Source organism: Pezoporus wallicus, unplaced genomic scaffold (genome assembly GCF_028554395.1).
Source record: "Pezoporus wallicus isolate ANWC-B61680 ecotype Strahan unplaced genomic scaffold, APGP_CSIRO_Pwel_v1 contig_7073, whole genome shotgun sequence".
In the NCBI taxonomy this organism is placed as follows: Eukaryota; Metazoa; Chordata; class Aves; order Psittaciformes; family Psittacidae; genus Pezoporus; species Pezoporus wallicus.
In genome coordinates, this window is record NW_026641326.1 from 2,247,405 (window position 1) to 2,372,502 (window position 125,098).

The following is a 125,098-nucleotide window of genomic DNA, read 5'->3' on the forward strand; positions in this document are numbered from 1 at the left end:
CCTTTGTGGTTCCATCTCCCCTCGCTGGATGAAGACACCCCAACCCCTGTGCAGCCGCGGGGGGGGCGTGACGTCACACGTGACGTCAGAGCCGCGTGACGTCACCGCTCCGGTGGCCGAGGGAAGGGAGGGGGTGCAGGTGGCGGCTGGGCCGGGTGCTCCCGGCTGACAGCGCCGGGCCCTGCCCTCTCCTCACCGGCCTTCCCCTCCCCTGCCCGGCGTGGCCCGGCGGGAGTTGTAGTACGCAGCGGGCGGAGGCAGCCGGGCCGGCCCCGGGGCGGACTACAAGTCCCAGGCGGGGCGGGCGGCGGCGCTGTGTGTGTGTGTGCGGGAGCGGGCGGCTCGGCTGGGCTCGGCGCGGCAGTCACCTCCCGTCTCTCCCTCTCGCAGCGGCGGCGACGACGATGCAGGCGGAGTCGGGGATCGTGCCGGACTTCGAGGTGGGCGAGGAGTTCCACGAGGAGCCCAAGACCTACTACGAGCTCAAGAGCCAGCCCCTCAAGAGCAGGTGGGACGGGCGGAGGACGCCGTGCCCCTGAGCCGCGGCGGGCCGTCGGTGAACGCCGAGATCCCCCCCTTTCCGCCCCGGCGCTGAGGGGCGGCCATTTAGTGCTTCCTGCCATAATAGCGGCGTTGTCGGGCGGGAGGCGGGCCGGGCCGGCGTTATGTAAAGGGCATTGTTGGCCGTGCGGGGCCTCGCCGTCGCGCCGGGGCAGCCCCAACCGCCCGGGGGTCCGGCCGAGGCGGGTGGGGGGAACAAGGCGCCGGCGGCACCTGTCCCCGGTGAGCGGCTTCCCCTCCACCCCCGGCAGGTGCGGCGGCGCCCGGGTGGGGTCAGCGCGGCGCTGCAAAGTTGTTGCAAGGTCTTACGGCGTGTGAGGTGGTTTGGGGAGGTTTGTTCTGACTTTGAGAGCGGGGTTGGTGCGCGCAGGCGTTTGGGGGCTGGAAACTTTTGCCTGGGTACGTCTGTTTCTTGCTGAAGTGGTGTTTTTTGCTGTGGGAAAACCCCTTTATTCTTATCTAGAGCGGCTGCGTCGCGTAGATATGGTCTGTAAAGCGAAGGGAGGCAGTGAGTGTTTCTGTCCCTTTCGGGGTGCGAGGTACTTGCTTTCCGTCCTGGTTCTGGAAGAAGAAAGCAAAGGCTCTCCGGCACCTTGAGTACCGGCCTTGTCAGCAGTGGCGCGCTTCTCCCTCCTCTGGTTTTTCATTCAAAGTGCTTAGGCAGAAACAAGCCCTCCATTTCATCACAACGCTCCCCTCGGCGGTACCCACCTGCGTGTAAGGTCATTGCTGCAGGTGTAGCGTGTTTGTAATTGAGTCTGCTGTCAGCCTGCCTTTATGTTCATGGTTTTTAGTTTTAAACAATGTTCTTTGTGCGTCTGTACATGTAGTCAAAAAATGAATGGAAAGGTAAATACTTAAAAACATTTGTGCTGGAATGAGCTTAGACTGTACCACTCACTGGTCAGACACACTTCAAAGTAAATGAATGAATTTTTGCTCGTGTTCCAAATGTTTCAGAAACATTCAAAGTCTTTGACTACCAGATGTTAAAAATTCTGTCACTGTTACAGCTGGGGCCACCTCCTGTGGCCTCTCTTCACAGCACCCTACTTCCCGCTGAACCTTTGGTAATGCTGAAAAATGGTGCACATAGTGATGGTGATATGCAGCCTTTCACAGCCTGACAGGCCAGCCAGCCGAACCAGTGTTGCCAGAACTCCTCTGCCCTCCAAGGTTGTGCAGGGAAGTTGCCATTATCCAGATGGATAATGCTTCAAGCTGGGAGCCATGCTAATATGTGGAGAGGGGGCAGCATGTAGAAGATCCGTTCATCAGCAGTGGTGGGTTCCAGCTGCGGTGGAGGCAGCTGGGAGACCCATGAGGCTTTGGGTTCAGTGCCCGTGCCAGTGGAGTACAGCAGTCGTGGAGTAGATCATGACAAGTGCACTGTTATCAGGTAGCTACATCAGCTACAGGTTCTAACTAGTGTGCAGGAGTTGTCCCTTTATGGTTGTCTAGTCTGTAGTTTGTCGATGCCTTCAGCTGGTGTGGGTATGGAGCATAGATAGCCTGTCTGCATTTGACCTTGCACAGGTGTTCCAACTGCTTTTAATTCCTGTGACTTGATGCTTTGGGACCCAAATGTATCCCTGTGTTGTTCACTTCTTTTGGGAGGAAAGTGAATAAAGGTAGTCTGTAATGAAGTGCTGGAGTATTTATCTTTTAAGTGTTGTCAATTCAAACATTCTGGGATTGAATTGGTACAGTATGGTCTTACGCGGTACTTACACAGATCCAGCACTGCCTGCTGTTTGGGTTTAAAGGGACCCCCGTGTCAGTCATCCTGGCTTTCTAGTGTTCCTCAGGCCAATATCTACTCTGATGTTTCCAGGAGGGCTTGTTTGTTAGAAGTGACAAGTTGCCCCAGTCTGTCTTGAGTCCCTCCATGCGTATCCATGCGTACAAGAAGAGGGAGCCCTGAGGGTGGAATAACAGCCCATGGTTTTTCTGGCAGGTAGCAGAATGACATGTTAACCTCGACGTGAAGCCTGTCCAGCTCACATACAGCTTTTACCCTGAGGTAGAGTCCCAGTTGTCTTCCTGGTCTTGTGGGAGAAGAAGAAGCAAAGGAGCCAGGGGCCCCTGCCAGGTCCCTATAAACCTGTCCTTGGAGCCAGGCCGATAAAGCTTGATGATAACAGGAGGTAAAAGTTGCTCACAAACCTGTTTGCTTCATGATGTGCAGATTGTAATCTTAAAAGGGCTTCTGTAGTCCTTCAGCTTTGCTGAGGCCTGAAACCAGTCTGACTGATGATTATCAACAGTATTCAGCATCACCCTGCTGCTTTCTCCTGTGGATGTAAATTGGGAGTAATTGCACAGCAGTCAGTGGAATAACACCGGGTCAGCATGGTGTAGCGATGGGACTGTGGCCATGGGAATTGCTTTCTTACTGTCTGCTCTGCAGCCTTGCTCTGGAAAGGTGCCTGGGGAGCAAGCAAAACGGAGGCAATACCTGTGGTAAGAGACAAGTCTAAGTAGCAATCTTGCTTTTTCCCCTGGTGAGAACTGCTGATTTCCTAGCAACGTTCAGGACTGTCTCTGTTCTTTTTTAACCATGAGAGGTGAGAAGCATCCTTGGCTTACTCACAGAAGCCGAAATTGTGAATACCTGGAAAAAGCCACCTAGCTCAGAAATACAGAAGAATGGCAGTGCTCTGAACCAATAATAAACTTTTTGTTGCCTGGTTTTGCTGAGCCCTCTTGCTAGTGCTGTCCTTCACTCAGTAAAACACTGTTTACTTCTTTCCAGGTTGCTGGTTTTCCAATGTGTTACATTCTGTTAAAGATTTCTGCTCTCCAGTGTGCCCTCACAGTTACTCCATCCATATTTCATAATTCAAGTCTGCAATCGAAAGCCACAAGAGGTACAGTAATAAAGGCTTTTTGCAGTAAATATTATACTAACTTAGGCCAAGCCACAATTGAGTGCTAGAGGCCAGGGAAAAATGTAAGCCCAGCAAAAAACTTTAATCACAAGGGATGGAGAGAGTACATGGGGCTGCAATACATCAGTTCCAACTACAGTTTCTGAACCCTTCAGCCTCATGAGAAGTTAGCTTCTTGTGCTAAGCCCTAGCTACATTTAAGGGTTCTCTGGGATCTGCTGTGGTTGAGTGTCTTTGAAAACTGAGAAGATGTTTTGGTTGCTTTGGTTTCTCCAGAATCACTTTTCACTGTGGGAGGAAACTGGACTTTATGGCTAGCCAGGAAGACAATGAGATTTATTTTTTTTTTCCTCACATTCATGCTTCATTCCTCTCCTGCCGTATTCCTGAAGGATAATAGTCTTAATTTATAAGTACATACACTTAAGTATTGTGTGTGTTTGTGTAATGAACAAGTAAATAAGGTTTCTTTCCTGGTGCAAGCAGTGCACAATGAAATTGATGGAGTTTTATTTTCAGGCAATCAGTTCAAGAAAATAATCAGTTGTTACCAAAGAAAACAAAGATCCTGATGTGTCTGCACACAGTCATCAGGGTACTGTAGGCTTAAGTTACATTCATTTAATGCTCATGTAAATTCTTTACATCACTTGACTTACTAAAACAATGTTTTGGATATCAAACTGGTACCTGGAAGTAAAGACTTTACAGTCTGCCTTCACGCAGGGCAATCTGAACTAACCCAGGTGTGCCAAATGCAGAGAAGAAATTGTATATTCAGTGGCTTTTCTGTATTTTTTGGTTCTCTGTAATGTGTGTCCTTTTGGATGGGTGCATGACCTAGGAAGAGCCAGCAAATCATTGTCAGTTGTTGTAATTTACTGTCTTACTCTTAATAAAACCATGTACTTGCAGGTTAATTACTGGTATTTGTGCTATTTTCCATTGCCCTTTCCCAGCTTGCTTATTTTCATACTGGTTAAAAAGCACCTGAATGATGCTGTTGCTGAAGTATTTTTAGTGGAAAAAAATATTGGGAAGTGCTTTTAAGTTGCATGATGGTTGGTTTTTTGAGGAAGCTTATTCTTGCTTTATGAGCAATAGCATTGAGATGTAGAGTTTGTCATTATTAAAGCAGTGATATTTTTATAAAATTCTCATAATGCCTGGTATCAAAATGCTTTTTCTTATATGTAAACCTTCAATATTTTACTTATATTAGCTAGTATCTCGTATCTATATAGTTAAGATCTCTGTAAAGCACTTCAGCCCCCTCCCCCCTTTTTCCCATTCTTCTGATGCTGTGCTAAACATTGAAGTCTTGATTTAGTTAAAACTTCCCTTTTAATACACAGTGTTTGAGGAAGTATGAATTTCACTCGAGGCACACGTTTCTGAAACATGTACTTACTCTGGAGCCAGAGAGGACTTTTTGTAAAGTGCCTTAGTCTGCAGATGATCAGATTTAATTTTGTAAATGAACTTTGCAGCGTGATTGAATTTGAACTTGATTACATTAGGCTTAACGTTGAGTTTGTGCCGTATTGGAGGTAGTCTTTTCGTATTCCTGCTATTTATGGATCTTATTCAAGTGTTTTATATTCTGGTTGGGTTCTGCAATGCAGTTTGTTCAAGCTACTGCTTATATCTGTTCCAGTTGTGCAAGAAGTGGAAAATATCCTTTATTTAGAACAGGTCACATGTGCTTGCATCCAGAAACCATGTCTCAGTGTGTTTAAAAAAAAAAAAAATAAAAATGTGTCTTGGAGGAACAGATTTAAAAAGTTCCTGAAATATTTTTCCGTCTGTTACAGAGGAACATCACATACTTGAAACTAAAAGGTAATAATAGCAGAGTTTAAAGTGATACGTAGGCCTGCACTAACTGAAGTCAATGGTAAAAGTCTTAACCGACGTCAGTGGGAGTAGAGCTAAGCCAAAAGTATGCCTCTTTGAAATCTCTCCGGTAACATTTTTGTGAGTGAGTCAATAATCCCATGTTTATTCAGCACCTCAAATTCGCCTCCCTGGGAAGGAAACCCTCACCACATCTTTTTGTACTACTTTATTTTTGAAAACAGACTGAAAAGGCAAGGCTGCAGTTGGAGTGTCTGTTGTATAAACATGTGGAGACAATAAGTGGTATTTCTTTACACTGGGAGCTAGTGCTGCTCCCTGTCTGTAGCAGAGCATTTTCCACAGTGAGAGATCTCTGTTGACCTTTTCTCTTCTGTGAAACTCTCGCTCTTGTTATTTGCAGTAGGCCTTTGCTATTTAGCAAGGAAACAGAAATAGCCCATGAAATTCAGTTCGGAATTTGCTTTGATATGAGCTATTGAATGTCACCTTTTTGCTTCCCCAACCTGCTTTCCTCAGGAGGATTTTGTGCAGCTGCTAAGCTGGCCAGAGAGTGCACAGGTACTTTGAGGCTGAGCTGACTGCCCTGACTGTGCACCTTTTAGCATGCACATGTATTTTCTTTTGATTTATTGGGCTGCTGACTGTTACTTGTGTGTAAGTATATATGCACTCTGCATGAGATGAATCCATATACCTTTCTGGTGAGCAGGAAGCTCCACTAGCTGGCTACGATCGATATACAGAATGCAGATGATAATTTGAATCAATACATTCTTCTGCCTTTGAAATCACTGGAAATGACCCAATGCAGCCCTGCTGGTTAATGGCTGGGGTACTGCTCATTTCCCTGTGTGCAGTGGAGGTAATTTCACAAGCCTCTGGACCAGAATGTTTGGGGCTGCTGTGAACCTTCCAGTTGTCATTAGCCAGTCATTGTAGAGCTTATTCTGCGCTGTGTATGTTTTTATTTAGCATGTAGGGTGATGTATCGGAGGTCCTTCCCAGCACTGTGGTAGGCAACAGGACTAATTCCTGCTCTACGGTTTGGTCAGGATCTAGACGAAAACTGTGAAATTAGAACAGAAAAGACTTGCAGATGTGTTGTTTTATAAACAAATCCAGCCCCTCACCATGTTCTATGATGAAAGGTTTAATGGGAAGAAATCTGTACAGCTGCAGAAATAAGGGTACAGGAGAAGCCTGTTCTGACATTTAACTATACTGTCCTCCTATTTCTGTTTGCTTTCCAAAGCAACATGCTTCAAGACTTTCAAATGAGACAGAAGGAGTAATTTTCTGTTTAAATTTCAGCTAAATAATGAAATTGTGTGCTGGCTCTTCATTGTCTTCCGAGAACGATCTGCTGGTTTCAGTATTGGGAGCAAAATGAGAGTCCAACTTCCATTACTCTGGTCAGGCTCTTGGCCATTATTGTCTGTCTCGTTCTATTTTAGATTCAAAAAGTTTTTGAAATACATTGGTTATAACGTGTTTGTTTGGTAAAATTTACTGTCTTTTTTGCTGGAACAAAGACAACATGATTAAGCAGCATGGCATGGCAGATTGTGCTGGACAGTTAACCATTGCATTGCTATCATATCCTATTAGAACTGTGTTTATTTTATTTACTTACTTTTATTAATAATCCCAGCAGCTAAACAGTAACAGGACAGTTACTGGCTTGCATATGGTTTTATGCTTTATTTCCTAATGGGGAAAAAGCAGCACAGGAAAAGGAGTACTGTTGCATATTTATAATACAACAATGCTACTGCTTTATCGGCAACAGCTGTAAAATAGCTGATGCCTCTTTCAGTGTCAAGATTGAAATATTTCAGTGTTTACTGGAACCAAAGACTGTAATATAGCCTGAGACAGGTCAGCCTGTCCTCCAGCAGGAGTTACATGCAGTTTTCAGTGTCAGATATGCTTGTTGTGGAGGGGCACTGGCAATTTTGGGGTGCCTTCTGAAAGGGCTCTGTCCCAGTGTCTTTGGGTAGCATTTCAGCATGCGACTTGCATAGGCCCTAGTCACCAAAGTCTGTGGGCTTTGGCTGAGAGCGTTTCAAAGAGAACACAGGAGTGTCCAAGTGAAAGAGGATGGTGTGGGTATCACTGTGACAAGTACAAAACCTGTGAAATTTCGTAAGGAAGGCTTGCAATACAACTGCTAACTGGTACTTTAGCCACTAATAGTGCCTTTGGATCAAGCTCATTTTTTCTGGTAACATCGCTGCTGCAAGGGCTGCTGTAATGTTTGTGTTAGCAGCTTTCTGCCAAGCATGCAAGCCAGGGTCTGGTGGTTTATAGCTTTATTTCTTTCTTCAGTGGAAAAAACACTGTATAAACCTTCTGTAGCCCCCCCCCCCCCCCACTGACCTGCTGCTCACAGCTGCTGCGTGGACTGGACTGGCAGGTTGAAGGGCAAAAATGCGTTGCTGTGATATATAATTACTTCTTCCAGCATGAGCCAACAGAGCTGCTTGCTGTGATGATTGTTACGTATACTGCTATGTAAAACAGAATGCAAGTTTAATGTAGGGTTTGGGCTAGTATTTTAATGTTGTAATTAAAAGCCTGTAACAGTAAACAAGTTTTTTTTCAAATCAGTTCCCATGAAGATTATTCCTTTACAATGCAGGCAGGCACGCATTCGCAGGTGTAGAGTTCATGAATTCTGTGTCACTTGGAGAAATGAGCATCAAGAGCAAGCACCTCTTTTTCAGACCCTTTTACTCTAGAACCCTACAGGTATGGTGTAAGACATCTGGAGATCGATCCTGCAGTCACTATTTCATAGGGATATTTCAGCTAAGGGAAAGTCGCATTTGAGACGATGCGGCAGTTTCTGTCTCTTGGAAGAACTGGATTCATCCTTCTTAAATGCTCCAAAAACTCCAGGGATCTTGTTTCACAGGTACGTTGCACCTCTGTTCATGCTGTTCTTTTGACACAAAATGGGTGTAAGCCCACCTGAGGCTGGTGTGGCTGGGGGTCTGGTTTTCTTAGATTGTCTCATGAGACTCCTTGGGAAGAGACCATGAAGTTGCAGGGAGTAGGAGGAAGGTTTGTGTCTTTTCAAGCCAACAAAGGCGAGCTTTGCTTGGCTATGTGAAAGGATTATGTGCCTGGTTTGGCCTGCTGGTACACGAAAGAATTTTTGTGATGAATTCTGGGAAAAAAGGACTTTACACTGTGAAAACGGTGATCAACATCTTTCCAGGTACCCGAAACTTCCATCTTTCCATCAAAAGATGTTGAGATATTGAGGCGCTCGAAGCTTGTCACATTTAGCGTGCTGAAAGCATCATGCCAATAATAGATACTGTATTGCCAAAGCTTGCTTGTACCGTAGGATGCTGAGACACCATTTCTTGTCTTTGCAGTTTGTGACCACACACAAACTGCTGTATGAATGGTAGAAACCCAGTAGGGCAGGGATGTTGGGATCGGGGGCCACAGAAAAGTAACAAGGAGAATTGGGAACAACTGAAATGCACCAGATAAAGGATACTTCAGAGAACGGAGATAGTAATGATGATTGTTATTAATCTTCCTGCCAGCCATCCTGTTGTAACATATAAACATACAGAAAATAGGAGTTACTGTAATCCTTTCTGGAGGAGAAATAGCTAGCTAGATAGGAAACTTGGAACAGAACTAAAACTGCTGGGAACTCTTTCAGGCTGGGAAGATGGGAGCAGGCTTTGGATGCTGTCAGATGGCAAGAGATGGGGAATATGGGCAAAGAGGGGTTGTGCTTCTTAAGCTTTAAACTGGAAGTTGGAATAGTACTGTAGAGATAGAAAAGGATCATTGAGATATGAGTGGGAAAGCCTGGCTGAGCACATTTTGTGCACATTTACTATTTCAAGATTCTTTGGGTTTTACTAAATAAAGAAGGATAGTGTGTGTGTAAAATATGACTGACTTTGGAAATGCTTTTTCTGGACGTGTCCCTGCATGGTAATATGCAGCTGTAAAGCCAAACTGGGAATACAGAGGTACAGACCCTTTTTATAATGCTTGCGGTGTTCAGCTTGAATAAGTAAGAGTTGCACCCTGGGAGAATGAAGTTGGAATGGTAGAGGTTTGCATACGTACATGAGGGAATGATCTTACAGATGAGCAAAGGGAAACAAGCTTTTATAGGCTGCTCATTGGAAGCTGGGAGGAGTTCAGGGAGGCGTGGGGCTCTTGCAGTGGGTCCCCTGGGATGCCATTAACTCCTGTTTGGGTTTCTGCTCGGTCTAGCAAGCTTTATTTTATTTGAATCAACTATTTACAATTCTACCCAAGCCCAGGCAGGCTGAAGGCACATCCCGGATGTCAAGTCTGTCTAGTGAAGACATAGGCATGTCTCAGAAGAGTTGCTGGCATCATTTATTTATTTATTGCTGTTGTAACACGAAGGTTACCATCTGATAAATAATTATTCCACCCTCGGAGGAGGCACATTGTAAATCTGTTAAGCTGCCCCTTTGTTTGTTAGGCTTGTGCATAATGAGTTTGGAATTTAAGATTAGTAGTATGCCGTGCAACTGCTCATTTCGTGACTTCATCCTCCTGCTCAGATTGCCTGCCTGTCCACCTGTCACATCCTGTTGGGCACCTAGGGCTATATTCGTAAGGGGAACTTTGGTTTAGCATTGCATCATCTCAGTTCTATGTGTTCTGCTGCCTAGTGGAATTAAAAAACAAACCCAGCCATGAGGTAGGCGTGAAGGTTCCCTACAGAACACATGGGGGAAAGGTGGCTTCAAAGAAGGCTTGTGAAAACTGGCATGTGGATTGAGGGATGGCCTGAGTCAGGCAGTGCTGGGTGTAGGAGGCTGGTATCGAATGCTGTCCCTTGAAGATTTAGTTGTCTGGTCTAGGTGAGCTGTTGCTAAGTGCTTCTCAGAGTGATGTGCCAGAGACAGGTCTGCTCTTATGGAGATGAGGAAGAGCAGGTAGTACCACATCCTCCTGCTCCAGCCTTATCCACTCAGGACACACAAGTTTTGAGTTCCTATCCTGCCTGTGACTCAAAATGTGGGATGGAACCAAGTCCACCACGCTTTGGACTGCCCAAACCAATAAACCATGGGGTTTTGAGGTGTCTCTTTTGCAGGAGGTGGTCTGTTTTGCCTTGTGTAGTTTTCATTGAACAGGTATGAGCAGGAGTGGCTTGGTGTAACACAAGGGAGTGAGCATTCACCTGCTTCAGGAAGTAGTTATTTGCACAAAGTGAAACAGTTCTACCAGGAGGCAGGGAAAATGTGCTCAGAAATTACACGATTTTCAGAAACAGTTTCTTCTAAAAAGTAGTCGCCCAAATCTCTGTAGTAGAGGTCACAGCATGAAACATGGGGACTTGCATATGAGCAGTGATATTTGGGGCATAGACTGCTGGATGAAGGGGAAAAGTCTTTAGGGTTATGGGAACCAGAGATTCCTGAATGGTTGCAGGCAGGCAGTGAAGTCAAAAGAAGGAATGGGCTCTCTGGTACTGATGGCCAAGGACCTTTCTGAGTTGTATACATTGGTGAGGAAGTTGTTGGTCAAAGGTGAATATTAAGACAAGTATACGTATTTCTGAAGAGCATTTAAGATTTTAGGAATGTGAAATCATTCCTGGTACATCCAGAGAAGTCTGAGTCTGTACAGAAGTGAGTTAAGGAGTAGAGTAAGGCAGGAGATGAAACAAGGTTATGTCTCTATCACAAGCTTGTTGCATAACTTACAGTTTCAGTCTAATTGCAAAACTATTTTGCAGGTAATAATTTGGTTCCCAGCTAATACAGCTTTTGATACTTACTGTAGCAAGCTGTGCTGTAAGAGCTGTTAGCTCTGAAGATGCCAGCAAGGACTTTGTTTCTCAATTGTGTCAAGTAATGAAAAGCGTGAAATGGATCTGCCTGTGAAGAGGGTCTTAAAGGTGTTGGAGCTGCCCCTGTAAGGAAAGGAAGGCTGGCTGCAAGTGGCCTAGTCCTGCATGTTTGCAGGGCTGGGGAGGGTCTTGTGGTCTTTCTGATGTTTCCCAAAGGAATCGGCCACCCTACCTTTACCTCAGTGTCCTACCTTCTGGGAGAGATCCCTCTGATAAGGCAGTAATTAACATCCTTCCAAAGGAGTTGTGAAAGGAGACAATTAAGTATCCTTCACTTAGCCTTTCTAATGAAGGTGCTTGTAGGAGTTGTGCTGGGGTACTTTATCTCTGTAGGACAAGGTTTCCCTCCTTTGGGTCTGCAGTGATCTCTTGCACAGTCTAGGGAAGGGTGTTCATGGGTCTCAGGTGGGATCTTTAAGGATTTCTTCTCTGAAACTGTTGACCATTTGGCCTTTTGTGTTCCACTTGAAACTATTAATAGACCTGCAGAGGAGCAGGTCCAATGATACTGTGTTCCTGAATGCTGTTCTGCTGTGCCAAGTGTTGGCTGTGTACCAGCTCAGTGAAAGGAGGCTGGTGAGAAAAGTTGGCTTTCATGGTGAGCTGTGACCTGGAGCACCTCTTTCTGATGGTGGTTACAGTCTCAGCTGATAATCCCACCATTTTCATGCCCAGAGCTTCTCCTGGACAGCCTGGACATTGAAGCTGCTTTAGGTAGGCACGAGAGACACATGGAAAAGGACAGGTCTTGCTTTCCCAGGACCATGCTATCATTATGGTGCAGTGTTCAGCAGATTGTGGTGATGCTCTGCTCTGCCATCCTGATTGGCTGATGTGGAAAACCAGCAGCACTGCAGGAAAACACATATTAATGATCTAAAGTAGTGAGTTCTTGCAGCTCCTCCTTGGTTAGGTACTGGGTTTGCTCACTTGCCTGTTTTCTCCTATTGAAATGTGCTATGAGCTGGAGGACGGGACTGGTTTGTATGGTTACCAGTCTCATCCCCTGCTATCTGATAACTCCTGCCCCGTTGCTATGAAACGTGTTAGTGAGATGCCGTGTAAAAGGGATGAATATCCATCTGTAACTGCAGAGAGGTTTTTCTGTGGCTCATCGCTCGCTGATCTTTCTGATCAGTTTTCTAATTGTGCTGGTGGTGGATTTGAATGTTGTCACACAATTATCTGACGTGTGTTTCCCATCTGTAATTTAATACACTTCCACTGAGTTTATTAAATAGCACAGCGCAGAAAATCGCAATATCTGTCCTCGTTGTCTCTTTTCAGTGGGTTTCTATTTTGTGGCAAGGACTTTCACAGCTCTTGATATTCCAATTCTGTAATCACTATTTATTCTAAGACAGCTTCCCCTGTATTTAAGAGCTACAGGATCAGACTGTGCTTTGGAAAAATGCTAAATTTGGCTGCTTGCAGTCATCCAAAGTACATAGGTTGTTCAGTAGGTGCTGTTTGGCTTCTTGTAGCGCCATAGGGAATGGCGGCTATGTGGCGGAAATGCAGTTCCTCCTTACTGTATGTAGCATAGGTAAAAATAAGCGGTTGCATTAGAAACTGTGCTTTACTTGGTTGCACTAGAAACTGTGTGTGCTTTATTTGGTGGCACTTACAGAGCACCCTGGCAGCAGAAAGACTGATGCTCTAGAACTTCAAGATTGTATGGATCGCGTTGCATTTCTGCTGGAACAAAAATATAACAGGCTCAGCATTCGCACTTTCCACTTGTGTATTGTTTTCTCTTCATTTTGTGTATTTAGAAAAAGCTATGCCCTGCAAACTGCTGGTTTAGTGTTTTCTGTGGAATGAAAGCCATCTGCAGGATTTAACTGAATTTCATCGAGGTTTTTGGTAACAGGCTCTTTTCTGTTTCCTGGCATTCTGTTAGATGAAGATGAGAATCCAAGTTAAAATTAAGTTAGTTACCTGTGTGCTGGTTTATGACCTGGAATCTTAAAAACAACTTGGGCTTGTTTGAAGTTGTAAAAGTAATGGGAATATCAAAATGATACGTAGGGTCTTCCATAAGCATTCTTCCTGAGCAAATGCGTGCCATAAGCTGCTTTTTTTTTTCCCTAATATATTTTGAATCTTTGGCATAGTGGGAGCTGCAAGCTAAAGAAAGCATCTAGCATTCGTGCCGAGGCTTCTTTGAAAGAGATCAGACTTAAATGCCAACTGAAGTTAAGCGTATGTTTAAAGACCTCCCTTGATCAAGCCTTCATTCAGCAAAACACTTCCATGTATTTTTTATTTCAGAATCCTAAATAATTCAATGGGTTTTGTGCTGGCAGGTTTAAACTTGTTGCAGCCCTAAGGCTGTAACGAACGCGGGAGTGCTCCAGGAAACCATAAGCACATGAACCGTGCTGCTCATCTATTTGTGCTTGAGTTTCAGCGTATGGTTTGAATACGTTGTTGGACTGGGAGAAGAGTGTTCAGCATATGACAGGCTGCTAAATCTGATGTACTTTTGAGCCTGACACTGTGACTTTAATTTATTCTGCTTTTGTTGAAATACTACTTGGAAAAGTAAAAAATCCCACTGAGAAGAGAAATGCATAATCTTTTCAATGCGAGGTGCAGAATGAACAGATCTTCAGTATGGTCTGTCTAACAGAGGAAGAGCTCTATCAGTAAGTTTTCTTTTCATCTTTTCCCACAAAAGACTTAACTGCCCATTTATTTTTTGATGCTCTGATAATAGTGTTGGCTTACATAGTAATTTTTTGGGGTGGTAGGGTTTTTTTCTTAGGTTGTTCTCAAAGCCAACCACAGTGATGTTAGTCTGATACAAGGTGTCGGGTGGATCGGTTCTGAAAATTTGGAATAGGGTTGGTTCCAGCAGTCTTAAGTTTTTCCCAGTGGCTGTATAGAATCAGAGAGTCAGTGAGGTGATGCCCCTGGAGATCATCTCATCCAGCTCCATTGCTCGTCGTGTTGAGTAGATTGCTCAGAGCCATGTCTCAATGGGTTTTGAGTATCTCCAAAGACAGAGACACTGCAGCCTCTCTTGGTAACCTCTTCCAGTTTTGATGAGCTTCACAGAAGAAGTGTGGTTTTATTTGGTTGTTGTGGGGTTTTCTGAATTGTACATAGCTCATACCTAAACTGCTGTTTTGACTTGTCTATCACAATGCGCAGTAGATGGAGTATGCAGGAGGCTCCACACCTTCTCCCCAAGTTGCACTCCTTCAGCTTTGCTTTTCTAAGTAAGGCCAGGAATGTCTTTATCTAAACTGTTGCAATTTGTCCCAAAAGCAGTTGATGGTACAGGCATAGGTAAAGACCTGGTAGGCAGAACTTGGGTCTTTTTTAGTCTTGGTTCAAAGCTGCCAGGCTTTCTTCATCTTGATTTAACCTTGTTTGACACAAACTATGTTTTGCTCTGTCATTCCTTGTTGTGAATGGATGCAAAGCACCCGACAGCATAACATTACATTAAATAAGCACTTCAGCTTCAGTGCAGAGGTTGCGTACAGTGCTGCAAAACCATACCTTGGTAGTGGTTGTGCAAAGCATTTGACAGATGCTCATTGCTTGTGATGTTATCTGGACTGTTTAACATGCATAATAATTCCACCAGGCTGTTGACTAAAATATTCCAGTTCTTTGATGCACCAGCACTAACTTGCCTGCTATGAATTCACACACTAAAGTCAAAATTACTTCTAAAATAGTAAACATGAACTTTGGCCATTTCATGCTCTGGGATAATTCTAGAATCGGTTCCTCAGTGTGCTTGCGCAAAGGGCTTTTTTGTAACCCACAGCTGGGTCTCTGCTCATCACGACGGCATACAACACACTCTGCCAAGCTGTATTAAAGCAGCTACCTGGAAACATCAGTTTTCTGCAGGTTGCTTCTGGTAGCCTTAAGGTCCAGCAAACTGGAGATCTTAGAGAATGTGTTCTTTAGCATAAAAAAATGTTTATTGGATTTACTGGAAAAGTTTAATTCAGAGGTGCCTTCTGGGTAAAATAAAGCAGTTAAATGCAAACCTTTAATGACACTGTCAGTAGCAAGTAAGAGTCCGATGCTGTGTCATGCTATAGCTGTCTTACTTCATTCACTTGGTGTCAGACATAGAAATGAACATGTGCTGCACAGTCTCCAGTTTGTATTTTCTGAGGCTGCATTTGTTTCTCTCTACTATCAGGCTCTGACATGTTTCAGTAACTGGAGTTGACTGGCAATAACAAAACATCAAGAATAGAAAATAAACTATATTTACTGCTCCAGACTTTGCTCCTTTTGCATTTGCCATAACTATTGAGAAAGAGGCAGAAAGTTAAGGGTGCTTTCCTGGAATAGCACTTTCTGGGAAAGAGACTTGGTTGCTTATTGCCATCTAGAAGCTCCAAACAAACCTGAGACACAGTAGACTCAATGGTCCTTCTTACTTTAAGGTTATAGATGAGGACTGTGTCTGCATTTGTGCAGTCCTTTAGGGCTTTTCTCATGTAAATGAGTGACTTTGGATGATAAACAGCGTGCAGCAATACCTGTCCTCCCAGGCAGGTACGGCTTAGTTAGCTGTTAGGTGCCTCAGTGACAAAATTAATACCATGTGAGTGCTGAATGTTGGTAAGACTTGCCTCTACCTGTACTACGTGCAGTGAGAGTTTTTTTCCCCATTGCTTTTCTTTGCCTTCACTTAGTGGTACGTACAGGGCAAATGAGGAGAAGCAGGTTGGGGAAAGAGGTCTGTACATCTGCTTGCAAAGGCCCATTTTGAAATGCTACTGGATTATCTCACTGTAGATGCCGGATTCAGGAGCAGGAGAAGCCCTGTTCTCTTGTCCTCTGGGTAAAATGTGGGACCCTGGGAGGTCTCACTGTGAGAGCTGCTGCTTAAATAAAGCTGTTGGGGCAGTTTAACTCTGCAGTGCTTAACTTCAATTAAGTTGTCAAGCCTAGCATTGCTTTAGGCATTAATAGAGTTTCACTCTCACTTAAAAATCTGGTTTAGTAATTAACCTCCATTTTATTCTGGAGTTCAGAAGGTGCTTGTTTAGTGCAGCAAATCTAATGTCATGTGAATTAAAACATGAAAGATACTCAGTAATGAGAGACTGAAACAGGGTAGTGCAGAAATTAGATTATATGCAGTTTACAGGGCGTTCTGAGGTACTGCCTCACCTCTGCATTGCTCAGTTAAGGAATGTTCTGGAAATTAGTAATGGAGTTTGGATTTCTGTTGTTGCACATGGAATTTTTATTGCACTTAGGTTTATTGTGCAGCTTCTTCTGAAATCTGGACATTGTGACAGTGCAACACAAGCTGTGAGATGTTTAGAGAGGCTGTGAGGAAAGTATATAAAGATAGAGGGACCCTGGGTTCATCTGGGTGATAAGAACTAATAGTTGAGATCCCTTTCTCTGTTGTAACTGAAGACTCAACCCAAACTCCCTCATGTTCTGCTGAATTTATTGGAGAGACACAGGAGGATGGTGAGTGGAAGGAGAATTACATCTATAGACAGCAGAACTGCTTCACAAAACTTGGCCTGGCCATTGTGGTATCTTTGGTAGCTTTCTTCATGCTTCTTCGTACCCGTTTTACATCCTACCACAGCTATTACTGTTACAAAGAAAAGTAGTCCCTGGCTTTTCTGGCGAGAGGACTGTTTGTCATTGACGTATAGCTGTGTGCTGCTGCTCCCGTCTGTAGGAGTGGAGCTGCTGTGCAAGGGGAAATGGGTTTAATTTTCCCCAGGAAGTGTCAGGCTTATTGCATGTATGAATGGAGTACATGTCAGCTGCTGAGTCTCATGAGTTTCAGAACTGAACTGACTGCTAGCATTACAGCAATTCATATGGGCTGATATGCCTTTGGACAGAAGGTACAGGCCTTCAAACAGGCCAGAAAAGTGCACCAGTTTCTGCTGCCCAGGGGTTTTGTGTGGCTGCAGGGGTAAGGGGCAGCTTTCAGCTTTTCTACTGAACACTGCATGCACAAAGTGTTGTTTAGGCATCTCTTTCAGTCTGGGAATTGGGAACTATGTAAAAGCACCGAGTCAGAACATGACAAAGGCATTTGCAGAGCAGTACTGTCATGCTTTTGCCCTGTCACGTGCATTCTAATGTTAAAGCGCACTTCTACCAGTTCTCTGGTATTGTCTACTACAGGAGACTTCAGAGGTGAAGATGCAGGAGGCTCAGTGTTCAACCCGCCACCTCTATAGCTTAGATACGTGTAATCAAAGGGTTTGTCTTTTCTATCATTGGAGTGAATTAAGGGGAAAAACAACCTCTAACCAATTACTTCACTCCTTTAGTTCCAAGGCTGTAATGTGAGGTAAAAGTTCATCTTCTGAATGCCAGCAGAGGGACTATGCACTGTGCGGGGTGGGGTTTGGGCTGTTGCTGCAAGGTACAGCCATGCCCATCTCTGCCTTGAGCCCCAGTCCTGCACCCAGGGAAGGAGCTGGCTGCTAAATGGCTGCAGGGAGGGTTGGTTTATCTCGCTGAGTCAGTGGGAAAGGACCACACATGCATTGGCTTGCTGAACTGACTTGTAACTGTGTGACCGTAGCACAAGGCTCAAGCCAGGGCAGGGTTGAGAACCAGACTGTGGGAAGGCAGGACTCCTCCTTCTGTAGCAGCTTGCAGTTATGCTGAGTATTAGATGAAGCATCAAATCATGCTGCAGACCTAATAAAAACGTGGTAAAAGTAATGTGTGAGTTGTATGGTTGCTGACCTGTGGTTGGTTTTCTGTCTGCAGCTGAATTTTGCTGTCTTACAAACAACATTCCAGTCGAAAGTGTGACAAGTACCATGCTTACAGCCAGTGACATCTTTACTAGTGAGTCCAGTTTGATGACTTCATAGGACTGATTCTTGACATACTGAATCTCTTAAATGAATGAGCAGTAATGCCAGTGGTCTGGTAACCTGCCAGCACTCTTGAGCTTTATGCTTACTCCATAGGAGCCACATCCCAAATATGGCTCACTGAGCTCGTCACCTTACGGCTCAAGCATAGCTTAGTTAATTCTGTGTAATAATTTACTGGTGTCAGCTATCCTGCAGTAGTTATCTGTGTGCAAAGTCCTGGTTCATAGCAAATATGATGTAATGCAGGTTAACGCTAGCCTCTTTGACTGTAGACTAAGCTAAGCTGTTTTAGCACACATGGGCTGTAGTCTAACAGCACACATGGCTGCTCTCACTGCTTAGCTGCTGAATGGTAAGTTTTTAAGTCAAGGTGTTTTGATTGGCCACCACTGAAACCTGGAATCACTTGTGTTAACTTCAGCTGTAACGTCCAAGTCATCTTGTGTTAATCCGTTTTCCATGGGAGACAGAAAACGTAGATAATGGATGAAACGGGATTAAATTCTTCCAGTGTGTAGCCACTGCTGGTTACTGTGGACTAGTTTGACAGGGTTCACATCTGTGTTAACTTTCAGAAGACAACATGAAGCTATTATGCAGTTACTTCCCACTCCAGGATCTGCACATCAATTAGGAGAGGCTGCTTACTCATGCTCCTCAAAAGTTGTGCCAAAATAGCTGTTACATTATGTCAGAGCCCATATTTTCATCTTGAACAATTAATCAGAATATAAACCTTGTTCTTCCTCGGCAGCTTTGTATAGAGACCTAGGACTTTGATACAAAGTACCTTGGAGCTGTGCTGGTTGAAGAGGACTCCCCTGTAGTTGGCACACGTCAGGGAAATTATTATGAAATGTGATGTTATTTTGCCAGCGGTATATCTAGGAAGCTCCAACAACAAAGTCCTCTATAAACAGCATTTGTTCTGCATGTTATGACTTACTCTACTGTAATGCTTAGGATCCCTGCTTGGGACCCAGCATCCCATGCTGCCGGTAGGTGCTGTGTGAGCACGAAGGAAGGTGGTGGGCTGCTTCACAGCAGATCAGCAGTCTGAGAATAAGATACAAGAAGCAGATGGCTACAGGGGAAAACAATGAGGCAGAGCTGTCAGTGTGATGGGAAGGAGTCCGAGTGCACCCACTGCCTCGCTGTTGTCGGCATGCTGCCCAGGGAAGAGGTCTTGAGACAGACAAGGTGGATCATAGAACAGGTACAATTGGAGGCACCTCTGAGCACCTCCTGTTATAAATAGGAGAAAGCTCTGAGCAGGCGCTGTAGAAGTGTGGCGTTTTTGGTGATAAGCTTGCAGCTATTGTCAAGCATCTGTGGTTCCAGATCCCAGCCTTGTCTCCTTGGATAGCTGGTAGTGGTTCATGGTGGTCCAGAGATTCGTGGTAGCAGAGCCTCGGGCAGGTGTAGCATCTCAATTAGTATGTGACATGCCAAGGAGGCAGTGTCCGTGGAGAAGTGACAAAACCTTTCGTCATGAAAACAGAAAAATATGGGCATTACTGAGGCTTTTGGTCTTACACAGAACCTGCAGATCTGTCTCCTGACTTTCCAGGCTGTCCTTATATAAGAGCTGCCTGATAGTGCTATACAGGAGCTCCTTTTTCCAAAGAACAGAGAAGTCTCAAATGTAATTACATGAATTATTGTACTGTGCAACACACAACCTGAACAAGGATTCTGTAGAGAGGAAGGTACCATCACATCACACTGAAGGCTAAGGTCTGTTCCATGTGTCTTGCTCCTAATTCATGATTTTCTGTGTGTTTTGCCAAATACCTTGTAATACAGGGAAAATAACTTGGAAAAGATGGTGTGTAATAAAAATAGAAGCGCTTGCTCCAATTCTTCCATATGTTAATGGCTGGATTTTAGGCAAGAGATTCCAGTAAGGTGTGCCAACAGTCTGAATACCTGCTCGTGCTGCTGCCCTCTTTCCATGAGAAAGCTTTTTGGGTTAGAGACAAGGGTGAAGTCATAGGGAGTGTTTGGTATCTCTATGAATTGGATCCAATTCTGTGTGAATTTGTTAGAAGAAATGAAGTATTGTAATTCCTGAGGTACCAGCAAGGTTCCTGCTTCAGAAATCATATCTTGCTTCCATTTATTTCTTCCTTACTAGAAAATTCATGGTGAGTGAATAAATCCATCATGTTGGAGGCCATCTGGAAATAGCTGGAGCAGGCTGAATTGTACATGATACTTGTTAAAAATTTTTCAAAGACCCTTTCTTGGGGGAAGGGGAGGATGGAAGCCTGGAACAAGGTTTAATAGGAGAAACAGATTAGGATTCAATACATAGGAAATCTAATGTTTTCACTGAAAAAAGAGACGGGGAAGTTAGATGATGATTTAATACAAATGCTGAGCCATTAAAGTGCAGCTCTGCCAGTGGCTGTTCTCTTGGTTTATTCTCTTCTACCAGCTAATGTGTATGACTTCAAGATGCAGACCACTTTTCCATCATTTGACAGGGTACCTACTTGTGTTAGAAGTAAACACATGCAAGGCAATAATATGGGTTTGTAGGGAAAGAAATAAGTTTAAGCAGGTAGTTAGTGGATTTGGTTGCTGCAGGGGGCTGTGGAGGTAGTTTGTACTAGTAGGTTTAAGGAAAGATAGACCATTTCAGGGACAAAACAGACACTACTGGGAACTGGACTGGGGTTGCTCTATCCCTTAGTTAATCACTGGATGCTGGAGGGTTACAAGGCAGCAGAGCACAAGTAGTAGCTGTGCTTGTGTGCTTTCCTGTTGGAGATGGCATGCTGAGCTGGATGGACCATGAGTCTGCTTATTCCATGTGTTTGCCCAGTGCCTGGAATTTGGGTACCAGTCAGCTGAGCTCTATAGCAGGTTGGATGTCTAGTTCCTTCTTTCGCTATTTCAAATCCAGGAACATCTCGTCAAGTCTGGGCTAATGAATCATTGCAAATGCTTGATGTGTTGGCAGCTACATGCCACCCAGCTTCACACTCTGTTCTGCTGCCATCATTTTAAGAAACTATTGGAACACTGCCTTCCCCCCCAAAAAAAAGAATATATCCAAAGATCTGGGAACTAATGTATGCAACCCTCCCCCGGCTTATTTGTACCAAGATGCTTGGGTAGGCCTTGGTATTAATTCTAGCTGCAAAGCAGGTTTTAGTCAAGAAATCAAAAGCTTGGATATCATTTACTCTGAGTAGGTAACTGAGCCAGTTAATCCAGAATTGATGAAGAAAGCTCATCGGGGTTGGGAGAACTCCAAGGCACCAAAATCTCCCAAGTTCCTAACAGTGAGCTATATGGTGCTTTGCTTGACATGAGATATTAGTAGTTATCCTGTCAGTGATGTTTGTTAGTTTGATTTAGCGTTTATTTAGAGGTCGAGTCATGTTCATCTTTGCATGTACAAGAGACTTGTTTATCCTCCTTATGTATTAGTTCAGTTGCTACATTAACTGAAATCTGTACTTCCATCAACTATTCGTCATCTTTTATTTGACTCACAAGGTTCATATCATGATCTACTTCAACATGTATGTTAAAACAGCTTCTAAAGGCTGCCTTTCTTTGGGGGAGCAGATGCCTAGTGAGTGTGATCTGCTTCCCTCTGTTTGGCTGGAGGGTCAGTAGGCAATATTTGTACTTCCAGCAGGGAAGAAATGTTACGAAAGTACATGGTCCTCTCCTGACCAGGTACTTAATGGACCTTTGGTTTTTCACCCCACATCCACGCAACTCCTTGACTCTTTGCTTTCTGGAGCAGACCACAAGTCACATTGCAAGTGAGCCTGGCCAGAGGAAGAGTTTCCATTTTACTGAGGGGTGAAATCAAGGACTGTGTTTTGGCTGGATGTCATGATTCAGGCCTTCCCTTCAAATCCAAAGGATGTGAAGTCCAGTCCTCTTCTCCAAGAACTTAAAACCTTTTCCAGTGTTTGAAAAGCTTCCTGCTCTCCTGGACTAGTGCTCCTGCCTTTTCTTTTTCTCCGTTTCTGCAGTGTCAGGAAGAAAAAATAAATCTGTAACCCAAGTAATATTCTAAATATAGAAGTGCTAGTTTAAAAATGAGAAATCTTTCTGATGGCTTCAAAATGGGTTTTGTAATAAAAGGAAATGTATTTGACACTGCCAGAATTTACAGTCCCACCAGAGGCTTGTGAAATAACTGCTACAGCAAACATCCTGGGCTGTAATGGAGCTTGTTGACACGTATGGGTTACTGAAGGGTATTTCTGGCTGTTGCTATGAGGATGGGTTAGCAGGAAAAAAAATACATTCTTTGCAACTCCTGCAGAGCCCTGTCTGTACCATCAGCTTTTAGAAAGAGTGGTTTAATAAAAGGTGGCTAAAGAGGGAGACTGTCTTTCAAAATGGGTATCAGAGTATGATCATTGGGAACTAGGAGGAAGGGGTTATGAGTAAATCTGGTGTGAGTGGTACTCAGGCTAATGCTGCTTTTGGTCGTTTAACTGACTAGAAAACTGTTTTACTCAAGTCCCTGCAACTTGTCCTTCTAAATCCTTTCAGGCTTCAGCCTCTCTACAGCTGCTCCACAAGTAAAGGTCCCAGTTATTCCCAGGTGGCATAATGACTTTAATGGGCTCAGTAATTGTTGCAGGAAGGTGGTGTAGTGGTCTTTAGGTGATGTCAAATGCAGAGACTGCTTTGAGCCATTTGATGAGATTTCAGCTATTTCTTAATCTATTTGACAGCAATTTATTTGTAGTACTTATTCATAGGTGTATCCATGGGTTTGATACATAGTGGCACAGCCATAAAGAATTACACTAGAAGGAGTGTACTTTGCTATGATTTCTGCTTCATCTAATTCAGGAGATGCTGAAGATGTATAGGGGAGAGGGAGCGGGAGCTTCTGCCCAGCTTCTCATAGTGTCCAAAAATAAAACACTATGGGGAGACTTAATTGCTGATGATAGAAAGCAAAATAAATGTCTGTAAGAACTTTTCTCCTATCAAAAATTAAGTTTCAGATGGCAATAAGACTGTTAAAAAGTATCGACGTTTGATCAGTAAAATTGTCTATTACAATGCAAAACTGGGGCTCTGGTACTTCCTACAGTTTCCCATCTCATTCACTGACATATGCATGGGGCTTGCACCATATTATTTTCATCTGCAGGTCTCTTAAGGGTTTTGCTGCTTGTCTGTCGGTCTTTGACTGCATGAGGGGCTCAGAACATGGAACTCCATGGTACATTGGGTATTAAGGATTTGCTTTAATCTTTTGCTAAAGATCAGTTTCTCATACTGAGTGACAGTGGCTTAGCTGGCAAACCCCCAGTTTTAAAGCTGCGTTTTCCAGCCGTGTTTAGGCCTGTGCCTCTGTGTAACCTGCTTCTGTGGGAGATGGGGCTTTGAATACCTTTTGTTGTGCTTTTAATTTGTGAGCTTCCAGTGCCCACACACCACCCATTACTGTTGGAGCCCTGCATTGAAGACCACCGCTCCAGGCTCTGCTTGTTCTCGGTACTCGGTGCAAACACCTCCATGAGCTCTCGGAGATGTTTCAGGTTACATAAACCAGAATTTTAAATAGTGCATTTTTCACAACATTTGGAGCACGTGTTTGTGAATATAAATTCTCAGCGCAGTGCCAGCAGAGTTACTTCAACAGATGCAGAACTCTGTTACTAAGAATAGTTTCTGCAGTTATCTCCCCACACAAATTTTCTCCTTGGGCATTTGCAATGTGCTTATCAACACTGCAGAAGATCATATATGTATGTTCACAGGGCTTTTTTGTCCCTAGAAAACAGCCTGCAAGCTTTCTACTCTCAGGAGCTATTGAAGCTCTTCAGAAGCCACACTAAGTTTCAACTGATGAATCAGAATTCTGCATGGAAGGATTTGGGTACAAACACAGTAAGGAAATTTAGCAATCCCTCTTTTTTTGTTCCTTTTGTTCTTGCTTTCCCTTAGTAAACAGCAACACTTGCTGGCAAGAATGGGAATAACAGATCAATCTGCTTATTTTCAGTTGTTGCATTCATATTTGTTAGTCATCCAGCTCTTTTATAGCTGTTACCCAGTGAAGGATTTACCTCGTGGGGAGGAAGATATAATGTGTTGGCACAAGATGCATACTCCTTCCTAAGAACATTAAGGCTGTAAAAGCACCTGAAGTCACATCTAGATTTTACACGTTTGAATGAAAGCTCAATCCTCAGCATTTTCCCACTGAAAGAAACAGTGCTCTCAGGAGTTAGGCCAGTGCTTGGTCACCAGTAGGCACAAGAAAGAAGTAATTGAAGGTTGCCTTGTTCCTCATTTGCTGAGCAGCAGAACTTTTATAGGGTGTGAAACTGTGGTTATTAACCATAGTTAATGGGGATTGCCTCATTCTCATACACTGTTAAGAGTAACTGTTGGTTACTCTGTTCAAGCTGTGCTTCTGTTGCCAGTGATGTCAGGAGATTTACTTCATTTAAATAAGAACAAAGGCCTTGTCTTGGTATATTAGTAGTCGGTGAAGGTGAACATAAATGCAATAGGAACAACATACTGAAAATAAGCACACTTTTAAAGGTATTTGAGTGCTTAATTCCTGTTGTTGTCAAACAGAAGTGCCCTCACACAATAAAAATATGGCCTGGAGAAAAGGAAGAGTCGAAACTAACAAAGAGACTTTGGATCTGATAAAGTAAAGCCAGAAAGGGGAAAAATGGGGGGAAGAATAAAAAATAACTGGTTTTGATGGAGGTTCGGGCAGCTAACTTGATTTGCTGTGATGTCCTTTCTGGGTGACATCACATCTGGCATTTTTGTGCATGTTTTAGGTTAAGTTGTGAGATTTCATTGTTTCTTGTGCATGGGACAACACAGCCCTGAATCTTTGGATGACTTTAAAAACAAAGTGAGAGTTTTTGTAGAAATATGTGGAATAACACGTGTTGCATTGGTGAGGAGGAAGAACCCTTTGCATGTGGCATAATTTTCCTGTAAACATCACTGTTGCATGTATGCTATGGAATTGGCAGTTGGGTGCTCTTGGATAACTCTGAGGCCAGAATGAAAGTGCTGGAGGGAATGCACCTCTCCATGCTTTGGGAGTAGCAGGGAATAAGCTTCCCTACTAAATGTTTTGTAATTTCTTTTGACGTGCTTGATAGTGGCTGTTGTGAAGGATGGTGGGGTCTGTTGTGGTGGTTCTCATCTTCCTAATGTGGGTTCCAGTTTGTTGGCATCACCAGCTGTGGCAGGTCCAACCTCCCTGGGTGTTGGCCCTCCCTCACTCCAGTTTCTTCACCAACATCTGGATATTTTAGAGTTCAAACCCCTTTTTTTCCAAAGGTGGCATTTCTTGTACTCAGCTTGTGCATTTGTGATGCAGACGGTATTTCTTAAAAAATATGGGGGTGGGGGAAATCTGTGCTGGATTATTTACAAGATTCCCTAAATTTGGAGCTACCAATCCCAGTTTGGCTCTAAGTGTTAGTCTTTTTCTCATCTAATGACTGCCAACATGCAAATCCACCTCTCTAGTCTGGATTCGTTTCCTGACAACATTGTACAAACTGGAGTTGGAAGGAAGCGTAGCCAGGCCAAGGAGCCTGGAACCTGCTGTCACGTACTTTGCTTGTCTCTACCTGGGAGCAAAAGTGATCCCTGAAGTTCTGTAGGATTCCCCCCTTGAAACAGGGAGTAGGAGTATGGGGAGGCAAAGGAAAGCTTGGGATTTTCCATATTCTTGTGCCTAATTTAAACCAGTGATTCAGACAGCCGAGGGAGACAGTTTATCTGTTCAGCTATGGTATAGGCGTTGCCTCTTCTCCTGCCAAATACCTTTGAGGATAGAAAGGGACAACATGGTCCTTCTGGAAACCTGAGAAGCATGATGGTGGTTAAACAGGAATAAAGTAAACTTCTTGTGGGTTCTGAGTCTGCTGAGCCTGTGCTGCTATTTAGCCCTAGTAGAAGAGAGCAGAATTCAGGGAGAAAGCCTTTAATCGATGTGTGAGGTGTCCCTGCCCATGGCAGGGGTTTTGGAACTAGATGATCTTAAAGTCCTTCCCAACCTTTCTTTTAATCCTTTGCAACCGTAACTATTCTGTTCTTGTTTATGGGAGACCTTTATATCTGACTGATCTGGGTAACTTACTGTTTTGTGTCTCCAGGAGAAGGCTACCGTATGTGGCTTTGTCTTCCCAGCAGCTGCGGTAGCCCATAGTGATAGAGTGCTGTGTGCTGTAGGTCTGAGATAAGTGTTGGAAATCTACATGTTTATTTCTGAAACGCGATACAAATGTAATAACTTCTGAAGATCAGCTATAGATTACCAAATACTTGGTGAGTCATACCTTCCCCTTGCTGCTTTGGTTTCTTTAGTATGTCATAAACGCTTAGGAAAGCTCATTCATCCCAGATAGGTGTGAAATCAATCTTTGATGCATAGGGTTGTGACTCAGGGAGTGGAAACAAAAAGGCCACTTGGTGTAATGTCTGCTGCTGTGCTGTTGCCAGATGCCTTGAGCAGAGGGGGGCAATCTCTTCTGCTGTGGTTTGTTTGGGAGATGCTTTGAAGATTATGGATCTCTTCCATATAACATATACCAATTAACTGTGATTAGGAGTGTTGTAGGTAATAGCTCTGCTATGAGGATGAAAAGATGAATAGCACAGGATATGAAGGTATTGGCTGCATATGTGAGGGAAGGCTATGGGGCATTGGGAGTCTTGTTCCACGGGGAGCGAGGTGGCAGGGAAGCGGGAGGGAGTTGGGCCAGGCAGGAGCTTTGTCTGGAGGGTTTCTGGGGCAGGCATCGGCAGCAGGCTGGGAGCTGACATCAAGGTGAGTTTCTGCTTTACCTCCTTGCTCTGGTTTCAGTTTGTTGTATGTGTGTCTTTGGCCCTTCTTGTGGAGTAAGTGGGGCCACATCTCTGGAAGATCTTTCAGTCTTTTTTCCAAGGGGAGCTTGGAGCCTTCATACTCTGCCTCTTGCCTGTTCTTTCTGGCTTGAAATTAAGGATGTCACATTCTTTGCTGTGAGAACTTTCCTTATCCTGTCATGTCTATCTTCTGTCCCTCTCAGCAGTGCTGTGAGGCTCCCCATCCCTTGCTTCCTGTACTTGCCCTTTCATCCTGGAAGGGTTTTTGTTTATTAGTAAAGCGAACTGGCTGCCATAACTTAATACATGTCCTTCACTTGCTTCCCACCTTGGAAGTCAGGATTCCAGATTTGTCCTGTGTTACAGCACATCTGCTTCACCTTCCTGAGCCATTTGCTGTGTGTTCATCTGCCTTGTCCTACAGAGTACTGTTTTGTGATTGTTCTCCTTGTGAGCCTTTTACAGTGGTCTTACTAATGAACTGTGCTGCAAGCTGAGAGACTGGAAGGAAGCTGGTCCCATTTTTTATGGGAATCTCTGAAGTATTCCCACCAGATGCTACCTACTGCAGAGCTTGCTATGACAGGGAAAGATAACCAGCCTCTTGCACCCTGCCACTGTAAGGCTGATGGAGCAGTTTTCAGGGTGCTTTTGTGCTCTGTGTGTTTGAGCAGTGTTGGTGTGCCTGTAATTTGCACTGGGCGGACAAACAGGCTGCTTATTGCTCCTGTGATTGCCCAGGAAATGTTCTGTCAACTCCACCCTTTCTTCCTGATGTGTAGTACTTCCCACTGATCCAGTGTTGAGCTAAGCTGGAGAGAGGAGCAGAGAACTGGGTGAGTCATCTCACAAAGCCTTTACAGCAGGTGTCTCACCTGATACGTGATACGCTTGCTGTGCTTTCTTGTCCTTTGTGGTATTTTTCTGCCCCATCTCTTCAGTTTCTTTGGGTTGTTCTTTGTCAAGGTGCCCTTAATAGAAGGCACCCATTTTTTCCATCTGTCTCTGTTTTCCCTTCTTTCCCCTGAGATCTGTGTCCTTGCCTATGGCAGAGGGGTTGGAACTACATGATCTTTAAAGTCCCTTCCAACCCACACCATTGTATGATCTTTAGCTTGCCAGTGCAGGGGGTTAAATTGGCAAGTAAAGGTGATTTTGAGATGCTTTCTGCTGCAAAACTTCCTGTGGCAGCATTGTATACAATCAGTTGTGCTCATAAGGAATGAAGGGGAGGTTCAGTGGAGCAGTGAGGAAGGAGAGGACAGACTACCAGCTTACAACGTGTTTCAAGTAAAAGCTTCTCTCTGTTAGCCTTGTCTCATCAAAGTGAGTTGATCATTAACTTCAGTATGGAAAAAGTGTTCCTCCTTCCTATTTCCCCTTTCTTCAAAGGGAAGAAGAGATCCATGGTAGGAAGTGACTGTTTTTTTTTTTTTATTGTTATTATTAAAATAAGACAAAACTCCTTTAGCTAGCATCTGTTGTAAGCCCTGCTGCTGTGTTCTGGCACTCTTTTGTCTCCTCCCGTGGTACTTATGTTGTCTGTCTTCTATAATAAGTTCTTTGGGACATGAGTGGTCATGTTTGCTATTTGTGTAGTGGTGTTTGTACAAGATGCTGATTGATGTTGACTGCTTCTTTGTGCTGTGGCAGTGCAAACAAATAATTAAGTAGCTTATATGTGGCAGGTAGAGACTTGGTGTATGTATGAGTAAATGTGCACAAACCCCATGATATGCTAATACATGGCACTGGGGAGATGTATAAAAAGCTTAGGTTTTGTGTCCTGGATAAAAAAGCTGTTTTTAGGTAGGGGGAGAGAGCAATCCCACCCACAGTGCATAAAATACCCAGTATGTTTAAGGGAATGTAGCAAAACAGAAGCTTCTGTGTATGGGTTGCTGTCTGTTGGAATTGCAGAAGCAAGTCATTCAGCAGCTGGTTTGTTCAATGCTTTCAAATATAATTGTAACTTTTAATGCAGATGGGCACAACCTTTACACGCTTAACTAATTTCATTCAAATATGTATGGCAAATGAATGTTTTTATCTTCATCAATTTTTTACCTACTCTGAAATAAGACTGGTAAGAGAGGCCTCCAGTAAGTCCATTTTGACATGGGCCACTCTTCAGCTCCTCCATCACTGGGAGAAATGTTCTATGGTTTCTTCTTAAAAACTGTAAATATTTTTTATTTAACTGTAAATTATTTTTATTTAACTTCTGGGTGGGAACTGCCCAATTAAAAGTGTTCAGAGCTATGTGTTTATTTATAACATTTATGAATAATTATTACTCAAAGTCTGAGTATTATTTTCTTGGGAAGTCCCTCATTAGAAACTCTGCATCATCAAGGGTGAACCGTACTGTTACTTAACTAGTTTTGGTTCCCAACTGGGCAGAGACGTGAGGAAAAACTGCAGAGGCAAATACAGCACGCTGTCAGTAAGAAAGCAAATCTTCCAGCATCCCAGATACTTTTCAGACTTACTTTTCTTTGTTTTCCTGAACTTAAGAGCAGCTGCTTGTGCAGTGAAATGTTGTGAATATGGAGTATTGTTCTGGGTAGCAGAGGGAGAAGCCAGGGAGAGTGGTGTGTGCTCCCCCCACTTTAATGCCAGTGCTGGGCATCCCTAAGCCTGCCATGTACCTTCTACCAGTCTGCATGCCCTCAGTGCAGCTCTGCTTGGGTTATACATCCAAGTATTTGGCCTCTTTCCATTTTCTTTAGAACAGGGACCATTGTTTGTGCCTAGACAACAGTGGCTTGTTTTCTAATTCAAAAAATGCCTTATAGAAGAGGCCTTTGTCATCCTGCTTTGCAAATAGGGAAATAGAAACAGAAAAGGGAGTATCTTATCCCCAGGTGATGTAGATGAACAGCAGTCAGGGACAGAGCCCTGGTCCTTATTAAGCCCTATAGTAATTTACATCTGATACTATTGTCACTAAGCATAACTCTCCTGTGAGCTTCTTAGAATAAGTTTATTACAAAATGTTTCAGAACACAAATAACCTTTCCCTCTGTGCAGACAGAACCAGCTTATTGCAGTTACTCATTATTGTGGCCTTAAACTGCTGGCAGTGATAGTCTGTGACAGGTAGGAATAGCTCAATAGTCAGGGCTGGAGATACAGGGCTGGAGATACAGGGCTGGAGAGACGTGGCAGATGGTAATAACACCTGCAACAGGCTACTTCTCATCCTTTAGGTTACTGGCAAAGGAAGTTCTTGTGCTATCTGCTCATGGCTGGGTCCGGGAAGCCTCTCCTGCATGGTCCCACATGCCGAGAGTGAACTCTGACCAGCTCACTTCTTGAAGCTGTCATTTTGTTACACAACACTTGTATCTTTGACCTTTCCTTAAACAGAACAAAATCAAAAGCCATTGAGGTTTCTTGTTCTCAGTTCTTCAGTAATCTTTTTTTTCTTTCTGTTTTTACTTCTTTTTTAAGAGCTGATGCTGTTCTTCTTGGACCTGTATGTATGCATCTCTTGTACCTTCTGTCTTGCTCCACATAGACCCCAACAAGTATTCCTCCATCCTTACTATGTTGATACTCACTTGCGTTCTCCACACTGTTTTCTGGCCCTGTCTTTACTCATCGCTCATATCACCTGCCCTGATACCTGGCTCTCACTTTCTCATGCTGCAGCCCCTCCTGTGCCGCATCCCTTGGGGCTGTTCTCTGCATTCCGACTGTTGTCCTGGCAGCTTCTTCTCCACATCTCTTATTTTCTTGCATTTTCCGTCCCCCTTTCTCCTAAAGGAGGCCTCTCGTGCTGCATCCTTTCTTTTGATGTGAACTCTCCCACTTTATTCTCTCTGCCTTGTCCTCTCTCTGTATTATTGAAGACTAAGTGAAATTTCTGTAGCTTTGTACCTAATAGCTGGATCTTGATTCTTTGTGTTTTCACTCACTCCAGCTGTATCTTTCCACTTCGTAGTGTTTTGTACAGCACAAATGCAAGCATCCCCAGAGCTCTTTTATGTGAATTTACTTCAGTTTGGATTTGAAGGGTAGGAAAGCAGGTAATACAGAAATGAAGGACAGTAGTAATAGTTAAAAATTCAGATAGCAGGACAAGGAGAGGCTACTTTCTGTATTGAGAACTTTTTGTTAACAACAGAAGTGGAAACACTAAGGATATTGCTAACTGGCCACTTCTGAGACCAGTCTAGGATGGGCGACCATGCACTTGTGGCAGGACATACGTTTGCTTTGCATTCAGGAGGGGTTCTGACTTCTCCAGGACTTTTTTCCTTTTATCCTGTTTGGCTGTCCATTAATCCTTATGTCCATGACCCAAACTAGCCATAACGTGGGCTTTGTAGTTTAAATCTCGTTGTGATTTTTTTTTTTTCTTTTTTTTTGCCTGTTTACTCAGAATTGTTTGCTTCCGTGGCTAGCAGTGGGCTAACTAGGATTTAGCATGAAAGCTGTACTGCATGACGCTGGTGATGTTAAAGCCTCACTGTGCCTCTGTCGTAGAAGGGGAGGAATTCGGATGTGGTGACTTGATTTAGCATGTTCCCATCATACAATAAAGAAAAACTTGCCAACTGAATGGGAAGTGATGGCTTGATTGCGTTAAGATTATTCTATTCTATTCATAAGTGATTATTTCCTGTTTTCCCACCCCCTTCCTCCTCCAAACTAATCAAATTGAAGCCGAGCTGCTTTTGCATCTCAGAACTGGGCTTCTTCAAAATGTAGTGAAAAGGAATAAATTAATGTTTTTATAGTTACATTATTAATTCATACAAAATCTCAGTTGTTCCATAACGGCAGTGGGGTTTTTTGTTTATGCAACCAGTGGCATGTGAAAAATCTTTGTTGCTAATGATGATCTGACTGTTGACATGCTATTGGACTTCATGGTATTTTAGATTTGGTCAACCATTAAGCAACTGTTTTCTTACAGTTTGGTAGTTTAATTATGTGAGAAAGTAGGTGCCGGAACTGGTAGAGCTGTAATATAACTGCTAATCTCACAGGAGATAATTAGGTTTGTCCAGTGTCCTGTTTGTCATTTTGCTCTGCTTGTCATGTGTGAGAAACACCAAAATGCAGCCTAATGAATTTGTCTACTAAAAGCTTACATTCCACCCATTGCAGTGTTTCTGTTGATCTGTTGAAGTAGTTTCCTTGTAAACTCTTGGATTGCTCATGTCCTGTGACCATGACGGCTACAAGAAAATAAATTTTTTTTTTTTATTACAAGAATATAACTTTTGATGTTTCAGGTGAATGGATTTGTTCATCAGCTGCTCTTAGCAACTACTTTGCAGGTGCATCCTGCAGTCATCTGTCCTAGTTTCTTTCATATTTAGGAAAGGCAGAGGAGCTGTATTGAACGCTGTTAAGGTTGACCAAGGGTGATCTGGACCATCTACTTTGAGTCTAAGTTCTAGCCCAAGACCTTTAAGCAATGTTTTTTCTATGTGGACACCTGAGTCCAGCTCATGTTATCTGCAGCATGTCATCCTAAGCTTGCGATGAGGAATAGGAAAGGCTTCCTCTTGCAGATCTCCCACGTACAATGTTATTTCACCAAATGTGAAGCTGTTTTTTCTGGGGCTGTTATTTGGTTTTTTTTTGTGTGTGCATATGCTGCTACTGGAAGGTGTTACTTGTCACAGGAATAGCCGTCCTTTGGGAGCAGTCTTTCCTGTCTTCAGCAAGAAGCTCAACTTTTGTTTCTACCTGAGATTTGAACCCTTGGTAATAATGTGGTGAATGTCCTTTTGTTTCAAGGTATGTTGGCTGCAGGAAGGATGCTTAAAGTGTTCTGTGTGACAGTGCACCCTAAGTAGTGCTCAAGCAGCTAAACTGAAGTCAGCCATCCTTTATTTTCTGACATTTAGGCACTTTCTGTTCTCTCTGTCCTAAGCCTTGCTGTCTTCTCTCTCTTTTTTTTACATAGAAGTTAGTACTTGCATTCAGTTGCAATGCAACTGAAATCGGAGGTAAGTGCTGGGACATGGTTATCTCCCCTCTCCCCTCCAGTTCTTCATGCTAACCAGAGAGAACAGCAGTGTTTTCTTCACAAGCTTTGGGAAGACTTCTTGTCAAGATGTGTGTGCTGCTGTGCCTGATGGATTGAATGACACTGCCAGATGGATGGTATGCTCAAGCAGCTCTGACCATTGGCTTGGGTTTTAGACATTGCATGTCTAAAGGCTTAGTCACCTATTAGATGGAAATGTTTTAAATAGTTTTCTTTTAGTTTACTGAACAAGGCTCACTAAATTATTCCAAAATTGATGGAATATTGTTTGTTCTTACTGCAGTAAACAGTTACTTAAAAACGTTTGGAAAAGTTTCCTCAATGTATGCTTCGGTCTTTCTCTTGACCTGAAATTGCTTATTAACTTGGTGATGTACCAAGGCTGCTCTCAGAAATAGATCATCAAATACACCCTCTACTACTCCGCTCAGTCACTGTGTGTGTTTCCTTTAAAATGCTACAAGAAGCACAGATATAGCTGGAGCACCTACTGTGGAGTCAGGGACAGAAATAAACATGACATTATTATTTTAGACTTGGGCACAGTTCTGACTGGTGGTGTGCCTTGATAACTTTGACAACTAATATTTTTAAGCAGACTTTAAGGTTGGTAGGCTTTACTGGTTTAGTGGCTAAGCCTTTCTCATACCAGCTTTTTTCTCTGAGGTTCTTGGTTTGGTGTTCATATCCTTCTCTGCTGTTACAGAGAGCCAAGGTTGTGCTTTTTTTCCCTCGTCATACAGAAGTGGCTCTCCCTTTGTTACCTTACTAAAGCACTTCTCTAGCATTTTTGCCTCCCTTCCTGCACTGAAACTTCCAAATTTAGTAACATCAAAGCCCAAAGGTTAGAATTGTGCTTTAAATTTGACACAACTCGTTTTGGTTGCATTGTGCCCATTCAAACTGTTAAATGGCTATTCTCTTTCTTCTGCTTGAGCTTTAGGAGCCATCAGCAGCTTGCCAATGGAGTTTGACCACTGGGCTGCTCTGGGTTTATGTCACTGTTATTACTCCCACCGCTATACCAATAGCTGTCTTTATATTTGCAGTATCACTAGCTACAGGCCTTTCTATTTTAAGAATCCCTGGCATGTTGTAGCCTTTCCAGAACATGATTTGCACTCTTAGGGAAAACGAAAGATGCATCCAACAGAAAGCAGCAAGCTTGCAGAAGTTTGGATGTACATCAAGTTTCCTTGAGGTGTAACTTAAGAGAAATGACGTCTGGTTATGAATTATGACTGCTAGAAGATTTCTATCACAAGGAGAGATTCTGACCAATTCTGCTTAATTTTTCCCAATGCACATACACTGGTAATGTACAATATTCAGTGCTGTGAATAGACATTCACTCAAACCTTAAATGCAGTGTGTCAGTAATGTCGAGTTGTGACTGGCACTAGTGTTTGGTAAAGATGCTCCGCCATGCTCCTCCAAGCTATAATCTTTTCCTAAACCTTGCTTAAAGGTAACCAAGGTATCTTGGGCACTGGCACTGTTGTAAAATAGCAGCATGCTAACAACCTGTGTGTGTGTGTGTGTGCACGCATGTGCTAGATTTGAAGAAGAGCAAACGTTGAGGGCTGACTCACCACATTGTTGTTTCAGGGGAAGGAGGGAGGTTGAGCTGCTCATCACTCCCTTACAGTCAGATTTGATCCGTTAGTATTTTAGGAAGGCAGTTAGGGAAATCTGCCATCTCCGCATGGCATTCTGTGCTGGGCATGCTTGATGGGGAGAGGAGAATGTATGTAAGGGCTTAGTGGTTTCGTGTTGGCTCAGCTAGCTCAATTTTAAGAGTTGTCAACGTTATTAAAAGCTTGCAAGGTATCTGTATTTAATTCCATTAAAAGAGTTTGGCTGGTAGGAACACTCAACCTCTGAATCTCTTAAAGTTACAGTAGGTCAACAGAAAAACTCGCTCATAAGGATTAATAAAGAATACAACAACAAGGGCCCTGTGAGAAAATCACTGTTGTGGAGCCTTGTGTAGGAATGCATGCACAGAGCAGTTATTGAAGAGTAGCAAGAGTCTTGTTGCAACTATAAATGTTCTTCTGTATCTTTCCAAGGGGTAATGAGTGGCTGGACCGCATCATTCTTGACCCCATCTGCCATGCCTGAAACCTTTATGACTTGGATGAATAAAATATATTTTAGGTATATGATAACTAATTTAAGAGACAAAGACTTCAGTGTTTCTGGACCAAAAATAGTTTGGGGTGGAAGGGACCCCCAAACGTCATCTGGTGCAACCAGTGTCCGAGTTTGAAGTTGGACAGGGCTTTAAGCAGCCTCCTTGTCTAGTCAAGCTTTGCTTATCTTCCAAGGATCACTAATGAAAATGTTGCAGTGTTCAACATCAGTAACATCAAGAAAATCGACATTGTTGATCCCAGAGTGAACCCCCCTTCCAAAGACAGCTGCTATTAAACCAACCTGTGCAGTGTGGGTTGACCCGCTGACCACTGCCTGCAGAGCTGGGCAGTCTGTCCAGATTTCCTTGCATCTTGTAGCCATGTAAAAAGCAATCACTACTCTCTGGTTTTGCTTCCAAGCCAGCCACCTCACTGTAGAAGGCAGTCAGTTTGAGAGGCACAGTTTGCCTGGCATGGGAGCTATCCCATTGTCTCTTCTCCATCTCAGTGTAGATTACACCAGTGTCTGACCGATTTCCTTTGCCCTCTTTCTAACACCCCCATAACTAAATGCTCTTTACAGTGAGCAGCCAGCCAAGATCCAAGGCAGAGCAGAGGATTGATTTCTAACATGCTTTGTTTTGAGCAGAATGCTTAACAATGCTTACATTTGCAGAATGACCTTGAAGACCAGGCCTGTTGGCTTTCCTTCCATCTGCCGGGCATGTTCCAGTGCTGGACCCACTGCCTGGATGTCGCAGTTTTCAGAACAGTCTCAGTTGTACTGAGGTGTACATTGAAATCGGGAAGAGTTTGTTTCCTGTTGAAAAAATTAATTGCTAGTGGCTTCTCACATTCTTCTTTCTCGGTTTTGTCACTGAATATTTTCCAGGACCTGTTTTCTTCCTGTAACAGTTTTGATTGGAAAAACTGTAGGCTATGTTGGGTGCCATTCAGTCAGGAGCAGCTAATATTAAGAGGAAAAACTAATCTAATTTTCAGAAGTTGTGGATAATAAATTTCCAGCAACAGCGTTTTTCTTTCTTTAAAGTGCTAACAAAATATGTGTATGTACAAAAGCTGTGTTTGAGTGCACAGAGATTAAGCCGGCTATAAATAGCATCTTCCATGACCCTGCTGGAATTTTCTTTAAGCTTGGAAACACTGAAGTGTGTGTTTTGTCAGTATTGAATCATGAACCCTGAAGAAGAGCTAATGACTTCTTATTTCTCACCCCTGATCTCCAAGTAGAGCGTTCTTTATATGAACAGGAGATCGGTCTGAAACTGTAGCTCAGGCTTCATTTGCCTTATTTAACTGCATTTACTCGCTTTGTGGCATTCTCTTTTCTGCTCCAGTTGGTGTGTTTATGAAAATAATTATTTTCAACCCATATTATCAAACCCATGCAAGCTGTGGGTGACAGTTCACAAAATCTGCTTCGTTTTCTGTTGTACTTAAACCCAAGCTTTTCCATTTGAACATCTTGTAAATCTTCCCCTCATGAAATGCATGGCTTTCTCTGTTAATTCTGTCTGACTTAAGGAAGAAGTGGAGCTGGGACTAAATGACCAGCTCCCAGGACAAAAGCCATATTCTCTGCTACCTGTTCTGATGGATCTGGCTGTAGACAGTGCGTTTGGGTCTGAGATTTGGTTCCGGCTTTAAAAGTCTTCCCAGGATGTGCTGCACCCAAACTGGCTGGGCTGCAGTTAATGAAGTTCTGCCAACAAAACAATGAAAAGATATTTAAACTCCCCAGTTTGTTTGAAATTGAAATGTTTTGTAGGAATATGTTAACTTTTCGGTAGGAAGCAGTCAGATTGCTTTGCATGTCCTTTTTTGATGCAGGATTTCTTTCAGCATATATTAGTATTTAAGCAACAATAGATGTTTTGGTAATCAGTCGAATCCTTGCTTCAAGAATCTTTTCTTAAAATCAGTCTTCTGTTTCTGTATAGAACAGAACTGTAAAAAAATAAATTCCAGAGCTTGACTAGCTCTTGTTTGGCATGAAGTCGTAGAGCACTTAAAATTCCTCATACAACAGCCTTAATTGCTTGCTAATCCTGCCTAAAGATTGGCTGAGAATGTCAGCTCGGTTCTCCTGTTGCTTAGTTTGAGTAGCATAGACCACAAATGCTTCAAGAAAGCATACTGGAAGTATTTGGGGTAGAATGTGAGTAGAGGGCTATGGAAAGCTAGGCCTAGAGGTCAAACTGTTGACAGTTAGGTGGCTGGCTATTGATCTGTATCACCAGTCTGACAGATGTATAGCTATTGTAGCATGAGTTAATAATTTCTTGGTGTAATGCAAAATCAACAGTGAGTTGACCTGAGCCCCTGAACGTGACTCCCATGGACAGAGATGGTGTGCAGCACTGCTCCCAGTGCTGTTGCTCTGCTCCATGAAGCCTTCCTCAGTGCACAGCAATTCTGGACAAAGGCTGACCAATAGCCATGCCTTCCTCTTACCTTTCTACGTCGTGTTGAGCTTTGATGAATGTGTTAGTACTCACTGCTGGCTGTTCCCTTTTTTTAGAAACAAATCTTACCCTTAGTAACTCTATAGCCATGGTGAGTAATGGAGAAGTCATTGCTCGTTAATGATTCACTTACAGGTTCCTGTACTGCTGTTGCTCAGTCACTTGTGTTGCTGTTCTCTGCAGAAGTATTGCTCAGATGAGCACTTAGACCTGATTTTCATAGTTTCAGTAGTGTTGCTGTAATGACAGGGTGGCAGGTGTCTGCCTTCGATTTACTAATCATCTGGTCTGAAGTGTATCACTCCAGAGCTGGTCCCAGTGATACTCTCGGCAAGCTTGTAGAAAATCAGTGCCTTTGAACCCTGCAGCTGCTTAAAGACAGCTTTAAAGTTGTTTTGTGTTGGTCTGTGAAAGGTGTGCACGGTTGTTTGCTGAAAGGCTGACCTGTCCTGCTGTGTCAACTCTTGTAAACTAAAAGGATTAAATGCGAAACTTCCCTTTTCCATTCTGGAACCTATTTTCAGGTAAAGTTCTCATCACAGCTTCTCCAAGGTGTTTACTTTTTGCATACACGCTTGGTGATCTGCTTCCTTAGGAAACACGGGTGCTTTGCTGTGTCAGTTACTGGAATGGTACATCCAATAAAGCAGCAAAAGCAAACGTCAGCTATTAAGTAACTCAGCTGCAGAAACAGAGTCCTGAAAGAGATGCCCAGGGTCACCCAGTCCAGTCCTTTGTCTTAGTCGTGCATGTCATATCCTCCCTGGGCTGATTGAGTTACGCAGACAAAGCTTGCCTAATAATACGGCTTCCTATTTTGTAACAGTCATTATTGTAAAGCTGGTTCATGGTGCCATTGTTCAAATAAACCAGAAAAAATAAAATGAGAAAAAAAAGTGAAAAGGGGCTCACACAAGAACAAGAGGATGCTTTTGCTGCTTTTGGCTTGGTTACTTCCTGTAAAAACAACAAAGCCACTTGCCATTCGATTCTTGGGATTGTTCAGCAGCAGTCAACCCAAGAATAGTAATTAATAAGTTAAAACCCCCTGAAAGCTGCAGGATGTTAACAACATGGAGATGCTGTGGCCTGACTTTTGAAGATGCAGTATCTTGTTTTTCCTTGATGTCTGCTTGCCTGCCGGCATGGGTGGCCAGTGCCCAGCAGCTCCAAGTCATTTCCCAGGAAGATACATGGGCTAACAGAGGCCCTGGGCTTGGGAGTGCTATGATTTGATCTGAGATTGGTGAAAATCTGCATGTGAGAGCAGAAGCCGAGAGGGACAACCACAGCTTGGCCATGGGCTGTTAGAGGAGAATCTTGAAGGGAAGGTCAGGTAGAATGGGCAGAGTTTCTGATAAAAGGGGATGAGTTGCACCCAGTTTTTTACAGCTTTTATGTGTTCCTATAATTTATTTTATTCCAGGGAGAAAAATCAGAATTTTTAAACAAAAGTGGTTTTTGTGTTGTCTTTTGGTTGGTTTGTTATTTTTCTTGCCGTCGGTGAACCAGGTCAGGGCCTGTGCAAGGCAAGGCTTCCATGTCATCGTTCTCCCCCTGCCATTTCACAGCAGTGGCTTCATACCCTCTCCGTTTTCTTCCTTTCCTCTTGCCCTTCTCCACTTTCTCCTCCCGGTGCGCTGCCCTTTCCTTCCCGTCCCACCTGTTTGCTCCTGGAGCAGTTGGAGCTGGCGGCAGTGTGCCAGGGTGCCGCGGGAACCGGGAGAACAGCCTGCCAAAGCACCTTTCCCTGCCTGAATCCATGAGCTCCGGGACGCCGCATTCCAGAGAGCTCAGATTGGCATCTGCAGTGAAGCGTGTGCATAAAGTGGGAATGTCTCTGCTCAGATTTTTAATTGAACTCTTGATATCTAAAGTGAAGTAGCACAAAACCTGGTTGTTTTGGGGAGTTTTGTGAGGGACAGCCCCTTCAAAAAGCCTCAGATTACTCCACATCATGTTGATCCACATAAATTGTTCGAGAGTCCTGGGCCTAAGCTCCTATGGGAAACGGCAACTGGATCAATGAAAGAAAGCATTCAGCAATGTGCATTTTATACAAGCATTTAAACTTTTTTTTTGTGTTGTTGTTGTTTTGGTTTTGTTTAGTAATAAAAGGAACAAAGCTATTATTAGTGACCATGGGCTTGGGAGTTTGCTAAAGCAGCAATAGTTACTCATCTGTTTTCATTTGCAGAAGTATTCTAACAAAGGCAGCCACAAATGCAGCGGCGGGGTTAGGAGGTGGATGGTAGGAGTGGAAGTACAGTTTCTGGAAGCCTGTGCTTACTAAGACCTTTCTGTCTAGTCTTGGTTTTGTGGCCATCAGGAGCACAGTTCCCAGCGAGCTCTTGCCTTGCTGGATCAAAACGTGGAAAGAATGAATTCCCCGGGTAAGTTCTCGGTCCTTTTTCTACTCTAAGCTGCAGCAGAGTTATACAGAGCAATTGTCGCTTGTGGGGCCGGCATGGGGCTGCGTCTGCGTGTCAACTCCTGCAGCTGGCTTGCAGGAGTTGGAGAACAAGCAGTGTTATGTGATCATTGTATTCTGTTTCTCCCCCTCCCATCCTGGCCAGGTAGGAATAACATTGAGAATTTACCTGATGTGCAACACAAAACCCCCAAACCCCACACAAGGTGGTGAATATTTCCTTGCTTGTTTCTCTCTCCTCTACAAAACAGCCTAACAAGCATGCACAAGACCTTTGTATGTGCTTTAATGTTCAGCCAGCTGGTTCATGGTTGCAGGTGCTGTGGAGTGCAGAGCTGATGTGCGTGGTGGGGTCGATGCTGCTGCGTGATCGGATGCGGTGAGGGTGAGCGAGTGTTCAGCTAACAGTATTGTAGTCAAATACCCTCTGTACCGAACGAGCATTAGCCTATGGGAAGTGAATGAAATACTCCGATTTCCTTAGGTTTGGACCCACATCCTTGCTAAATTTAGTTACTATGCACTGAATGTATGCTTGAGTTCAATGCTGTAATTAAATGCTCAGTGAAAGTTGCTGTCTAATAATCTCATTAAAACCAGCCTCTCTTTCTCCCTAGTCCTGCAGCACTTAAGAGTCTGACCTTGCAATTTGAGTTTCAGTACTAGGTTACTAGGACAAATACCAGGAGGAGTATTTTGAATAAGAAACATAAACTCTTTGATGTAACTTTAGTGTTGCTTAGATGTCTGTATGCTGAAGATACGGACTTAAAACTGTGGATATACAGAAGAGCTAAATGGAACATGGAGTTAGAAGAGGAAAACTCTTGTTTTGTGCACAGAGATCTGTTGGGGTGGCTGAGTCACAGTGCAGAAAGTTCCAAGTGTTTTTCTAGTGTCTGAAATGATATTCTTTGTGGTTTTTAGATAACAGATTAGCAAGGGAGAAGTAATTGAGCTGCTTTATCGGGCTGCTTGCAGAAACATGAAATTTAGCATGATAGTTGAATAAAAGTCTTATCTGTATTTACGGTTGTTAATGGTCAGAAACTGCCATTTGAAAGGGTAGATTTAGCAATGTGTATGAAGATTGTGAATACATCTTTTTACCTGGATTTTATACAAACAATTTTTTCAATACCCAATACCTTCTCTATGTTACATGAAATAATAGTTTGCTTTCAGATGCCAAACTTTGGGGAATAGTCTGATAGAATAGGAAAAATGTTACACGTGGTGACATTTTTACCCAGGGCATTTAGCAGGGCTTTTTTGGGGTTTAAATTTTTAATCATCCAGTTTTCTATTGTTTTGAATAAAGGTTTTGCGAGGGCAATAGAATATGTAGACATAAAAGTTTGAACTGACCTGGAGAACAAAGAGACCTTCACACTCTTGAAACAGGATTCTGCACAGAAAACTTTAGCTTGCTTGGGTTTCTTCCATAGCAAACAGTTTTTTGCAGTTTACTTTGGCAGTAATTCATACCACCATTAATGGGAATGGAAGGATGTTTCCAAAGCAGCATGCTTTTCATTGCTATGCGGAAATGTAGTTTTAAATCTGTTTTCTGTAGGTACATTGAGGATTTTTTTGTTAGTTTTTTTCCATTTCCTTGTCTTCTTCTCATGCATTTATAGGTTTCCAGCCCCACTGGAAATAGTAATATTCCTGTTTTTAATTGGAACAAGAGAAGTATGTCATTTGACCATTCTGGCTTGAAGTTCACTGTTTAAATTCTTATGCATACGAAATGTTAACCAGTGCAAAAATTCATGCAGGGTGGGTCCCACCTTTTGTTTGCATAGTTGGTTTATCAGTTCCAAAGAGTTTCACTGAATTTGATCTCAAATGAACATTAAAAAAAGATGGACTTTACTATAGAAAATCTAAGAGATTTCTGCCAATATAAATTTTTGGTTTTCTGCTCTAGTTGCAATGGAAACATTATTACAGAATACAACAATTGTGTGTTGCTGTTTAGAGGGTAGCAATTGGACAGTTGATCAAAGGGTGCTGTGGAATACTGCAGTGAAGGAATGATAAATAATCAGAAACTGGGGTTTTAAAACTGTTGCAGGTAAATCTAGAACATGCTGGACAATTTCTAACAAAACTGACTTCAGGTTTTTTTGGAGCAAGGTTTCTGGGAAGCCAGATTGTGTGGAGCACCTTTTTGTTCAGGGTGGGAGAGTATTGGCACAAGAGAGTGATGTTGGAAAATGGGTGTTACCCATGAGCTATCCCTGTAGTAATGCATCCTTGCAGTTAGCAGTTGCCGTGGTTCAGTGAGTGGTTTAGGGATTGGACACTACTCTCAGCTTATTTTCCTTGAACTATTTTGGAAGTGCCATGGTGTTCTACAGGGGAATCAGATCATTTCTACCAGCTTCAGCCTGTTACTTGCATGTGGGCATGGAGAGGGCATTACAGCCTCAAAGCCTCTCAAACTGTGATCTTCTGCTTTCACTGGCATTGCAGTAGCCTCTTACTGACTTTTTCCATGGCAGTATATGGAGGTTTTTCTTGAATAAGGAAGGATGCTGCAACTTACCTGAACTAATAACTTCAAGGCTGTTTTACGGCTGGTATCAGTCTTGTGTGCCTTTGGCCTGGGAACTGCATTGTCCTGGCTGACTCTGCAGTCTCCACTTTACCTGGTGCCCGTTCTGCAGACTCGTGGTGGGTGGTGAAATGTGAATTTTATTATGTTGGTTTTTGTTTGTTGGTTTTTTTTTTTGCCTAGGGCTTTTTTGCTCTTGTTTCAGGGAATTTTTGCATCCCAGTCTGGAAAGACATAATGTGCTGGCTTTTTAGGAGTACTGAACACTTGTTAGAGTCTTAAACTCATGCATAATTGTTCAAATATTAAGACTTTCATTTCAAAGAACTTGTGTATGGATTTAATCTGCTTTGTTTTTTCTTTTTCAACATCAACATTTTCAGTTGTGTATTTTGTTGATCACCTCTGCTTTCCCCCAGTTATCTTTATAACCCAATTTTAGCAACATGTGCTAATGTGCCTTTAGAAAGTGCTTACTCTGCCAGATAGGAGGGTGTTTTTCAGGTTCCATACTTTGGTTTTGGGTACTTATTACTTTTTTTCAGAATAAATGAGTCTGTGTTAAAGGAGCACTGGAGGCTGATGTTCTTTGTTCCCAGGCTGGGAATAACATGCCCAAGGAAAGTGTTTTCATTCTGTTCCACTTTGGAACTTCAGTGGAAATTCTGGATGGTAAGTTCAGGATGTTGGACAGTAATGGGATACCAGGGTTGGGGTTTTTGTGCTGCTGTAATGGACTGAAAGGGGTTTTCTTCACTAAACTTGCAAGGAGGTGTTACAAGAGCCTGGCAGGTTCAACTTCAGTTATGTCTTGTGTTGCTTGTTAGTGCTAGGTGGCATAATAAGACACATGACTCTTGGCTACAGAGGATGGGTGACAGTGGGATTTAGAGATGTGGCTTCAACTTGTCTGTACTCGCAAGGCTTTGTGTCCCCAAGAGGTTCTGCTCAAGATCCTTGTGTTGAAAGTCATTACAGGTGATGACATCTTTGTCAGATGATGGGTGCCTACTGGACCCTTCAGCTGCTGTCTTGTGTCTTTGAAAGGTGTCCCTCTTAGATCTAATCTGGATTAAATCTCTTTTAAAAAAAACCTCTGTGCACACATTTTGTCTACTTTTGTCTCTTTTTTGTAGTAGGTATTTGTTGGTTTTATGTTTGTTTTGGGGGGATGCCTAATCTTTGGGTTATCAGTTTTTGACTGGGAGAGGTAGATGAGCTTCCACAGTTTAGCCCATATAGCCCCGTAGTTTAAAACATGAGAGCTCCACTCCAGTTTTCTAGGATGGCAGACAGTGGTGGGCAGATGAAGGTGTGCTGTTAAGACTCTTGAAGGTGAATTGACTTAGCTCTCCTTACAACGTCAAACTCCCTGGAAGGGAATGTGAGTTTCCTTCCTCTATCAAAGTCTGCTGTAAAGTATATGCTGCTTGTAAGCATCTTGACCTGAAAAAATACACTGACTGACCAGTTTTGGCTGTCCAGTCTGAACTGGTAAAAGTACCTGCAGCCTGATCAGAAAGCCACTGCCTGCAAACCACAGGAGGCCTTCTAAGAAAAGAAATTGTGGTAGGTGTGCTTTTTATTTTCCTGGTTTTATTTTGTTCCTCCACTGAATAAGCAAGCAAGTGTTTTTGCTTGAAACTGGTGACCTACTTGAACGTTTGATTTAGGCAAAAACTTCATAATGCTGACTCTGCAGGCCAGTTAAACTTGGTGTGGTCAACAGAAAGCAAATAGGGACTAAGGCTGATTGTATTGATGTGAACAAATAACAGCTGCTTCTTTTCATGACCTGCTCTTAGTTTCCTAGCTCTAGCTTTCTTTCTGTGCTATTTAATAACTATTATTATTTTTACTATTTTACTATTTAATAACTATTACTATTTTATTACTATACTAATATTAATAACTATTTAATAACTGCGCTATAATGACTGGTCAGTTATTTGTACCACTCGATGGGAGTTTCTGCCTATTTAAAAAAGACTTAAAAGGAGGAACCCTTGCATGACAAAATGACCTTTATTTGGAGCCTATTTTTAGACCTTTTCCTAATACTAGTGCTTTAAGTTAGGCTTACTCTGTTTGAACATGTGGCTGCCCCAGATTAAGGAGGCACTGGAACCCTCTGGTCTCTGCATGGATCAGTGCAGACATCTGGGGAATAGTGTAGGAGCCAGGCACAAAAAGTGGGGTCAGCTAAACTGTAGTGCCTTGCTTGTAGAGTGGTGACATAGGCACTGAAGTGATTTCTAAATTAGTTAGAAAGAAGGGGTTGCGTTGTTGAGGTGTTATTTACTGCTTCAGTTCAACACTTGTGAACTCTGGCTCACTCAGCTGGGCTAATGTGGGAGAGGATACGGGCAATGGTATTCCCAAAGGTGGGAGTGAGAGAGAAGAGAGGACTTCCAAGAAATTTCAGTACAATGGCTGCTAATACTCGCTTTCCAGCTGACCAAGTGTGGCAGATGATAGGAGGAGTGTTTCATTAGGGTCCATATGGGCTGGTAGCTCTAGAAGAGCGTCTTTGTTTTGCAGGGACCCACTGAGAAGCCTGCCCAGGCTAGCACGGTCACCTTCGGAGTTTGGCCATGCTAATGCATGTGGAGCACCTCTTGTGTGCAATACTGAATTCCAGCACTACTTCAGATCCATATGTTCTGCCAAAGGGTTTGCTTTGTCCTGCATCTGTCCTGTAGGAGCTGGAGGGCATCTTCTGTGGGATGTAATTCATTACCGGCTGGTTCGTTCACAGTGACCTACTTTGATTAGGCAACAAGTCTTTATCTGAAAAGCAGCAAGTTGTTCCATTGCCAGTCCTCCAGTTGGAACTGGTTTCAGGACTGGACTTCTCAGAATAAGACTGTTGGTACCAATTTAGTGTTGTTCATAGCTGGTTTATGTCACTTGATGAAGTGCCAGAGTTGTTCTCTCCTGGGTGTTTGTTTCTCTGCTGTATTTATAGACAGCAGCACTCATCCCTGTCAACCTCCATTTTGTGAGATTAAAATGTCAAACTTTTCTTTAGCTTCCCGCTATAAAGCGGGCTCTTGTTTTCTCTTGTCACCTCAATTTCAGCTCCTTCTTGAGCAGAGGTGCCCAGTCAGGACCTCTTTACCCACAAGGTCTTACACAGGTGTCTTCTACAGCGGACACCAGCAGTTCTCCATCCTCTCTGGTGTTACCTTGTCTGATACAGGCTGAGGCTGCTGCTTTTCTGCAGTGCTGGCCACTTGGGACATTAGGAGTGACTCATTCCCCTGGGCTCTTCTCTGTCCCATTGAGTTTAAATTCATCATAGAAATACCATATGATGGACCATATCCTGTTGTGCTTTGAAAGATCCTAATAGAGTTGTGGCAGCTCCCCAGAAGGATGAGCTGTTTTTCCTGAGCTGTGTTTTGAAACAATACAGAGCAAATCCAGCAGATACAAGTCAAGGAGAATTTTGCTGTGATTAAAGGGGTTATTTCCCAAAAGTGTCAATGGATCCAAGAACAGAGCCGTAGCAGAAGCATTAAGTACAGAGGTTTTGGGTCCCTAGAGAGGAGACCAAAGTGCTGATTTTGAAAAAAAATATGCGGGAATATGAAGAGGGATCCAGGAAAGCCCGTGAGCCATTTAGGTATGTAATCTGGTAATAACGTTAAATGCCGTCTCTTTATAAGGGAAGAAAAAGCAGTATAATCCTAATGTGGTGTGAGCTGAAGAAGGTGCCTCATGGCTATAGTAAATGCTGATAAGAGTTGGAGCGTGATTGGGGATCTGGAGTTGTTGTACACTTTGCTTCTTTGAAAATGACAAAGCAGTGATCAACCGAGAGATTAATGGGAGCAGGGGGAGAGCAGGACCAGGAGGGTATGGTGTGAGTCCCCACACTCACCCACTGTCGCACCACTCCTGACACTGTTGTGTGGGGTGATGTTGGTGTTTCACCCTTTGCCTCCTCACCATTTTTAGCCCTAACAGTGCAGTGCCAGCCAGCTGGCTGGGGAAGCACGGAACAAAGCTCCATCTAGTGTGTAAAGGGAGAGGTCTGGGAGCTGGCAAAATAAGATGATGCACTGCAGAAGATGGCTTTCCATAGCCAGTGTTAACGGAAGTTTTGTTGTGTTTTGGCTTTTTTTGGTAACCTGTGAATAGGATTGCACTTTGACTGTGCAAGTGTCAATTGAGTAAGTTTGGCATTCTGATAGCTAATGCTCATTTTGGGTACCCTGGCGTGTAGAGAGGTTAATATTGGCTTTAATACAGTTGTAAGTAATCTGTAATTATAGGGAAAATTAAATATGTGTCCTTCTATTAAGATTAGGAATTGTATAGCCAGGTTATAGTTCTGTGAAGCAAAGGGACACAGGAGTATAATGATTGTATAATGATTGTATAAGGTGAACACTTTTAAGGTAGAATATCTGACTTCTTTGTACAATCTTAAGCTACTTGTTTTGGGGCTTTCCATGATTTCCAGCATGTTGGGAATATTGGGGATCCTTCTTCTGGAGGAGGATCAGGAGGAATTGAAGAAGGAGAATGAAGAGGAGGTGAAGTGTGCATCCAAAGTAGTAGGTCAAGGTGAGGGGATGGTTTCTGGTGCTGACCTTTCTGAACCAAGAAGTTAGAAGAAATGGGAGGGTCATTTTGCTCCCAGCAGCATGTTTGTCAAGGGTTCATTTTGCAGGAGCACGCAGCTGAGCCATTATAATACAACTTTTTAGGGACAGCAATACTGTTGGCTGCTGGGCTCCAGCAAGTCTAGAACTATACATCGTTTTCAGGTGACGGTTGCTGCAGGTTTCAAAGCCTGGTTGACTATTATAGCACTGTATAGTCCTCTGCTGTAGCCTAAAATAACAGGAGGTGTGAACTGCTGCTCCACAGTAATGGTGGGTGCTCCGCAGGTACCTTGCCAAGGTCACAAATGTTAAATAAACCAGATTAAACAAAACCCTGTTGGGAGAATTCATGATTAACTATAGTCTTTGCAGGATTTATTCGTTATAAACTAAGCCCCTGCTTTTATTTTTTGTCCTAGTAACTAAGGCAGATGTGAACTTCAAGTCCAGTGAAACATTTTTTGGCTCTTGCTTCTGTTTACATGATTCAGGAGTCTGCAGTAGTTCCACAACAAATATAGCTTTGAACAGAAATAGCCATTCAAGTGCTATGCTTCTGGCAGTGCAGAACAGATTAAGAGGGTCTAAGAAAAAGGCTTGTAAATAGTTTTGAGTTGGCTGCTTTTGAGTGCTTTTTTTTTTTTCCCCCAAATATAAACCAATAGCTGTAATGTATTTTGACAAGTAAGAAGTGGTATTCCTGCAGCAAGTTGCATGGGCAGCGTGTCTCAGTTGTCATTAAGCTGTGCAAAACATAGACCATGCTGAACAGTTTTACTCTAAAATAGTTGTTTTCTAGAGCTGCAGCAGTGGAAGCTGAAATTTATCCCACCTTCTGTCTGTGCCATGAATACCCTGGGCAGCAAGACTGGTATATCTGTCCTGCAATTGCAGCATAAATGTCCAAGAGGTTGGTGAAGTAACTTGTTGCTGAATAAAGGCTTTACCCCCACCCTCAGCTGTTCAGCCTGCACAGTAAAACAATCCTCTTTGCCCCAATAACTCTTCCACAAACAGCAAAAAATGTTGAAGAACTATGAGCAGTCCTTAAGGACTCTGCTACTGAAGGTTGTTTAAAACATGGATGCTGAGGAATTGATTTCTGCAGTCTGGATAGTTGCTTTGTTAGAAAGAAAAGTTGCTAGAGACACTCCCTGATGTGATCAGGTCCTGTAATGAACAGCTTGCACTGTGGCTAGAGATCAAAGTGAGAGTTTGCATAATATCTGTCTGAGATTATTTTAATGTTTGAGTTCTTGCAGTAAAGTGTTAGGGGTTGGTTGGTTCCCTTGCACGTAAGTAGTCACTGTAAGGAGCAAGTCCTACACACTGATAACACTGACCCATCACGTGCCGAGCACTGAATTCACTTGGTGGTTTTCATTATGACTGTTTGGGGTTCTTAATCATTTAGAGCAAATCTTCCATAAACACTTTCCCTTTTCTGCTTCAGATCCTGTTTGCTGAGTATACCAGAGCCAGGATGTCATCTGTAGGAGATGAGACTTTGAGCTGTCTCCTTGTCTTTGGGAAGCATTGAACAGTGTTTTAACAGCGAAGTCAGAAAGCAGAAAACCTCGGGGGAAGAGAAGGTTTTAGGCTGGGAAAATGAACATGAGCAGGCAGTGTGCGCTTGCAGCCCAGAAAGCCAGCTGTATCCTGGGCTGCATCAAAAGGAGCGTGACCAGCAGGTCGAAGGAGGTGATCCTGCCCCTCTACTCTGCTCTCATGAGACCTCACCTGGAGTATTGTGTGCAGTTCTGGTGTCCTCAACATAAAAAGGACATGGAACTGTTGGAACAAGTCCAGAGAAGGGCCACGAGGATGATCAGGGGACTGGAGCACCTCCCGTCTGAGAAAGTTGGGGCTGTTCAGCTTGGAGAAGAGAAGGCTGCATGGAGACCTCATAGCAGCCTTCCAGTATCTGAAGGGGGCCTATAGGGATGCTGGGGAGGGACTCTTCTTTAGGGACTGTAGTGATAGGATAAGGGGTAACGGGTTAAAACTTAAACAGGGGAAGTTTAGATTGGATATAAGGAAGAAATTCTTTCCTGTAAGGGTGGTGAGGCACTGGAATGGGTTGCCCAGGAAGGTTGTGAATGCTCCATCCCTGGCAGTGTTCAAGGCCAGGTTGGACAAAGCCTTGGGTGAGATGGTTTAGTGTGAGGTGTCCCTGCCCATGGCAGGGGGGTTGGAACTGGATGATCTTAAGGTCCTGTCCAACCCTAACGATTCTATGATTTTATGGGAATTGCTGGGTCACAGTAAGCCTCGAGGAGTGTGGTGGCTCTTTGGCTGGGAGGGAATCTGAACATGTGAATGATGGATTCACAAGCTGTGAACACAATATGTTGGGTCTTGTTTTCTGCAGGGCTGCCTCTGTGAATAAACTTGCTATCCAACTATGTAAGTGACAGATAATTTCTAAACCAAGGTACGTTGTAAAGGTGATGTGGAGTCAGATGTGGCTACTTTGTAGTTGCAAAGTACTGAAGTGTGGTGATCATACATCATCTTCCCTCTCAGAGACAGCATTATCTTCTCTATTGACCCAGCTGAAAGGAGGTAAATTCCATATTACAAAACCATGAACTACAGAGGTTGTTGGTGAAGTGTTATCTCCTCCCTTTTATCACCTCTTGGTTGCTTTAGCTATCTGGCTCTTTGTTTCGCAAGTGTGCATGGAGCTCTTTAGAGAGGGAAGTACCCATAGATGTGGTGTCTGAAAAATGTTCAAAAAGCCTTTGACAAGGTCAGCTTTTCAAGTGAAAGGAATCTGCCTATGCCTGCCTTTTTTTTTTTTCCTTTTATTATTTTTTTTAAGCCCGTGATGGCTTTGAAAGTTTAAGGAAGAGCACAAACCAGTACTGGGTGGTGTAGACAGCTACCTTTTAAATTCCTTTTAACCCTTCATTGAACGTTTTGAGGAGTTTGAGGTATTTGTGTGTGTAGGTGTCTTTTACCTGCCTGCTCCTTTCTGCCCAAGGGATTCAGTCTGTGTTTGCAGAGTGAAATTGTGTGTGCACCATCATACTGAGTCTCTGTACCGTTATGATTGCATGTCTAGGTCTTGAGATGCACCTCTAATGGTTCCTAGTTGGAGGTTCACCTAGGTTAACCTTGTATGTGAAGGAGTTAAGTCCCAGAAAACAAATTAGTTGTGCACCCACCTTTGGTCTTTTTGGTGATAAAGATCGTGAGAAAACTGTGCTGTTACAGACAGCCCTTATCCGCTTCTCTGATGGCATTAATGGCCTGTTTACACCCCTTTTAATTAATGAATGGGAGAAGTGCTTTCAACACCACCCCATGTCTTTCGGGGGGCTGTCTGCAGGAGGTACAGTGAGGGTGGTTCAGCACCTGGGCACGGGTCTGAGCATCACACTCAACCCCATGCGAGTGCTGAGCATTTATCATAGGATACCAGGTTGGAAGTGACCTCAAGGCTTGTCACAGACCCACACCTTGCTCCCGGCTGTCTTCATCAGGACTTTGTGCAATAATCTGATGCAGGTGAGACAAGATGTAGCGAGATGCGGACACTGAGCTTCTGGGCTGGTTTGGAGTCTTTGTGGTACCTGAAGACCTTGTGTGTGGCTGCCTCAATCCCTCCTTGGTAGGTGCTGGATTGCACAGGTCTGCAGTGCTGGCAGCCACTGGGTGCTGCTGCCGGTGTTGCTGCTCCATGGGGATTGGATTTGCCAGCTCCTTATCTGGAGCCACTCCTAGAGACAGCCTGCCTGGAGGCTGCTTGACTTTAGCTGGAGGGTGCTCAGCAAAAGCCCTTGGACACAAGATTCAGGGGCAGGTGGAAGCTGTTAGAGTTGAGATGTTCATGCCCTGCTCCTCTTACAGCTTCTAAGTGGCGTTTTCACAGAGCGATGGCACTGTGAGCAGATTGTGTGATCGACTTGTTGTGATGGAGGTTGTGTTTGGGAGCTAACAATTCCATGTCTGGGAGCTGGCCACTGCCTTCTGCACAGCCGCAGCAGCTGTGGCAGAGCAGCTGAGGGAATGATGGGGACTTTCAGGAGAAGGAGACTTGTAAAATTCTCCATGTTTAAAAAGAAACAAACCCCAGACCATTTAAGTATATATTATTATATATATTATCTTTTATATAGATATATATGTATTTATCAGAAGAAGATATATATATATCCCATACACTCAGATAGGATATATATATATATATATATATATATATCTATCTCCTGAAACTTCATGTTAAACATATATTTGGGCTAATGGAGTTCAGGTTAGGCGTAAAAAGCCTTGGTGCATTGCAGCGATTATTATATGGAACTCTGAAGATACTCCAGGTTTGCAATTATTCATCTCCCTTTTAACAGGAGTGGTAGTAAAGGATTGTAAAATGTGACCTTTGCAGCTTCTAGGTTGAACCTCTTTAGTTTTACCTTGTTCCTTAATCTGTTGGTTACCAAGCTTTCCTTCCAAGCTATACTGCAGGCTGTGTCCCCAAGTAAATGGGCATTCAAGCAGATCAACTTATGGCATTTTATTAAGTCAACACTCATGCAAAAGCCACCTCCAGAGCTTAATAATTATTTACTGAGTGCTCCTGGGTCATGAGAGAGGTTTTCATTAAGTTCTCAAAGCATTATGTTCAGCCGCTTGTGAACGTGGGCTTTAAAGACAGAAAGAAAAATGGAAAACTACTAAATGGTGTACAGCTACTTAAAAAATTCTTAGCTGAGGATTAAATGGTTTTGTTTGTGTGGTTGGGTTTTGTTGGGGTTTGGCTTTTTTTTCTTCTTTGCCCCAAAGACAAGTGCATCCACTGCATTCATTGGGTTTGTAATTCACCCTTTAGCTCCTGGGGAGTAGATCTGCACAGCGGACATTTTCTTCCTTCTGCAGACCAGGTGCACACGAGGCATTCAGGTAGATGGATGGATGCCCTCTGGGCTGCGAGTTGTTCTGTGGGTGAATCCCGTTGTGCAGGGCAAAGCGGTGCTGGTGCAGGTCAGGGTACATGAGCACAGGAGGAACACGATGCTTACCTTGATGCTGGAGCAGATGCAGCAGCAGGCAGTGTGTCTCTTTAAACATGTAACCTTCAACCGCAGAAGCCTTCATTCACAAAGAAGCCTGAACTGTCGTACTTGCTTTGTTATAAAGGCTGATAAAGGTCCCCACACCGTTTATGCAATTGCTCTTTCCTTGGCATGTAAGGACATAGGAGGGTGCCAGCTGTTGGCGTTGGGCTTTTTTTACATTGATACTTTAAGCAGTGCCAGGCAGTTGGTGCAGTGAGCAGAGGGCTGCTGTAACCCACAATCAATTATTACATTTTAGGAATGAAGTACCAAGTGCTCCAGGGAAAATGCTGTACCAGTTGGAATCCCTTACCTTGGCTGATGATGGGGGAGAAGAGACTGTGCAGGGGATCATTTTGTTGTTTGTGGATTTTTGAGGGGTTTGGATTTGGTTGGTTCCTTCTTGTGTTTATTTATATTTCTTTTTCCCTTTGGTGGTATTCTCTTTTCTGTCACCCCTCTGTAGCAATCAGTGATGCTGGCTGGCAGGTTAGATGCTGTTAAGAGTGCTGTTGCTTCACTCACATACATGATACTGGCAACAAAAAGTTTCTTGAGGTTTTATTGCTTGGTAGAGACTGAAAACAGAATCTGGACAGGTAAACTTTAGTTTTGAAGGAACTCTTGTGGTCATTGAACAGGAGGGGTGTTGGAATGGGAGCTGAGCTGTGGTCTCCTCTGATAATACCTTCTGGAGGTCAAACCAAGCATTTGAGTTGTAACATTGGCAACTTCTCATCTGCATTTTTCAAAGATCAGGATAGTTCTGTGCTAATGTCAGGTACTTACATGTCTTGCTTTTCTCTAAATGATTATGTATGGGATAAGGGTAAGACATAAAGCAAGCATTTAAATCCTGTGTTATTTCTTACCTCTGAGATCTGGTGCAGCTCTGGATTTCTTGAGGTGCAAAATCTGCTTTTCTTGGCTGATTTTTCTGTGGACTAATCCATTAACAACCAGTTGTCATGAATGGAGGAGAGGAACAGCATCCATCTTTTGTGCCATTTCTTTGCCTAGAGCAGAGTAATTGATCCTGCCCAGGGCAAGTGGTTTTGAAAGCTCTTTATTTATTTTTAATGCATTTTATTTTATTCTTGTTCATCTTCGGGGTTTGAAGCAGCTTTGGAGTTGAGGAGTTGATCTGTGGTTTTAGTTACTGTCATTTGTGAAACCTTACATTGGAGGCTTTTCTTCTTTTCTTAAATCTATATCAGTAATTAAAAAGCAAAGCTGAATTAAAGAACATTTCCCAATTCAAAATCTGCAGAGAAGTTTCTTAATAAATACACAGCTAATGGGAAGTGATGTTTGTAAACCAGACAACCCCTGTAAATAAGGCATGTGAACCAGAGAACTTGGCTGATCAATTTATAAGAGCCTGAAAACAAACTGACCAACACAGATGAGTTTGCCTTTTTGCCCAAGGAAACAGAGATAAAGTAATCAGTACACATCTGGGAAGGTAGATTAGGCTCTACAAGGGATGATGTCTGTAGTCTCTTGAGTTGCTGGCAACAAAATCAAACTTGATTTTAATCTGATCGGTTGCCTTTTATTATGCAATGACCATCTGCATTATAAGCTGTGTATGCAGTAACTAACATTTCCCAGGCATCTGTGCACAGGATATGTAATTTAAACTTATTTAATAAAACGTTATCACTTCATGATTAATTGGATCGGCACATGACACTCACAACTAATAACCCTCAGTTTGTATTACACTGTGCTTATTAGACTGCTAATGGATAACCGGTTTAATCATACGGCAATTAAAAGGATGAGTCGGTTTCATTTATTGCAATTAAATGGTATCCATAAAGCGTGTTTGCAGGAAGTATCTAAATCGCATCGTGTATCAGTTGTGTGTGTGGGCTCTACTGACTACATAATCTGGGGGTGAATCAGCTCATGTATGGGAGTTCTGAATCCACATGTCCAGGTCCTGGATTGTACTGCGGTGCATGGCACCGACCTGGATTGTGGGTGAAGCAGCACATAAAGGTCAAGAACCTTTAAACATACTATTTTCAAAGCTCTTCTGATGAGGCCTTTGATAGAGCAATTCTTGAGTTGCCTTTTTTGATTGGAAAACTGACTTTCTGGCAAACCTTCCGTTTGCTCTCAGGATGGTATGTGGTAACAAAACCCAAACCATCTTCCATTCCACCTTGGAGCTTTGCATGGGAGACAGGAGCAGACATGGTGGGGAAGGGAAGCTGGGCGGGAGGATGTCCTGTGTTACAGAGAATGAGTTCCAGTTTCGCACATTTGATCAGTGCTGCTCATGGTGACTGTACGAGTGCTGGTATGGTGAGACCGCCCTGCCCATGGGATAAGTTTTACAGTTCCCAGGGGATAAATAACAGGAAAGCTTTGTGGCAGGAGCTGTCCTGTGTTTGTTCAGTTTCCTTTGCAGCACTTGTGACAGAAGCATCTGGCCAGGCAGGCAGGTGTTGTGCAGCAGCTTTTATCCCAGATGAAAGCGTTATTTGGACTCAAATGGGTTGGTGGCAGTAGCTGTGGTGCTGCGAGCTCTGCCTCCATTCAGGGCTTTAGCACCTCTATAACTGTGTGAGATTATAATGTGCACAAATAGAGAACGGTGTGTCTGTTGAGCTCACAGCTCTTTTGTAGCTACACTGGTTTCCAGCTTCTGCTCTGAAATAAGGATGAAGAGGACATTCAGTAGTCTCAAGCTTTTTCTTCCCTCTGATCTGACCACCATAAATCTGGTGTTCTGGATGGATGTGAAGAAGATCAGACTCTTCTTCCCCTTACTGATGTCTCCTTTTTTGATATTTGTTTAAAAAGTGCATTGCCTGACCTTGCATTCTCTTCCAAATTACAGCTAAGCCAGTTTTCCCAGTAAATAATAAAAATATTGGGCAGAACTGCGAAAGAAATAAAGCCTGGAAGTGCCTCTGCCCATTGGGAAAGAATTTGGCAGAACAGCATTTTTTTGGAACTTGTTTTGTAGACTCATAGAATCAGCTAGGTTGGAAAAGACCTTTAAGATCATTGAGTCCAACCATTACCCCAGGACTTTCTTTGAAAGCCACAATGCTTGAAGCTCTTGTTGACAATTTTGAATGAACAGGAGAGCCCTGAATCACCTGCAGGAAGCTGTAAGGATGGCTGTTGGTGTGGGTAGGTGCAGTAATAGATAGGGTCGCTGGCAGGGCCTGTTTGAAATGCCGTGGAAATAATTTCTTCTTTCTTCTCCTTTCATTCCCTAGCGGTTTAGTGTATGGGAAGGCTCTTTTGAGATGGTTTTCATCACGCTTGTCTTTGGTAGGCGGAGAAACAGTTCAGGATGAAAGAAGGTGGGAGGAACTGCTGGGTTACCAACTTTGCAGCATTAGGTATCTGTACAAAATGCCAGTAGCGCACAAATGAGAATCCTGCTTAGCGTGATACAAAATCAGCTTTTCCTCAGTGCAAGGAGAATGAATCCTTCCTTAGAAGCAGCATTTGAGTGCCTTTTTTCACTCGTCTATTACACCTGTCTCCTAAGTGGGGTGCACAGCAATATTGGTGGGCAACAAAAAACATGAGCACTTCAGTAATACATGGATATAACTCATAAATAAATCAATATACATGTATTGGGGATGCATGTTCCAACATTATTTTTCTGGTGTGGGTGCGTGATTAACTCTAACTATTGCGGTGATGGAAATAAAGCATCTCCTTGGTTTGCAAACGTGCAAGCCAGGAAACAACGCTGCTGGGTTTAGATGTGAGAATGCTTTGCCCTTAATTGAAAGGGCGGTGTTTTTCGCAAGTATCACAGTCAATGACTTGTCTTGAGCAGCTAATTAGTACGATTATTCCACAGCTGCATTAGTTTCACCACAAAGGTTTTCTCTTGTTTTATCAAAAGGATCAGTGTCTCTGTGAATGCTTCAACCTGACAGGTCTTAAATAGCAAGATGGTCCCCTGCCTCCCTGCCCCCAGAATGTGTGCTCTGGAAAAGCAGAGTTTGATCTCTTGGGGGAGTAAGTGTGGGTTCTCTTTTTCGTTTCTACTCTGAACTGTTTTCAGCATCAGCCCTAAACAAAGCTGGAAAGCTTCCAGTGGCACTGGCTTTGGTTGCTGAAGCACAAGTTGGTGCCTGCAGGCACCTGCGAGGCCTGGGAGGGATGCTGGCTCCTGGGGCTCCATTGCAAGCTGTCCTGTCAGCATCCTGCAGGTAGCACCTGAACACTGGAGCCATAGGTGGGGTTAGTGCTGCCTTCCCCAGGCATGGCCCTGCATCATTATATCCTAATGAGCCTGCTCCTTCCATGGGCTGATGGCAATCCACTGCTGCAATCAGAATCAGAACCCAAATACCCGGAATTACACGCACTGTAGCACTGTCTTATATGGAGTCACATATTCTTGACCAATTCCAACATCCTTCCCACGAAGGCTGTGTAGCTTGGTATTTGAATACTCTGGTTGCTTCATGCTACAGAAATGCATCATAAATAGATTTTAGTTCTGAGGGCTAACAAAATGGTGTGTTGCTTCAGGTGAAGTCCCATGGTTTGTCCCTTGCTGTTTGGTATGAAGCTCTGCTTGCCAGTGGCTTAGAAATGCCTCTTAGGTTGTGAAGCCGTGCAGCTTGGGCCAGCCAGCTTTCTAAAGTATGACTGAAATAAAGCCATTATTGTTGTTTATTCTGCCTGTTCTTGTACCTTGCTGTGCTTAGAAGGTGCTGGTAGGCCTGAAGTGGGAGTTGGGGATTTTTAGTGGGTGTCTGGTTTCTGACTGTGAAGAGTGTTCCCACCAGAAATCCAGCCCTGAGGTAGTGTTGTGCAGAAACCAACTGAAATTGGTTATGTTGTGTTTTATTTTAGCTATCTGGTTTTGAGCGAGATCATTAGACCTGCAGTGTTATCTATACCTATCATTAGACTTGCTACAGCCTTTTATTGCTTTGTAAGAAAAGAAATATGAGTGTTTGCTGCTGTCTGTAAAAGCATTACTTTTTCTTGTGGGTGGTTGCTGTAAAAATTGAAAGAGCAAATAGCTCTTTACCGCTGGATATTGGTGTTTGGAAGTGGATAGCTGCAGTCAAGTTAAGGCAGCCTAATGTGGCTGCTAAGTACCTGAAGTAGGTCGGCTCCGCGTTCCCCCTTGCATTGTGCAGCATATCCTCACCCATCCCGCCCCACGTTCCGGTGTAAATTCTGCAAGCTGTGAGTGCCGGAGCCGCGATCCCGCTTGTGAAGCTGAGCTATCTTTCTTTTGGTCTTCCCACAGCAATTCCGAGCATCCTGGCGCTTCCAAGCCTCCCTTAAGCTCCTCCAGCATGACCTCACGAATCCTGCTACGACAGCAGCTCATGCGTGAGCAGATGCAGGAGCAGGAGCGTCGGGAGCAGCAGCAGAAGCAGCAAGCAGCCCAGTTCATGCAGCAGCGGGTACCCGTCAGCCAGACACCTGCCATCAACGTCAGCGTCCCCACCAGCCTGCCCCCCGCCACCCAGGTGCCCATGGAGGTCCTCAAGGTACGCCAGTCTCTGCCTTTCTGTTCAGGAGCTCTCGCTCAACCTAGTTTATGCAACAGGGACATGGTTATAGGGAGTTTTGGCGATTAAAGTTTCCAGATAAGCTCCGCTCTGGCTTCGTTTGCAACTTATTTTGGTGTCCTGAGAGTGAAGAATGGGAAAACTTGTGAAAAAGTGTGTGTAACTTTTGGTTTTGTTTAAACTTTGAGATCCCGGGAGGGAGGTGTTGTTACAAAACTAAGGTTTCCATCATTTTCCCTTTGGAAAACGCTTCTCCATCTTTCTAGTCCTTAAATAATTTTCCAAAAGAAGAAACTGTTAATAGATGTTCAAATCAGTATTTTGTTTTTTAAAACAAAACATTGAAATATTTTTGTAAAATGGTGTCAAAACTATAGGCAAAAGAGCCTTGCAAAAAGCCTTAATCTGAAATATGGGTGAGTTTCCAGCCCCTTGCAATGAGCCTTTGTAATCCTTTTTTGCTTAAACGACTTGTTTGCTATTAGTAGCTTTGGATTCCTTGTCCAACTGGAAACCGTAGGAGCTTGTTAGTATCCCTCTGTCAAAAGGGATGTAGCTTGCTAATTACTCGGAGGAAAGGTGAACAGCTATAAGAAAACAGATCGCTTAATGCACTGGTTAAGTCTGAGTAGAGTAAAGCAACGTGGAATGTGGTAGTAAAAGAATGCAAAACGTTTTGGAGAAATTTTCTAACATATTTAATGAAAATAAATAACTCTTAGCTCTAAAGAGTTACCTGCTTGCTCTGCATTATTGTTGAATCCTTTTATTACATTCTGATGTTTAGTGACCGCTTTTAGTCAGTAAACATATTCTTACTGGGTAAGTTAATTGAGCTTGGTTACAACCCACTTGTAGTTTGCTCATGGCTGTTATGTATCAGTGATGCGTATTCAAAGAACTGGTTTAAAATAGACTTGCAGACACAGGATTGCGAGGCAGTTTGTGAGCTGGGTGTATGGAGGAAATGTAGGGAGCCTTTATTTCTTGAATCTGCATTATGGTATTGTCTTGACAGTGGCGAAACTAATACTTAGTTGAGATGCGGGGGCCATGCTCAAGTGTGGTCTATGATCAAGGAGCAAAAAGGCAACAGTTGAATTTTGAATTCTCTCCCTATATATACATCTCCATTAAAAATCAAATGAGTGTGTGTGATATGCGTATAGTAAGGAGTCTGAAATTGACTGGGAAGAGCTATTTTGTGTAATGTTTATGCATACACACTATGTTTGTGTATGACAATTTATTAAGCTCGTTTCTAGGTTGTGCCACTGTAGTTACACTACTTCAAATCCAGCAGATGTGTAGGTGCTGTGGAATAGTTTTAATTTGTAATGCACTCGGTTAAAGAAGCGTATGTTACATTTTTTACATCCTTTCATCCTAATACCTTATGATGTCAATTTTAGGTTGTTTTTTTTTAAGCCCCTCTGAGCACTTGTAGGAAAGTCTTTATTTTCTGTGATATTTTACTATTAAAGAAGAAATGTAATGTCTTGAAGAAGCATCAGCAGTTGTCTGTTGCCTCTTTATATGTGGGAAGAGGGGAGGCAGCCTTTATTTCTGAGGGTTGAAATAAAGGTGATGCTTGGTTATTACAAATGGGGTTACTAGGAACTTGCTTGTACAATTTGTATGCAAATCTCTGACCTGCTAGAGCATGGGGAGGGAACTTCATGGGAAGGACTTGAACCTGAATGCTCTTTAGGACTGCAAAAGAAGCATCTGTCCCATTTCCTCCTGGTGGAGAAGGGTCTCCTGGAAAGAGCGAGGACACCTCCCCTGCATTTGACTTTAGTCCAAATGACCCCGTAGAGCAAAAATGTAAGAGAATGTGTGCTTAACTGGCATGTAAATTAAAAGTAATAACTGGTAACTACTACCTTTTGTTGACAGAGAGTTTTGCATTGAAGGTGATGGTTGTGGAAATGCGAGCTTCCTACTGGAACAGAATAATGCTTGTCTGTATTTACATAAGTAACAGTCAAAATCAGCTAAAACAAGTTCTCTTGGTCTCTGCTCATGGAAGAGAGACTGCTTTGCATAGGTTCGCTGCTTGTGGTTTTGGTGGGAGAAAGCAGGTGAAGATTCATCCTTTCGTTGATAAAAGTGGACCAGTTCTGTACAAAAAAATAGGTAGTACAAAATACCAGGGATGAAGTCATGATCTTACTGTAAATTGACCAGCAAGAGCAGGATTTGGCTAAGGGATCCATGTAATTTTGTTTGGTGGGTTTTGTTTAGTTTTGTTTTGCTTTGTTTTTCTTTGGTTTTGTTCATTTTAAATAGGTTATTTGGCTCAAAAGATGAGATTAACAATAAATCAGGGTCCTCCTGGTGCCGATGCGCTGACAGCCGGCTCTCCCTCCAGTAACAAAGTACAAGTGACATCATTTCCCTGCAGCTGCTTTTCACACTTCAGTTGTTTTTTAGCTGTAGACAAATTTTCCGTATGAGCTGTAGAGAAGTTTTAATTAGATAAATAGGGAACTAAGTTGGTAACTTTATTATCCAGATGGTCTGGATTTAGTGACCTTAAAGAATGAGAGACACAAAAAGGGCATTTTTACACTTTGAGAAATGTTAATCTGCAAGGCAACTCTCTTTTGAAAAGGTCTGTTTGAATCAGTCGTACTTCGCAAACACCTAAGACCAAATGTAATAGCTGTTTTTGTTGTTGTTTTTGCTTGCTTGGCATTTAGCATCAAAAAAAGCCCATACCAAGGCTCTTGAATTTGTCATCATTTAGTGTTTTTTAATTACATTGTGTGACTTGCCTTTCTCCCCTGCCTCTGAATGTGAGGAGAATAATACTTGCATGGCTGAAGCTGGTAGTTTGGAATAAATAGTTTAAAAAGGAGCCAAAGGTGTTAATGAGCTTGGTTTTTTATATTTGTTTTCCAAATAATCATTCAGAAATAATGCAGAAAGAAAGAGAAATACATATGAATCTCTGTCACATTGAACAGGAATCTCCAAATTACATAATGTGGTACGTTTAAAGACATATGCATAAATAGGATTTAATTTTCTTGAGTAATGACTTATTGCATCAGTCGTCTGCCACGTAATGTCGCTTGGCAAGGTAGGAAATGACCTGTTGGAATTCAAATTTTGTGTTGCTTTGTGCACCCTAATTAGAAGGTGGGCTAGGTCTAAGTCATTTGGAACAGTATCTCTTTGAATCTAATAGCCAAAGGAAGATTGGTACTGCTTTCAGTTATCATTCTGCAGAGTTGATGTTAGCTTCACAGATGTACAGGCTGGTTTATCTCTAAGCACCTTCTCATCCATCTCGTGTTGGTAGTTGAGGACCACCACTACAGGGATGTCACAAGAGTTTCTTCGCTTCTGCTTCAATTCAGCTTCTTGCTCTGCCTTAGAAATAGGAGCGTATAACATAAAATATTGGTCGTTGGAGCAGTTCTGAGCTCTAGCAATGTTGGATGAGGATCTGTTCCTGAGGTACAAAGTAAGTTTATATTTTTGTAAGGGTTAAATTATTTTCAAAGAGTTCAGCTTAAGATGTCTTCAGTTGTTTTATGGAGGTGCTTCTTCCATGCAGGTATATTTTAGCCTTGTATACTTAATTGGTGTTAAGAAGCTGTTCTTTTTGTTGTTGTTGATTGCAGTTATTCTCTTGTCTGGTATGAGTCCTTACCTATGGGAGCAGAAGCACCACTGCAGATCTCGACTTCAGTATCCCAGAGCTGATGTTTGGGAACTGATTGCTGCATTTCTCTAAGCAGGGGTAGCCCAGGACTGGACGGAGGTCATGCGTCAGGTCCCTGTCTGTAGTCAGTGAGACCTGGTAATGGGTTAGTCCTTTTGCTCTTCAATCATCCATTTGCAAAACACCACTGCTACTAATCCCACAATTTGTGGAGTTAAATTTGTTAAAGGTGGTGAAATCCTTGGCTATTAGAAATCAAGAGAATACACGCTTGGTTTGTGGTGAAGCTGGTCTGTTAACCTGCTTCCCCATAGTTATTTTGGACCTCATGTGTTACTGTCTTCCTGCTTGGTATTGTGGAATTAGCTGGTCTCCTGTAGTCCTAGCAGCTGTCTGTTGACAGTTATTTAGAGAGCATCTCCTGTTGGTGTGATAGAGTTGCTTGGTTCTGCTTTTCATGCCTTTTGTGCCCTCTTGCCTGCTCCCAGCCTCCTTTCCTGTCAAGGAACTTGCAGGTTTCCTGTAAAGTGAATGATCTCCTGCCTGCTGAGTTACTGGTGGCAGCAGGACAGCTCCTTGCCTTTCTATAGCCTGGTCTGTAGGGTAGTTTTGAGTCTTCTGTGTCCGTCCAGGAAGCTGATGATAGGAATTTTTTGATCAGCAGGCAGAAACACTGATTTGCTTCAGAAATTCGGAGAAGGCTGAAGGAGGAGTAGACTCACCTGTTTGCTACTTGAGAGACGTGACAAAAACTTGAGTAGTAGCTGTGCTGTGTGGTTTATGTTGCTTTGCCTGATTTCTGGGTAAACGTTACAGTTCAGAGCAAGCATAACACAAACCTCTAAGTACTTTGGACCTGCCTGCCCAAAACACAGTGTGGCACTGCAGAAACTGAGACTGGTGTGAGCAGGCTTGTGACCTTCTTAGGAAGGGAAGCACTGGAGCATCACAGGAGTCAGGAAAGGAGACCCAGAATCCCACATCAGCCCACAGAACTGCAAATCACTTCCTTTGGGAACATTACCAGTTCTTTCAGGATTGAAAATGTTACCGGTGGGCAGCTGACATCCAGCCCTCTGCACGTCTCACTAGGCAGTTGGAAGGTGGAAAATTGAGGTGAACACTTTCTCCTCTGTCTCCGCATGTTGTTTGCTGGCATTCTTCAGTTGGTGCATGGATGTGACACTTGTGCTGCCATGGTTGTAATGTGCTACACCAGGTCACAGTACAAGAGCTGATGGAAGCCTAAACTGGATGTATTGTGGTGAAATGGTATGGTGCCTGTCTGCCTCAGTCTGTCCCTGCTGTTGCATACTAATGCTTCTGAGGATGCGGTTGGTGTACATCCCCATCCTCTGGAGTGTCACCGTACCAAATGAACAACACAATAAGAAATCCGCTGGACCTCTCATGTCTCTTCCTCCCTATTTGTCTGTCACAGGGATTTAAGAATGCAACTCCTATTTCGGACAGGCATTGAGGTGGGAGATGCTTGCCTGAGAGCACTACATTGAATGCTGCTGCAAAGAACAGGCTCGAGGGCTGGGGTGAGAACCTGCAGTGGGTGTTTGCAGCATGAACTGGCATGTTCCTGCAGTGATGCAGTTGTCTTTTGGACACCATATAAATGCTGGGCATGTAATAAGATAAAAGCAGGTTTCCTGGCCAGCAGATTATATAATGGATCTGTTTCAGGATGCCAGCATCCCTTTTATCCCTGTTCCTGGAGACTGAGCAAACAGTTCTCTTGTTCCAGAGGATCTGGAGGGTTCTGGGTCCTGCTTTGGTGATCCACGGTTTGAGATCTCTTCTCTCTGGACATAGAATCTGTGCTCCTGCATAGTCCCTGCCCTTGCTAATGGGACAGTTCACCCCGAGATGTGACACGTATATAAAAACATATGTATGAAACTATAGGCTGCAACACCAGTTTTAATATTTGTTATTAACAGATTGCTAATAGTGTAGTTGCATACAACAGTGTTTATCATATGCTGGATATTTAAAAATCTGTTTTTCCAGAAGAACCCCACTTAGCATTCCCCCTGCCACACTGACTACAGTGGATAACTTTGTGGTAGATGTTAACTGCTCTTTTGGTGCTAGAACTGCAGCACTTTACTGCTGTGTCTTGTCATTGTGGCTTTTCTTCTTTCACCTGGGGTCCTAACCAAGCTGAAAGCTCTTCTTTTCAAAGCCTTAGAACCAGGTACTGCTTACTGGCTTTCCATTCTTGCTTTATTTTCCAGGAACTTTTTGCCCATCTCATGGCAGTGTTGTGGGCTGATCACTGATAGCAGAGCAGGTCTGTTTTTCTCTTCTTTAATGCTGTCCCATTGCTGTAGTTTGTGATCATATTTTCCCTCAAAGCAACATTTTCTGAGTGGACAGATGTGCAGCGCTGCTTGGGAGGGTGCAGGCGACCAGGCTGGCCTCTTGCCTTCACCCTTATGTCATTGTTCACTCAGACTTAAATGCACCACCACGATAAGCTCTTTGCATCAAATACCCTGTATTTGTTCGGTTTTGAAATGCCAAGCATGCCTTCTGGGTGGTGGTAATGACTATGGACATGTATCAAAAAAATACCTCCTCCTACTTCTTTTCCATGTGCTTATTACAGAGAGTGACCTGTGGTGGTAATGCAGCCCTGCTGAGCAGGGAAGGCTGTGCCGTTAGCAGTAGTATTCTTGGTGTAATAATTACCATAAAACTTCATTCTATGGGGGACTTATCTCAAAGTTCTGAAGAACAGGAACAATGGGATGCCAAGATAAACATGTGGTAGCATCTGCTGCAGCAAATGTGTGTTTGTGGACACTCTTATCTGATGAAGAGCTAATTTAATCTAACCTGACAATGGCAGACAGTAGTGTGCGCCCCTATGTTAAGTAAGTGTGTCTTGTATTTGCAGTTGAGAACTTAGATAAGTGATTTGCCAGGATTGGTGAACTACAGATAGAACATTTAACTAAGATTATTTACACTCAGTGGCTGTTGTATACTTAACTTCAGCCTACAGCAAATTCTTCATGAAGAAAAACTTGCATTTAACTACAGAGCCACTGAAGCCTGCCTTGTCTCCTTAGCCTTCACATAAGTAAAAGTATCTTTTAGGCCTTCAATCTTTTGCTTGCTTAGTGGGTTTAAAGCTGTTCCAAAACAAGCACTGAGTGCTTGATGTCTGTGGTTAGTAATAGAGGTAAAATGTAAACTGTTGCTTAACCCCTAGGTTATTAGATGTTAAAAATGCATGGAATTCAAGGGGGCAACATACTTCTGTGTGCAGGTATCTGACTGCTTGACTGCTACTGCAGAACGCTGCTTTCACCCTTCATCCTGAAAGTCCTTTACCTATGGATGCAGGTATGTGTGTTGTTTAGCTTTTGGTAGAAGTGTTGTTCCTAATGAAGATGTCTGATCTTTCTATCGTAGCTCTTCAGCTATGGTCACTGTGGCACAAAATACAGCTCCTGAAGTTGTAGCACAAACCGTGCTGCTGCTGAGTTGTGCTGCTGAGGAATTTCCTGGTCATATAATGCTTGAGAGCAGAGTGGGAAGGTAGCTGAAGAAGTGCTTCTTACGAGAGAGCAGTTGCCATGCAAGTTCACAGAGTAGTTGCCTGGTAGTTTGAAATAACATTTTTGATGTGGAGGAAGTAAGGATGTATTCACACAGAATGATGTAGGCATCTGGAAGTCCAAGCTCTGATCGTCTTGTAGAAGGTTCTTGGTGGTTTATGTCCTGGTTGGTGGTCTTGAGGGTTCACTGGCATGATAACAGCCACAAAGTTAAGGACAGCTTGCTAAGTTTGTTTTGTTACGGCTTCAAAGTGCTTCTTTTCAACGGTCTAGACATATTATCTGATGGCTGAATTACCAGACCTTGGGAAAATGGTGGTTCACCACGTGTCAGTGGCTGTTTTGGATCTGCAGAAGATGAGTTAATCTGCCTAAAGATTTGTAGGTGCCCATGTTCATGGGTATTAAACATATTGATGAGGCTCTGCAGCCCACCAGCTACCAGGTTTCAACAGCTTGTATTAAGATCTCTTCCAGTAAATGTTCATTCAAACCCCTCCTTATTCCACTTTCCCAGTTGAGTCAAGGATGTTACGAAGAGGGTGATTGCAGTTCTGGTCATTGCAGTTGTGTTTGTTGAGTCCAGAGCTTAATAATGCAGAAACCGCTGCGCAGAGCCACACATGGTGCTGGAGAGCAGCAGGGTTAAGTGAGGGTCTAGGGAGGCCTCTGCTGACACTTTTGACAGACATTACATTTTAAATGTGAAAACTTCGATCTGCTTAAAGTAATCCTGTGGTATTATGTACACTCACAAGTATTTCAGTTCTTCAGCTACTTTGGCAGCATTATTCTCTGAGATGTTGAACCTGTGCAGTGAACGAATTCAAAGTGACAAGCTGGAGACATTCCTGCCATTCAAGAGAGGCTTAAGGAATTTCTTATTGGCTAAATTACAAATATGTAGCATTTTGCCCAGCACTGCATGGCAATTTCAACCTGCCTGACCGTGACAAGATTAGTGCTTTTCCTCCCCCTCCCCTGCAGTAATATTTTTTTCTCTTTCTAAATTAGATTAAGAAGTACCAGGCAGAGATGCAAAAGCTTGAAAGAGTAAAAAACAGCCTTACCTTGAATGATTCTGTCTGTCATTGGATTGGTTCCTTAATTAGCCCCGTGTCCTTTAACCTCTTGAGAAATAAGTAAGGGATAAATTTGGGGATAAAGACAAAGACGCCTGGAGATTTACCACACACCGCTAGGTAATTCATCGAGGAATGTTGGTAATTAGCCCTGCCTCTTTCCTTTCTGGCTCATTTAATAAAACTGGTTGATTTAAAATAATGCCTGCTGGTTCATTATCAACTACTTTAAGAGCCAAGTTATGAACTTGAAACAAAACCCAGTATTGTGCTGTCTGCAAAGGACCTGGAAAATGTGTTTTGTTTTGTATGTTTTAAACCCAGAAATCGTTAACAGTCCCACCATCAGTCTCCCCCACTTGATAATTATATATCAGCTTATTTGGATTGCCATGTTATGACTTGGGTGTATTTATTTCTAGTGTCTACTATTGAGAGGCATAGAGGAGGGGAAAAAAATTCCAAGATCCTGAAGAGTACATGTCAGATTGTGTTAAGAAAGCATGGCCTGATGGAATTCAGCTGAATATGGACGTTACAATAGTAGTAGTTGTCCAGCTGAGGAGTGGCTAACTGCTTTAACCCTTTATCTCTCAGAAATGAGTGCCAGCTACGTGTCTTGTTCTAGGCACAAAATGAGCCCTTTTAGTTATGCATCTCCTTGGTGCTTGTAGTAGAACTTTGTCCCTGTATTGAGGACTGAACTCATCTGCTTTATGTTTGCTTAGGGAAATATTCATGCAGAGTTCTTTCTTTTTCTTATAGATAGCAATAGCATTACTCAGAAATTAAATGAGAGGATCAGACTGTAACCGGATCAATACACTGCTGCCTTTGCACTTTTTTGGGAGAATATATCTGTATGGCAGCTTCCAGTTTGAATTTGTAACATGAACAGTTGCTGGCCAGCAGATCTGGTTAGGTCTGTCTGTCTGAATTAAGGAATTAAGTTACTATTACTGTGAATCTTCCTTTAATAATGAGTGTCAGACTTGGATTGCAACACTTCTGGATCTGTTGTTGCCTAGAGGAAAAGCAGGCTGTGCTAGCTTAGCTTCCACTTAGGGTCAGCTTGCCAGATTTTGGATCCTTTAGAAGACTTTTTCTGACCCTCTCCTTTAACTCTTCAGTATTGTTTGGGACAGAGTTGGATATAGTGTTTCAGTGCAAGAAAAGAAAGCAAATCCTTGGAAATGTTGCTGTGACAGTCTTTATAGCGATTCTTTTGTTACCACCTAAAGAAATAGCTATCTGCCTTCAAACAGACAGAGCTCTGGGTATTGGGGTAACAGCTCAACCCTGTGTGTGTGTGCTTCACTAGAAGTGCTTCCATTGGCTGCCATTTACCCACTTGTTCATTGGGACTTGTTAATAAACTTTTATAATTTAAATTGACTTAGAACTGAGGAACATTTTTTCCAGCTTGCAATGATGTGGAGCAGAAAATTCAGTATCTAAAACAAACCCTAAAGTAACCAACCAAATCAAAAACCCAAAAAGCAAACCAAAAATCCCCTCAACAAACACAACTCCATTTAACATCACTGGTTTTGCCGTTAGTGTGTTCGTGCCAAATTCATAGTTTGGTTTTTCACATCGTATTCTTATCTTTTTAACGCACTGGAACAGTATTGCATTATAGAGCTCTGTGACTTAAGTGTCCTCGTCTTGCTGCGTATCGGTAGTTGAAGTTCCAATAGTTCTCTGAAATTCTTCGTTAATTTATACAATTCAAGCACTTTTTTCCCCCCTTTTGACCCTGATCACGAGCAGGATGTATTTCAACACCAGCGTTACAGCAATTAAACTGTGCATGAAATGGTCAGAAGTGCCGAGAGCTCATTCAGTATGTCATTCATGGCGCTGCACTTCCATAGTCTCTCAGCAGATGGCATTACAGTTTCCAAGAGCGCCTGTATGTATTGGGAAAGCTCTCAGTTGCTGGGAACTTGTCTTTCTAGACTATTCCTTTCACCAGTGGAGGCTTAAAAACTATTTTGGCACATTAATCGTGTTGTTTGCTTGTGTTATTGTATTTTATTTTTACCAGCTAATGCCCCAGAGGTACCTTTAAGCCATTACCCAGTTAAATGCTGTATGCAATAGTTATTACATGTGAAAACAAATTACTGCTAGAAGGTCTGTGAGAGGCAGGCTGCTTCTTTTAAATACACCTGCCACTGGCATCCAGTAGAAGTAATAAACTGAAGTGATAAAAACACTGAAGTGGTAAAACTGGAGCATGTTTTCCCTTTAACCTTCCCGATGCTCAAAGCTATGTAAGACACAACTGTGTTGTATTAAATTATACCACCCTTCCTGCTTTGTGCTGTAAATCCTGATTTTTGAAGACAATGTGAGAAAGAAAAATCATTTGAAGTAGTAAATGATGTCTTTCTGGGAAAAAAAAAAAAGTAGTAAATATTACTGTATTTCTGAATTAATGGGGCTTACACAACCCAGAGCCTTTAGGTGTTTCAAGCAACCCACCTACTTGAAGCCCTGGCTTCTGAGGACAGCATAAGTGTTCCCGACTTGGCTGGAATCTGTGTAATTTCTCCAAATGAACACATTGACATCAGCAGGAATGTGTCTGGTGCATTAAAGAAACTCGTGTTTCAAAGAGCTGTTTTGGAGCAGTGTAATCCTTTATCCCTCTATCTGTCTATCTGTCTGACTATCTGTCATCTGAACACAGAGTGCATTGGATCTGCTTGCCAGAAGGTGGTACAGTTCATGAGAGTGCAATGGATGCTGAACACTGGGAGCTGTTGCTGAAGCTGAGCTTGGATTCTCAGCAGCAGCCAGGCACCTAAGCATCTTTAAAAGGGCTGGGGTAAGGGTTCATTGCCACAAGATGCAGAAAAACCCTGAGAGTGAGTTTCAGTTGCTGCTGCTTTCTTGTTACAATGAAAGACCTTGCCAGTAAACTGTTATATTAAAACATGCTGGGAGTGGTATCAATCCAGAAGTTATTCTGACCTGGAATCAAAAATTATTTGAGAGGAAGTTTATATGTCACTGGATGTGCATCAAGCTTTGTATTGCAAGGTTCTTTCCTAAAAACACCAGGAACATCATCCTAGTTGAAACCATCAAAATTCAGTTTATGGACTTCATGGTTGGCTATGACTTAAAACTTTCTCCTCTTTTCAGAGGAAAATATAAACAGGCAATTAATGGAAATTCTCTTTTGTTTCTTCTGGGTTTGGGGGGCCCTGGCTCAGGGGAGGTGATACTCTCAGGAAAGACTTATTCCACTTTACCTACACCAGCAATCCAGAGAGCCATTTCCCTCAACCAGAATCACTGTCCTGATAGCAGCTGCCTGATAAGCCTGTTTTTAGTGATACATCTGATTTGTGCTGGTGGGGCAGAGCTGCTTTTAGTGCTGGTACAGCCTTGTGCAAAGTAGGGCTGTTCTGGTGAAGTGATGTTAGCATTTCAGGAACTGCCTTGGTGTTAATTTCTGCCTTGTTAAACAGTGCTTTAAAGTTAATTCTTGTCCTGTTAAACAGAAAATTCTGAGAAGTGAGACCTCTGTTAAAAAAAATGGCAATCATTTATATTATCCCAACTTCCTAATTGAAAAGTCATCCTTTGAGCAGTCAAATAGCTTTTTACTGTAGTATTAATTTGGCTATATTACCATTCTGCTTCTTGTCTTCCACAAAAACTATACTCTTCTGAAATACCACCGTAGCCTGGGTCTCAAAGAAACGATTTGTTCAGGGAGGGAGTAAAATGACCTTGAATGAGTCAGCATTTGCGTGTAGCAATTGTAAGCTTTCTGTCCTCTTTGCTCTCTAAAAGGAAATGAATTCGTACCACAGGCCCCATTCATTGCACAGTAGTTAATGGGCTTCATTCACATGAAAGTTCATATATTCCTTAAGGGTTCAGCCCTGCATGGTTTGCTGTGTAAAAGGAAAAACACTATTTAATCGTGCTACTGCAGCTTGTCAAAAGAGTTTATCCTTTGGTAATATACATTGCCTTTTGAGGGAAGAAAAGTGGTGCCTTCTGCTTTAGAGTGCTGCTTATTCAGTAAGTGGTTGCTCTATGTGAAATGCCGCTTCCTATGTGGGTCACTGTTCAGAATGGCCTTCTGCCTTTCCCTGCAGTGTTTAATGTGAGTAATGAGGAAAAAGCTTCCAGCCAGGGCTTCTGCCTGCTCACAGGACTTGTCCTGAGAAAACCCTGCTCTCTGAACCTGCACTTCCCAAGAAAAGTTGAATTCCGTTTCCTGTGTTTAAAGGCGTTCGGCTGCGTTCAGGGTTTGATGACTCTACGTGGTCTGAGCACACAGCATCTAGATGCTCTGCTTTGGATGCGAAGTGAGGAATGTGCTGACTGTTACTGGACCCAGGGAATAACTATTAGAGGAACACAGTTAATCCAACTTTGTGTTTTCTTCTCTAGCTCCTGATAACATTCATAAATGGCTGTTGGTACCAGCTGTCTATAAAGCAGTAGGCCACCAGATGGGGTAAAGCAGAAGCAGCTTTGGCTGTTAGTCAGTTCCTTATTTGTGCCCGTTTTATTGGGGGAGGAGGATTATGGGTCCATGATACACATGGCTGCACCAACATGTGTGTTTGTGGAGCCACGCTAAAAATTACGTGGGACTGCTGAGGCAGTTTGAGATCTAAAAAAAGGCCTGGTTTTTGGAAAGGTGACTTTTGTTTTATGATTTTTTTTTTTTAATCAGCTTAGTGGTTTTGATTGCCTGGGTCAGTGTAGCCCTGCAAACAGTGGTACCTGCATAGCTGAGGGGTAAGAGCAACAAGGTGGTGTGTGTGTGTGGTAGGGAAAGAACAAGCAGTTGAACATCAGCATTGGCACCTTCTCAGGCCAACTCTGCCTATAGAGTGGAGCAGCAATGTGATTTTGATGTAGATTCCCAGTTACCCCCACTTATTACATGTTAGCTTATTTTTGCCCAGTGCTGTTGATGATTACTGACTAGATTCTTGTCACAGAAAATTAAATAAGGAGACCTTGTGTTATCCAGCTGCTACTGGGAGGTCAGTCTGTGAGAGCAGACGAGAATCAGCCTGACATCAATGGCTTGAAGGGCACACAGTGTTCTGAACTGTTCCTCTAGGGGGTCCCACATCTTGCACGCGCTGCTTGAGGATGGACAGCTAGCTGTGGTGTCCTTGGGACCAGCTGCAATTGTTAAACACATCTGCCGTCGTCAAACCTAACTGTTGGTTATCATGGATGTACTGGCATCTTCTCTGGCTCCTAGCAGATGTTAAACCCTCCCCAGCTTTCCCTTTTCCTCTTATTTCATTTAAAACAAACTCTATTTATTATGAGCTTCTTTGTATTTTTTGAAGCATTAAGATCGCTAAAAATACTTATTCCATCCTGTAAAGTAGTGACATGCTGAAGTGGGTTTATGTTTGAAGTTTAGAAAAGGGTGGGGAAGGTTGAGTTAGGATCTTGTTAATCCACGTTAATTTAGTTACCCAAGTTAATTCTTGAGTAGCTAAAACTTTGTGTATGTTGTCAGTCCATGATGAGAGGTGTGTTACAAAGTACTCGTCGTGTTGTTTGTACTTTTTCAGTGTTAAAAGGAGATACATGATTTTTTGCATAAATAAATATGGCTTTAGTGGAAGCTCCTGTGCCTATTTCCCTTTGTGAACATAGTCCTGTTCTTGTAATAGCATTTGAAAGGTTATGTTGGCGTGAGTCAAGTGCGGTTTAGAATAGGATTCTTCTGAGACCAAGCCTGGAGGCCCTGAATTTCTCTCTCAAAAGACGTTTTGATCTTCTGACAAAACTATTATTTCTGAGTTTCTTGGCGATTTGTGTTTGCAGCTAACCTTTGGAGAAGAGGAATGACAACACACACTCGTCTTTGTGTTTTGTGAATGTGCCGCTCCTGGTGAGCCGTTGGCTTGTGCTTTTTTGAAGTTCAGATGAAACCACTGAAAAGAGTTTTCTGTGAGCTCTTCGGGAAGGTGACATTCTTATGGTGTCGTGTAAGAAAAAATGTGATTCCAGTCCTGCAGAAAGAGCCTGAACCCCGACCTTGGTCGGACTTCACACAGTAGAGAATCAGTAGCTTGCAGTCCCTTTGCAGGCTGGAGGTCTGATTTATGCTCACATGTTGAAAATGCTGCTGCTGCAGGGTATGTGTGTGTGCTGGAAGAGCATCACAGCAGAAGCTTAGACCATCCTTTTATATAACTTGTTTTTCACAGTCTTTAAATTTTTGTGATGAGGAACATGGTTGTGCATTATCTATTGAAGTAATGATGCTGACTGCCGGTTTGTGTTAACAACTGTGATATAAACCTGGCTACTGCCATCTAACTTGCTTTTTGTCACTGATTCAGGTGATGGTCCTGCAAGAGCCCCATCCTCTTGTCTGATCAAGGGCCATTTATGTGGGCAGGCACTTCTCATTTCACAACGTAACTGATTATCTGCCTACCATATGTGAAATAACACTAGGAGAAGGGTTTTCAACAGCTCATCTCTGGAAGACATGGAGAGGCAGGTGCAGGGAAGGTTACAAAAATGGCCAAGTGGCTGGTTGTTGTTTTTGTCAGTATAAAATAGATTGTGATGCTATGTTACTATGTATGTAAGGCGTGAGATCTTAAAAGGGCTGAAATGTTGGCATCCGTGTTTAATAAATGAGCTGATGGTAGGCTTATTTTTCGTGGGAGCCAGACGGTAGCTACTGTCTCATTGCATGGGAATATGCTCCATGGGGTTTAGAGGTGAGGCCGTGCAACCTAATTGCTGTTACAGTAGTATTGTGGCAATGTTCCTTTAGCTAAGAAATAACTAAACCACTAAGTTCTCTTGTGGGTTCTGGGTTTAAAATTAGAGTGGAATAAACACACTTAATTTCTTACTGTCGTTACCTTTAATCTCTTGTGGCTACTGTGATGTCTGTCATAACACCTACTTTGTAAGTGAGATACCAGGAAATAAAAGATGCAGTGTTGCTTAGAAGAAGTGTCAGACAATAGCACTCCACTCCCTAGGAAGAGCCACTACCATTCAGAACTAACCCCGACAGCCTTGGCTTTCAGTTTTGATGCTGCCTGGGTAAATTCTCCTTCAGAGCGGTGGCTTGCCACCCTGCTCAAGGAGTGTACCCACCTTTGTGGTTTGCCTGAGTCCCTCCAAAAGATGCCAATACTGGTATTTAGCAGAATGCTTCAGATCACAGCCAGTTGAGTTTGCATGAAGGTGACTTGGATTATCTTACATTAGCGAACATGATGATCAAGCACTCTGAGGTACTGAAACTGTTTTATTATAACTGAGCAGGTTTTAATACAGTCATAAATAACATCACAGCTCGTTGAGCAGAAGGATAAAAATCAAGGAGTTCAGTGGTAAGCCAGCTTGCATTTCTTTCACTTAGATGAAGTCAGCGATTTATTATTATTTTAGGCCGTGTCTAATGATCGTATTAGTACTGTGCATAAATTGGGTATATCTAGACTGCTTTATTCTTCTGCTTATTCAAGCCTTTCATATTGGGGCCGACATGGGACATTGTCTATAGCCAGAGTGGTATAAAGCCCAGCTAAGTCTTACTAGTTCTTTATTAACTGTGACATGTAGAAGCTCGGGGCATGTTAACAGCATAAAACTCTTCTGAATTAACAAAATCTTCATTCTCTTGCTAACTTCTTCTCATGGTGCTGTGTATTTGTTGTAAAGCAGAGAGCCTCAAAACAGGCATGTTCCAGAACAAGTGTCCTTTGTGCTCTTAGACAGTGCATTGCCAAGTGGTTTGTTAAAATAAATGGTCTTTTCTAAATAATTTTCACTCTTATTTTTGGATGCTTCTTTAAAAGTATCAGTAGGAAGGCTTTTCAGTAGATGCACAGGCCAAGCTGTTCCAGCACACACACTGCGTGGCTCTGGTTGGCCTTGGTGTATTTATGTTTTCACGTTTGCGTTGTGATTAGAGGGCATGTTCTTGATATGTGTTTTGTAAGTGACCTTGAGAGCACGTTGCCAGCCTCCCAGTCCCCGTGTAATTATGTGGACAGTGAGTGCAGCAGTCTTTCACCTGCATCATTTTTAGGCGTTCAACAAGATGTAGAGGTTGGACTAGATGAACTTTCAAAGGTCCCTTCCAACTCAAATTATTCTATGATTTTATGATGTCCTTATGTGCAGTGTGCCTCCAAAATGGGAACTTCTTTTCCTTTTAATATAATAATCCACAAGTTGCATTTGAATTTACAAATAGCTTTGATTTAAGAAAGAAGATACAACTGTTTCTGCTTGTGGCTTTTGGGTTTTTGATATATTTTGACCTAGTGGCATCTTTATGTCTCTCTTCCTGTCTTGTGTTTTAGTACTGAATGTTGAAAATTTGTAAATAGCTACTTCAGTAGCTGCCCACAGGCAATATTCTGAACACCAGTTCTTTCTCACAAGCTACCACTGTGTATTTGAAAGGCTTTTAAATCAAACTCGCTTCTTTCTCAGCCCTAAAGTGCTGAAAAACGCGTTCCTCAATATTTGAAGTTATCTTGGGTCAAAGCTGTTTCATATGCTATAAAATTGACCAATGTTTCACAAATGTCATAGTGACAGATAAGACCAGATTTGAGGGTATGCGTTTTTAAAATTTATGAGAGGAACAGGTTGGAGTTTTCCCGTTCTTACACTTTTTACTTACAGTTTGGGCAAAACAGCCTATTTTTGCTTTTATTTCATTTATGAAAGTCAGTGTGGCATGACACACAGTAAGACAAGTCCTTGCAGGGGCAAAGTAGATTTACTGCATTAAAATCTGCTTTTGACGTAGACACCTGAAGCTTCTCAAGTTTTCTTCAGTAAAGTTTGGACAAGTAAACAACCTGCCCCATTCTGAGCGTGGGTAACTCCACATCTCTAGGAACTTGGTAGTAAGGTTTGTTATTTTAAAGTTAGCATATGCATGTGTGTTTTAAGTTTAGCTCTGGTTACTTGTTACAAAGCATCTTGTATGAAACCGATTCCTGTTTTCTCCTTTGTTCATTTTCTGAGAAGGATACCATTCTTTTTACCCAGTCCCATTTACGTTCTTCACATTTGACAAATGAGCCATGATGAGCAACCTGAGTGAAACCAGGTGTGGAGAAAGGATACCTCTTCTCACCTGTGGAAACAAGGCAGGACTTGTGCAAAACCCCATGTTCCTCTGTTTGTATAGCAAAGTGCATGCTGTCTTGGGTGTGGGCTCTAGAAATATACCCAGAATCTCTAAATCCTTTGCACATGTGAAGGTTTGTGTGATTTAAGCAGCAGGCCCTGCTTGAAAGAAGGGCTGTTATTCTGCACCTCTTCTTTGCCATGGGTGATGCAGTAGAGTGAAAGCATTAAGACGCCAATTTTTCCAGCAGGCTTGCTGTGAATTGTAGACCTGGAAGTGAAATACTCCATTGCACAGGTCTAGCAGGGGTTACAGAGGGCTGGAACAGTGGCTGGATTAGTAAACCCTGTGAAATGTAACTGATAGTCCTGCTCAGGCTCTAAGTATGTGATTGCAAGTCAAAGCTGGCACTGGCTAACACCATGCTTGGCAACCTTAGGAGGAAGATAAGGTTAGACAAATACTTTTACTCCAATGTGACTCTTTCACATTGATAGTGAGCTGCGTTAGAGTCTGGTAATTCTTGTGTTGGTGTTGCTCGGGCTGGAGGAAGGGCAGATAATTGTAGTTAGACTATGAAAGGCTTTGCAAGGGGAAGATGGCTTCAGATCATCTCTGCTGGCTTTGGGCTCCCTCTTGAGTTCACATCTCTATGCCAGGTCTTGCAAGAGAACTTTTTGGAAGACACTTCATGTCTGTCTTTGATGGTTCCTGTAAGGGGGAGTCATTTGTATCTGCTGTGGGCAATCTCAAACCTTCTAGTGCTGATGAAGGAGCTTCCTTGCAGGAGAGGGTGACAGAAGTGGACGTCAATGCAAGGTGCTTCAATTAAGCTTTTTACCATGGCAGTACCATAATTCAGGCTTGCCTGTCAGATGTAGTGTTGTGGCTGATATTGTTGCCTGTTAGTCATAAAATATTTATGCTCTGAAGCACCTGGGGTAGGTGAAATCATAGCAGAAGATTTGTGTCTGACATTTTATGCAGTCAGTTACTTGTCTGTCCTTAAATGTTGGAATGCTTTTTGGTATCCTCTCAGTAACTGTATAAAATAGAAATTTATGGCATGTGTCTTGGGAAGTAAACAGCTGAAATGCTGGTTTCCTAATAAAATAAATGCAGGACTTCAAAGGACTGAGTCCTGTCTGAAAGCTGCACTTGTGGAATAGCAGCTAGCATGCTACTGACCTGCAAATGACACCAGTTCCTGTCTCTGTAAGCATATCTGGCTAACCTCTCTTGAATTTCCTTACATGCTGTTGTCCTGTGCTTCTGTAGCTAAAGTGTAGTTTCTAAATATTAATCTACAAAAGCTTGGGTCTTTTTTGTCTGTTTCATGTCTTTCATTTGGATAAAGAGTCACATTACACAGAGGAATTTTTGGTGATGGGCAAAACAACATGTAGTTGTATAAGTGATCTTCATTCTGTACAATGTGCCTTTTCTTTTTTGGAACCGTTGGTGCTTGAAGATGACTGTTGGGTTCACTTACACTGCAGCCATGATTCCAGATGACTTTCTTGTACCTGCCATGATTTTCAAGTTCAGAGGGTTTTGGGTTGTTTTTTTTTTTTTTTATGAATTAAATAACCAGGGGGTTTTATTGTGCTAATTTGTGTCATTTATTGGCAGTGTTCTAAGATAAAATGCTGGGATCAGCTCATCCTGTTTGTCATTCTGTAGTCAATACAAGTAACTCTTCACCTTTTTCCTGCTCTTGGCTTTCTGGTCAGTGTTCTTCTGGCCACTTTTCTTGGGTTAGGGACTAAATGAAAGTAGAGCAAATATGCGCTAGAAAAGATGGTGAGAAGGGGAGAATGGCAGCTGGAGAAGTTAATGAATAGGTTTATCTATCACTAAAGTCACAGTGGCCTATGGGGAATGATCTATCACATACCAATCAATCTAATTTTGGTTATATTTTGAAGGCAGTAGCTGCTTGTTCTTGAACTGGAAAGGTTTCAGAAAGCAAGAGCGCTGAACTCTGGCAAAGCTACTTCAGGCCACTGATGTCCTTAGGGGAAAAAATGTGATGCTGTTGCTTCATATTTAAATGCAGCATGTAGAAAATGTCTTTGAGGTAAGCCATTGTCTGGTTGGTTATTTGGATTGCTCGAAGTTGGGTGGTAGTAGGATTCTTTCTGGCACTGCAGTGAAACGCGGGATCAATATTTCAATGAAATATGAAGTTCTTTTATGATCTTTAGGATTTTCAGATTTATTCAGTCTAGCTGTGGTGAGTATGAGTTGCAGGATCTTGAACCTGGATTTGAAAACTTAAGGAGAATAAATCTTACTGTAGAGGCAGTAATTATCTTGTATGTCATTCAGAGATTTCCCCAATTCTCCCATGTCAAGGGATAGACACCTATTTATGCAGCTTTCTGGTTTTATTCAGAGTCCTAGGAAACAATTTGTTGCTGCTGGTTTTGGATTTTTATCCTTGAAAGTGATGGGTCAAAGCAGCTTGAAAAAGCCCTGGACTAGCGTGTTGAAGAGGCTTTCTACTGCAGAAGACCCAACCGAAGCCTGTAGACTTTGCAGAACACTGAAGTGGATGTGGTTTTGTATCGTTTTTCTTTGGGTACCATTAACTGTTAAAAGATACAGAATTTTAACCTTTCATAAAAATCCCATGACATTTAGCTGTCTAAGCAACAAAAAGTTCCATTGAGCTGAGAAAACTGACAAAAAGTGTTTTATTTGTGATTATAAACTGTAAGTCCTAAGGCAATTTACTTGAAACAAATGGTCTTTTTAATTAAAAAAAAGTGGGGCTGGGGGAGAAGTCTTCCTCCCCCTTGGTTAGCTGTCTTCTGTAGATCTCTGGTATGTCCCTGTGCCCACGCCTATCTCTGCTTAAATGAAGCATCAAGTAGTTTAGTTCAGGGATGCTTTTGGTGAGAAAAATCTCCTTACATGTGGTCTGGGGAACGGGAATATGCTCCTTCCCAGCTGGAGGGGGCCAAGGGAGAGAGGCAGCCCAGAGCTGCTGGCATCGGCATGGCCTTTTGTCACTTGTGTTGTGCTAGCAGAAGATTTGGGGCATCTTCAGCATTGCATACATAGGCGTGAGGGCTCCCCTGCTTAACTCCATGTCATGGTTCTTAGCTGTTTGCTTTTTGCTAGGAAATGGGTTTTGTGTCCTGTAAACTCAGTGGGAGGAGGAAGGCATGGGGAGCTGTTTTGGCTGCACGATGGCTCCCATCTGAGCAGTTAGACCTGAGCACGGTACTGGCTCTGGGCAGTACCTATGGAGAATCCCCAATGTGGGGATGGCCAGGGGCTCTGGAGTGGTGATGGCCTTTGCCACAGGGGGCGAGGGAGATGGAGGTGTGATACCTGCCATGAAACAGGGGGAGATGAAAAGTGGGGAAGCCCAAGAGCTGGTGGAGGAAGGAGACTTGTTCAGGCACGGCTTCCTGGTGCAGGATGAGATCCTGTCCTCAGGGTGGACAAGTCCTTTTCCGACATCTGGGTTTCAAATGTAGCTTTGTTCTCCTCAAATTCATTTAATGTTTTGCTCCTGATGGTTTTCCTGGTTGGCCTCTTCCAAGTTCTTGCCATTATTAGCAAGTTACTAGCAAATTGAGTCTGTGTGATACCCAGCAAAACTTGACAGGAGAAGCAAGTGTCAGAAGTAACGTTTGAATTGCTTGTGCTAGATTCATACAGAGGAACTATTTGAGCTTTATGCTTTGTATTTAAATTCCTGAGCCCCTGATCACCTGAACAGGAAACAGTTTTAGTTGTTCAGACTGAAGGAAGTATGTGGGTCTACTCAGGAGTCCTGTCACTGATGTGTAATGTAATACAAGGGTTTTGAAGAATGTAGTCTGAAGTACACCTAAAATTCCCACCTATATGGTGTGTATCCTTAAAGCTAACCAAAGCCATTGATTGCTTGCTTGATTGATGCTAGATGCAAGGTCTGGGAAAAGTCTGCTCTATGAATATGGGTTCTTACTGTTGTTTCTGTGATGTGGAAGAGTATAGGCAGCTTCTCAGGGAGTGTTTTTCCCTTACTCAGATACTTGAGCTGGGTGTATACACTGGAATTAGCATCAGATGTCTAGATTAGTGAAGATATCAGAAAGCTTTTTCCCTGCTTGAGATAACGTTGTTCTCTGGGGTATGTCCGAAGAGCAAAGAGTGCTGAGTAATCAGCATGGCTCCATTCCAAACATTTCTAGCGCAGCTGAGTCTTGTAGGGCCTAGGCTGGGTTACATATGGGTGCAGTCAACCTGATTTTTTTTATACTGCTTTTCTTAGTGCTTCAGCTCAAGAAGAAACATACTAGCTCAGCGTCATCATGGAAAGAATGGATGGAGCTTGAACCACTGAACCTGTGAGACTCATAGTGCAGGAGTACCTGATGCAGTGATAGCTCTAACTGTGCTTGGAGCCAGCCCATGGAGATGAGTGGAGATGCTTCTGGGGTGCCATCGAAGGCTGTTCTAGCATGAAACCAGTTCTAGCCCTCTACTTCTGAGGCAGCGCTCTTCTGCATTACCTGTGTAATGCAGAACCTTGATAATCAAATAACTTAAAATATGCACAAATTGGAAGTACAGCCTTCTTCCAGGTGTTTCTTTGAATCCAGGCTGTAGGCTGGCACTTGGCCATCCTTGATCTGTAGTTCCTTGTAGCCAAATTCTTCTTTTACTGTGGCATGATTAAATTTAGCTGGTTTTGCCATCTTGTCTTAAATGATTTCCAAAGGTCTGAAGATGATATTTCCATTACTTCTTACTTGCCAGTACCCAAATGCCCAAAACCCAATGTTCTCCTCATTTCAGTAATGTTACAGCAAAGCTTGGGTTGAGATCCCTGAAGATAGATGGCTTGGAGATCCAGAGGATTCAGTTTCAAGCTGCTTCACATTTCTAAGGGCATGTATCCAAACCAGCAGTCATCTTGTACTTTGTGTCTTGTGAACTTGGAAGAACAACAAGAGCTATTCTTCACCCCAAAGTCAAGAAAGTGCTGAGGACCAAAATTAGATCTTATTTAAGTTAAAGCTTTTATTCACTGTTTCAAATCTGTGGTAATGGCATTTAATTGTAGGGTTTGTTTTGCAGCTCTTTGCTTGTCAGACATTTTGTCATAAAGTAAGACTCTTTTATGGCTTATCTACAGGCTGACCATGACTGGTGCATCTTGGGACCCTTGCCCAAGTAGACATACTTGGCTTCTCTTTGAGGTGGAGACTGCAGAAAAGGATGCTCTAGGCCAAAGAGAGACAGAGGAATTGTGGAGTAGCAAAATGACACAGGATAATCTAATGTAGGATAGCGCAACAAAGTCTTGGGGAACATAAGTTCTTGTGAAATACGCATGCTTTTTTCCAACAAAAGTCCTGTATCAGCAGTGCATGTTTTAAACTTGGTATGTAGTAGAGTCAGTTCAGTGTATTAGTATATACTTAAAATACTATAACATTTGATGACACAGAGCTGTGGATCTTGGAATTTTGCTAGTTTCTCTCCTGGGAGTGCAGAGGGTGGGTAGGAGATGGGTGCAGAGAGGAGAGGCTTTGCTCCATCCCATGGAGCCTGGAGAACAGTCGTCGTATCTGATGACTGCAGAGGAAAGGGAATGTGCAAATTCTGTCAGATAAATAGGGCTTGCTTTTAAAGTAACATATTCCAAGATGAGTGTAACATGATTACTGATAACTTCATTTGCTCAGAAGATGAAAATGTAAGAGAAAAATAGACTTACCTGGGTAGCGTAAGTCTTGCCACTGGTGGTAGGAAAATTGATAACGCAGTTTGGGACTGACAAAGCGAGTGCTGTACTAATCACAGCAGACTTCTTGTACTGTGTTGTCTTGCAATTTAGTGCAACAAATCAGATTAAACTCTCTAGAAATGCAGTCTCAAGTTCGCCTCCCTATGCAGCAGAGACTTTGGAAAATACAAGTTGAGCAGCTTTTGATGCCTGTGCCTGAGTACAGGCTTTTGTTGAGGAGCTGGATAGAAAGAAGTAAGTTCTGGAAGGTGTAGGGGCTCTGCACAGTACCATGACTGTGCATAAGTGCAAATAAGTGCATCTGAGACATGCTTTAGCCCATTGTCAACCATGCCTGAACTAGAAAACTTCTAGCTGTACACTGAGACAGAAATAACGGACTCTGAAGCACCAAGGAGGCTGAGGATGTGGTAGAGCTTCTTCATATCCTCTGTGTTCAGCTGCAGGTCCCTTGTAGACTGGTGGGGCACCAGGAAGCTGATGACAGGACTGCGTAGCCCCATGGCTTTATCTAGTGCACCCCACTGCCAGGGGATGCGCATTACGCTCATGGGGCATTTGTTCAATTATTCCTTACTCTGTACTTAAAAACTTTTAACCTTACTGCTAAAGAAAAATACCATTGTCTGTTAGTACGACTGGAACGAAAGATGAATAGCGAATTAGCCTTGAGCAAACTGTCAATCTGACTTTGATAGCTCATCACTTAAAAGATTCTTTTATGTTTGTGAAAAACCATGACATCAAAGCCAGGGGGAAAAAGATAATACCAATACTTAGGGCTAAACTTGCATAGCTTCCAAGAGGAGCCCCTGTGTGAACTGTTTGTTTCTCTGCATGCGTGGCTAATTAGCCTACGTTACTATAAGTCTGAGCAGTGGTGTTCAAGTTCCTTCTGCTGTTTCGGGTAGATTGTTTATGGTGCCTCCTTCCATATGTGAATCCCTCAAACCGGAGTAGCATAGAGCGAAGGATATTGCAGTCTCTTCTCTTGCAACCTCTTAGTAATATGCTGGAAATGCTTGAGTATAATCATTATCAGGTGAGTTGTTATTGCAGACTTCTTTTAAAACCTATTGGTAAGAAGGCTTACAGTATACATTAAATCCTTTTCCTCTAGCATCTAGTGCGCTTTATTTAATTTCTTCCACAATAAGAAGTGGAGGACATACATGGTCCTTTGTAACAGTGAAAGTCACTTTAACAGAGCTGTTCTAAAGCAAAAAAAACTTTTCAAAGTATCATTATAATTAGATTTGCTTTCCGCTTTCTGATAAAAACATAAATGATTGAAGAATGGTGACAAAGTGTTTCCAGGATATGGTGGAAATTTTGTATAGGAAAAAATCACCTTTCTTCTCTTGCTTATTTATGGTGCGTGAGAATAGTTGGGTAAGAGTTCTTCCTATTTTGTATATATGAAAAATAATCTGTGTACTGAAAAGCTTATCTTAAATACAAAAATAGCTGTTGCCGAGGACAGTGATTGATCTGAACTGAAACACTTCTTTCTCTTCTTGCATCTTATTTGCATAATGTGTTTATAAACAGGCTGTCTTATTTGTATATGATTTAGGCTGTATCTCAGATATAAATAAATTGTAGGCACAATGATAGTTTGTTCCTCTTATTTTTAATTCTTAACCTTATGTGTTACTTTAAAAAAAAACCAAATAACCAAAACCTAAAAAACCAACAATGAATATTTTGATCTCTCTGTTAGTTGATAGCCGATGAAGGATTGCACTCCATAACACTTGGTTTTAATGTAGCTACTAACAAACGAACTCCTGCAGTACCTCGTTTCTTCATATTTTAGTGAAAACTAAATGTCGCCTGAAGATCTGAATGCAGAACTGTCTGTTAGGGAGCATCTGTATAAACTGGAGAACCTGAGCGTTGGTCTTAAGTGTGAAATCTCATGGGGTAGAAAAATAAGTGGACTTTTTGGTTTACCCTTAAGTCAGTTATTGAAATACTAAGTCAAACTGATTTCTTGCCTCTGAATGTGGATTACCGAAGCGCTGTTGCCTTCCTTGGAGCTGCACAGGTTTGTACTTAAGTCAAATGCTTAGCTGGTCTATATGTCACAAGTTTATAGCTCAAGTTGATTGTGTGTATGTATCATGCTACAGTTGATATGAATGTACAACAATAAAGCACTTCTTCAATTGTGTCATACAGGTGCAGACTCACCTTGAGAATCCAACCAAGTACCACATTCAGCAAGCCCAGAGGCAGCAGGTAAAGCAGTACCTCTCTACCACTCTAGCAAACAAACATGCCAACCAAGCCCTGAGCTTGCCATGTCCAAACCAGCCCGGAGATCATGTCATGCCGCCTGGAACTGGAAGCAGCGCGCCCAACAGCCCAATGGCTATGCTTACCCTTAACTCCAACTGTGAGAAAGAGGTAATATGCTCTCCCTGTTCGTATTCTTCAGTAAAAGGAAATGGCAGTCTGCTTTCTTTCTGTTTCACACTGTATTTCTCATTCTTGAGATGCTGTGTTTGTTCTTTTCTGAACTGTTCAGTTTGAAAGTGCAGCTACTACCTCTGTGTCTGCCTGCCTAATACACATTTACATAGAATATTTTGGCAGAAAACCTGTGTCCCTCTAACTTCCTCCGTTTTGAACTATTGTAGCTAGTTTATCAAAACTACTTTTCTTTCACCCCCCTTGCCTGGTGCATGCACTGAACAATTGACCTTTGGAGAATACAAAGCTGTTTTGTAAGCTGTAGCTTTCTGAAATAATGTTATTTATGGCTCATTCGTGTAAAAAGAGCAAAGAGCATAGCAAAAATAACTGAAAAAAACAAAGCTTTTTGAGATATGGTAGGCATTTTTACAGTAAAATTTGAGCGAGTCTCATGCTTAGCTGGAAGGCCAGATTATCCCAGCTAATATAGCCCGTGTTACTGATTACTGAACAGGGCGAGTTCGGTGCTGCAAATAGAAGACTTCTCTAGTGTATGCCTGGAAGTCCTCTATAACCTTGTGTTAATCTTTGCTGGCAAAAACTTTCTGTGTTCAGATGCTGAAGGAAGATGGTTTGAAAGACGTTAACAAGCCTAAAAATCACATCAATAACTTTGTAACATGACAGATGAGAGACAGTTGTTGAACCCCTTGCATCCCTTCATGCATCCCCCTCAAGCCTTTGTGCCAGGTCTTTAATATAGGTGTACTCCATGAGTAAAATGTTCTGCAGCTTTGAGAAACAATTATTACAGAACATATTTTGAGTGTACAAGAGAAATTACTTGTGCTCCATAGCAATGAAAGAAGTGAAAATCAGATCGTTCCATCCTGTTGTCCTAGCTGTACCCAAGTATTTCCCCCCCACCCCAAAGATATTTACAGCTTCACTTTGCTGTGTCATCGGGCACATGTGTGCATGACTTGTTTAAATTGTGCTCTTTTTGGAACTGAGACTGTGCCGTGAACTCAGATCCATGCTTTGCTTTTTCTTTTTCTTTTTTTTTTTTTTTTGTTTTTTTCTTTTTTTTTTCTTTTTATTTCTGCAGGGATTTTATAAATTTGAAGAGCAAAGCAGGGTTGAGAGTGAGTGCCCGGCTCTGAATACACACTCACGAGCATCATGCATGCAGGTACTGGATGACACAGGAGTTGGAGCACAGCATGTTAGAAGTTATGTTGAAGAATAAACTTGCCCTGTAGTGCCTTTCAGAAGTTGAATATCAGATATATTTAAAGAACAAAACAACAGCATTTGTTAGCATTGATGTCAAAAGCACATAAAGGTATCTAAAGAGGGGCAGAGCTTTTGTAGCACTGTGATGCTAGAGCGGAAGAACATATCGATCGTGCAGTAAGGTCTCACTGAAGAAAATCTTTCGTAATGCAGTTTTCCCAAGACTGCATGTATGTCTCCTTGTCCTGATAGTTCCTAAGATCATGTCTCTGCACATCACACTTGCCTTTAAAAAAAAGGAATAGTTTCTAAGATCATGTTTCTGTACAGATCACACTTGTGTTTAAAATAATGATATGAGAAGACTTTAATCCATCCGTGCTGATTCATCCTCAGGAGTCATCTTTCTTTTTTTTTCTTTCATTTTTTTAATTTTTATTTTTTATTTTTTTAAACTAAGGGGTTTCTATTTCTGGTAACAAGACTTCACGTATGGGCTGTGTAACCGTTAGTTCCTTTTTTGCGCTCACTTTGAACAAGTTAATTCATTCTGATCACGATTTCTGGGGCTGATACAAAAATACTATATACCACTGTTTCTACCACCAACATTACGCATTGATTTTTATAGGTGATTGTCATTTAATCTCCTTTTTTTCTAGCTAGCAAAAGGGATGTAGTCAGTCCTTCAGGACAGTTTGGAGCACCTGCATGGGTGTTTTGAAGGGCTCTGTTTATCCTAACAGTGCAGGAGCTTATGGAGGCACCTTCCATCCCAGCCCCAGAAAAGAGATTGCTTGCACCACCTAAAATCACCTCCAAGCTGCTCTTGGGTAGTGCTTCATGGGAGGGTGTATGAGGGACTTGAATCCAATGGATTCTGTTGTTGAGGTGGGTAGCCTATCACCTAGCAGCAAGCCTTTATTCCCTCTCCTTCCCCTGCAGGTGGCAGAGGCTTGGGATTGCTATCTGTACTCAGGCTTTGACCCCACAACTAGAATAAAGAGGTGGAGGGTAGGCAGGCAGAGCTGGACAGGGGAAAGGGATTCACATCATTAGCATAGCTCATTTTATGCAGAGCTATCTCTTCCTGTGTTCCTGGGAGGAACAGTGTGTTGAGGCAGGAAGTGCAGGGTAATTTGTAATGGCAAGAATGGGTTAGGTTAGACCATGAAGCTTCAGCTTTGTCGTGACCTGACTGTCCTGCCTGAATAGCAGGAGTCATAGCTGGGGGATTGGAGCGTGCCTGGGCCTGTGCTGCAGAGAGCTTGTGTGTGGTTCAGGTGCTTTGTCAGGCCTCTGTATCCTAGTGTTCCAATAACTGTTTTGTTTTCCTTTGTCCACCTTTTCTGCTGCAGATGGATGATGTGATCGATGACATAATTAGTCTGGAGTCAAGTTACAATGAAGAAATCCTTGGCTTGGTGGACCCAGCCCTGCAAATGGCAAATACGGTACAATACTCCTTTCCTTCTGGTTTCCCTGCTAATTCTCTAATTGAGAGAATGCTAAACATTAGCACGACTGTTTTTTCCAAGCAATTAAGTAGTTACTGTGTTGTCCCATAGAGCACAATTAGTTTTTCTTTGAAGAGCTTAAGGTATGCAGTTGCAATGAAAAATACGAATGTAAAAATGCAAGCTGGAATCAGGTTGAGGGAATGCAAAGGACAATTTTGCTTTTCTTATTTCAAAGTCAAGTTAGTACATGAGAGGATTGTAAGAGAGGAATGAACTGGGCTGCCAGGAGTGAGCTCATACCCGTCGATGTTAAAGATCACCATGGACATTATACTTGGACACAGCCTAGAAGGAACCTCCCAGCACTGCAGATTCCTGTATCTTTTCATGTTCAAGTAAGAAATACGCCATGCTTAAGGATGTGTTAGTATCCCTGTCCAGAGATGCTCTAGTTTAACATCAGAGCTTTAGCTTAACCTCATTACAAATGTGCAGAAGCCCCTAGCTAGATGGCAGCAGTGATGTTACAAAACTGAACAAACAAAAGAAAAACTTAAAAAGCAACCTTCAAAACAAACAAAAAGGGAAGGGATAAAGAAGCTTAAGAAACTGAACCGGGGTAGAGGAAGTAGGAAGCCTGTGACAGAAGACAAGAGCACAGAGGTGTGAAAATTGGTGAGTGAGGGAAGGCACAGGTTATGAGCAAGTCGCTGTTTCTGTGTGCTGGTTCACATTGCTGTGAGCATTAGTATAATCGTACTTCTGGCATAATCTTGTTTTGATCTTTTGTGGAGGGTAGCTCCAGTGAATTTTTTGCCTTGGGCTTAAGAGCTGTTAGATCTGGCTGGGTAAATGTCTGCCAGTGCTGGTGTCTGTTTCTTTTTTATCTAGTGCCAAAAGTTACAGCTTTTACCACACAGGATCCATTTTGTAGCATAGGTTCACGTTGACAGTAGTCGTCTGATGTCATGTTAACCCAGTCCTATGCTCCCACAGATTCCCACAGCCCTCTGAGACAAGGTGCATGCTGCAGGGAATGGCCCATCAGCATCCCTTTCTGAGTGGTGCCCTTTGAGAAGATGGAGAAATCACTGCAGAGTCCTACTGAAAGAATGAATTTTTAATTTTAATTTAATCTTTAATCCAGGGTGACTGGAAAAGTGCAGCTGTCCTGGAACAGGAGAGGAAAACCTAAAATAGTCTTTAGTAAAAATCTTATTTTTATTGAGGAACCAGGTTCTTCTGAGTCCTTTGTCTGAAGTTGCATTGGATTGGGACCTGTTAAATCAGAGGGGGCTTGGATTTCTTTGTGCTTTCTCATTCCACAGGGACCCCTGCAGAGGCTCTTTGCTTCCAGACGTAGTGGTACTCTGCACTCTTTTGGTGCAAGGAATACATGTAGTCAATATTTAGGGTAGTCTGCATCCCTCCTGTTTGATGCGTGACAAGAAGCCTTGTAAAGGCTCCGTGATCCACATTCACTGTGAAATTTTAGATACTGTGTGTGGTGAAGTCTGTAAAATAAGGATATGAAATAGTAGAATTAAGACTTTAAACTAACACATTTAAATTGCTAGAGGCAAAAAAAACAAACATATTTTAGTCTCAGAATTAACCTGAAGAGTTGAAAATTGAACCGTATTTCCCAACAGTTGGTTTGGTAAAAAAATGAACCTGATGTAACACTTTCCTTTTGGAACAGGGTTTAATTCTTAAAACACTCAGCATTTTACTAATAAGGAATTAATGTCTCTAGACTGAGTTAAGTAGAGGTGGAAGGAATCGAGAGGAAATGGTCTTTAAAGAGATGCAGCCTATAAATAGCCGTGCTGAGACTGCGACAAAGGCTGCGTTGTTCCGTAACCAGCAGAGAACAAAAGGACTAGTTTGTTGCATTTGTTAACAGTACTTAATTGATAAGCAAAATCAGAGATTTCTGTGTAGAGTGAGCTAAGGGAAGCTCCCAAGAACCTCTTAATAGAAAAGGGCTCATTGCACTCAACTGCTTGCAGAAGTGTTTGTAAACTTTGGTATTGGGTCACAAGTTAACTGGCTTTGCTTATGTGGTGAAGGGTATCACAGAATGGTCACTAGTTTGTCCAGAGGGTTTTCTGCATAGATAGGACCTAGTGATTGAACAGGTAGGTATTGTGTGTAAAGTCACCTCAACTTGGCATACAAGAGTACAATTGATTCATCCAGCTAATCAATCCTAGCAAGAGCCTGACATGGAAAGCTGTGTGAGTTCATGCATCTCCACTTCTTAATGTGACTTCCCTGTGGAAGTTAACTCCAGAGAGGAGTCTTACTTCAGGGATTGTTGAGGAGCGTGTGCTTATAAATAAAGGAACAGCACAATACATTGTAGGCTGCACGAGCTGGGGAACAAAACCCATTTCAATATGCACTGATACCTTAGAAACAGTCTTGCTGATCACACAATCAAGGTCTCATTGATTTTATACAGAGCCCAAATGGCCTGAATGTCAGTGCTTGTTTTGTTGGAGTAGTGGAGAAAGGAAAGCCTCAGACTCCCCTGAATGCACACTATGATGAATCTGCAGTAATAATTATCATATTTGTAATTTCTGTATGTAAAAGCAGCTATTCATAAAGAAAGAAAAGCAGATGCAAAGTGATCGGAAGGCAGATTAGAGCTGAAATGTTGGCAAACAACATTTAAGTTTATCCAGTTTCTTCCAGTAGGAAGCATTTGAAATAAATTCTGGGTGTTGCTGCATTATGCATGTTATAAGATCCTTTTGTTTCTTTGGGCAGTTTTTTGGCCCCATTTGAGGTTAGTGGCTGCTTTTGTGTGCTCACAGCTCTGATGACTTGTCCATCTCAAACCGATGCCCACAGCATAGGGATCCTCTCCCCTTTCCAGTTCTCTAAACTCTGCACTAATGATTGTTGGTTTTACCTTATAAGTTAACTAATTTTATCCCTCTGGGACCTGAAATATAATAGTGAATATAATAGGATACACCTCCGTTTTAACTTACCCTTAACTGTGTTTTAGCCTTTTGAGGTGAGTTGATGTGTTGGATACACTTTATGTTTCTAATTTGAAAGGAATTGTGTAAATTTATAAATATAAATAAATGTATAAATTAATGTATTATATTAATAAATCCCAAAGATGTGATTTGTAGCCATCCTGGAGAAGAGGCCTCTGAGAGGATCCTACTGAGCGTGGACCATGTGTAGTCACGCTTGTAGTAGAAGTTACAACTGAAGCTTTGACCTGTGGAGTTCAAATCGAGATTGTTGGTGTCTACATCTAATGTAGGCTTCCTTGATAAGCATTCATGTGCGCATACAAGCCTGCAACATTTAGCAGCAGCGCAGATTTCTCCCTTCATCTTCCTTTATTTAGCTGATGCTACATTGGCAGTGCCTGCGCTCAGATTGGTGCACAGCTCCTGGTTGGGTTCCTCTGGTGCATGCAAGTTCTGCAGGACTTCAGTGTGGCCATTCAGCCAGCAACTGTCCGTGTTACTGCCCCCTTCTGTTGTGACTGCTTACACGGGTCCTGTTTGTTTACATGGAAATTTGTGTTCCTTTGGAAAAAGAAATAAAACCCATGAACTTGTAACAAGCAGGATTCATCTTGCAGCAGGGAACACAGCTTGGTGACCTTAACTGTTCTCCATATTTCATTTCCCTGAAATTCCTAATTAGATTTCACATGTCTGGTTTTGAACTTCAAGTCCCCGAGCTACAAACAAAGTCTTTGTGCTCTCCCCATGCTTAGGAGCATGAATAGAAAAAGCACATCCAAGTCAGAAGGGTGTATGACGCTATTGCTGTGCCTGTGTCATGGATGCGTTCGACGGGCCAAAAGATACAAGGGGCAACTTGTAGAGCCGTGGTCACCCTGACATTAATGTGGGTAGGTCACAACTGGGTCCATAGTCTGTGACGAACAACTGTGACCTTAGCTTTATGATAGATGTTCCTTTTTTCTCCTTTCATTTTTAATATATTGCGCTCAAGAGCGAAAGGGAGGGCAAGGATTTGTAAGGCTGAATCTTGGTGAGAACTCGGAATTCAGTTTCAGTTACATTCTTCCTCTCTCACAGAAAGATTGATTGAGGGACTTTGTTTTAGTTGTTGGCCACTCTCTGTTGAAGTATCAGCATGGCTTCTAGCTGTCAGTATTTTAATGGCTGCATATCAGCTTTGCTTCTTGAGTAGCTCCAGATGGCAGATAAATTTTGTTAGGTCTCAGTCTGGCAAGGACCAGCCTAGGCTGTGACTCACTCCATTGTATTCAACAACATTATTTACATGGGTGTAAAGTTTAATACTTACTCTAATCTCTGCAGGATCAGTGTCTTGGAGGGATGGGTTTTCTTTGCAGCAACAATGGTAAGAAGTATTGCCACTCAGATAAGATATCAAAGTGTTTTATACCTGTCTCTTCAAAACCTGGTTTGAAAACAAATAAGAGATGGGTAAAATAATCCACTCAGGACAAATGTAAACGTCTTTAAATACATTACAATTTAAAGGGATAGCTTTGGTAAGTCTTGTTGGAATACTAACCTATTTCTCTATAAATCTCCTTGCTTAAGCATACCTAAATAAGAATAGCAAATGAGCAAGTAATTGAGAAAACTTAATATAAAAATAACTTCCTCCTACTGGTGCACATTCTTGTTATGTAAGGCAAAAAACAAGTTAAAGTAAGCTTAAATGTTTTCTGTGTAGGTAGCTTTCAAACACATGAAAATACAGTGTTCTTCCTAAAGCATGTGACAACTTGCTAAGTACTTTCACTCACATATTCCTAGAAGAAGGGGGGCTTCCTCCAGGAGAGCTCTGTAGGCTCTTTCAGATATTTTGAGTTAGAGAAGTGATGGGGGTACAGATAGAATAGCTTCACAGAAGAATAAGGAGCCACAATACAGCAGTATTGTCAGCATGTTACGTCTTCTGCATATCCTCTGTGTATTTGTGATGAGAAAGAACAAAATTTTCCCAATGTAGGTGTTTTATTCCTCATGCCTGTACATACCTTTTGCTGACCTTACTGCACACTCTGTTTGCAGGAGAAGAGCACAGATTTCTTAGCAGATCCTAACTGTTCTTCTGTCCAAAGCCTTTCATAAGGACAAACAAAATGATATTTTTCTTTGTTTATCTTTTCCAGTTGCCTGTGTCTGGCAATTTGATTGACCTTTATGGCAACCAAAGCATGCCTCCTCCAGGACTAAACATCAGCAATTCCTGTCCAGCTAATCTTCCTAATATAAAAAGGGAGCTCACAGGTAAATATGTCTAAAATACCACCTTGGAGTAATAGCGTAATTGTTTTGAATTCAGGTGATATTGGACATAAGTTCTGTTATGAGAAAGAATATATGGATGAACAGTTACCTTTTGCTTTGCAGACCATTTTTTAGCAGATGTATTATCGTGCTGTGCATTTGTGTTTCTGTGTGGGCATGGATGTGTTCACTGTGACATGATAAGTTAAAGTCCCTAGTTGTTATAGTCAGATCTGCACCCTGAAAGCATTGTGTCACTGGAAGCTTCTGTGCATCTCCTGCAGAGTTGTTTTTTAGTTTGGGCTCATTGTTTGCTCTGTCAACACCAAACTTCAAAAATTTCATATCTGGAGTTTCTGTGGGATTGTTGTTGAGGAATGCTGCATGTTGAGGCCTCACTCTAGTAGGGCAGGGCAGTAATGAACAGATAACCTGTTGTAATATGAAATCTGGACACCTAGATCCTGCAAAATGTAGAATTAGACACTGGAGAATACGTATCTCTTAAGATGAAAATGAAGTAGATTTCTTGTCACGTTGGTTCTTCCAGCAGTGCTGTGAATAAGCCCTGAGAAGCAGGTGGAGGGAAGAGGGGCATTAAAATCCTCTTTCTCTAAGCACATGTGTACAGAAGCTAAATAGTTGGAAGGAAGAAATAAGTTTCATATTCTCAAGCATGTTTTATTTTTGCTGTTCTCCTTCACTTTAAAGGATATAACTAATGACGAAGTTATCATAACCCCCAGAAATGGCTATTCTTAAGCCCAACAAGGACTCATACTGTATGTAGTATGGTAGAGGCAGAGTTTCTTTCTTGTCTCCCATCTTTCTGTGTTTCTGTTGTGAAAACTCTCAGGCTGACTCAGTTGCAAAGCAGGTTCTGGGCAGGAATTAGTTTAAGTAGAGCAGTTTTAATAGCCCAGGAGTCAGCTTCTCAGGAGGAAATGCCAAATCTCTGAGCTGGCGGATATTTTTGCATTTATATGATGGCACAAAATTTGAGTTAGGCACCAAATGAAGACACACAAACTGCACAATGATTTGTGGCTGCTAGAAAAAGAAAAGCTTGTACTATGTAAAGAGGAGGGTGGGAGGGGATGAGAACTGTTCCGAGTTCTGCATTACAGATAGTTTCATTGCCCCAGTTATAGAAAGTTAAAGGTAGCTGTAGACTGCAAATCCAACTTGTTGGATGCCCAGGCTGCTGGATTCACTGCAGATGGTTGTGTAAGACTCCAGGCGAAGAAAGCGGAAAGAGAAGGGAAGTCAGTGAGTGAAGCAGTCTTATGGAGGTCCCCAGTGCATCAGAATAGACCTAAGTTTAATGTCTATATGCTATGTTTACCTGTACATAGACATGATTTAGGCAAGTGCTTTTTCTGTTCAAAATATATACTAGCAGATTGCATGCAATTTATGAGAGGTTTAGGAATTAAACTCAGATTTAACAGCAGTCATTTGGACATTGATCTGGCCAAGCCTTTCTGCAGAAAGCACTATTTGATTGTGCTTTTTGACAGCCAGCGATTTTAAAATCAGCATGTTATTGCAGGCAGGAGCCTTTTGGTTCTCCATTTCCTGATCTTTACTCTTGGAGCTAGGCTGGAGAGAGCTTGCAATACTTAAATCTAGCACTTGTCAGAAACTTTTCTTCATCCTGCTGTATAAATATCAAAATGATGAAGACACCCCCTCCCCCAAATCAAATCTTTCATCCCATCATGTGGTGTTCATAATGGTTGTTGAATTCTCAACTGTAGTTACTGAAGCATTTAATGGGAATCCTGCTCACCCAACAGTGCTGTTTGTATCGGTTTTCACCTTACAAACCTCATACTTGTTTCATAAGGCAAGGTCAGATTAAGCCCAAATTTCATTAACACACGCAGTGATCTTTTGAGCTTTCTGGGAATCCTTTGGGAGCCTGGAAGAGGATATGACTTGTTACACTGTGTGTAATACGGCAGTAGCCCTGTATTCTAAGCAGTGAAGTAGTAAGCTTTCAGTAGTCCAGGGGAGCCCTTATCACCTGTTACTTTTAACTGGGTGGGCCATAATCCGTATTCCTTAAAAATAAAATAATGCAGGGAAGAAACATGTTGGAGTCACTGAGGGGTTTTGTTTCCATAATGGAACATGGGATAATAGATCATACACTCGTTCCTTCTTGCTGGCCTGCTGTGAAGCCAAGTAATGCTTTCTGGTTTTGGGATTTCAGTGCAACAGGGCAAGGATTAATGACATTACCTATTTCAGAAATTAAAAGGGGTAGAGCAAACATATGAAAATACTTAAAATTGCTTGAGAAACATAAGATCAAATGAGAGCTCTAAATAACAAATACAGTTTTGCTTTTGCCTGAACTGTTGCATGCTGAAGTCTGATTACAAATGTGTGGGGAAAGGTTAAGAGCAGTGCTGAGTTGAGGAGACAACTGATGTGCAGAATGGTTGTTGTCATTTTAATGTTTGATTTGCCCAAAGCAAGGACCATTGTTTTCTAGTGTTACTCCTAATGAAGGTGTTGAATTTTTCATCTTTTTTTCATCTAATGAGAGCAGCTAGTGTAGCTGGAAAATACAATATTTTTAATAGGTCACTTAAGTTACACCTCAAGTCTTGTGGTGATGTGCATGCATGTGCCACTAAGGGACGTAACCTTAATTCCGGTGAGTAGAATCTCTGGCTCCTGGCTGCTTCATATCCTGTGCAGGTAGCAATGCAGTAAGCATGCTGTTCCTCTGGTTCAGCTTCTGTGTGCTGCATAAGCATGCCTGCTGTGTATAATCATAGGAGAAGGTATGTTGGATTTGAGCAGTGCGCTGTCCTCAATACCTTGCTGAATCAGGGCCTCCGTGGGAAACATTCTCATCATGGAAGTCAGTATGGGAAGTGTGGGAAGAGATGCTCTGCAGGTGAAGTTCAACACCAGTGCTGTGTTGTGGCAATCACAGGCCTTTCTCACTCAGTGGAATGGGTGTAATAATTGGTTTGACAAGTATCAGTCAGGCTTCCTGCGCAAATACTTCACACACTGAAACACTGGGTTTGAATTACTTTAATTCTAATTACTTCATTCACATGCACAGCATGTATTTTTCCTACAGAGTCGGAAGCGAGAGCGTTGGCTAAGGAGAGGCAAAAGAAGGACAATCACAACTTGAGTAAGTTTTGATTCTTTGCATTTTGCACCAATTCTAGTAATGATTTTAGACATAAGTGTTTGAATGCTGGTGATTTAAATCTGAATGAGACACTGCATGTAATACATAGTACCAGTTAATTATGTTATGCCCATAGATTAAATATCTCAAATTCTTGTGAAACGTGCTTAAATCTAGTATTGAATTTTAAACTCTGTTTTGGTTTCTTTTCAATAAGCCAGGGTGGTTATCATCAATAGAATTATTTGGAACAACAGTTGATCTAGTTGCTTTTAACAAGTCCACTTTGCACTGTTTGCCCCCCCTTTTTTAATTTATCTAAAATTATAGCTGTGTGATCAGTTTGTGACTTCCAACATCAGTGTGCACCCTCAGCGTGGTGATTTTTCAAGTTCCATTTTTGAAGGGAATGCATATTTCCATGTTGGAAAAGAACATTTTAAAATAAAGAGCATCATATGACTTAAAGGATCCTTAAGTTGTCCTTGAATATTTTGTATAAGTAGAAAAAAGGAACTGTTTCATGCCTTGAGCAGTTCAGAAGCCTTTTCCATAGCATGAAGAGTTCACACAGGAAAATTGGTATTTACATTTGACTTTTGGATCCTCAAAATGTTGCATCTGGAAGATTACTTTCAAAAAGAGATTGTATGTTTTGTCCCTTTTCCTGCTTTGGGAAATGTAGATGCCTTGAGCATCTACATTTTTGTCTCTGAATTTGTGCAACGTTTGCTCCTTGGTTGGGTCCTATGCTAACACATTCGTTTTTAGAGCCTTTGCTTAACTTTGCCACTTCAGCAGTTCCACGTTTTTACGGTATAGACAAAATATCTGTCTTTTAGTGTGTCCATGTGTAGGAGAGCAAAATCAAGTTACTCTCTCACTGGATTTTAAGCTTCAGGCAAATATTTCAAAGGCGCTTAAAGAAATCTTTGATGAAGCACTTTATATGTTGTAATTAAGTATGAATACTACTTGTAACGCTTGTGCTGTTTTTCCTAAAGTTGAACGAAGAAGAAGATTTAATATTAATGATCGTATAAAAGAACTAGGCACTTTGATACCCAAGTCAAATGACCCGTAAGTATAACGTGCCAAGGAGACTGTGGGAGGGAGATATTTAAAGACAAAAAAAAACCTTAGGGGAGAAAAAGAATTTACCAAAACAAAATTCCTGGGCTTTCTTGTATGATCTTGGCATTCCATGACTGTAGAAATGCTTTATACTTTTTAAAGATAGCCTTGGGGTTTATTTTTCCCTTTGGAACTTGCTTAAGTTTAAATTAATTTGATGATTTTTGTCATAAAACAGTCATCATACTGTTGTGCAGCAGCTCAGCATCCAGCTGGACCCTGTGCTTTGGCAGGGCTGGGGTTGATGCTGGTAGTGACTGCCTTACCAGAGGTAGAGTTGTCAGGATGCAAAACCTTAGTCTGAGTGATCTCACTGCTCTAGCTGGCTGCTTGTCTTGCTAAATGATTCTTTTAATTTATTAGATGCCATATCTTGGCAAGACAGAGCCAAACCTTCTTTCTTTGAAAATGGAGGGTAGCTCATCTGGGAAGTCATCCTATTCCCCTTCCCTCCAAGAAAAAGGAATTAAAATATAAAGCATAACTGTGTCTGTTCACTGATAACTTGTCAGTGTCTGTGGTAATTTCTCAGTAGTTCTTTTAGGTGATTTTACTGTTATTAACTTGTCTTAGCGCTTTCCTAATGCTGATTCAGAAGCAAGGAGTGCCCAGCACCCTTGCTCTGGAGCCTGAAAGTCTCACTGAAATCTGAATCAATGCCCTGTGATTTTTGGGAGAGTTTCCATTATTTTAAGGCTATGGAGTAACTCATAGCTACTATCCAGAGAAGCTCTGTAGCTTCCTCTAAGGCATGCAAGACAATACTGCAGATATGCTGCTATGTTGAGCTTTTCTCTTCCTACCGTAACACAGCTGTGATGGCAGTGCTACCATGACTATTGTTTGCTGCTGCTTGGGAGCCTTTAGGCATCGCCTCAGGTGATTTAGCACAGAAGCACCAGGTTACATATGGTCCTAATTCCTCAGCTGAAATCGGGCATCACCCAGATAGTAAAGAGTTCAATGTTTGAGAAGTCCTGTAAATTGTTCAGTGTTTGAGAAGTCCTGGGGGGTTTTGTTGTCTTTCAGCCTTGTCATGAGGCAATGAAAGGAGCCCCTCATCTTCAGTTTCTCTGCACAGTGCTGGTCCCAAACCATGCAGAAGGCAGGGGCTGGAGAGCTGCAGGGTCCTGCAGGCTGCTTCACAATAGCTGCACTCGGGCCCCCTCTAGTGCATTTCAGATGCTCTCTGTATTCGTAAACCTGGAATAAATATTTCCCAGGAGTTACGTATATGTGAGGTGTAATCATAGCTGCCAATGGTGAAGGTGGTGCCTGTAAAATAAAGCCTTCTTGATAGTGTTAACTTTTCTTTTTGTGCTGATTTCAAAGGGATATGCGCTGGAATAAGGGAACTATTCTAAAAGCATCAGTGGACTACATTCGTAAGCTGCAAAGAGAGCAGCAGCGCACGAAGGAGCTTGAGAACAGACAGAAGAAGTTGGAACATGCCAATAGGCATCTGCTGCTCAGAATACAGGTTTGCTGATAAATAAGCTGCAAATGCTCTTGATGTTGCAGTGTGTGACTGCAAGTAATGGTAACTGAAGCTTGTTTGTAGGAATGTGGGTTAGAAGGAGCCACCAGTCTAATTCATGGTGACCAATGCTGAGATGTCTGCCAAGATTTTTCTGGGGGTAAAAAACCTCTTCTTCAGTCAAAATAACATAAAAACCAGACCCTTGAATAATGGCAAATTGACCAGGCAGCAAATAATCTGATGTCTGTATTTTCCCTTTTTATCTTGATTCTGATTGAGCAAAGGATAAGGAACTTCTAATTTCGGCATGTTAGCTGATGAAAGAAGTGCTGTCTTGTTCCACTTTCTCTGCTGATCTTGCAGCGTGCCATTACAAGCTTGTTGTTTTAGCTTGAAAATGGAAAAAAAAGGGTATAAATCAACCTTAGTGTTAGGAATATCCAGAAACAGTACAATCATAGCAGTGATGTGATTGCCTAATATAATACATAAGTAGAAGCAAAGCGTCTCTTTTGCTGCTGCATTTGAGAAAGGGCGTTTGAGTGAATTCTTCTATTATTCGTCTTCAGTCAAGTGCATCTGTATGTTTAAATGTGATGGTGGAATTTAAACTTTTGATGAAGATTGAAAGAATCCAGGCTCTGTGTGAAGTCTAAGGCCACATGATTTGCAGACTAGTGTTGCTCAGTTTTGGCTGACCTCTTTACTTACAGTTCTGCCAGACTTGTAGAATGAGAAATATCCCTGCCAGTGTCTCAGCAGAAAACTATGAGCATCACAGAGACATGCTGTGTTTTCACATATGACTTTTAAAAATTACTAAACATGTGCTTCTGCTGTTTCCACACATTCCCCCCACCACCCCCTTTTAAATGCTTTCCTGACCTGATGCCAGACTTACCTGCTGTGGCACTGGTTTGGAAAGGGGCCCAAGGGGAAACATGTCTGTTCTACAGGGCTTGGGGTTTTGGATCTGGTGTAGGTTCTGAATGGAAGTGTGAAGAACCTCTGTGGGAACATGTTCACCCACCTCTTCAAGAGACTAATGGTCAAGTGAACTTTTGCAGGGTGGAAGTGCTCAAGGTGCAAGCACTTTTTGCTGCTGGAAAGGGAGGAAACAGTTTGCGTACAGCAGAAGGAGACTGTTAAGTTGCAGTACGCAAGAGTGTAGGATGACACGTTTTGTTTTCGGATTTCTCTCTTAATTTGTCCCTTCTCCTCCTTCACAGGAACTTGAGATGCAAGCTCGGGCACACGGACTGTCCCTTGTTCCATCTACAGGCCTCTGTTCCCCTGATATGGTCAACAGGGTCATCAAACAAGAGCCGGTGCTGGACAACTGCAACCAAGACATCATGCCGCACCACACAGACCTGTCTTGCACTACCACCCTCGATCTCACTGATGGTACCATCACCTTCAGTGACAACCTTGGAAACGTGACTGAACCAACTGGCACTTACGGTGTTCCTGCCAAAATGGGATCCAAACTGGAAGATATCTTGATGGACGATACCCTCTCCCCTGTCGGAGTGACTGACCCACTACTGTCCTCTGTGTCTCCTGGAGCATCGAAGACAAGTAGCAGGCGGAGCAGCGTGAGCATGGAGGACACCGACCATGCTTGTTAGCATATACTTGGCACATCTTTCATAAACTGCTTTTTGTTTCTTGATCAGTAGATGAAATAATTTACCTTTTGTAGATTTTTTTTTGATTTTCCTTCCTTGTGCTTCATCAGTAGCCCAGTGTGTGTGAGTGTGTGTGTATATATTATATATATAGGAGTTTTTTAGCATTTTTGTGAAGAAACTTGTATATTCTATTTTAAAACTACCAATGCCTCCAAAATATTGTACAGCATATGTACAGTATCTGTGAACTGGATTCGCCAAGAACTTTGAACTGGTCAAATCTACTCAAAGCAATAGAATTATAAATGAAGAGTCTGTTTCTACAGGGGGAGGGAGGGGGGAATCATAGAACTGTAAATGCAACCTATTTACTTGGAAACAAAATGTAAAGTTAAAGAATGTAAAGAAACAACAACCACAAAGTCCGATTTGTAATTGTATGAATTGAATAGTGCTGCCTTAAAGATACAGTGTCCCTCAAATGTTGGTCTTTACATGACAAGTGTTTAGGGAGGAGAAATCCCCACCCTATTCCACTCATAATCCAAACAAAAACCAAAAGTGTTGAGACATCCTGATTGTGTCGATTGTGCTAGAAAAAGCTGTTGCTGAAAATTGCAGGGAGATGAGAGTCTCTTTCTCAGAGTGCCCTTTAATTTTACTCTGAGCTGATTTGGGTTTTCCTTTTGATCATGGTTCAAGTTTTTTCTCTTAGATTTTCATTTTGGTTTGTAACACAATGATGACTTGCCAACAGTAACCCAGGCAGGAACACTGTAAGTTGGTATCAACTCTTTGGGCAAAAATCAGTGCGTTTTATCAGCTGGGCACATTGTGTTGTACATATCTAATTGGCTTTCTGTTTTCTTTTTAAATTGCATTGTACAGTTACTTTTGATTTGCATGGATTCCTTAGTTACCCTCAACTTTTTGTTTAAAATATATTTGTATTTCATTTGTAAGGTTTTTTGCCTCTTAATATTGCAACGATTTTTTGACATTTTTAAAACTCATTGGAAGTTTTCTGCGTTCTTTGTAAACACTTGAAAGGAAGCTTTTCTGCAGGGTTCTGTGTTTTAAGAGAGATTTTGAGAATATTTTGTATATTACAGTCTCACTTTGAAGATGTTTTTAAACGCATTTAAGGTAGAATACAAATTTAGATTAGGTAATAAAACGACTCTGTAGAGAAACTGAACTTACATATTTATTTTTAGTGATACAGGAAAAAAAAGTAGTACTATGCTTGGAAACATAACTATGTAGTTAATATACCCGTTATAGCAATTTGTGTTTTATTTCAGCACTGGCGCTGACATAAGGAAAAAAAAACAAAAAAAAAGAGTAAATTTACTGTATCTGCAAATAACTGTTACTTGATAACAATGTTATTAATTTTTAACATGCAACCATGTTGTAAAAGTAGTTGGTGCATTATCTACTCAAGTGTAGTCCTATGCAATAACGGTAGTTCTACTCGTATTATATCAAGCCTAGGTGTTTTACAGAGGTGACGCGTGGTGTTCCAAGCTAGGGGGATCGAATGGATTTCCAATGGCAGCCTACAGCTGACTCGCAAGCGGCAGGCAAGTGTATCTTGTTCAGAATGAAGTGCCTTAAACTCTAGTTGTAGTCTTCCTCGACTAGCACTGACTGAAGTGTGGCATAGGAGAGAGCTTTAGGGTGATGTTTTATAGGACGTTGAAGTGTAGCATGGTGCCTACGTATAGAAAACAAAGAGCTTCCCGTTCTCCTTCGTGCTACACTGGGAATGACATAGGATAAATGAAATGGTTAGTGACTCGAGCGCCACTTTGGCAGGATTTATAAGGAAACCGTGGTCTCAGCAGTTAGTGGTCAGCAATCAAATGTGAATTGGGTAGCGATAGGACAGTGGGGGACAGCATCAGGGATTCCCTGGCCTGTGGCGTGGCTCGCTGAGCTTTCACCCAAACGTTTCCCCATGGATGGTTCTTGAAGTGTCCCCTGCCTGGCCCTAGTGGCGAAGGGCTCGGTGGGGGCACAGCTTGCTGTTACAGTACTCTGGGGTCTGCATTCATGTTGCTCTTTCTGTGGCTGCTGCTGGCTGTGTCCAGCCGTCTCCGTTTCCGCTTGAGCAGCGAGCTATGTGTTAGCATTGATGCAACCACCAGGTTGTGGCTTTTTTCTTTCTTTTAGGGTTTTGTTTTTGTTTTCTTGAAGGAGGAGCTGGATTTAGATTATAATGATGCCTCTCCCCCCCACCTCAGACTGCTTTTGGGAATGTGTCTTTCCTAGGGTAGAGAAGCTGTGGTCCAGGAGCCTGCAGGATGCTCTGTGGCCACTGTGGTCCCCAGGCAGGAAATGTTCCAGTTCACAGCAAGGCAGCTCACTCTGACTTGAGGATGTGAATATAGGCTTCTGGTGCTGCTGTTTGGTCAGGGTGGCAGGTAAAGGAAATCAGGGCTGCAAAATGCTTGTAGCTGTAACACGGGACTGCATTACCGTTCTCCATTACAGTGGGACAGCTCTACAGCCTTGTACAACAAAATCAGGTGTGCACGCTGGAGCGTAGTTACTGAGAACCACTGAATACATTGACTTTTTGGTTTGACTCCTATGATGGGCATTCAGGAACGGAAGTCTAGACTGTGGTATATAACTATTTTTAAAGCTTATGTGAAACCACTGGTACTTGCTGACAGCCGTGATTTCTGATATTTTGGCCACATGGTGTGTGGAAATGAGTTAAGATTCAAGAACAGTTACATCAAGAGCTGGATTTCTTGATGCAAGTTGCTATGGTCCCAGCAGCTGTGTGGTGCGTTCCCTGTATGTTGGGTTGCGCTGGGGTAACATGTAACTCGGCTGTGACCTGCTCACTGTTCACCCTGCGTTTCCTTAGGTTACAGCCCTCCTCTGAGTTTGGCCATACTTTGAATAGCAGCACGTTGACACTGCAGTGGGGAGGGACATCTCTAGGAGACATGGACCTCCAGGCGGGTGCTAAGTGGAGATGTCTGCCCCTTTGAGCATTGTGGGATGTGTGGCTGTGATGTTTTACAGGGGATCAGTGGCAGGGGGACAGAGACAGCAATTGCAGGCAGGGTTTGGCATGAACTAGGTGGAGTAAGATAGTCAGGAGTTGTTGCCCAGTTTGATGACATGAATGTCTGGTGTGACACTGGGCTTCCCTGGGCAGGTGGACAGAATATCAGCCAATGCTCCTTCGCCAAAGCCATGCAACAAGCAGGAACATGCAGAGTACCATGAAGTTCTTCCTTACTGCTTTTGGCCTATAAAGCAATATTTAACTCTTACAACCTGTAAAAGCAAAAAGAAGGTACGTAAGGAAAGCACAAAGCACAAAATAATGCACTTACATTTATGTTGTTTGACATAAAATGCACTGGGGGGGAAGCTGATGTTGATAATAGTATAAATACCTATATTTCTTGAAAAAGTGACATTAATTACTGCCTCTTGCTATGATGCTTGGTACTGTAATGTTGATATTCATCTGCTGTTGACTGCAGCAATAATTTGTGTATGGTCCATAGCACTGTAAATTATGGATCAATATTAATGTATCCAATGAAATAATTTGAACTGTTGTTCTTGATAGATGGATTAAAGCATTTTGGTTTTTCACATATGTCTGTGTAAGCCACTCGTTTTCAGTGTAAGTGAATCTTTGTTTTTCCATGCATCTGAAGTCTCGGCAGCGCTCCTGTGTTTGTGACCTGGTGGTGGATGTGTCTGTGTTCCTGACCCTGCTGTCAGTCAAGAGCTCCAGTTGCACCACTGCTGTCCGGTTGTATTTGCATGGTGGTAGCGTCGTGGGGACAGAGCTACGGATCAGGCCCTACTTGTGCTCTGCAAATACACATCCAAGTGGATAGACCTAAAGCTTATGGTCCAGCATGAGGAACACAGCAAAACATCATTGCTTTTCTGCCCTCCTATGGGCTCTCCCATCCCTATTGCCTCTGTCTTGGTTTGGGCTTAAACCACACCAGTCTCTTGCCCTTCTCAAAGAGGTTTCTGCCAAAACCGCCCCAGCTCCATTGCCTTTTGCCATACCCTTGTCTCAGGCACGAGCTCAGTGAGGCCTTGGGGTGCTGCACCTCTTTGCTCTGCTGTCGCTCGTGCAAAGGCACTACTGACCTGTGTACGGAGAGACCCCAGTCCTCCACTGCTCACCCCGGGTTGCTTCTCTGAACCCTCCACTCACCCAACATGCAAACAGCAGCTCCTGGCTTGTGCTGGTGAGGAACCAGCTGGAGTCTTGTCTTCCCATCTTCATCATCTTTCCCTGTCTCTCTGTTGCTTTCATCCCTCCTCATCTTGTTCTTCCACAGGCTGTCGCTTACTGTGCATGGGGTCCTCACTATCTCTGTGGACATTGCTGCAGTGGTGGTGGTTAATGTGTATTGTCTCACCGGGTTTAAACCCTGAATACCAACCACAGAAGTTTTGAATTTGGCCTATTTGTGTCTTGAAAATCTGATACCTCTTTGGAGTACAGAGTATTTAATTCAGTTGCAGTTAAAAATGACTGGCTGTCCTGCATCATTCAGTTTAAAAACCAACCAAACAAAATACTGGGTGAAACTACCTGACTCTGTTAGGACTGCAGCAGAAAAGCCCTGCTCCCTCTTTGTAGAATACATTTGAGTTAAAGCTTGTGAGTGTTCCCAGCAGGTTTTGTAATGCTGTTTCTTTAGAGATTCAGCACAGTGTTAGAATGTGACATCGTAGTACTGCAATAGGAAATGTATTTATCATCAGCCTAGAATATAATTAAGAGGTTTTAGATGTATTTTGTCATTCCTGTTGGTGGTCAGTTGTGCTACACTGCATTTTGGAAGTGAATTCCTTGCTGTTGGGAGCAGCCTCAGGTTTTGCTTGGGTTGCAGAACCCAGTAGGAGCAGGAAGAAAACCCATCGTAGGGGTAGTGGCTGTAAGCAGTTGCTTGATGTGTGTCAGCAGAGGTGGCTGCAGGTCTGTTCGGGAGCCTTTTAGTTCCTTTGGACAATCCTGGGAAATGCTGTGCAGGGTAAGAAAGCGGGTGTGAAAGATAAGGCTTCCATACCTGGAGGGGTATGGATTGCTGGGAAGGGCTGTGGATGCTGTGGATGCTGTATTGCTCAACTGCATGGTGAGGCAGCACAGCAGGACCCTGTCACACCAATGGCAGTGTCACCATATCACATCATAAGGAAAGCATTGTGCTTTCCTTATGAGAAGGTGCAGCTGGGAGCTTGGCAGCTCCCAGTGCCAGGAAGGAGGTGGGGATTGCACAGCCACAGGGTTGGAGCCACAGCCAGATCAGAGGCTCCACACAGCAAAGGGGGTTCCTGAAGTTGTGGAGAATCACACAAATTGCCTTTCATGACTTTAAATTTGCTGTAGGGCATCATGTTGGAAGTTAATGTATGCACCTATTGTACTTACTGCGTGTTATAAAACCAGCTGATTGTACAACCCTATCCTGACTTACTAGAATCAGTAAGACTTGCAAGATGCTGGCTCACGGGTTACATGCACATGCACTGCCCATCACTGTTGTCTTTCCCTGTGAGCCAAAGTGCACCCTTCCCTGAAACTGCTTAATTTTTAAGCAGGGTTGTGTGACTCTCTTCACAGCAGCTCATGCTGATCTTCTCCAAGGCCTAAGGCTGCAGCTTCTTCCTTGTTTCAACTTTCTCATCTAGGTTGCAAAGGATTCAAAGGTTGCAAAGGCTGAGAAGGATTCAGCTCTTTCAGCACTGAACATGGACAGATGCATGTCTGAAGGAGGAGAAGCAGCTCCCAGCCCCTTGTGCTGCCATTCTTCTACCCCATCCCTGCGCTTTCTGGGGCTGAGGCACCTTTGTGCTCTATGGTCATAAAGGGAAATGATGTTTCTTGTGACAGGCCTCTATATTAATGCTGGCCCTAAGAGTTGTGCAAGGCAATGGGGAGGCTGCTAAGTGAGTAGGACAAGACAGGGCATGCAAAACATCTAAACATTGATTTCTCTTTTAATGTATTTATAGAGATCACCATGGGGTTGATGTACAACACTGCATATCGTGGATGCTGTCTCAAAGGAGCTATGGGAGAAATCCTCAATGCCTGATTTATCTGCTGAGGGCAGGACCCCCTGTCAGAGGCTTTGGGAGCTGGGCACAGCCTGTCAGTGGTCACCCCTCTATAGCCACCGGTAGGCTGGGCAGCTGCAATCCTTTGGGAAGGAAGGCAAGTGCCTGGCTCTAGCATGAAATCCATTGCCTGAGTGTGGTGCTCATCCTAGGGGAATGAGGCTGGTGCTGGTAAAGGTGCACTGGGTGGCCGAGATGTGCTCTGGGCGCTGAGCAGGGTTTGGTAGGTGGGGCACAGAGCCTGGGTGCTCTGGTCTCTCTCAGACGCTTTCCTCCGTCTCCCACCATTCAGCAGCGCCTCTCCAGCACTCCCTGCTCCCGCTGGCTTTCCTCCTGTCTGCCTTTGATAGCAGCCAGCTAGACACCAGTTACAAAGGCAGGGAACAGCACACTCTTGTGGGGCTGCATCCTTCCTGCTGCGAGGCTTTAACGTGGGCAGGCTGCCCTCGCTGATCACGCCTGCCGTAGTGATGATCTCGGCGTCACTGGCCGGTGGCATTCCCTGCGGTACCACGTTAGCTCTATCCCGGCACCTGCAGCGAACTCGCGTCGCTCTGAGCCGAGCCGTGATTTAACACTGCCGTTCACAAGCTGTTTCTCCGAACACAGCGTGCAATTTGTACTGGGGGCGCCGGCTCCAGCCAGACAAGCGTGGAAAGGTTGAGCACGTGTTGCACCGCAGGAGGAACAGAGCAGTTGCTGTTAGGTTCAGCGCTGTTTGTTTAGCCACTTCAAACACATTCAGTCAAACCTTTTAGTGCCTTCGAGGTCTCTGGCCTGCTCCGGGTTTTACACTGGTCGCACTGAATGCTTTTGGCTGGCCATGTGAACAGCAACTGCTTAGATACTCCTTTATTAATCACAGAATGGTTTGCATTGGAAGGGATCTTATTGAAATTAGAGCTCGTATTCTTCCTCTTTTATTCTTCTTTTTCCCTGCTGAAAAGCAGTTCCTGGAGCAGGTTTTTGCAATAGAAATTACTTCAGAACTTGTAAGTAACAAAATAATTTCTTGTTCTCTGACCACTAAAGTAATTTTGATCAAACAAATCTATGAAGAACTTGTGCTGAGGAGAGCCCAGCTTTGTCCTGTGTGGCTTCCTACTTTTCTATTTTGAAGTAATACGAGATCGGAGGTAATAAGAAAATAAGCAAAGATTTTAGGTCTAATGATAATAGTTCTGTTTGAAAAAGCAGGAATTAAATCAAAGCTGAATAAATGGAAAAGAATTAAATTCATGCTAGACAGTAACAAAAATGCACTGCAAACAATAAGGTGTATTTCAAAAAGTCATTTTTTTTATTAATAATAATTTCCACCTCCTTCCCTTGATCTTCCGATGACAAGCCTGGCAGGGCCACTCTTTATCAGACACTGAAGCAATTTAGCTGCTGTCACATGCCTTTCTTGATATCCACGTATTAGTCACACAGCCGTTTTATGTTCTTTAGCATATTTTAGTATATAATTAAAAATGTGGCTGGCTGCTACTAAGCAACCAAGCACATCAGGGTTGATTGCGTTCTGTCACCCGCAGCAGAAGGGAGGGTAAAAAGTAATAATCATGTGTTCACTTTTCAGTCTTAATTGTGCTTCAGCTCCTTTGATGTGCTCTTAGACACACACACACCGGCTCCTGAAGATGGAGGCAAAGCCAACGTGTGGGAACGGCAGGTGACCTGCAGCCACATCACTGTCAGCAAGAGCACATCAGTCCTAGATGTTGGCTCTTAATGTGTATGTGTGGTTTGGGACACTTCTGGGCTCAGTTTGGCTGGACCCCGCCAAGCTGCTGCTTGGCTTTCCATGGGACTGGAGTGCTAAATGCGTTTGGGATCCGAGAGTCTCTCCCTGGACATTTAAAATAGGCAACTCAAGTTGATGTTTGTTTGGTACCTCCTCCATGTGGGTAGGCAGGAGTGGGACTGCAGCACTGAAGGACAATGACTATTGGGCAGCTCATAATCCTAGAATGGTTTGGGAGGGACCTTAAATCTCATCCAGTTCCAACACTCACCCCAGGCAGGGACACCTTCCACTGTACCAGGTTGCTCAAAGCCCTGTCCAAACTGACCTTGAACATTTCCTGCGCCTCATTCATTTCTAGATAATCTTATGTTGAAAATGGCCCTTCCAGCCGCTGGAAAGGATACAAACCACTTGCGAGCGTACCCAGGTGATCACTATAAACTCCAGGGGAGGAGCACTGAAGATACAGGTCTCCGGTCTTAGATCATATTCAAGAGGCGGCCAGCACCAGATAAGGTGGGGAACAAGCAGCTCCCCAGTTGGAGGCTGTCAGCACATTGCCCCTCAGCACTGCTGTCCTTGGGGCTCCCTCACACTCCTAAAAAGTTCAGGCCCTCACCTAGCCCCCTGTTGCACTGTCCCTTCTGTTCCAGTGAAAGGCTGATGGTGCAGATGGCTTCCCTGTGAGTGGTAGCGACGCTTTGTCCTCCTGATGGCTGCAGTTTGGACCTGGCTGAATGAACCTGTTTGATGGTGTGGTAACAGGAAAGAACTTCATTTATATCCTGAGCCACTGGCTTACTTAACTCAGGGCATTAAGGGATTATTTCTATGGGAAGATGTGGCTCTGAGGATGTGCTTTTATTGTTTGCTGTGAGGGCACTACGCAAGCTCTGCATGGTAAAGTGGTACCATCTGTGTGAAAACCCATTCTGAAGCTAGAGCTACGTGTGGCTCTGAAGGAGGGACGAGGAAGTATTTTTGTGTATCTTTAGGCACATCTTCTCCAGGCTAAAGAGGAAAATGGATTTATTATGTCAGCTCTATTCCTCATCCCCCCAGTGTCTGTCTCTCGAGCTCGTGCAAATGTCCACAGGCACACAATGAGTGCAGTAATGAAATCATTATTTTAGAAGTTTTCCAGTTTTAATAGCTTTTATTACTTCAGCACAGCAGCACAAACAGGTATGGCATAAGGGGAAAAAATAATGCTGTAAATAATTCAAAGGTTGTTTGCTGATTGTGATCCATTTGATTTACCCTCCAGGGAGAAGGATGACATTACCTTTACATTTTTCAGCTAGCATCTGACGTACAATCTGCTGTGAGTCTGTCAGCATCCTGAGACGTGACGCCAAGGCTGCCTGAAGATGATGAACTCACTTGGAGTCCTCTTTCTCTTGGCTTTCCACAGCTCACCTTATCTACCCAGAAGGCACCACAATGGGGAAGCAGCCCCAGCCAGGTATGAGGAGACCCATGGCACATGCTCCATAGCGATGCCCATGGGGTTCTGTGCGATAGCCTGGTAGCTCAGCTTTGTTCATAGGCAACACCAATGCAAATCCTACCCTATTTGTCACACCACTTGTAGGGGGTGTGCAGTAAAACCACTGCTATACATTTTGGCAGCAAGATGAGTCTTGCCAGCATGTCCTCAGCGTCTCAAGAGTCCCAAGACATAGGGCTACCATGCTGTCAAGATACAGCTCCCATTGTGCTTCAACAGCAGTGATATCTGCTGATCTGTGGCTATGTAACGGTGCCTATAATCCAAGTGTGTCATTCCCTTATACCAGGAGTAAAGGCTGGTTCCTGAGTTACTTTTTTAGCTAGTTTCAGTGAGCTGAAAATCAAGAACAACCCAGAATGCCAAAACCAATGAAGGACATAACCCACTTCAAATATTTTCTATAGCATGGAGGCTTTTCATGGTGCCATGGAGATGCCCCACTTCTTTTTACATGCTATATGAGTGACATAAACCTCCTGGCTTCGGGGGTCCAACAACAAGCATTGGTGTGACAATGGGAGCTGGGAAAAGCTCTGGCAGGCCCAGGTTGGATTGAGTGAATGAATAAATATTGCTCACTGCCTCAAAGGAGACAGTTTGCTATGAACTATGCTATGGGCACTTGGTGGTTTCACATCTGAGCCACCACTTCTTGAGCACTAATGAATTCATTTTAAATAGAGCAACTGAACGAGGTAAATCAGGTCAGAGAATACCTATATTCTTCTTGGTCCACGCAGCTCTGGGGTGTAATCCTGCCCACTAAGTTACGATGTGAACAGCTTCAGGTGTGGGACAGGACCATCAGCTCAGGATCACAGGTCTCAGAGAGCAGCTGGCTTTTCTTCCAGCTCCGTCTTGCAGTCCCTGATCCACAGCTTGTATGCTTTTTCCAGGGTCTCTTCACTAGTGTCATTAAATATCTCTGTGAAATAAGACTTGTAGTTAAGAGAACACCAGAGAAGCTTTTCCTGCTTTTCTGTGCTAACTTGTTATGGGGGAGAGTAGCTCCAAATAGTTTATGAGAGTCTATTTTCTTGTGAGTGTGTAGGGACTGAGCTTCATGCAAATAGTCTGGATGGATACTGATGCAAGAGATCGCAACCTGGTCCCATGCATTGCTTCTATGCCAGGGGTTGGTTGTTTTGGGTTTTACTTCTAAATCTTATGAGTGTTTAATCCCAGCTATTGACAGATACTATTTAGTTTTCAAGTATTGTTTCTAGGCACACTAACATGTTTAATTCCTTTTGCTAAGGATTATTTAACAAATATTCTCAAGTCTTACAGAGGAATTGTTTTTCCCTTATGACATTGTTGGTTTGTCTGCCAGAGTACTACATTTAGACTGTCCATTTGCAAACACCTTTGTAAAGCGAATTGGTTGATCATACTATAATAAATTATACTCAGTCCTTAACTGAGTGGTTACACACAAGAGAAGGATCCTGTCTCTCAGTGGGTGTATTGAGATGTTAAGGAAAGCACAAGTAAAAGCAGGAATGCACAACTGCAGAGCTAAGGGCATGTTTTCCAGCATGTCACTGTGCTGGATGCCCATTGCCACCCAAGCACCCGCTCCTGGGCCCCCGTTGATGTCCCTCTTTGCAGTACCTGCTACACCGAGGCCGGTGGGGAGAGGCATCCGGGGCTGTCCCCCACTGTGTTTCAGGCGCTCCATGAGAGCTGTCTGGATGAGGGGCCAGCTGCAGCCCCTGTGCCACACGGGCAGCTCCAGGCCTCTCATGCACTGGATGATCTGCTCCTTCTCCTCGGCGGTGATGAGCCCGCGTGTGTGGGCAACGTATGTCATGAATGCCATGTCGATGTTCACAGCTTCTCCATGCATCAGTGCTGGCAAAACCCTCTGGAATGGAGCAAAGGCGTGTGGGAGGAAAGGTCTGGGTTGGCAAATAGTAAATACGTAGTTCTTTCCTTTCTAAAAGTACTCGTGAAAATTGACATTCAACTCGCAGCAGTACAGGTTTGTTGGATGTTAGCATCTTGATATTTATGGGCTGCAGAGGATGATCTGGTTTATATGTGATTAATTACATGTAAAATCTCTCATAGGGTTCCAGGATCTAATTTTCCTCCCATTCAAATTGCTAATAAAGAGCACTATGGCATGGAGGGAAGAGCTCTGAATGTTGCCTAAGGTCTAATCTTCCCCCTTCATTCCTTACTGGCAATTTCTGGTTGTCTTTGTGCTTTGGTAAGTGCCTGGTAAGAAGCAATAACTGGCCTGTGGTCTGAATTGGAAACACAGGTGGAAGTGTGGGAGAAAAGGGCATGGGTCTCTTTATCCAATAGGACCAGGCTGGGTGCATTGGGTGACCTGAGGTAGCATGCACAAACCTGGAGTTTAGCTACTTTTCCACAAAGTTTTCATGCTGCTGACTGAAAACATCTTTCTTTCTTTTTTTTAATATTTTTGTTCAATGGATGTTGCAATATAAAATCTGTCACTCACCATTTCCAGCTCTGGGCTTATAAGGTGACCAAAATCAACCAGTCTGTCCAGGTCATCCTCCCAGAGGTTGGGAGCCAGTTCTTCCAACATGGTTTCAATAGCAATCCTAGTAGTCTGCAGTGCTGCATCCCCGTGGTCAGCACAGCCACTGCAGGACTGGAACTTGGTGTCCAGCAGGTATTTTCCATGTCTTTTGAGCAGGTCGAACAGCCCTTTGTGTTTCATGAGTGCCATCTAGGACAAAGAATGGGAGAGGTAATTAAAAGATAACTGTGTGATCCCTGTATGTGCTGTTGAAAATGTTTCAATAGATTGAACTATAATACCACATTATCATATTATACACTAGCAAAGAAATCACAGAATCATAGAATGATTTGGGTTGGAAGTGACCTTAAGCATCATCTATTTCAAACCCTCCAGTACCTGAGCACTTGGTACATGGGCAATTTCTACCTCTACAACCTGAAAAAGTGTTTCTGTATTTCTGTAGACACAGCTCCTGGTTAGCATGTGTTTATTTGGTGAATATTCAACAGGTCCCTAGGGAATGTGACCTGTTACACATCTTCTCAGCTATGGTAAGTGAAGATGTGTGCAAAAGGTGGCATGGAAATGACCAGTGGGGCTCTGTTAAAATGGCAGAGATGATGGGAGCACTTGGGATTGCTCTTTGAGCAGGGGAAGATGGGAAAGCATTGCAGTATAGAGCCTCTGAGGGTTCAGAAGTGCTTTTGTTTTACAAGTGTGTAATTTTTTGCCCTCTGACTCAGGCATTTGCACTGTCTTGCAGTGGGGAATGGTAACCTGTGGCTTTCCCAGTGACTGCCAGAAACCTCCAGGTGTCCTGGGGAATTCCCACTGTGCAAGCACTGAAAAATGCTACTGACGAACTCATCTCTAATACACTTTAATAGCCTGAACCTTTGCTTTATCAAAAGTTTTCAGAGCTCTTCAGGCATAAAACCATTTACTGTGCACTTTCCAGGTAATTTTAGATGTAGACTTTATCTCACGGTGGATGGGTTGACCACACTCGACATAGCTAGCGAGGTAGGTGCAAATGATCTGGCAGATTGTTATTAATCCCCAGTATAATGAGCCTCGGGTTCTCTGCCAGCAGTTCATTTGAGTGCTATAGATCAGCCTCAATGGGAAGATGCTTTTTTTTCCCTGGTTGTGCTGTGTCTGTGTCTGGCCTTGAGTGCTGGGGTTTACTCCGCAGGGTTAGTACCAGGCACTGTGTGTAAGGGAGTTCTAACAAGTTTAGCAGCTGTAAAAATATATATATCTGCTCAATGAGAGTTATAAGTCCCCATGCAGCCTAATGGCCAATCTTTGTTTCTATAAGATGGTTTATACAATGCCATGAATGCTGATGAACATTTTAACAGCACTGTGGCCTTTTGATACTTAAAAAGAATTTATAAGAAAGATGGGAACAGATTTTTTTAGTAGGCCCTGTTGTGGACAAGGGGTAATGGTTTAAACTAAAAGAGGGTAGATTCAGACTAGATATAAAGAATTTTTTATGATGAGTGTGGTGAAACACTGGAACAGTTGCCCAGAGAAGGGCTAGATGACTCATCCCTGAAAATACTGAACATCAGGTTGGACGGGGCAGTGAGCCATCCGATCTAGTTGAAGATGTCCCTGCCTGTTGCGGGGGGGTTGGACTAGATGACCTTCAGTAATCCCTTCCAACCCAAACTATCGTTCTATGATTTCAGCTTTGGAAAACGGCAGTTGCAAAATTTCATACCTTTAAAATTTCACCGAGGCCGTTGGAGATGTGTCGCCGAGGAATGCTCTGGATGAAGGATCTATCCAGGAAACTGGCTACAGGGGGGGTGTAGCCCCCGAGCTTGTTCTTACACTGCAGAAAATTCACCCCAGTCTTTGCCCCCACACTGGCATCAACGTACGAGAGGAGGGTGGTTGGGACCCGAATGTAAGGGGTACGTCTTCTATAGAGAGATGCAGCCAGCCCTACGATGTCCAGGCAGACGCCTCCTCCAATGGCAATGATGGGCTCGGTTCGCCTGTCAATGCTGAAGTTCTGGACTTCTTGTAAGATGTTCAAGACCAAGTCCATGGATTTTGTCTCCTCAGTGGTAGGCAAGGCAAGGATTTTGTGCTGAACATTATTCTCTTCAAAGTATTCTCTGACTTTGGAGCCATAAAGTTCATCAACGACTTCATCTATGACAATAAAGCGCCTCAGCTTCTTATTGCCACTAGTGGCTAGCTCTAGTTGCTTTGGGTCAGTAATGTGACCCCAGAGCAGAGTCACGTTAGCAGGATCCAGTATATTGTATGTTTCTACCACTTTGTAGCAAAAATAGATTGGAGCTTCAATTGTCCAGGAAATCCCACCTTCGGAGATGCATTCACCTCTGGCAAGGGTCAGAAAACATGGCTTGAAATCAGTATGTTCTTCTTTTGTACTTTGCATGTCTGAACTAAGTTTAAGGATGTAGCTGGGAGGTGGGGAATGTGGAGTCTTCTGCCTGTGCACTGCAAAATGCAGGGCTGTGAGGGTGGGATGGCTCTCCTGGGTGTCAGGGCTCAACTGCTTTAGTACTGGAGAAACCTCCCATGTCTTAGTGTACAGTCAAATGTCTGAATTTCTATGTGGTAGTGATCAGACAGGGCTGGAGCATGTTATTCATGCTGGGAGTTGAAAACCTCAGCAGAAAACCCCAGACCAGTCATTTCAGCTTCCAAGATGTGAGCGGGGAAAAGATTGTCAAAATTTTCCAAAGTATTTATGGAGCAAACATCCTTTGCCCAATATATGTGGGTGATAAGAGTCGATTTATTCCTGTCTCTACACACAGCCACACACCTCCTTACCAAATAGTGTTTCTGCAATGCTCCAAATGGAGCCCTGGATCTCTTTACCTTGACAGAGGTATGATAGAAATTTATCCCAAATGGGAAAATAGTGATTTGAGGGTTGGGAAAGATTTCCATACTGGAGTTTTAAAGGATAGACAAAAGCCTACAAAGCCAACATGTAGTATCTTAAAACAGTGAACAAAGCCCTATGACTCACTTATTACTTCTGTGGGACAGGGGGAGCAAGGGGAAAAGAAGTGGCTGTTTTAGTTTGTTTGGAATCAAGAAAGAGAAACAAAAAAAGGAGAGAAGGAAACTGCAAAATCTATCTTATTTAAGACCTCTTCTTTGAGCTGCGTTTGGGTAAAACCTGACGGTTTCTGTGAACCTTTGTTCTGTGTTTTGAATGAGCAGATGGCTCATTGGATAATCAGATTTCCCTACATGCCCAATTTCTTTCCACATGACTGAAATTTCTCTTACAGGTCCAAATAGATGCTTCTCTGTTTTCTTTACCAAATTGCCTCTAAGTGAAACTTCAAAGTGTTAAAGAAAAACAGTGAGGATTTATATCTCCCAGAAAATGTCTTCTGGGCTTTTAAAATGCAGTATTAGAAAAAACATCATTGTGTGCATTTTAATGCACCAAACATACACCTTTTAGCTCTGCTTTATCTGCTTGTGCACCTTATCTCTGGTATGTTACCCTTCTAAGAGACAGGATGATTTTGAATGTTAGTTGGTGGAATCAGATTTGGATGCCACATGGCACAGCTAGCATCCATTGCAACCTAGGCCTTAGGCTCATTCTGCTATTGACCGAGGTCCAGTAGACTGCCTTTGGGTCTGCTGAGATCCTATTATATCTGCTGCAGCTCCCTCTGAGCAATGCTTGTGGGCATCCACAGCCCATTGCCAGCACTGTTGAAGATCCTTCCAACCTGCCTGAATAAAGGGTTAGATTTGTGACATTAAAACCTGAGTATGAGAAATGCTAGAAAACTGTCATGAAAAACGTAGCTGTATTAAAGAAGACTCGCATCAAAATGGGGCTCCATGTGCTCATGACAAGGAGTATCCTGTAATTAAAGGATAATTCACTGGAAGGAAGTAATATCAGCAAAGAGCTGTATGCATCCCCGGGGAAAATTTGTCTCTGTCCTCTGTCTGAAGCAGCATTAGGTGACTGAGAGATGTGTTATGTATGGGTTTTGCTCCTGTCAGTGACCTACTGTGTTTATTTTTCCCATCTAGGCATTTCATTTATCTACAGCTGTCTCTAGAAATGCATCTCTCTCCCATGCCTCTACATGAACGTTTGTACACAAAGATTTCATGTACATACAGGAGGGAAATGGAGCCCATGTGCAGCATTCAGAAATCCCTGCCTGAGCTTTCCACAAGTTTAAAGTAAACTTCTCATCTATAAAAATTGAGGCTGTTGATAAAAGTCCCTCCGTAACTTGGCTAAGTCATGCCAAGAACAACAAATAGCTGTGCTGCCATGTTGCACCTTGAAGCCCACTCTCCCATAGTTTTACACATAATGGTGGGTTTAAGGTTCTTCCATCTGAGATGCATCCCTCCATGGAGAGACCACACAGTCTGGCTAGCCAGAGCAGTCGTTCATGACCAACATGAGCTCTGATACTTACATTTTTGCTTCGGAGAGAGTTATCTTGTCCTCGCAGCCAGAAAGGGCTTCTCCTTTCTTGATCCGGCACCACGTGCTCTTGACTCGCACCAGTTGGAAGTCTGTCTGCCGGGGCTCCCGTGGCACAGTGACCAGGGCTGCAGTAGCAGAGGCCTCTTTGGACACCGGCATGCTTCCAGAAGGTAAAATCTCCCTGTCAAGAGATCTCCTGTAACTTGGTGGGTGGCTTTGAGGTGCCTTTTAAAGGCTGCAGGTGATCAGTTGTTGGGAGGGGAGGTCTTGTCTCCATGGAGGAAACTAATTACAAAACTAAGCTTACCTAATGCGGGATACATGTTAGGGATGGCAGGAGCTTTTGAAGACACGTGCAGGTACCAGGATGGGGTTGTATAATCGGCTGATTTTATAATGCGTAAGAAGTACAGTAGAGTGCATACATTAACTTCCAACACGATGCCCTACAGCAAATTTAAAGTTATGAAAGGCAATCTGTGTGATTCGCCACAACGTTCTCCACTTTGCTGTGTGGAGCCTCTGGTCTGGCTGCGGCTTTAAGCCTCCCTTGTGAGGTGAGGCAGGAGCATGGGGCTGGGGTCAATACCAGCTGGTTAAACCTCTTTTGGGCTCACATTCCTGGCAATCTCTTGCATTGAGGAACTGATTTTTCTTTATTTGATGTTGTTTTTAGTTTTTATGGTTATGAAAACAAATAGAAGGGCTCTTTGAGGGATGAGCTGAGTTTTGAGACCCCATCGCCCTGCCCCAAAGGCACCTTGGTTCTGGCGGGGGTGGAGTCAGCCAGAGGGATGAATTCGCCTTCTCTAGGAAGCAATGGCGTGGTGGAGTGACCAAGGGATGCACAGTTCATCTTCCAGCTGGGGCTTTCAGAGGGCCCTGGGCTCAGCTTGCCACACCAAACATTCCCTTGGCATCCAGCTCTGTGTGCTGAGCACAGGGGAGATCTTCCTTTGATTTCACCAGCACTGCCCAGAGGTACAAACCTGTCTTCACCATCTTCTTGGCCATGTTTCTAAAAGCTATCCAGAAACAGAGATTAAGAAAAACAAAACTAGACGTAAAAGCAGAGGCTGGAAAAAGTGGTTCTTCAAGAGCCCATCAGGACAAGACCACTTCATTGCAGATAGATGTAACTACAGCCAAACTCACTTAGGAACCTACATTTACCTCAAAATTATTTTGGGAAAGAGCTATAAGCATAAACTTTAAAGCAATGTAGCCTTGCTTCAGGAAGGATAATAATTCCTAACATCTAGATCTCACTGCTACCTTCATCTCTGGATTGCAAAGAGGGAAGGTTGTTATCTCCATTTTACAGAAGAGGAATATAGAGTCACTGGAATAGAAAGAACTTGCTCAAAATCACCTCCAAAGCTAGTGGAGGGTGGATTAGATGTCGTACTAAGGCTTTTAGCCAGTTTATCAAATTCTATTCTGAATTTTTACCTCCCAATCCAAACACAATTTGGATTGCTTTCTGCAGGGACTACAGGTCTAATGCAGTTTGTTTACTAACTCATAAAATGGAATAATCTTATGCATTCAAGGAGGTCTGTCCTCTTTGCCTTGTTTATTTGTTCTGATTAATAGCAATCCACTGAGCACTGGGACTTTATTTGCTTTTCTTTCACTCTTTTGTCCTGTGCATTTACTTATTTTCCATTTATACTTCCCTATTCTATTCTGGGGGCACTGAAATACCTTCAGTTTCATTCTAGACATTTACAAAGTGACTTTCCAATGTCCATTTGCTTGCCGTGGCCAAGACCTGCTACGTCTTTGTACCATTGGTCGTGTGGAATGGATGCCAAGAGCCTTGAAGCAAAGACCTGCTCCTCACAGCTTGTTCACCTCCTCTGCCCACCCATGGACTCTAGCCACACTTTGCAGGAACATTGGGCTGGTCCTTGACTGAAGAAGCCAAGGGTGATACATCCCAGAGGTGAAAGATGCTACTCTGGTTATGGGGTAGTCCATGTTTCCTCATTAACTTCAGTTTGTGTTTCATCCGTGTGAAGAGGAGACGGCTGGCTGACCTCGGGTCCATCACATGCTCTTCAGTTACTTTGCTTTAATTCCTCACCAGCCTTTTCTGCTCCAGCTCTCCTGCCAGCCAACTTAGGCTTTTGAATACTTTGAATGTTCCCACTTGCTTCTCCTGATGCTTCCTCCAGCCAGTGCATTCCTGGGACCCTTTCTGGGGGTGCAGGTCAACTGGTACCTGTGTGACAACCTCCTCCTGCCCGTGCAGAGATCTGGCCTCTGAGCTGGACCCAGAGCATCTCTGATGTTCAGCTGTGCAGGGCGATGCTGATCTCATAATTATGGATCACTTGTAGGTAATCTGGGGTTCAAAATCTTGGGACTTTTTGGCCTCATACCTGATGCTTTAGCTGGGACACATGTCTATGTAACCAGAAGGTTATGAAACTGCTGATTACCTCCTTGAGACCCAGTAGCTTCCTGGGGTCAGGATGTGAGCATTGCTCTTACGTAAAGTGAAGGCACTGAGAGTCTTTTGTCTCTTTTCATGTGAGGTGGGGTTGGATCTCGCTTGCTCCTGTGCTCTGGGTGGGGGCAGACGGGTGCAGCTGGAATGGGTGCAGCCCCAGCCTGGGGCCATCCTCCCTGCGCATCCTCTGCTCAGGTGATTGCGGGTGAAGCCCATCCCCTCGACTAACACTGAGCGCCGCCGTGCTGTTCTCCGGGGCAGCAAGCCCAGGGCAGCAAAGCCACAGCAGCACCCTCTGCGGCCGGAGGACAAGAAGCAACATGCACAACCCTGCAGGTAAACTCCCCGTGTGGGGTGGGGACCTCCAGGACAGATGGCGTGACAGGAGGGGACCCTGTGATGCCGCAGTCCTGGGTCACCCAGTACCTGCAGAGATGTGACCTGCAAGCTCTGTGGCTTGGCAGAAAGGAGCAAACAAAGGGCTTAATGTGGAGAGGAGTTTGAGGCTGAGCAAGGGAGACGTGTCTGCAGGAATCTGAAGTGGAGGGAGGAGGATGCTCCCAGGGGGAATCAATGGGTGGGAAGGTGGGCACTCGCAGTACCAAGAAAGCTTTGGCTGTAACTGCTTTCTGATGGATTGGGATGCTTGTATAAGTATTTTTTCTTCAGCTTTAACCTTGCCTTGGTGCTTCCGATGCTAGCCCTGTGTGCCTGGCGTGACACACACATGAGGTATTTGCTTCCTTTCTTGTCCCATTTCTGAAATCAACAGTTGAGGGTGGGAATACAGGCTGCTCTGAACAGAGAGACTTTGCTCTCTCACAGCTTCATGTAAAGCCCACTGGAGCTGTCAAAGACTCCCCTTGACTGCCTTGGGCTTTTCAGGTGTGTACCACTTACCCCTGCCTCATGCACTGTCCTTTAGTATGTATTAAAGGTGTACTTTGCATGCTGTCTGCCAGTGACTCCAGAGCCTCCCCAGTGCAAGCAGGGGAGCACAGGGCAGCATCCTGCTTTTCTACTGCTTTTTCAGCAGTGGAGCCTATAGAAAATGCACCAGTCTGCACATGTTTTCCTTGCCTTCCCCTGAAGTTCAGGTAGAGTTTAGCACCCTGGTTCCTCCCATGAGCAGCAGCTTCCCCGCCTCAGCTACTTCGGCTCTGCTCAGGATGCTCTGCAATGTTTAACAGCCAAGCAGTTGGGTTTGGCCCATGCTGCCTGGCTTTTTTCCCCTTGTGGGCCATGACAAGTCTGTGCCCAAGTGCATGGCCTTGCCTGGGCTAATGGGTGGTGGGTTTGGAGCCACTGAGCAGCCCCAGATGTGCCACAACCACATCCTGCTACCGCTCCATCCATATGGTGGGCATACATCACAGCTGGGTTTAATGTGTTTGGGTCAAAAAGTATCATAGGTTCTACTAAGAGGCTGCGATTTTGTGTGCAGGGTTCTGGTGGGTAAGGACATAGTTTGAGCATTGTATTGTAGGTTTCATAAACAGGGTGGCCTGGTATAATGCAATAGCTGAGGTGTATTTGCAGGCTAAAACAAAGTGGTGAGTGTTGTGATAAGCTGTTGTCAATGCCTGAGGTGCCTTGGTGAATGAGATGGCTGGAATTGCTCGGGATGGTTTAGCACTGAGCATCTCCTGCCTGAGCACTCGGTACCTGAGCATAGAGCTGTCTGGCAGCATGGTGTTTGAGTGGATCAGGATCAGTGCTCTGCCCTGGCTGGGAAGTGAAGCTCTTCTGGGGCTGCAATATTGACCTAGAGGCTGGAAGGTGAAATGGGAACCAAAAGCCCCAAAATGGGAACCAAAGATCTGGTCCTGCATCTTTGCTTTGATTTTGCCAAATCCAGACTGCCTCTGTGCCATCCCCTGGGCAGCACCCTACAAATCGGACCCTGTTGTTGGCTTTCCTGGCTCCCCCACCCAAAAAATGCCATCTAAGCCCAAGGCTCAGAGTTTAATTTCCCTTGTGGAGCAGCATGTCCATCCATGGTGCTGTACTGCTCAGGGAACGCTGATGTCCCCGCATACAACTTTGCCCCCACCTGCAATCCTGACTCCTGACTTTAGTATGAACCACAAGTGCGTGATTTCAGAATCAGTAGAAGCTGCAAACTGCTATTCAGCTTAGCTGTAAAACAGGCTGACTGCCCTTGGCATCTACCAAGGAAGATGCTGGGAACCATCTTGCTGGCAACTGGGGCTCATTTCAAGAAGCTGCTGGAGGCTTTGAGCAATTCTTTCATACTCTTTCATAGTGGGACTTGAACCCCTCTGCTTTGCACCTGGCAGCATTTTCCTCTTCTGGGTGAGCTCTCCTTTAGTTTTACTGGCATTTTTTCTTTCTTTCTTTCTTTTCTTTTCTTACTGTTTTTCCCCCTTGTATGTATGGAAAAGATAATGCACGAGTAGATGGGGAAAGGAAAGACACGTCTGTGCATAGACAGAGCCATAGAGAGGCAGCCAGGTGATCTAGTTTAGTGCTTAATATAGTCCAGAAACTTTGCTGGGGTTGTGCAAAAGTATGCACTGAAATGAACCCTATCTCCTGCAGGAACATAAAAAGATAGTAGTTATATAAATTTCCTCTCACGTTAGTGCTCAGAGCCTTGAGCGCAGCCTGGCCATGAGCTCTGCTCCGTCTTGTCTGGTGCTTGCATAAATGAAGCCAATTCTGACCTCTGCTGTTGGCGCAAAGCATCACCAGGCTGCAAAAAGCACAGCATTTCCTGAAGAGGTTGTGTAATGTTAGAGATGGAGTTGCTCTTAGCAGGCACTGCATGCTCTCCCTCCCTGCTAGCACTTCTTGATGCTGGTGTTATAACACAGGTTACAAAACAGCTGGAGGTAAACCTTGTTTTCCTCCCCTTTGCATGCCAGCGGAATCTTGTCTGTTACTCATTCAGAAGCATAACATGATGATTACTAAAATCCGACATGGATTATAAACACGTTTTTACCCTTTAACAAAAAGCCTCAAGTGCTTGGCAGGAGGACGAGCAGATCCCAGCCTCCAGCGTCCTGCAGCTGTACAGCAGGAGCTGGAGATGCTCGCTCATGTAAACACACACAGTGTGTCTTCACACCACATGTAGCTGGGCTGAGGTCAACAGACTGACATGATCTGGGAAGGGACGGTTATTCCTGCATTATTTATAAACATTATTCCTGCAATTAATTATAAAACTACTGAAAGAGGTGTAAGCTGCCCCTGATGGTGAGAGATTGGCATGAGATGTAAACCAGGGGCTGCTATAGCCAGCCTCAATCTGCCTTCCTCCTGCATCAGACTGGGCTACTGAGAAGAGCATGATGCTGTTTAGATGACCCCTAAATCTGGTCTAAGCTGTAATTGCCATGTAAAATGCACATATGTTTTATGTTCCTTGTCTGCTTCCATAATTTTTTTGTAATCTGGATAACGAAACCCAGTGAAGTTGTCTCAAAACCCAACAGAGTTGTCACTGTAGTAACTCCAGAAAGCTGAGAAATGCTGTTCTGAGAAACAGACCTTTGAGGAAGTTTAGACCTTTTTCTGTTCCCAAAGACATGAGTTTATTCATGTGGTACCCCTTGGTACCAAGGGAAGGAGCAGTCCCCAGCACCCGGAAACCCTGGTGCTCTTCTGATGAAGTCATCTTGGTGTACTGGGGGGGGGGTGTAAAAAGAGACACTCAAAGTGGTCATCTCCACAAGGAGGAGACTTGAGATTTCTCACATCCTGTGTTGAGGATGGGTTTTAACCAAGAGTGGGTTAAAACACCATCAGACCCAGTGTTTGGGGAATATATCCAAGCTGACATTTTAAGTAGATAGGAGAGAAATGGAAAACAGAGAAGTCAGAGGCATTTATGTATCTCCTGTTGCATTTGCCTTCCTACAGTCTTTCTCAGTGGTGGGCTATGGGGGAGTTGCCTGTATGAGGTAATACTTTGATGTCCTCGGTGGCTTTATACCAAAGCTCTGCCTGCAGGCTCTGGGGCAGTTGGATGCCTCCTCAGCGTCCAGGACCCCACCAGAAACCCATCCTGGGACGGGGACATGGTGCCTGCAACAACAGCGGTTCCACATGGACAAGCCTTTATCCCATTGCTGCTGAGCTTGTTCGGGCTAGTCCTCCAGAGGAAGCATGTCCTCTTTTGTGGAGAATAAAATCCTGCCAGGGGCAATCTGCTCCACCTCAGTTATACTCACAAGCTACTTGCCCTGTGTCTTTGAAATCTGGGCTCCTCAGTGCTTTCATAGCCCATCATGTTCTGTTACACTTGAGGACAGTTCTAAACCATGTCTTGTTCTGTGGGGCATAGCTTGCTGAGGTCCATCATTGTGTTGCTGCCATATGGGTTTTCTGGGTCTCAGGGCAAGTACATTGCCATGGGCAACATTGGCTTTGCCCCTAGGACAGGGTGATCTTGACCCTGGAGATGTTTCCACAGCCTTTGAAATGCTAACATGTTGTGTTGTGTGTGACTGTTTCTCTTTACCTAAACAATCAGCCGGTGGCAGGGTCTGACTTGTGAGAAGGTGTTGGGAGGTTCAATCGTAGTTATTTTTTGTGACCTGGGAAACAGAGGGTTCAGGGTGGTGCATCACCACTGTAAGCTGTTATGGCAGGTTGAAGGCAGAAGAAGGCTTAGGAGGTTGCATTCCTGCCAGGGCGATTTGCTGCATCACCTGCTTAAAATCATTAGCTGAAGAGTACCTTTGATTTTATGCCATCATGGATTTGGCACAGTAGTTTTTCATTGAAGTGTTTTCCAGTTCGATTGCATTAGGATGGGTGTAGTTGTATTTTAGGCATGAGCATCATGGGTTGCTCTGCAGACTCTTTGGCACAGATCGAGTGGTGCACAGGTTTTGGAGGCACTCATGCACCCTATTGGCCCATGGATAGTGTAGATCGTCCTTTTTACAAAACCAGACCCTATGCCTGCATGGCCTGGCAGAGAAGATCTGTCTGGTTTTGCAAGAGCAGTTTAAGAAACACCCTGTTTTCTCCATGGGAAAAGCTACCTATAAGAGTGGGCTTCATATGGAGTTGTTTGGTCAGTGATTGTCTCAGCACTTCAAAAGTGAAAATTCATGGTTTTGAAACATTCTTATCCTTTCCTCTCAGAAAAAAAATCAGCTAGGAGGGGGGAAAAAAGGAGAATTCCTGTAACAGAAAATGAATTAGAAGTATAATATATTTTTATTTAATTTTGATTCTTTTCATAGTCCTTCAAAAACCTGCATTTTGTATGAAAAAAAAAATATAGCCCTTGCTTTTTGCAGTCTAAATTCCTCTTTGGCTGATTTGAGCAGCTACAAAATCGTTGTTCTTCTTTTTATCCTCCATTTCAGAAACCCCAACTGGACTCATTGCTGAGAACCTTCTCAAAGCCAAAGAAATAGCCCTCAGTGACTCTCGTGTTCCTGAGCAGCTCAAGAATTACTTACAAAAAGCTCTCGATGTTGCTCTTGGGCTAGACCCCTACCTGGATGCAATGGCAACTTCAAAGAGGTATGGATACTCCTTGGCAATCTTGTGTTTTTTTTTGTGGTTGTATGAATATGTTCTTAGATTTTCTGTTCAGAATACACCATAAAAAGGGGTCAGTGGAAGGAAGAAAAATGAGAGTTAACTGAACCCATACAGCAGAGTGTGCACAGGTGTGTGGTTTTGTGTCTGTGTGTGCCTACGGCCTGGAGGAGAGGAGATGAGATGAGATCAAAAAGTCCTAACTCTCAGTTTTGTAAGATATGGTACCAGCTGTCTACTGACTGTGGCCATGTCCTGTAAAATATCAGCAATCCAACCTCCATACAGTGCCCTCTGACGCACTCAGAGAATGAGCCCCCGGATCAAACTGGTGCTCTGACAAATAAAGCGTGAAGAAAACCCACCTCTGAATCTACCCTATAATAACAGCCTTTATATGCAGCTTTTATCTGCAAGCACTCAACAAACATTAATTAATCTGCTAACTAAATGACTCTAGTAACTAAACTAATTAATTAAACTAATTTAAGGTATCATTAATTCAGAAGTCCAACTGATACCCTCATTATTCTTTTCTTGAGCTACAGTATATTACCCAGCCACATGGGGTCCGCTGAACAATTCCCATTTATCAGTGTACATTTTGATATGTGGAAAAAGCCAGTTCTGTCTAAAATTGACAATGTGTAAACTGTTCCAGGCTGTGGATTGCAGGAACCCTGAGCGTTCGTTCTGTTGCCAAAATAATAGCTGATAGTTGTTTGACTTACACTTGCTGTACGATAATAGCTATACATTACCTTATTAAAGTTGTTAAAGCATTTGTGAGGGGCAGAAAAGAGGTTATATGAAATGTTCTCTCTAAGTCTTGGATTATCTGAGTGTGGCTGACATGGGTTATGAATTCTTTCTCATTTTACTGAGGAGTTAGGGGGGAGCTATGGAAAATAAAAGCTGAAATGGCTCTAAATTCTGGCCTGCAGAAGTCTCACCAGCAATTTCTGGTTGTTACTTTCTTCACATAAGGTAATCTAATCTGTCTGGAGACTATGGACTTCTTCCAGGTGCTTGTTCCCTCCTCTTTGTAATAGGTAGCATCTCACTTCATTCAGAGACATTGTCACAAGCCTGGCTTCTGTGAAATAGCACCTGAAGATACCCTGCTTTTCTCAGCAGTTTGTGAGGAAAACCAATTTTTTCTTGTCTTTCAAAAAATTTTAGATTTTTCCATCTTTTCATAATTTGCAATGAAATCTTATCTTTTTTTTTTTTTCCCTGAAAAAAGAAAAATATCACCCTAGAGCTGAGCAGAACCTGGCCAGTGCAGCTGGAGCCATTTATTCCAAACCAGCAATTGGGCCAACTGGAAATGGGAAAGATTTGGGGTTGAGCAGTGGGGAATGCTCTCCTGCAGTCTCACGACCCCTTGTTCTTCCCAATCCCTATGGCTGGAGGGGCTGCCAGCACTGAGGCAGGCCTATTGCCAAATGAGGTCCCTCTTCGGACTGTTATTTAGGGTTATTTGTGATGCTTCTAAGTTAATTTCTCATGCTCATGCACAGATGGACCTTTTTGAGGTATTTGCTCTTGATTGCTGGATTTATGAATAATGCTCAGATTTTGGGTTTTGTCATAATGTTGAAATTTACTTCTTTTCCTAGAAAAACTTCACCTGACCATGGCCCAGGGAATGCTGGAGGAACTGGAACCAGAGTTAAGCTGCAGGAAGAACGTGCCTTTGGATCTTTGAATGGCAAGTTGGTCAACCAAGAGGGTAAAATTGCACTGGATTGGTGTAAAGGTCGTCAGTGAACTTCATCCTTCTCTGCACAGTATTGAGTGGGGAAAGGGTGAATAGCATAGAGGTGCTCAGAAAATGTGGAAAATTATTTAAAACGAAACATAAGAACTTCATGTAGGCTTTGATCTTCCTTTTGCATGAATTTTCCTTGTTCCCCACCTCCTGTGTCCTTGTGCTCATGCACATGTTTGTGAGTGCTTTAATTCACAGTGCCAGCCCCATCCCTCAG

General features: G+C 43.1%; 2 protein-coding genes across 9 annotated transcripts; one reads left to right on the forward strand and one right to left on the reverse strand.

Annotated features, from left to right (window-relative positions):
- Positions 1-201: 201 nt before the first annotated feature.
- On the forward strand, positions 202-98,813 carry MITF (melanocyte inducing transcription factor). 8 transcript variants are annotated; one of them, XM_057422943.1, is made up of 10 exons: positions 202-508; positions 57,456-57,702; positions 83,132-83,359; positions 84,477-84,560; positions 85,963-86,058; positions 91,223-91,340; positions 94,429-94,503; positions 95,508-95,583; positions 96,970-97,117; positions 98,347-98,813. In XM_057422943.1, the coding sequence occupies exons 1-10, from the start codon at positions 405-407 to the stop codon at positions 98,746-98,748; spliced, it is 1,578 nt and encodes a 525-aa protein (XP_057278926.1). In that variant the 5' UTR covers positions 202-404; the 3' UTR covers positions 98,749-98,813. The 8 variants fall into 8 exon arrangements, with proteins under 8 accessions (XP_057278926.1, XP_057278928.1, XP_057278930.1 ...); XM_057422945.1 differs by having other exon boundaries at positions 94,447-94,503; XM_057422941.1 differs by lacking the exon at positions 202-508 and adding an exon at positions 26,150-26,853.
- A 10,151-nt stretch (positions 98,814-108,964) lies between these two features.
- LOC130606477 (2-epi-5-epi-valiolone synthase-like) lies at positions 108,965-115,279 on the reverse strand. Its single transcript, XM_057422862.1, has 5 exons — positions 115,110-115,279; positions 112,376-113,009; positions 110,614-110,847; positions 109,755-110,007; positions 108,965-109,065 (listed from the first exon to the last, which is right to left on the reverse strand). Exons 1-5 carry the CDS (start codon positions 115,277-115,279, stop codon positions 108,965-108,967), a joined length of 1,392 nt encoding a protein of 463 aa, XP_057278845.1.
- Between the last annotated feature and the right edge of the window lie 9,819 nt (positions 115,280-125,098).

Bases quoted from the DNA above. Each gene is read 5' to 3' on its own strand.
- MITF (XM_057422941.1), top strand. From the start codon at position 26,672: ATGAATAGCACAGGATATGAAGGTATTGGCTGCATATGTGAGGGAAGG. The intron at 94,504-95,507 runs GTAAGTTTTGAT...TTTTTCCTAAAG, and splicing joins GAAGGACAATCACAACTTGA to TTGAACGAAGAAGAAGATTT. The intron at 95,584-96,969 runs GTAAGTATAACG...CTGATTTCAAAG, and splicing joins ATACCCAAGTCAAATGACCC to GGATATGCGCTGGAATAAGG.
- LOC130606477 (XM_057422862.1), bottom strand. From the start codon at position 115,279: ATGCCGGTGTCCAAAGAGGCCTCTGCTACTGCAGCCCTGGTCACTGTG. The intron at 113,010-115,109 runs GTAAGTATCAGA...GACCCTTGCCAG, and splicing joins ACTCTCTCCGAAGCAAAAAT to AGGTGAATGCATCTCCGAAG. The intron at 109,066-109,754 runs GTACTGCAAAGA...CTTATTTCACAG, and splicing joins CACCGGCCTCGGTGTAGCAG to AGATATTTAATGACACTAGT.